Source organism: Phyllobates terribilis, unplaced genomic scaffold (genome assembly GCF_046119375.1).
Source record: "Phyllobates terribilis strain yellow unplaced genomic scaffold, ASM4611937v1 Scaffold_2__4_contigs__length_985480577, whole genome shotgun sequence".
Taxonomy (NCBI): domain Eukaryota; kingdom Metazoa; phylum Chordata; class Amphibia; order Anura; family Dendrobatidae; genus Phyllobates; species Phyllobates terribilis.
The window spans coordinates 312,730,908-312,875,086 of record NW_027362762.1 but is presented as its reverse complement, the minus strand read 5'-3'; the positions used below and the strand labels follow the sequence as shown (position 1 = coordinate 312,875,086).

General features: G+C 44.8%; 1 protein-coding gene across 1 annotated transcript; it reads right to left on the bottom strand.

Annotated features, from left to right (window-relative positions):
• Nucleotides 1-34,018: 34,018 nt before the first annotated feature.
• TNFSF13B (TNF superfamily member 13b) lies at nt 34,019-119,306 on the bottom strand. Its single transcript, XM_073670419.1, has 6 exons — nt 118,719-119,306; nt 82,314-82,395; nt 77,787-77,843; nt 42,991-43,103; nt 41,533-41,683; nt 34,019-35,171 (listed from the first exon to the last, which is right to left on the bottom strand). The coding sequence occupies exons 1-6, from the start codon at nt 119,196-119,198 to the stop codon at nt 35,059-35,061; spliced, it is 996 nt and encodes a 331-aa protein (XP_073526520.1). The 5' UTR covers nt 119,199-119,306; the 3' UTR covers nt 34,019-35,058.
• Nucleotides 119,307-144,179: the final 24,873 nt, after the last annotated feature.

The window sequence follows — 144,179 nt, the reverse complement described above, 5'->3', positions numbered from 1 at the left end:
AACACACAAACACATTGGCACATTATACATCTGTTTATGTAAAATTGCATACAAACGTTTGTGATCTCCTGCCAGTGAATAACAAATGTAACAATTGGTGTAAAGAGATACAGTAGGAAAGAAAATTATGCCCATAGAATCGTTCATACCAAAGCAGCTGAAATCCATCAATAAATGTCTCCTTATTTTCACCGTTATGGTGATCCCTGAGATCCAGCAATGCCATCTGCTGTCCAGGTCAGCTGAAATGCCTGGAAATATTTGGGCCACTACAGGAAAAAATATTCCTTAGGGAGTCCGAATATCTAATAAATTCTAATAGCAGGATACTTTAGTTTCCATTATTATTATTATACTGTATGGGAAAATTTATTTCCTCTGCAAATTCTAAGAATATTAGAAGTCATCAGAATTAGAGTAAATGACTATGTAAAAGAAGGGTGAGAATACATGTACAGTGCTGGCCAAAAGTATTGGCACCCCTGCAATTCTGTCAGATAATACTCAGTTTCTTCCTGAAAATGATTGCAATCACAAATTCTTTGGTATTATTCTCTTCATTTAATTTGCTTGCAAGGAAAAAACACAGAAGAGAAAGAAGCAAAAATCAAATCATTAATCATTTCACACAAAACTCCAAAAAAGGGCCGGACAAAAGTATTGGCACCCTCAGCCTAATACTTGGTTGCACAACCTTTAGCCAAAATTACTGCGAACAACCGCTTCCAGTAACCATCAATGAGTTTCTTACAATGCTCTGCTGGAATTGTAGACCATTCTTCTTTGGCAAACTGCTCCAGGTCCCTGATATTTGAAGGGTGCCTTCTCCAAACTGCCATTTTGAGATCTCTCCACAGGTGTTCTATGGGATTTAGGTCTGGACTCATTGCTGGCCACCTTAGAAGTCTCCAGTGCTTTCTCTAAAACCATTTTATAGTGCTTTTGGAAGTGTGTTTTGGGTCATTGTCCTGCTGGAAGACCCATGACCTCTGAGGGAGACCCAGCTTTCTCACACTGGGCCCTACATTATGCTGCAAAATTTGTTGGTAGTCTTCAGACTTCATAATGCCATGCACACGGTCAAGAAGTCCAGTGCCAGAGGCAGCAAAGCAACCCCAAAACATCAGGGAACCTCCACCATGTTTGACTGTAGGGACCGTGTTCTTTTCTTTGAATGCCTTTTTTTTTTCCTGTACACTCTATGTTGATGCTTTTTCCCAAAAAGCACTACTTTTGTCTCATCTGACCAGAGAACATTCTTCCAAAATGTTTTAGGCTTTCTCAGGTAAGTTTTGGCAAACTCCAGCCTGGCTTTTTTATTTCTCGGGGTAAGAAGTGGGGTCTTCCTGGGTATCCTACCATACAGTCCCTTTTCATTCAGACGTCGACGGATAGTACGGGTTGACACTGTTGTACCCTTGGACTGCAGGGCAGCTTGAACTTGTTTGGATGTTAGTCGAGGTTCTTTATCCACCATCTGCACAATCTTGCGTTGAAATCTCTCGTCAATTTTTCTTTTCCGTCCACATCTAGGGAGGTTAGCCACAGTGCCATGGGCTTTAAACTTCTTGATGACACTGCGCACGGAAGACACAGGAACATTCAGGTTTTTGGAGATGGACTTGTAGCCTTGAGATTGCTCATGCTTCCTCACAATTTGGTTTCTCAAGTCCTCAGACAGTTCTTTGGTCTTCTTTCTTTTCTCCATGCTCAATGTGGTACACACAAGGACACAGAAGAGAGGTTGAGTCAACTTTAATCCATGTTAACTGGCTGCAAGTGTGATTTAGTTATTGCCAACACCTGTTAGGTGCCACAGGTAAGTTACAGGTGCTGTTAATTACACAAATTAGAGAAGCATCACATGATTTTTCAAAGGGCGCCAATACTTTTGTCCACCCCCTTTTTTAGGTTTGGTGTGAAATTATATCCAATTTGGCTTTAGGACAATTCTATTTGTGTTTTTTTCATTGAAGACAAATTAAATGAAGAGAATAATACCAAAGAATTTGTGATTGCAATCATTTTCAGGAAGAAACTGAGTATTATCTGACTGAATTGCAGGGGTGCCAACACTTTTGGCCAGCACTGTATGCACAATTTTGAAACTCTAAAGTTACTGTGACGACAGTGTCAATCTAGCCGCTTGTGCGGTGGTGAACTATTCTTAATTATTCCAGACAAACTATTCCTTTGTTCAGTATGTTAAGGGACATGAGCCATTGCTTCGTGTGAGGCTGACCAATGCCCCTTGTTCTATCGAAATTTATGGAATGCCTGCTGATTAAAGATTGCATCAGCCCCCTGCAGTGTACTAGTCTGCACCATTTGGAGGACAATTATGCAGTCTAATTGAACTAGTTAACAATGAGGGAACAGTCATGATTATCTCTCCCCAATCCTGTGGGATAATGCCCTAAAATAGGAGCAATGTGACATAAAAGAAGCCTGCGCCGCTCACCGGTGTGATTCTACAGGACTTCAGCCTAGGGACCATGGTTCTGGCTGGTGGATTACAGAACTGCTCCACTGCCTAACACTAGTCCACAAATTTGTTTGAGAACCCAGGTTGGGATAATCCGGTCACCTGGCCACATACCTTGCTATGCACTGTCAGCTTCTTAAGCTTGTCACTATCTCCTCTAAGTGGGTGCTCACCAAAAGCGGGGTGCTGCTGGCTAGGGTAGTTGGCCCTGGATGCCCCAAAGTCATGGAGGTTCTAATTCCTGGCGAGCCAGTGGAAGGGTGAGACTGTCACTTGCACTATCTCTCATTCCTGCTGGGAATGTGCTATATTCTGTTGGTGAATTAACAAAGTCTTACTGGACTGTGGTACCCTCGCCCTCTGTAATTTAGGTGGTGTTCTGCCCACAGGAAAGGAGTACGGGCATTCAGTGATATGAGCCCTTGCCCCTGCAGGGGACGCTAGCAGATGAGAGCACCCACTTACACTCATGTTTCCACAGTTAGGCTATGTGCCCACGATGCAGAAATAAAGCAGAAAATTTCTGCAGCATTTCTGCATCTCCCTGGCAGAAAAAACGCATGCAGATTGTCCATGCGTTTTTCCTGCAGAATACATGCGGAATACATGCGGATTCACATGCGGATTCACATGCGTTTCCGCATGCAGATTGACAAGCGCTTTCCAGGCGATTAGCATCACTTGGAAAGTGCTTGACAAACAGCATGGATTTATATAGTGTGACCGTAAAACAATGCTTAAAATAAAGCTATACTGACCCCCGATGCCCCGGCGTGTGCTGCAGCGCTCGTTCCTGCCTGGTTCCTGGCTGCCGGCATATCGCGAGACACAGCTGTGAATGGCCTGTGGTCACATGACTGTGACGTCACCGAAGGTCCTTCAGCGGTGCCGGCATGCAGAGAGAGCCGTCGGAAAGGTGAATATAAACTTTATTTTTTATTTTATTCTTTTTTTCACAGGTACAATGGTACCCAGGTCTTCTCTCCTCCAGACCTTGGTACCATCCGCACATTGAAACGCATATAATCCGCGTGTACAAATGTACTGACACGGATTATATGCGTCTCAATGCAAGTCAATGGCGGCGCTTCCGCTGCGTGTCAGCAAAATGAATGAACATGCTGCGGATTTTTGAGTGCCGCAGAAACGCTGCGGAAAAATCCGCAGCATGTGCATTGACATTGCGGAATGCCATTGAGGACCATGTGGTGCGGATTACCAAGCGTTTTTGATGCGTTTCCGCTGCGGAAATTCCGTAGCGGAACCGCATGAAAAATGCATCGTGGGCACGCAGCCTTACTTCTAATGTTCTTTATAATTTAAAGTAAAAAGCACAATTTTCTTTATAATGCATACCTCAGCTTCTGCAGAATCACATTTTATTGACGGCCAGTGCGGAATAAGTCTGAGGTGGTTAGGTATATGGTGGTGTTAACTATTACCAGGAGGGATCACATATTAGTCTTTGCTATATGTCCCATTCTCTATGTATGCCCGTTCCAGAGTCTAATGGTGACATACTTTATACCACTTTAGCTGATACTTGGCATTAGACATGTCATTGATTGCATGTATACAGGGTGGGCCATTTATATGGATACACCTAAATTAAATGGGAATGGTTGGTGATATCAACTTCCTGTTTGTGGCACATTAGTATATGGGAGGGGGAAAACTTTTCCAGATGGTGACTATTGCGGCCATTTTGAAGTTGGCCATTTTGGATCCAACTTTATTTTTTCAATGGGAAGAGAGTCATGTGACACATCAAACTGATTGAGAATTCCATAAGAAAAACAATGGTGTGCTTGGTTTTAACGTAAATTTATTCTTTCATGAGTTATTTACAAGTTTATGACCACTTACAAAATGTGTTCAAAGTGCTGCCAATTGTGTTGGATAGTTAATGCAACCCTCTCCTTCCACTATTGACACACTGATAGCAACACTGCAGAAGAAATGCTAGCACAGGCTTCCAGTATCCGTTGTTTGTTTCAGATGCTGCAAATCTCGTATCTACACAGCATAGACAATTGCCTTCAGATGATGAATTCATACAGTTCACTGGGACAGCTGTATCAAAGAAGGGATTCCACTAATTCAATAAATAGACATGTTACGATTGGGTGAGCCATATATTTTTTACTGATATCTGTAACAGGATTTGTTAGAAATTAGTGAGATTGAAATGCCTGAATTAGCTTTCTTTTAAGACTATTTTGTCTACCACAGAAGGAGGCACTGAATATAGCTCCTATTTTCCCCTTACTTTGTACTATTGGGTGTTTCTGGGTGAACTTTGTTGGTGTATGCAACAGTTGTGGACTTCTTTGTTTGTGTGAAGGAGGACTTTATGCTGATCAAATAGCAGATGGCGATGCTGTGTAAAGTTTCCTTGTTTACTGTATTGCAAAAAGAAAAAGTCTCTCTTGTATTTTCTGTTTGCTCTTACTTCCTGGTGCAGTACTGTGTGACTGTGCGTTTTTTCCTTTACCTCATGTTCTGAGAAGTAAAAGCTTGTTATCCCATGTAATCTGCTCTGTGAAGTCTCTACCACAAATGTGGGTATCCAGAAGCTGTGCAACAGGTTATGGACCCAGGCACCGAGGACCCCAGACACCCAGGACACTGGAACTCTCAGCAAGACCCTGGTGAATGCAGAAGAATTCTTCAGTACAGACAAGTTAAAGATGACAAGTAGTACAGAGCTAAAACTCACAGTAGCTAAGCTGAATAATGAGAATTATCAGTTATGGAAGTTCAAAGTAGAAATGTTATTGTCTATAGATGATTTATGGGTAGTAATAACTACAGATGGACTTGATGAGGATAATCAGACATGGGATAAGAAAAATAGACAAGCAAGAGCTACCATCAGCCTATTATCGGATGATGCTCAATTAATCCACATAAGGAATGAGGATACAGCAAAGGGAATGTGGGAAGCACAAAGAAAGCTACATGAAAGACCCAGCTTAAATCACAAGTTATTTCTGCTAAGAAAGCTTTACAGTATGAGACTAAGTGCAGACAATGACATGCAGAAGCATATATCCTCTATTATGGAAGTGATATCACAGCTGAGATCAATTGGTGAAGATATTAAGGAAAGCCATGTAGCAGCTATATTATTGTGCAGTTTACCAGATTCATATACTGCTTTGATAAATGCACTAGAGACTAGACCTGAAACAGACATTACATTAGAGTTTGTGAAGCCCAGACTCATAAATTAATATTAAAGAAGGAAAGAACAAACAAGTGATTCTTCTACTGAAAAAGATAATGGAAATGCTGTTAAAGCTACAGAATAAAAATACCCTATAATAAAGAGACAAGAGAATGTTTCAGATGTAAGAAAAAAGGACATTTAAAGAAAGACTGTACTATATGGAAAGCAGAACAACAGAAATTACATCATAAAGAGAATACACAGATGGTGAAAAACACAACTTCTGATTCATGTGAAAATAATTGGAATGGCACATTTAAAGTGACTGATAAGAAATCATCGTTGGGTTGGTTTATTCACTCAGGAGCAACAAGTCACATTAAAAGTAATAACAATTTCTTTACTGAACTTAATTTAAATAAGAAGGAAGCCATTTATCTTGCAAATGGAAGCAAAGTAACTGCAGAAGGTGTTGGACAAGGAATACTAAACTGTTCTAACAAGTTTGGCATGATTCAAAAATACTTGTACAGGATGTGTTATATGTTCCAGGATTAGAAGGAGGATTGTTATCTGTAAAATGTCTAACAGATAAAGGACTTACTGTAAAATTCAAAGATGATGAGTGTACAATCCTAGCAGGAAACAAGGTAATAACCAATGTCAAGGCAGATGAACAATTCTATCATCTAGACACATTAAAGGAACAGATGAAGTTGTGTACACATGATCACAAGAATTGTATTCACATGTGGCATAGACATCTAGGACACAGACATCCTGAAAGTATAATGGAGCTACAAAGGAAAGAATTGACAAAGGATCTATTAATATCTGATTGCTCAATTACCGTAAGATGTGAATGTTGTATAAAATCAAAAAGCCACAAGGATATCTATTCCTAAAGAAAGTGAAATGAAAAGCACAAGACCACTTGATTTGGTGCATACTGACGTATGTGGAACCATGAAAGTGACTACATCAGGAGGCAATAGATATATGGTGACTTTTATAGATGACTACTGAAGATACACAGTCACATACTTGATCAAGAACAAAAGCGAAGTTTTCAATAAACTAGTAGACTACCTGACAAAGTCGAATAACAAATTTCAGAGGAAGCCAATTGTCATTAGAAGTGATAATGGAGGTGAATTCACAGGACACCAAATTGAAAACTACTTAAGAAATATGGTATAGAGCATCAATAGGCTGTTCCTTACTAGAGATGAGCGGTGTTCGACTCGAACTGTTCACCAATCTCAAATTCGAGCTGTTTTGGGCGGTGTTCGAGCTGTTCGGCGAACACGAACAATTTGAAAAAAATTTGGCTGTTCGAGGTTATGTTCGATAACTGTTCATGCACCAAAATCATAACTCGATTTTTTCTCAGTAATGCTGAAAATTAATGTTAATACGCAGTTTGAGAGAACAGCGGGGCGGGGGGAGGGGCAGGGGATGGATCTCTGCATAAATAATGAAGATCTCCATTTTTTTTTCTCTTTCCGCATTTACAGTGGGGAGGTGCAATCTGTCAGCCTATCAGCAGCGCACACACGGAGAGAACTGCTTTTTTTCACACAAGCAAGGGCATGTGTCATTGGCAGTGTATGTCACATGTCCTTGCCCTATAAGACTCAGCCATTTTCCCCGTCGCCACCATTTTCTCACTGCTGCAGCTGCGTGTTAGACGGCACCGCCGTTGCTGAGCGCGCTATACTTTGTTAATTTCAAGCCAATTTTCGCACAAATCTACAGATAGCTTGGGAGTAGGGAATAGTTTTGATTGCAGTCCTTTTAAGGACTAGGTTACATCATTTCCTACGACTTTTATCAGGCAGGTCTGTGCTCTTAAATAAATAGGTTGTGAGTAAAGACTAATTGTAATTGCAGTCCTTTTGAGGGCTAGGTTACATCAGTTCCTATCACTCTTTGCCAGGCAGGTCTGTTTCAGTGCTGTGCAAGTTTTTTTCACAGCATTTGGCTAAATCTAGCAAAGCAATCCTTTTTGGCCTCTTGTAGTGTGTGTTAGTCAGTGGAGTAGCCTATCAGTGTTGCAAGCTACACCACCTGTGTATAGAATACCAATTTTTTTACTGCACCTAGTGAAGTAAAACCTTTTGGGCATCATTCTATTAGTCCATCTATACTAACCTCCACCAGGTTGCAAATTCAAAATAATTTTTATCTGCATCTAGCTCTGAAAAAATATTTTGGCTTGTAGCAGTGGGTGGGACTTGTTCTATTAGTCCATCTATACTAACCTCCACCAGGTTGCAAATTCAAAATCATTTTTATCTGCATCTAGCTCTGAAAAAATATTTTGGCTTGTAGCAGTGTGTGGGACTTGTTCTATTAGTCCATCTATACTAACCTCCACCAGGTTGCAAATTCAATATAATTTTTTTCTGCATCTAGCTCTGAAAAAATATTTCGGCTTGTAGCAGTGTGTGGGACTTGTTCTATTAGTCCATCTATACTAACCTCCACCAGGTTGCAAATTCAATATAATTTTTTTCTGCATCTAGCTCTCAAAAAATATTTTGGCTTGTAGCAGTGGGTGGGACTTGTTCTATTAGTCCATCTATACTAACATCCACCAGGTTTCAAATTCAATATAATTTTTATCTGCATCTAGCTCTGAAAAAATATTTCAGCTTCGGCTTGTAGCAATGTGTGGGACTTGTTCTATTAGTCCATCTACACTAAACTCCACCAGGTTGCAAATTCAAAATAATTTTTATCTGCATCTAGCTCTGAAAAAATATTTCGGCTTGTAGCAGTGTGTGGGACTTGTTCTATTAGTCAATCTATACTAACCTCCACCAGGTTGCAAATTCAATATAATTTTTTCTGCATCTAGCTCTGAAAAAATATTTCGGCTTGAAGCAGTGTGTGGGACTTGTTCTATTAGTCCATCTATACTAACCTCCACCAGGTTGCAAATTCAATATAATTTTTTTCTGCATCTAGCTCTGATAAAATATTTTGGCTTGTAGCAGTGTGTGGGACTTGTTCTATTAGTCCATCTATACTAACCTCCACCAGGTTGCAAATTCAATATAATTTTTATCTGCATCTAGCTCTGAAAAAATATTTAAGCTTCGGCTTGTAGCAATGTGTGGGACTTGTTCTATTAGTCCATCTACACTAAACTCCACCAGGTTGCAAATTCAAAATAATTTTTATCTGCATCTAGCCCTGAAAAAATATTTCGGCTTGTAGCAGTATGTGGGACTTGTTCTATTAGTCAATCTATACTAACCTCCACCAGGTTGCAAATTCAATATAATTTTTTTCTGCATATAGCTATGAAAAAATATTTCGGCTTGTAGCAGTGTGTGGGACTTGTTCAATTAGTCCATCTATACTAACCTCCACCAGGTTTCAAATTCAATAAAAAAATTTCTGCATCTAGCTCTGAAAAAATATTTCGGCTTGTAGTTGTGTGTGGGACTTGTTCTATTAGTCCATCTATACTAACCTCCGCCAGCTTGCAAATTCAATATAATTTTTATCTGCATCTAGCTGTGAAAAAATATTTGGGCTTCGGCTTGCAGCAGTGTGTGGGACCTGTTCTATTAGTCCATCTATACTAACCTCCACCAGGTTGCAAATTCAAAATAATTTTTATCTGCATCTAGTTCTGAAAAAATATTTGGGCTTCGGCTTGTAGCAGTGTATGGGACTTGTTCTATTAGTCCATCTATACTAACCTCCACCAGGTTGCAAATTCAAAATAATTTTTATCTGCATCTAGCTCTGAAAAAATATTTTGGCTTGTAGCAGTGTGTGGGACTTGTTCTGTTAGTCCATCTATACTAACCTCCACCAGGTTGCAAATTCAATACAATTTTTTTCTGCATCTAGCTCTGAAAAATTATTTAGGCTTGTAGCAGTGTGTGGGACTTGTTCAATTAGTCCATCTATACTAACCTCCACCAGGTTGCAAATTCAATAAAAAAAAATTCTGCATCTAGCTCTGAAAAAATATTTCGGCTTGTAGTAGTGTGTGGGACTTGTTGTATTAGTCCAAATATACTAACCTCCACCAGGTAGCAAATTCAATATAATTTTTATCTGCATCTAGCTCTGAAAAATATTTGGGCTTCGGCTTGCAGCAGTGTGTGGGACTTATTCTATTAGTCCATCTATACTAACCTCCACTAGGTTGCAAATTCAAAATAATTTTTATCTGTATCTAGCTCTGAAAAAATATTTCGACTTGTAGCAGTGTGTGGGACTTGTTCTATTAGTCCATCTATACTAACCTCCACCAGGTTGCAAATTCAATATAATTTTTATCTGCATCTAGCTCTGAAAAAATATTTTGGCTTGTAGCAGTGTGTGGGACTTGTTCTATTAGTCCATCTATACTAACCTCCACCAGGTTGCAAATTCAATATAATTTTTTTCTGCATCTAGCTCTGAAAAAATATTTCGGCTTGTAGCAGTGTGTGGGACTTGTTCTATTAGTCCATCTATACTAACCTCCACCAGGTTGCAAATTCAATATAATTTTTATCTGCATCTAGCTCTGAAAAAATATTTGGGCTTCGGCTTGTAGCAGTGTGTGGGACTTGTTCTATTAGTCCATCTATATTAACCTCCACCAGGTTGCAAATTCAAAATAATTTTTATCTGCATCTAGCTCTGAAAAAATATTTCGGCTTGTAACAGTGTGTGGGACTTGTTCTATTAGTCCATCTATACTAACCTCCACCAGGTTGCAAATTCAATATAATGTTTTTCTGCATCTAGCTCTGAAAAAATATTTCGGCTTGTAGCAGTGTGTGGGACTTGTTCTATTAATTAATCTATACTAACCTCCACCAGGTTACAAATTCAATATAATTTTTATCTGCATCTAGCTCTGAAAAAATATTTGGGCTTCGGCTTGTAGCAGTGTGTGGGACTTGTTCTATTAGTCCATCTATATTAACCTCCACCAGGTTGCAAATTCAAAATAATTTTTATCTGCATCTAGCTCTGAAAAAATATTTCGGCTTGTAACAGTGTGTGGGACTTGTTCTATTAGTCCATCTATACTAACCTCCACCAGGTTGCAAATTCAATATAATGTTTTTCTGCATCTAGCTCTGAAAAAATATTTCGGCTTGTAGCAGTGTGTGGGACTTGTTCTATTAGTTAATCTATACTAACCTCCACCAGGTTACAAATTCAATATAATTTTTATCTGCATCTAGCTCTGAAAAAATATTTGGGCTTTGGCTTGTAGCAGTGTGTGGGACTTGTTCTCTTAGTCCATCTATACTAACCACCACCAGGTTGCAAACTCAAAATAATTTTTATCTGCATCTAGCTCTAAAAAAATATTTCGGCTTGTAGCAGTGTGTGGGACTTGTTCTATTAGTCCATCTATACTAACCTCCACCAGGTTGCAAATTCAAAATAATTTTTATCTGCATCTGCTTTTGGGCTAATACCACAGTTTGGCCACTCAGCTCTGTTCGGTTCTCATCCATTGGTTTTTGTGCAAACAACTCCAGAGTTGTGAATTAGTTAACCACCAAAATGAGTGGAAAAAGGCCTGCTGCTGGTGGAAAGGGGAATAGGCGTGTTGGGAAGGGAAAAAAAGGTTGTGTCCGTGGGGTAGGTGTTAAAGCAACAGTAACATCTGCAGAAGAAAGACCATCTTCCAGCCAAACTTAGATGTCTACTTCTTTTAGCGGACAATGTGATAAGATCCCTTTCTAACGGCCACGCCAATCGCTACAAATTCCAGATGAGGCACAAAAACAGCAGGTGCTTCAACGGATTTCAAGTGCTCCTTTAAGTGGGCTCTCCTCCACCTCAACTTCAACATCACAAATACTCCAGTCCTCAGAGGTGTCACCCCAATCGCACTTGCTTCCTCACAGCTCCCAAGTCTCCAGCTGCCCGTCTGAGTATGGGGTAGATTAGATGGTTGAGTCTGCAGAGCTGTTTACTCATACTATAGCCTGGGAATCAGAGGTCGGCTCCAGAGCTTCTGTGAATCCAGACGAGGAAAGATCTGCACTGATGCCCAGAATCTTTATGAGTCGGATCCAGGACCAGACGCAGAAGGTTCTGACCATAATGTCGACCCAAGTTCCCAAACTGTAACTCCTGTTGGTGGAGACAATGAGGAAGACGATGATGAGACTCAAATACCTGATTGGAGCGACAACTTTAGTTTTTTGTCAGGGCAGGAAGAGGTCGACTCTGAGGACGACGGGTGTGATAACACACAGGGTGATGATGACGAGGTTGGAGATCTCACTTACTGTCAACCCACAGTCAGCCAGTCGATGAGGTTAGCAGAGGAGGTGGAGGAGGATGCTAATGACGACGAGGTCAGGTTGCGCCTTCCTGGACAGAGACGTAGTACTGGAAGCACGTCAACAACTGCATCCTCAAACACAACTCTGCCTCTGACTACAAGTTGTGGTGGCTCTTCAGGTCGCATGGGTTCTAAGCCTTGCATAGCCTGGGCATTTTTTCAGATCGATAAAGATGACCCAACTCGTGTTATCTGTAACATTTGTCAGCAAAAGCTAAGTAGAGGCCAAAAAATACATAGTTTGAGTACTTCATGCATGAACCGGCACATGGATATGAAGCATAAGTTGCAGTGGGAAGCTCACTGTGCTACAATGCGGCCTAGCCGGCCGGGCCAACCACCGTCTGCCACATCTTGTGCATCCGCAGCCTCTTCATCCTCTGTGACTGGGGGGACAGCAGTCACACCTGTTTTGGGACGCAGACCTGCCACCTCTTTACCCGCAACAGCCAGCGTGATTGGCAGGTCATCATTTTCTTTGGAGGTGGAAACACCAGCTGGTGTTCAGCGCTGTCCGACATCGATAGCACCACCTTTGGATCAAGGCAACCTAACATGGCCGCCTGCATCTTCCTCACAGACCGGCAGTTTGCTGGGGACACCCTTCTCAACCCCGTCTAAGCACAACAGCCAGCCCTCGGTCCCTCAGATGTGGACAAGTAAAAGACCATTTCCTCCTAGCCATGACAAAGCTAAGAGGTTGAATTTCACCATCTGCAAGCTTTTGGCTACAGAAATGCTGCCTTTCTGCCTGGTGGACACAGACGATTTTCGAGACCTTATGTCCGTCGCAGTGCCCCAGTACCAGATGCCCAGTCGGCACTACTTCTCAAAGAAAGGTGTGCCTACTCTCCACCAGCATGTCGCACACAACATCACCGCTTCTTTAAGAAACTCTGTGTGCGACAGGGTGCATTTCACCACAGACACTTGGACAAGTAGGCATGGACAGGGGCATTACATGTCGCTGACTGGGCACTGGGTAACTATGGTGACAGCAGGACAAGGGGCTGCTGTCCAAGTCTTGCCGTCCCCACGAGTTGTGCGTCAATCCTCTTTATCTCGAAGTTCCTCCACTGCTTCTGCCTCCTCAACCTCCTCTTGGTCCTCCACCTGCACCCAAAGCCTGTCTGGTCATGCCATAAGCTTTCTAACTGCGCAGAAGGGATCCTGCACACCTCCTTACTATGCTGGCAGCAGGGCTCAATGTCATCAGGCAGTTTTTACTTCGAAATGTCTGGGAAATGTGAGTCACACAGCTGAGGAGTTGTGGTCAGCTCTGGAAAACCAGTTTCATGAATGGTTGTCTCCACTGGACCTGAAACCAGGGAAGGCCGTGTGCGACAATGCTGCAAAACCTCAGTGCGGCCCTTCGCCAGGGCAATGTCACACACGTGCCTTGTATGGCTCACGTGTTGAAGCTGGTTGTCCAGCAATTTTTAGCCCACTATCCCGGACTAGATGGCCTTCTGCAGAGGGCACGGTTGCTGTGAGCTCACTTCCGCCGTTCGCATCCCGCAGCTCAGCGATTTACATCTCTACAGAAGTCGTTGGGCCTGCCACTTCACCGGCTAAAATGCGAAGTGCCTACCGGGAGGAATTCAACTCTGCACATGTTGTAGCGACAGTGGCAGCACCGACAAGCCCTGGTGCAATACGTTCTGACGTATAGCCTGGGCCAACGAGATCCAGAGGAGGGGCAAATCACGCTGGAGGAGTGGACTCAGATCAGGGACCTATGCACCCTTCTGCACAGTTTTGAAATTTCGACGAAGATGTTTAGTGTTGATGATGCCATTATCAGCATGACTATTCCGGTGATTTACATGCTGGAGCACATGTTAAACAGAATTCGGAGTCAGGTGGTGGCACAAGAGGAGGTGGAGGAAGTAGAGGAGGAGGAGTTGTATGCGGAAGGGCTAACATCTGCAAGGTCCAGACGGTCGGCAGTACCAAGGCGGCTGGCATGTGAGGGTGGGGAGATGGTTTTACCAGGGCGCATGGTAGCAGCCAAACTAGTGAGGAAGGTGCAGGAGCCCAGGAAGAAGTGGAGGACGAACTGATGGAAGACTCATCAGATGAGGGAGACCTTGATCACATTTCTGTTGTGCGAGGTTGGGGGGAGAGGGCAGAGGAAGGAAGCATGATTGTTACCTCGCCACCAACACAACAGGGACTTGGTGCTCCTGGATGCGCAAGACACATGAGTGCCTTCTTGCTGCACTACCTGCAACATGACCCTCGAATTGTGAGAATTAGAAATAATCCTGACTACTGGGTTGCCACACTGTTAGATCCCCGGTACAAAAGTAAATTTGCAGAAATTATTCCTGCCATAGAAAGAGATGCACACATGCAGGAGTATCAGCAGAGACTGTTGCAGAATCTTACATGTGCTTTTACACAAAACACTAGTGGTGCACGGAGTGAATCTCACAGTTCCAACTTGCCAACCGTGGGACCGTCAAGTGTTCAGCACTCAAAACATAACAGAAACACAGTATCTGCTGGTAACAACAATTTTGCGGAATCATTTCACCACTTTTTTAGCCCATCCTTTGCAATGCCACAGGAGACAAGAAGTCTGACACATAGTCAACGCCTAGAGACGATGGTACAGGAGTATCTCCAAGTAAACATTGAAGGCATGACTGTGTTACTGGACCCTTGCTCTTTTTGGGCTTCCAATCTGGATAAATGGCCGGAGCTCGCCACTTACGCCTTGGAGATCTTGTCATGCCCCGCAGCCAGCGTTCTGTCTGAACGTATGTTCAGCGCTGCTGGTGGTGTGCTGACAGATAAGCGCACACAACTCTCCACTGATAATGTAGACAGACTCAAGTTCATAAAGATGAGCAAATCATGGATCCGAAACGACTTTTCTACCCCTGTGTCATCCTGGGGAGAGTAAAAGCTTGATGATTTGTTAAAATCACCTCACCAACCGTTTTAAGCTTTCAAATTACTAATCATGTTTATCTGTATCTTGGCTGGAAAATAATTTGGGCCTAGCAGCAGTGTGCAGTACTGATTCTATTAGGCCATATATACTAAACTCCACCAGATTTAAAATTACTAATCATGTTTATCTGTATCTTGACTGGAAAATAATTTGGGCCTTGTAGCAGTGTGCAGTACTGATTCTATTAGGCCATCTATACTAAACTCCACCAGATTTAAAATTACTAATCATGTTTATCTGTATCTTGGCGGGAAAACAATTTGGGCCTTGTAGCAGTTTGCAGTACTGATTCTATTAGGCCATCTATACTAAGCTCCACCAGCTTTCAAATTAATAATAATTTTTAGCTGCATCTAGCCCGAAAAATAATTTTGGGGCTCCTAGATGCGCAAGACACATGAGTGCCTTCTTGCTGCACTACCTGCAACATGACCCTCAGATTGTCAGAATTCGAAATAATCCTGACTACTGGGTTGCCACACTCTTAGATCCCCCACACTCTTCGATCAACCTTTTCATTTTAATAAAGAACAAAAAAATGGTCATTTTTGAAATTATAAGCATTAGCAGGTTATTAGAAACTGAAATCAAACAGTTTTCAACTCAAAACTTTATTCTAGGTGATGTTACATTTGCACATAGGACCCCTTGTTCGAAAGGAGCTTCTGAACTCTCTCGTCCATTGAATTTGTCAGGTTTTGGATGGTTTCTGCTTCAATTGTTTTTCATGAGGACAGAATACCCTCCCAGAGCTGTTGCTTAGATGTGAACTGCCTCCTTCTATCATAGACACTCCTTTTGATGATGCTCCAGAAGTTCTCAATGGGGTTGAGGTCAGGGGAGCATGGGGGTCACACCATAAGTTTGTCCCCTTTTATGCCCATATCAGCCATAGATGTAGATGTGTTATGTGCAGCATGAGACGGTGCATTATCATGCATGAAAATGATCTTGCTGCGGAATACACGGTACTTCTTCTTCTTCTTCTTGAACCATGGCAGGAAGTGCTGTTTGAGAAATTCCACATACATTATGGAGTTCATCTTTACCCCTTCAGGGATCCTAAAGGGGCCGACAATCTCTCTCCCCATGATTCCAGCCCAAAACATTACTCCACCTCCTCCTTGTTGGCGCCGTAGCCGTGTTTGCATGGGGTTTCCATCAACCATCCATCCTCCACTCCATCCATCTGGACCATCGAGCGTTGCACGGCACTCATCGGTGAACAAAACAGTTTTGCAGTCAGTCTTCATGTATTGTTTGGCCCACTGGAGCAGTTTCTGCTTGTGTACAGTGGATAGAGGAGGTCGACAGGATGGCTTACGCACAGCTGCAAACCTCTGAAGGACCCTGCATCTTGTTGTTCGGGGGACGTTGGAGGCACCAGCAGCTTCAAAAACTTTAACCCCCAAAACACATTTCTGTTAGAACCTTGTTCTTAGTTTTTTTCCTTTGCTGGTCACATGACCTTGTTGGCCTATTTAATCCTGCTCCGCCCTTCTGGCTTTGCTGGACTTCATTGTTTAACTACTTTCTAGCTAGCCTGTGCCCTGTATCTAACTCTGTTAGTTTGCTTGGTCTACGGACCTCTATGTTCTATATATTTTGTTTGTTCGTCTGTCTGCTACTATTTCTGTTAGGAGGTGTCCCATTTTCCTCCCAGTCCTTAGTACTTGTAGGGATTCCTTCCCCACATCTATAGGTCTCCGTACAGACTAGCTTAGGACTTTAGCAGGTCTGATCGCAGGATCAGGTCCCCTGTTACATCATAGGGATTAAGCTGAGTTCTATCGTAGGGACAGATCTCCTCTCTTTCCTTAGCTCTGGTAGCAGAACATAACAGTAAGTCCAGCCCAGCAAATGCTCTAAGGAAAGATTTTTTTTTCTGTTCCATCATGGTGTCGGTTCTGGATTTGGCTAAACACCTGCAGGGACTCTCTTTGGAGGTGACTGAGCTCCGTCAGCACGTGAGTAACTGTCCTGGAGCACATTTCTTGGAGCCTAAGGTACGTTTGCCGGATTTATTTTTTGGTGAACACCGAGAATTTTTTTCATTTAAAAATGCTTGCTTATTGTATTTTCGTTTGAGACCCAAGTCCTCTGGGGATGATTCCCAGCGCATAGGGTTTATAATGTCACTTTTGCGCAAAGAGCCTCAGGAGTGGGCCTTTTCTTTGCAACCTAGTGATACATGCTTCAGATCAGTGGATAGTTTTTTTTCTGCTTTGGGACTATTATATAATGATCCTGACCGTGTCGCATCAGCTGAGACTGAGTTAAGACGTTTGAGACAGGGATCAGGTAATGTGGAAAAATATTGTACTCATTTCCGTCGATGGTCTACTCAAACAGGGTGGAACGATTCTGCTCTGAAAAGTCTATTTATTGCTGGGCTCAGTGAAAGGGTTAAAGACCTGCTAATTGCTTATCCTACACCTGAAGATTTGCAACAGGCTATGCAATTAGCTATACGGGTGGATAGGAGACTGCGTGCAAGGGTTAATGAGAGCAAATCCTCTGCTATGTCAGTTTCTGGTTATGAGAATGTGTGTACTAACAGTGGTGAATCGATGGAGATTGGAGCGATGGCACCTCGCTCTCAAGAAAAAGATCGCAGATTTTCTGAAGGCTTGTGTTTCTATTGCGGAAAATCTGGTCATTTGATTAAAGACTGTGAGCTTCGTATGAAGAAAGAAAAAAAAATGGTCAGTCATGCCCGTATTGCCTGTTTAAATTCCAAGGGTGTATTTTTAGCTGCTTCCACGATTGCTCAGGAAAAATTAATGGAATTTCGGGTGTTTGTTGATTGTGGGTCTACTCTGAATGTAATTGATGGGGGATTCTTGGAAAAACTCAATTTAAAACCCGAACCTTTATCATCCCCCATTGCTGTGGTCTCTGTGGATGGTTCCCCTTTGAAGAATATTACTCTCAAGGTCTGTGAATTTCCTCTCACTATTAATGGTGTTCACCATGAGAAATTAGATTTGGTAGTTTTGAATAACTTGCCTTCTCCAGTAATATTGGGATTGCCCTGGTTAAAATTTCACAATCCTGTACTGGATTGGTCTACCAGTGAAATTAAATCCTGGACCATAAATGTTATGACAAGTGTTGTAACGGGCGTATTGCAGCTTTGGATAGGGGAGAATTGCCTGTTCCTATTCAGGATTTTTGGAGAGTTTTTTCTGAGAAGGAATCGCAGGTTTTGCCTCCCCATAGAGACTATGATTGTTCTATTGAATTTGTCCCTGGAGCGACTCTTCCTAAAAGTCGTTTATTTAACCTTACTATTCCTGAGAGGAAGGCTTTGGAGGAATACATACAGACAAGTTTGGCCGCCGGTCACATTAGGCCCTCTAAGTCTCCTGTGGCGGTTGGATTTTTTTTTGTAAAAAAAAAGGACGGCGGTTTACGTCCTTGTCTGGATTTTCGTGAGATTAACAAAATTACTGTACGCAATCCTTACCCACTGCCATTGATTCCTGATCTGTTTAACCAGTTAATGGGGGCCAAGTGGTTCTCTAAAATAGACCTTAAGGGGGCATACAATCTGTTGCGCATGAAGGAGGGTGACGAATGGAAGACTGCTTTTAACACTCCTGTGGGTCATTTTGAGAATCTGGTTATGCCTTTTGGTCTTACTAATGCTCCTCCATTTTTTCAGAATCTTATTAATGACATCCTTAGACCTTTGATCGGCAAAAATGTGGTTTTGTATTTGGATGACATTTTGATTTATTCGCCGGATCTGGAGTCTCATTGGCGGAGCGTACGTGAGGTATTACAGTTGTTAATGGACAATTCGCTTTTTGCTAAGCTGGAGAAATGTGAGTTCGCTGTACAGAGAATTAGTTTTTTGGGCTACATTATCTCCAGCGAAGGTTTTGAGATGGACCCGGTTAAAGTTCAAGCTGTACAGGAATGGCCTAGGCCTATTGGTTTGAAATCGATACAGAGGTTTTTGGGTTTCGCCAATTATTACAGAAAATTCATAAAGAATTTTTCTAGTATTGTCAAACCTCTGACCGATCTCACCAGGAAAGGTGCTGATGCGGTTCAGTGGTCTTCTGAGGCCATTGAAGCTTTTGTGTATCTCAAGGAGAGGTTCACCTCTGCTCCCATCCTTATGCAGCCTGATGTGACTAAGCCATTTTTGGTTGAGGTTGATGCTTCCTCTGTGGGGGTTGGCGCAGTATTGTCTCAGGATAACGGGGATGGATTACATCCCTGTGCCTTTTTTTCAAAAAAATTTTCGGAGACTGAACTGAATTACGATATTGGTAATCGGGAATTATTGGCTATTAAACTCGCATTTGAACACTGGCGCCACTTCTTGGAAGGTGCGGAATTTCCCATTCAGGTTCTTACGGATCATAAAAATCTGATATATCTTGATGCTGCCAAGCGCCTGAATGCCCGTCAGGCTAGGTGGGCACTGTTTTTCTCGCGGTTTAATTTCTCCGTTACTTACATCCCTGGTACTAAGAATGTTAAGGCGGATGCCTTGTCTCGCAGTTTTTCTCCCATAGTCGGTGCTGAGAAAGAGGAGAACATTTTACAAGAAGGTGTTGTGATAGCTGCTTTGGACTCCGTTTTGGAAGATGAGATTCTTAAAGCACAGGAGAATGCCCCATCTAACACTCCTCATGGGAGGTTGTTTGTGCCTGGGACCTTTAGGAGAGATTTGTTTGCTGAGTGTCACGAATCTCGGTTGGCAGGTCATCCCGGAATCTCTGAGACCAAGAGACTGGTGGGTCGCAGTTTTTGGTGGCCTGGATGGCAGAAGGAAGTCATTAAGTGGGTGCGCCAATGTACTATTTGTGCTAGATCTAAGTCCTCACATACTCCTGCTGCGGGGTTGCTTTGTCCTTTGGAGGTTCCCAGTGCTCCTTGGACACATTTGGCTATGGACTTTATAACTGACCTTCCCCCCTCTGAGGGTTTTACTGTCATCTGGGTGGTCGTGGACTGTTTTAGCAAGATGTGTCACTTGGTTCCCTTCGTCAAACTGCCCTGCGCTAAAACTCTCGCTAAGGCCTTTGTCAAGGAAATTGTCAGACTTCATGGCGTTCCTACTGACATTGTTTCTGATAGAGGTCCTCAGTTCGTGGCTCGTTTTTGGCGTGCCTTTTGTGACAGGTTGGGAGTTCATTTGTCGTTCTCGTCCGGATGTCATCCTGAATCTAATGGCCAGACAGAAAGGAAAAACCAGGATGTTGAGCAGTTCTTGCGTTGTTTTGTGTCAGACAATCAAGAGGGGTGGTCTGAGTTTCTGCCACTTGCTGAATTTGCTCTGAACAATCATACATCTTCTTCTGCTGGTTGTTCGCCTTTTTTTTGTTGTTCTGGGAGACATCCGTCGTTTGGGTCGTTCTCCAAGTTGGGATCTGCCGTGCCTGAGGAGGAGAATTTTTCCGGTGATTTGGAGAGAGTTTGGACGGATGTGCGTGGTAATCTTCAGGAGACCAACAGAAAATCTAAAGACTACTTTGATAGGAAACGACAGGAGGTTTTGTTCGCTGTTGGTGACATGGTTTGGTTGTCCTCTAGGAATCTGCGGTTGAGGATTCCTTCTAAGAAATTGGGTCCCAAGTTTGTAGGGCCCTTTAAGGTGCTTCAGGTTGTCAACCAATCTGCTGTTAGGTTGGAGGTTCCTACCTCCTGGAGAATTAATCCGGTATTTCATGTCTCTCTGTTGAAAAAAGCTGTTGTATCGGATTGTGACGCCTCTGCCTCTGTTCCTCCGGTGGTGGAGGACGGGGAATATGAAATTTCTCGCATCCTTAACTCTAGACAGTATAGAGGTAGTTTGCAGTATCTTGTGGCCTGGAAAGGTTTCGGACCCGAGGATAACTCTTGGGTGAGGTCGGATGATGTTTCCGCGTCCAGACTTATCAGAGCATTTCACAGGAGATTTCCTGATAAGTCTGGTCCTAGGGGATCCGGAGGATCCTCTTAGAAGGGGGGGTACTGTTAGAACCTTGTTCTTAGTTTTTTTCCTTTGCTGGTCACATGACCTTGTTGGCCTATTTAATCCTGCTCCGCCCTTCTGGCTTTGCTGGACTTCATTGTTTAACTACTTTCTAGCTAGCCTGTGCCCTGTATCTAACTCTGTTAGTTTGCTTGGTCTACAGACCTCTATGTTCTATATATTTTGTTTGTTCGTCTGTCTGCTACTATTTCTGTTAGGAGGTGTCCCATTTTCCTCCCAGTCCTTAGTACTTGTAGGGATTCCTTCCCCACATCTATAGGTCTCCGTACAGACTAGCTTAGGACTTTAGCAGGTCTGATCGCAGGATCAGGTCCCCTGTTACATCGTAGGGATTAAGCTGAGTTCTATCGTAGGGACAGATCTCCTCTCTTTCCTTAGCTCTGGTAGCAGAACATAACAATTTCAACATCATTGCAGTCCTGCCTTAAAAGGAGCAGCTAACATCGTTTTAGTGATTGATCCATTAACACAGGTGTGGGTGTTGATGAGGACCGGGCTGGCGATCAATCAGTCATGATTAAGTAAGAATGACATCACTGGACACTTTAAAAGGAGGCTGGTTCTTGGTATCATTGTTTCTCTTCAGTTAACCATGGTTATCTCTAAAGAAACACGTGCAGCCATCATTGCACTGCACAAAAATGGCCTAACAGGGAAGAGTATCGCAGCTACAAAGATTGCACCTCAGTCAACAATCTATCGCATCATCAAGAACTTCAAGGAGAGAGCTTCCATTGTTGTCAAAAAGGCTCCAGGGCGCCCAAGAAAGACCAGCAAGCGCCAGGACCGTATCTTAAAACTGTTTCAGCTGCGGGATCAGACTACCAGCAGTGCCAAGCTTGCTCAGGAATGGCAGCAGGCTGGTTTGAGTGCTTCTGCACACACTGTGAGGCGGAGACTCTATGAGCAAGGGCTGGTTTCAAGGAGGGCAGCAAAGAAGCCACTTCTCTCCAGAAAAAACATCAGGGACCGACTGATATTCTGCAAAAGGTACAGTGAATGGACTGCTGAGGACTGGGGCAAAGTCATTTTCTCTGATGAATCCCCTTTTCGATTGTTTGGGACATCTGGAAAACAGCTTATTCGGAGAAGAAGAGGTGAGCGCTACCACCAGTCTTGTCTCATGCCAACTGTAAAGCATCCTGAAACCATTCATGTGTGGGGTTGCTTCTCAGCCAAGGGAATCGGCTCACTCACAGTCTTGCCTAAAAACACAGCCATGAATAAAGAATGGTACCAGAATGTCCTCCAAGAGCAACTTCTCCCAACCGTCCAAGAGCAGTTTGGCGCCCAACAATGCCTTTTCCAGCATGATGGAGCACCTTGCCATAAAGCAAAGGTGATAACTAAATGGCTCATGGAACAAAACATAGAGATTTTGGGTCCATGGCCTGGAAACTCCCCAGATCTTAATCCATTGAGAACTTGTGGTCAATCATCAAGAGACGGGTGGACAAACAAAAACCAACAAATTCTGGCAAAATGCAAGCATTGATTATGCAAGAATGGACTGCTATCAGTCAGGATTTGGTCCAAAAGTTGATTGAGAGCATGCCAGGGAGAATTACAGAGGTCTTGAAGAAGAAGGGGCAACACTGCAAATATTGACTTGCTGCATTAACTCATTCTAACTGTCAATATAACCTATTGGTACTCATAATATGATTGCAATTATATTTCTGTATGTGATATAAACATCAGACAAACACTAATAAAAACCAGAGGCCAGCAGATCATGTGAAAATATAATTTTGGTGTCATTCTCAAAACTTTTGGCCATGACTGTATACTAGGACATCATCAGCAAATGCAGAGCACTTGTACTCGGTGCCTCCCACCTCAATCCACCTAATATTGGGGTTATGGCGAATTGATGAGAGCAGGTGCTCCGTCACTAGAATGTATAAGAGAGGGGACAGAGGACATCCCTGCCTTGTCCCATTGGTGATTATGAAAGGTGATGAAAATGTTCCATTTATCTTCAGCCTAGGTGACGTATTGCGATACAGGGCCGTGATTTTGGCTATAAAAGGGTCCCCTAGACCCCTACCCCAAGCTTTTTAAGAGAATAATATATGGCGTGCCAGGAGACTCTATGGAATGCTTTCTCAGCATCCAACGAGAGTATCTAATTACAAATTTTTAACTGCATCTAGCCCAGGAAATACTTTGTGCCTATTAGCAGTGTCTGCTAGTCAGCGGATTATCCCAGCTGTTAAGCAAGCTACACCACCTGTAGTTTGGACATTTAATTTTTTCAAAGGAAATGGTTCGGGCCCCCGGGACACTCAGTGAAGAGCATCGGGGAGGCACCCCAAGGCACAGGGGCTGGGACTGGCAGTAGGATGCCTTGCGGTAGACCGCCAAGCTCGATCCTTATAAAAGCTTTTTAACTGCAGCAGCTTTAGTGGGCGCTACTGGAGCTGGAATTACCGCGGCTGCTGGCATGAGACTTGCCCTTCAATAGATCCTTGTAAAAGGATTTAAAGTGTACTCATTCAAATTAGAGAGACAATTTAAATTAAAAAGATTAGACCTGCCTCCACCGCAGGGGGGCTTGCTTGATTCACCAGCGGACAGGCACCAGTATTGAGAGAGGGGGGCTGGCCGTCAGGGTTCACCGCGGCTCTGGCCCAAACCCGGCGACACGGAGGTCGCACGGGCAGGAACGGACTGGCCGCGTCGGCTTCTCAATTTTTTGGTTTTAGAAGAGCATGACATGCCTATATCTGTGTCTCCCCCTCCTTTTACTCCTCCACCTCTTTTCTTTTCGCATGACTATATGTACTTGTCACTTTTCCATGTGTTAGTTGTGTCTTCTGAGCAGTTTGTCAGCTTTTGGACACCTTTGAAGGTGTTTTCTATGTGTTTCTATGTGTTTTCGTTTGCCTGCCATTGGTTTTAACTGTGTTCGACGAACAGTTCGAAGAACAGTTCGGCGAACATACGGGTGTTCGACGAACCGAACCGAACTCGAACACTACGGGGGTGGCTCAACACTATTCCTTACACACCTGAACAAAATGGAGTAGCAGAAAGGAAAAACAGAACTCTGACTGAAATGATAAGGTGTATGCTGACAGATTCCAAACTATCAGAGAAATATTGGGGTGAAGCAGCAATGACAGCTAGATATCTACAGAACCGACTTTTTTCTAGAAAACTGAAAAAAAAAACATATGACCTGTGGCAAGGTATGAAACCAAGTGTAAATCATTTAAGAGTTTTTGGTTGTAAAGTTTTTGTATTCATTCCAACAGAAAAACATTCCAAACTTCAAAATACAGTACAGACCAAAAGTTTGAACACACCTTCTCATTTAAAGATTTTTCTGTATTTTCATGACTTTGAAAATTGTACATTCACACTGAAGGCATCAAAACTATGAATTAACACATGTGGAATTATATACTTAACAAAAAAGTGTGAAACAACTGAAAATATGTCTTATATTCTAGGTTCTTCAAAGTAGCCACCTTTTGCTTTGATTACTGCTTTGCACACTCTTGGCATTCTACTTGATGAGCTTCAAGAGGTAATCACTGGAAATGGTTTTCACTTCACAGGTGTGCCCTGTCAGGTTTAATAAGTGGGATTTCTTGCCTTATAAATGGGGTTGGTACCATCAGTTGTGTTGTGGAGAAGTCAGGTGGATACACAGCTGATAGTCCTACTGAATAGACTGTTAGAATTTGTATTATGGCAAGAAAAAAGCAGCTAAGTAAAGAAAAACGAGTGGCCATCATTACTTTAAGAAATGAAGGTCAGTCAGTCCGAAAAATAGAGCAAACTTTGAAAGTGTCCCCAAGTGCAGTTGCAAAAACCATCAAGCGCTACAAAGAAACTGGCTCACATGAGGACCGCCCCAGGAAAGGAAGACCAAGAGTCATCTCTGCTTCTGAGGATAAGTTTATCCGAGTCACCAGCCTCAGAAATCACAGGTTAACAGCAGCTTAGATTAGAGACAAGGTCAATGCCACACAGAGTTCTAGCAGCAGACACATTTCTACAACAACTGTTAAGAGGAGACTTTGTGCAGCAGTCCTTCATGGTAAAATAGCTGCTAGGAAACCACTGCTAAGGACAGGCAACAAGCAGAAGAGACTTGTTTGGGCTAAAGAACACAAGGAATGGACATTAGACCAGTGGAAATCTGTGCTTTGGTCTGATGAGTCCAAATTTGCCTGGTTCTCACCATGAAGCATGGAGGAGGAGGTGTGATGGTGTGGGGGTGCTTTGCTGGTGACACTCTTGGGGATTTATTCAAAATTAAAGGCATGCTGAACCAGCATGGCTACCACAGCATCTTGCAGCGGCATGCTATTCCATCCGGTTTGCGTTTAGTTGGACCATCATTTATTTTTCAACAGGACAATGACCCCAAACACACCTCCAGGCTGTGTAAGGGCTATTTGACCAAGAAGGAGAGTGATGGGGTGCTACACCAGATGACCTGGCCTCCACAGTCACCAGACCTGAACCAATCGAGATGGTTTGGGGTGAGCTGGACCGCAGAGTGAAGGCAAAAGGGCCAACAAGTGCTAAGCATCTCTGGGAATTCCTTCAAGATTGTTGGAAGACCATTTCCGGTGACTACCTCTTGAAGCTCATCAAGAGAATGCCAAGAGTGTGCAAAGCAGTGATCAAAGCAAAAGGTGGCTACTTTGAAGAACCTAGAATATAAGACATATTTTCTGTTGTTTCACACTTTTTTGTTAAGTATATAATTCCAAATGTGTTAATTCATAGTTTTGATGCCTTCAGTGTGAATGTACAATTTTCAAAGTCATGAAAATACAGAAACATTTTTAAATGAGAAGGTGTATCCAAACTTTTGGTCTGTACTGTAGGTTCAAGGAAGGAATATTTGTTGGATGTAGTGAAAATTGCAAAGGATATAGAATCGTAGAACAGTGCCCACAGTGAAACATGAAAAGCCAGCAATTCATCAGCAGCATACACCGGTACCCGACAATTTATAACAGAAAAATAGAGCATCACACATAAATTAGATAGGTAGAAACATGTCAGTCACATATATTATAAAGTAGAGTGACAGTGTTGGTTACTATACTTGCCATTTAGTGTTAAAATAAAGGATTTATTAAAAAAAAAATTGGCTTAGGGTTCCCCGTAATTTTAGTCTCTAGCGGAGGTTAAGCAGACTGCTGGGGCAGATATTTGAAGCCTGGAAGAGGGTAATACCCACAGAGCTTCCCAGGCTACTAATATCAGCCCCCAGCTGAATACCTAGCCTTTACTAGCTATTAAAATGGGGGACCCCAAAAAAAAATGACGTGGGGTCCCCCCTATTTTAATAGCTAGCAAAGGCTAGGCAGACAGCTGGGGGCTGATATTAATAGCCCAGGAAGGGTGCCATGAATATTGGCCCCCTCCCAGGCTAGAAACACCAGCCGTTAGCCGCCCCAGAAATGGCGCATCCATAGGGTGAGCCAATGCTGGCACTTAGCCTCGCTCTTCCCACTGCCCTGTAGCGGTGGCAGTGGGGTAATAGGGTTGGGGTTGATGTCAGCTTATAATGCCAGCTGACATCAAGCCCAGGTTAGTAATGGAGAGGCGTCTATAAGACACCCCCATTACTAACCCCATAGTCAAACTTAAAAAAACCCCACAAACATCCAGAATAAAATCCTTTAATTGAAATAAACACACAATTCTTTAATGTTCTAAATTAAACCATACTTACCATCACTCCTATTCCAGCTGAAGCCAACGATCTCCTGCAATAAAAATAACTGCTACAGGGCAGTGGGAAGAGCGAGGCTAAGTGCCAGCATTAGCGCATCCTATGGATGCGCCATTTCTGGGGGGGCTGACGGCTGGTGTTTCTAGCCTGGGAGGGGGCCAATATTCATAGCACCCTTCCTGGGCTATTAATATCAGCCCCCAGCTGTCTGCCTAGCCTTTGCTAGCTATTAAAATAGGGGGGACCCCATGTCAGTTTTTTTGGGGGGGTCCCCCATTTTATTAGCTGGTAAAGGCTATGTATTCAGCTAGGGGGCTGATATTAGTAGCCTGGGAAGCTCCGTGGGTATTACCCCCTTCCCAGGCTTCAAACATCTGTCCCAGCCGTCTGCTTAACCTCCGCTACAGACTAAAATTACGGGGAACCCCACGCCAATTTTTTTTTAAATAAATCCTTTATTTTAACACTAAATGACAAGTACAGTAATCAGCACTATCACTGTACTTATTATATATGTGACTGACAAGTTTCTATCTATCTAATCTATGTGTGATGCTCTATTCTTTCTGTTCTAAATTGTCTGGTACCGGTGTATGCTGCTGATGAATTGCCGGCCGGCTTTTTTAAAGAGACAAAAAATTATTATTATTTTTTTTTAATAAATCCTTTATTTCAACACTAAATAACAAGTACAGTAACCAACACTGTCACTGTACTTATTATATATGTTACTGACATGTTTCTATCTATCTAATCTATGTGTGATGCTCTATTCTTTCTGTTCTAAATTGTCGGGTACCGGTCTATGCAGCTGATGAATTGCCGGCCGGCTTTTTTAAAGAGACGGGTGCATGAAAATCGGAGGACACTAGTGTGTTCCAAGTGCCCTGCTATGTTTTTCATGCACCCTCCTATATACCCTGCCTGCCTATATATTCTGCCTATATATTCGATTTGGGCAATTTTTGACCTTCTGCAGACCGCCGGGGGGTACCACCAGAAAAATGCTTGAGTTTCCCATAGACTTACATTGGGCTCGTTGCTCGGGTCAAGCACCCGAGTATTCCAATGTGCTCGACCCGAGCTTCGAGCACCCGAGCATTTTAGTGCTCGCTCATCACTAGTGAGTAACAGTGTGACATTCATTGAGGATCTAAATGAAGACACTATGATTTCACTGGAAACAAAAAATTAGAAAAACAACAATGATATAGCTGAAGGAATATCTGATGAAAAAGAAGTTGAAATTAATAAACAGAATATTGAAAGTGAAGAGAAACAACTACAAACAGACACAGAACCAAGACGTTCAATACGAGAAAACAAAGGAAAACCACCAATACGCCTTTCATACAAGGCAAGTACAAGTAAAATTTATGAGCCTACCTCTTGGGAAGACATATCTCGACTTCCTGAAGAAGAAGCCAATAAATGGATAGAGGCAACAGAAATAGAAATAAAATCCATGCATGACTCAAAAACATAGACACTAACAGAATTACCAGAAGGAAGAAAAGCTATAGGATGTAAATGGGTTTTTAAAGTAAAGTACCGAACAGATGGCACAGCTGAACAATACTGAGCAAGACTCGTAGCTAAAGGGTATTCTCAAAAATATGGAGAAGACTATGATGAAACATTTGCTCCAGTTGTCAAACGTACTACAATAAGAACTTTATTTTCAGTTGCAGCAATGAAACAAATGGAGCTGAAACATCTGGATGTAAAGACAGCATTTTTAAATGGAAGTTTAACAGAAGTTATTTACATGGAACAACCTCCAGGATTCAAAGATGAAAGTAACTCAAACATGGTTTGCAAATTACAAAAAAGTATATACGGTTTAAAACAAGCTGCTAAAGCGTGGAATGATAAAAGCACGGAGGTTCTCACAAATGAAATATTTAAAAGAAGCAAAGCTGTTCCTTGCCTGTACACAAAAAGACTAATAGACAGATGGATCTATGGACTCATATATGTTGATGACATTTTAGCTTGTTTTGAAAAAGAAAGGGATAAAGAGGACATACTAAAAATCCTGAATCAACATTTCGAGATCAAAGACTTGGGAAATGTGAAACAGTACTTAGGAATACATATAGAAAGAGAAGAAGATAGAAGTTTCCTACTTAATCAAAATCACATGATTCAAGACATAACGAAACATTTGGATTGAAGGATGCAAAATCAGCAAAGTCTCCAATGGAATTAAAGAGATGAATAGTGAGAAAAATGTGTTACCAAATAATGAAGAGTACAGATGTTATGATCTGCAACAATAACTAAGGAAAGATAGGGGAAAGCTGTCCCTACAGTAAGACTATGCTGAATCCCTACAATGTAGCGGGCTGCCTGTTCCTTGTGAACAGACCCGCCTTAGTCCTCAGCTAGTCTGAACGAAGACCTATAGAAATAAGGGAGGGGTCCCTAAAAGAACTAAGGACTGGGACAAAAATGGGACACCTCATAAACAGAAATTGTTGTAGAACACAAAAGACAAACTGACAAAAAGTACTAGAGGTCCCAGAGGACCAAGCAAACTGACAGAGATAGGCACCGAAGCACCAGGCTAGCAAAACAGTCAAACAACACTGAAGTCCAGCAAAGCCATAAGGGCGGAGCTGGAATATATAGGCAGATGGTCACGTGACCGCAAAACACAAGATAGAAAAACTAACAGGAGGGTTCTAACAGTACCCCCTCTTCTATGAGGATCCTCCGGATCCTCCAGGCCCAGGCCTATCCGGAAACTTCCTGTGGAAAGCTTTAACAAGCCTAGGAGCAGAGACATCATCCGTCCTTACCCAGGAGTTGTCTTCGGGACCGAAACCCTTCCAGGGGACAAGATACTGTAATCTCCCTCTATGCCATCTAGAATTCAAGATACACGAAATTTCAAATTCGCCGTCTTCCACCACAGGGGGAACTGTGACAGTGGCATCCCTATCAGATACGTCAGCCTTTTTCAACAAGGAAACATGAAACACAGGATTAATCTTCCAGGAAGTAGGGACATCCAACCTAACAGCAGACGGGTTAACAACCTGAAGCACTTTAAATGGACCCATAAACTTATGACCCAGTTTTTTAGAGGGAATCCTCAACCGCAGGTTCTTTGAGGACAACCAAACCATGTCACCCACAGTAAACAAAACCTCTTTACGTTTCCTGTCAAAATACTTCTTGGACTTCTTGTTAGCTTCTTGAAGGTTGCAACGTACATTAGTCCAAACTCTCTCCAAATCACAGGAAAAATTCTCCTCCTCCGGTACCGCCGACCCTAATTTGGAGAACGAACCAAAAGATGGATGTCTCCCAGTACAACAAAAAAAGGAGAACATCCAGCAGAGGAGGATGTATGATTGTTAAGAGCAAATTCTGCGAGAGGCAGAAACTCAGACCACACCTCTTGATTGTCTGCCACAAAACAACGCAAAAACTGTTCAACATCCTGGTTCTTTCTTTCAGTCTGTCCATTAGACTCAGGATGATAACCAGATGAAAATGACAAATGGACTCCCAACCTGTCACAAAAAGCACGCCAAAAGCGAGCCACAAACTGAGGTCCTCTATCAGAAACAATATCTGTGGGAACGCCATGTAGTTTGACAATCTCCTTACAAACGCCTTAGCGAGTGTCTTGGCGCAGGGCAACTTAATGAATGGAACCAAATGACACATCTTACTAAAACGTTCCACGACCACCCAGATGACAGTAAAACCCTCGGACAAAGGAAGATCAGTAATAAAATCCATTGTGAGATGCGTCCAAGGCGCACTAGGAACTTCCAGATGGCAAAGCAACCCCGCAGCAGGAGTATGTGAAGCCTTTGACCTAGCACACACAGTACACTGACGCACTCACTTGATGACTTCCCTCTGCCATCCAGGCCACCAAAAACTGCGACTGAAAAGTCCCTTAGTCTCCAAAATTCCTGGATGACCCGCCAACCGAGACTTATGACACTCCACAAACAAATCTCTCCTAAAGGCTCTAGGCACGAACAACCTCCCATGGGGAGTGTTAGATGGAGCATCATCTTGAGCTTTCAGAATCTCATTCGACAAAACGGAGTCCAATGCCGCCACCACAACTCCTTTCTGTAAAATGCTCTCCTCCTCCTCGGCACCGACCGTAGGAGAGAAGCTGCGAGATAAAGCATCGGCTTTAACATTCTTAGTACCAGGGATATAGGTAACAGAAAAATGAAACCGGGAAAAAAAAGTGCCCACCTAGCTTGACGGGCATTCAAGCGCTTGGCAGCATCCAGATAGATCAAATTCTTATGATCTGTGAAAACTTGAATAGGAAATCTAGCGCCTTCCAAAAAATGATGCCAATGTTCAAACGCAAGTTTAATAGCCAGCAACTCCCGATTTCCAACATCATAATTCAGTTCGGTTTCCGAAAATTTCCTCAAAGAAGGCACAAGGATGTACTCCACCCTTGCTCTCCTGAGACAAAACTGCTCCGACCCTCACCGATGAAGCATCGACCTCAACCAAAAAAGGCTTGTTCTCATCAGGCTGCATAAGGATAGGGGCAGAACTGAACCTCTCTTTGAGATGCACAAATGCTTCAATGGCCTCAGTAGTTCACTGGGCCGTATTCGCACCTTTCTTGGTGAGATCGGTTAGAGGTTTAACAATTACAGAAAAATTCTTAATGAATTTCCTGTAATAATTGGCAAAACCCCAAAATCTCTGTATAGGTTTCAAACCAATAGGCCTAGGCCATTCCTGCACAGCCTGAACCTTCACAGGGTCCATCTCAAAGCCCTCGCTGGAGACAATGTAGCCCAAAAAACGAATTTTCTGCACAGCGAACTCACATTTCTCCAGTTTAGCAAAGAGTGAATTATCACTCAATAACTGCAAAACTTCAAGTACACTCTGCCAATGGGACTCCAGATCTGGTGAATAAATCAAAATGTCATCCAAATACACAACCACATTCTTACCAATCAAAGGTCTCAGGATGTCATTAATAAGGTTCTGAAAAAATGCAGGTGCATTGGTAAGACCAAAAGGCATCACCAGATTCTCAAAATTACGTACCGGAGTGTTAAAAGCAGTTTTCCATTCATCACCCTCTTTCACTCGTAACAAATTGTATGCCCCCCGGAGATCAATTTTGGAAAACCACTTGGCTCCCACTAACTGGTTAAACAAGTCAGGAATTAACGGCAATGGGTAGGAATTGCATACGGTAATCTTATTAATTTCACGAAAATCCAGACATGGACGTAAACCGCCGTCCTTTTTTTAACAAAGAAGAATCCAACTGTCACAGGCGACTTAGAAGGTCTAATGTGACCAGCAGCCAGGCTATTCTCTATGTACTCCTCCAAAGCCTTTCTTTCAGGGATAGTCAGATTAAACAAGCGACTTTTGGGAAGAGTAGCACCCGGAACAAACTCAATAGCGCAATCATAATCCCCATGAGGAGATAAAACTTGCGACTCCTCCTCCGAAAAAACCCTCCAAAAATCTTGAATAGGTACAGGTAATTCCCCTTTTTCCACAGCCGCAATGCGACCATTACAACATTTATCATAGCACTTCGGACTCCAAGACTTAATAACATTAGTAGACCAGTCCAATAAAGGATTGTGCAGTTTTAACCAAGGCAATCCTAGAACAACTGGAGAGGGCAAATTATCCAAAACAACCAAGTCCAAAATTTCTTGGTGAACTCCATTGATAGTGAAGGAAAATGCAGCAGTCTTGTGAGTAATACATTTCAAAGGAGTGTTATCAATTACAACCACAGAAATAGGTGATGACAAAGGTTTGGATTTCAATTTAAGGTTTTCCAAAAACCCTTTATCAATCACATTAAGTGTTGAACCACAATCCACAAATACCTGAAATTCAATCAAATCTCCCTACAGAGTAGTACTCCCAGAAAGAAATACTCCTGCAGAGTGTAAAAAAGCTATATGGGCGTAACTGACCTTTTTTTTTTCTTTACTTAAACGACGCTCACAATACTTAATCAAATGGTCAGCTTTACCACAATAAAGAGATAAATCCTCGGCGAATCTCCGGTCTCTTTCCTGAGAGCGGAGTGACATTGCCCCCACCTCCATTGGTTCTCTCCTGTCAGAGCAGATTTTCTGGGAACTAGGACCTGACGTTACAGGAGTCTTTACATCATTCACCCTGGACCTCAGTCTCCTGTCCACATGAACATCTAACTGCATAGCTTCCTGCAGAGTCTCAGGTGCAGGGAATGCAATTAGCAAATCCTTAACCCTTTCACTCAGACCAGCAAGAAATAAACATATCAGCGCAGAATCATTCCATTTAACTTCTGAGGCCCATCTTCTGATGTGTGTGCAATAATTTTCAACATCATCTGACCCCTGATTCAAACGTCTAAGTTCTGATTCAGCAGATGAGATTCGATCAGGATCGTCATATAATAGCCCCATAGCAGAAAAAAATTCTTCAACAGAACTTAAACATGGATCATTAGGCTGGAGAGAAAAGGCCCAACCCTGTGGTTCTTTGCGCAAAAGTGACATAATAAAACCAATGCGCTGTGATTCATTCCCAGAGGATCTTGGTCTCAAACGAAAATATAACAAACAAGCATTTTTAAAGGAAAAAAAATCTTGCTGTTTTCCATAAAAAACATCAGGCAGTCCTGCCTTGGGTTAGACAAAATGCGCTCCAGGACAGCGACTCACGTGTTGTTGAAGCTCAGCCACCTCCAGAGACAATCCCTGCAGGCGTTGAGCCAACTCCTGGACGAAAACCATACTGATCCCCGAATTTCTTTCCTTTTAGTTTTTTTTTTGGGCTGGACTTACTGTTATGATCTGCAACAAGAACTAAGGAAAGATAGGTGAAAGCTGTCCCTACAGTAAGACTAAGCTGAATCCCTATGATGTAGCGGGCTGCCTGTTCCTTGTGCACAGACCTGCCTTAGTCCTCGGCTAGTCTGAACGAAGACCTATAGAAATAAGGGAGGGGTCCCTAAAAGAACTAAGGACTGGGACAAAAATGGGACACCTCATAAACAGAAATTGTTGTAGAACACAAAAGACAAACTGACAAAAAGTACTAGAGGTCCCAGAGGACCAAGCAAACTGACAGAGATAGGCACCGAAGCACCAGGCTAGCAAAACAGTCAAACAACACTGAAGTCCAGCAAAGCCATAAGGGCAGAGCTGGAATATATAGGCAGATGGTCACTTGACCGCAAAACACAAGATAGAAAAAACTAACAGGAGGGTTCTAACAACAGAATGGCGATAGGAAAATTACTTTATCTAGCGACTGTTACAAGGCCAGACATTGCAGCAGTAGGAATTCTGAGTAGAAAAGTGTCCAAGCCAAATAAAGCGGATTGGAATGCTGTGAAGAGAGTAATACATTATTTGAAAGGAACCAGCAATGTTAAACTGAAACTGCCTACAAGTGATAAATGCATTTTAACTGGATACGTTGATGGAGATTGGGCTGGAGATCCAAATGACAGAAAATCTACCAGTGGCTATCTTTTCTTTCTCTCGGGTGGACCAATTAGTTGGACTAGTAAAAAACAATCAATAGTAACGCTGTCGTCAACAGAAGCAGAATATGTTGCAGCAGCACATGTGAGTCAAGAAGTTCTATGGTTAAGACAATTGCTAACAGACCTAGGACAAGCACTGTTGGAACCAAAAAAAAATAAATGAGGACAATCCGGGATGTCTTGTTCTTGCTCAGATGGAAAGAGTTAACCCAAGAACCAAGCACATTGATGTGAAGTATCATTTCTTCCATCAGGAACAAGGAATCCTGAAATTAGAATATTATCCAACTGAAGATATGACAGCAGACATTTTCACAAAGGCATTGAATGCTGGAAAAACAACAGAGGCTAATGAAGAAATTGGGTTTGACTGAATAAGTCCTTACTGAGAAAGGGTGTTGGTATATGCAACAGTTGTGGACTTCTTTGTTTGTGTGAAGGAGGACTTTATGCTGATCGGACAGTAGATGGCGATGTTGTGTAAAGTTTCCTTGTTTACTGTATTGTAAAAAGAAAAAGTCTCTCTTGTATTTTCTGTTTTTCTCTTACTTCCTGGTGCAGTACTGTGCGACTGTGCGTTTTTTCCTTTACCTCATGTTCTGAAAAGTAACAGCTTTTTATCACATGTAATCTGCTCTGTGAAGTCTCTACCGCAACTGTGGGTATCCAGAAGCTGTGCAACAAACTTAAATCAACATTCCACTTAAACTTGCAGGAAAATATTTATTCCAAGAAGTAACATTCAATGACTTAAAGGCAGCATTCTTCCAGTACGTTCTGTACCAGTAATAAAGCTTATTCCTGGACTTTCAAAGACATCTCACTTTTTTTTTATTTGACTACTTGATTTCAAAGGGAAGACAAAAATGTTATATGTTTCTCTCTATTCACAAGAGTTTAATTGCCCCAAAGAAAGTACTATGTCCAAGTAAAGAAATGTTTGCATTGTTTCTTGGTATTATAAGAAGAAGTTCATCACCTTCATCCAATTTTGCAACTCCTAGAAAATAAAAATGTATGAATATTGGGTTCAGGCTGTATAGATTTCTTATTTCAGTAATCTGAGAAACTGCCAAACAAATAAACAAACCATACTAGAGAACTAAAAATGAGGGTACAATGCATGTAGAAAATTATAGAAATTATATAATTATTGCACATAAATAGTATAGTGCGGTAACAGCAGCAAGCTGAAAAATACAAATAATACCTATAAATAATTAGAGTTCAGTTTTAAAAAAAAATTATAGTTCTTTATTTAATCATGAAGCCATTAAATGGTAGTTAAAAACAAAGCAACAGAGGATAATGAAACATCAACAGGGGCCAATTTTGATTTTTCCTACCAAAACTGATAATGATAGAAAAAAAGGGTATGGAATATGGACCATGCCAGCACACCATGAATATGAATAAAAATAAACAATAATACATATCATATAATATAAAATTATTTTTAAGTATCAGTAGGGGTAAACTGCATGGGCTTAACCCCTTAACGACCTTGGGTCTTTTTGTTTTTGCGTTTTCATTTTTTGCCCCCCTTCTTCCCAGAGCCAGAACTTTTTTATTTTTCGTTCAATATGGCTATATGAGGGCTTATTTTTTGCAGGACGAGTTGTATTTTTGAACGCCATCACTGGTTTTACCATATCTTGTGCTGGAAAACGGGGAAAAAATTCCAAGTGCGGTGAAATTGCAAAAAAATGCAATTCCACAGTTGTTTTTTGGGTTCTTTTTTTACCACATTCACTGATTGCTAAAACTGACCTGCCATTATTATTCTCCAGGTCATTACCAGTTTGTAGACACCAAACATGTATAGGTTCTTTTTTTTTAAGTGGTGAAAAAAAAATCAAAAGTTTGCTAAAAAAGAAAAAAATGGCGCCATTTTCTGAGACCCGTAGCACCTCCATTTTTCGGTATCTGGGGCCGGATGAGAGCTTATTTTTTGTGTGTCAAGCTGATGTTTTTATTGATATAATTTAGGGGTAGATCCGATGTTTTGATAGCCCGTTATTGCATTTTATTGCAATGTTGCAGCGACCAAGAAACCGTAATTCTGGCGTTTAGAATTTTTTTCTCATTACACCAATTACCGATCGGATTAATTCTTTTTTTATATTTATAGATCGGGCAATTATGAACATGGCTATACCAAATATGTGTATGAGTTTTTTTGTTTTTTGGGACGAAAGGGGGGTGATTTAAACTTTTATTTTTTATTTTTTTTATATTTTTAAAAACATTTTTTTTACACTTACTGCTTGCTTCAATAGTTTCCATAGGAGACAAGAAGCAGCAGTTGTCTGATTGCTGCTACTGCATACAGGCGAGGAGCAGATCGCCTGTATGCAGTAGAAATGCTCATGTGCTATGAGCGCCGACCACTAGGTGGCGCTCATAGCAATTGAGACATGACAACCATAGGAATCTGCTGCAGACCCTGGGTTGTCATGCCCACCCATCGGTGACCCGTGATCATGTGACGGGGTCACCGATGGGCAGGGCCAATGCCGCACTTCCGGCGCGGCAATGTTAAATGCCGCTGTCAGAGATTGACAGCGTCATATAACTGGTTAACAGCTGCGGGTGGATCGCGATTTCACCTGCGACTGTTGCGGGCACATGTCAGCTGTAAGAATCAGCTGACATGTGCCAGGTTCAGTGCAGGCTCAGCGCCAGAGCCCCCGCTGAACCGGCCTTTCCGACCTGGTGCGTTCTATTACTGACCAGGTCAGAAAGAGGTTGTCCACTGCCCTAGCTTAGTTACTAATTTTGCTAAAAATACCTAAGAATAATGCTACTAAAGAAACCCAAATACTCTTTCTGCCAATTTTCATGTTGATTTTTGCCTTTCTGCTTCATTTCCTGTCCCCTGGCATCAGCTCTGTTGTTAGAGCGATCACCTCCTTTTTAGAATTCTCTGACTACATTTCAGCCCTTGCGCTTGGCTGCAAGCCAGCAGAAAGCACCCCCATAACTCTGATTAAACTCCTCCCAGTCCTCCTTCTCCTCCCCCAGCTTTATTCACAGTCTCAACATATCCTGTTGAGGAGACTGCTGCAGACAAGTCACTGATACAGTGCATAGTAATGACCCAAAGCACCAGAACCCCAGCCCTGGCAATAAAGATTATCCCCTGCTCCCCCTCACTGAGTAAGCATGTTCTACTGTAATAGGACAAATGGGGAGATGGATATGTATGAATGTAGGTATATAATAAAGGGAATACAGTAGTGTGCATATATATTACAGCCTTTGTAAACCAGGAGAAGGACATGTATTATGTCACGTACACTGTAATTATATAAGTATCAAAAGACTGACCGTCACTTCCAAACAGAAAACTGGTGTGTGCAGGTGTTTACTAAGAGTAGCCAACTCCATATATAACTAACAAATAAGATTGCACTTTGTAGCGCTATAGTATGAAAACATGAAATATATGAAATTTGAATTCCATTACTGCTCTAGAAAATAGGAAAAAGTGAGAATACTTAGCGCATAAATTGGCCAACTCATATCTACCCAGCAGCCACGATATGGTGATTTTCTCTGCTGAGACGTATCCTTTCTGATGTGGGGCATAATAATACGTACCTGCGCCCTGGGCCTTAATGACCAGGTACGTATAATTACGCCTCTGCGATCGCGCCGCACAAAAGCTGTGCAGGTGCAATCGCCGCCTGGTGTCAGCTGATTCTAACAGCTGACACCCGATACTATGTGCCAGGAGCGATCCCGCACAGCTCCCGGCACATTAACCCCCGAAATGCTGCGATCGACGACATCCATGACGACATCCAGGTCACCGGGCATCAGGAAGTTAGATCGTGCACAGTGCATGATCTATCTAACTTTTGCCTGAAGGGCTGACAGCCTGCATAGCACAAGGATGCTGCTGCATCCCTATGCTATGCAAGCGATCAGGCTGCAAAAAATGAAAGTCACATAGTGGGACAAAGTGTAAAAGATAAAAACAGTGTCAAAGTGAAAACAAACAAAAAAAATAATCCAAAAAATAAAAATATACTGTACTCATAAATGTGTCGTACCTCTGGATTCAAAATGTTCACTATATCCCTTGATAAAATCCTTGAGGGGTCTAGTTTCCAAAATGGGGTCACTTGTGGGGGGTTTCCATTGTTTTGGCGTATCAGGCGCTCTCCAAACGTGACATGGCGTCCGCTCTCGAGTCCAGCCAATTTTGCGTTCAAAAAGTTACACAGTGCTCTTTCCCTTCTGAACCCTGCCATGCACCCAAACAGTGTATTTTCCCCACATATGGGGTATCTGCGTACTTAGGAGAAATTGCACAACAGTTTTGGGGGTCTATTTTCTCCTCTTACCCTTGTGAAAATAAAAGATTTGAGGCTAAAAGATCATTTTTTTGGAAAAAGTTTGATTTTTTTTTTATTTTCTCAGCTCTATGTTATAAACTTATGTGAAGCACCTGGGGGTTCAGGGTGCTCACCACACATCCAGATAAGTTCCTTGAGGGGTCTAGTTTTGCAAAATGGGGTCCGTTGGGGGCAGTTTCCACTGTTTAAGCACATCAGGGGCTCTCCAAACGCGACATGGCGTCTGCTAATTATTCAAGCAAATTTTACATTCAAAATGTCAAATGGCGCTCCTTCCCATCCGAGCCCTGCCGTGCGCCCAAATAGTGGTTTTCTCCCCACATATCGGGTATCAGCTTACTCAGGAGAAATTGCACAACAAATGGTATGGTGCAATTTCTCCTGTTACCCTTATGAAAATGCAAAGTTGGAATCTGAAAAACATTTTTGTGTGAAAAATGTGAGCATTTTATTTTTACAGCTCAATGTTATAAACTTTTGTGAAGCACATGGGGGTTCAAGGTGCTCACCACACATTTAGAAAATTCCCTGAGGGATATAGTTTCCAAAATGGTGTCACTTGTGTGGGGTTTCCACTGTTTAGGCACATCAGGGGCTCTCCAAACGCGACATGGCATCCGCTAATTATTCAAGCAAATTTTACATTCAAAAAGTCAAATGGCGCTCCTTCCATTCCAAGCCCTGCCGTGTTTCCAAACCGTGTTTTTTTCCCCACATATGGGGTATTGGTGTGCTCAGGAGAAATTGCACAACATATTTTTGGGTCCATTTTTTCCTGTTACCCTTGCAAAATTGTAAAAATTTAGGTCTAAAGTAACATTTTTGAGAAAAAAGTTAAATGCTCATTGTTTTCTTCCACATTCCAAAAATTCCTGTGAAGCACCTGAAGGGTTAATAAACTTCTTGAGTATGGTTTTGAGCACCTTGAGGGGTGCAGTTTTTAGAATGGTGTCACTTTTGGGTATTTTCTGTCATAAAGGCCCCTCAAAGTCACTTCAAATGTGATGTGGTCCCTAAAAAAATGGTTTTGTAAATTTTGTTGGAAAAATGAGAAATCGCTGGTCAAATTTAACCCTTATAACTTCCTAACAAAAAAAAATGTTGATCCCAAAATTGTGCTGATGTAAAGTAGACATGTGGGAAATGTTATTAATTAACTATTTTGTGTGACATATCGCTCTGATTTAAGGACATGAAAATTCAAAGTTTGAAAATTGCTAAATTTTCAAAATTTCCACCAAATTTCTGATTTTTTTTCACAAAGTAATGCAAGTCATATCAAAGAAATTTTATCACTATCATGAAGTACAATAAGTCACGAAAAACAGTCTCAAAATCAGAGTGATCTGTTGAAGCCTTGAAGCCTTCCAGAGTTATTACCTCATAAATTGACAGTAGTCAAAATTGTAAAAACTTGCCTGGTCATTAACGTGCAAACCACCTTCGGGGGTAAAGGGGTTAATGGGACTCCTCTCATGGGCTGATAGCCTACAATTATATGGGAAATTTGAATTGCATTACTGCTTTAGAAGATATTTATTTCTCAGTACTGCTTCAGTGATAATAGCCCAGTTTTTGTGGCAGTAATTAATTTATCATGCTAGCTGTGAAAAGATATATGAAGCACATGTCAGTGACGCATGTTGGTGTGATGGGGAAATACATTTTAATTTGTATAATGCAAATTGTTGCTGGAAAGTGTAGTGAGTGATGTATTCAAATACTTGTTACTACACATGTAGGCAATTTAATTGGGACTTGCAATTTCCTACAATGTGCTGAGATAGTTGGAAACTATTAATGATCCTGAAAACCTGCTAATGGAGCTTCTGTGCTAATTTTAAATGTGTAAAAGCACAAAACTGATCACCATATTTGACTTTAAGCACTTTTTGTGTCAACTTTTAGATGGCCCGGGCTGGTTTATTTATTTATAGGGTTTAGGCACACTAAATGAGTACATTATTACTTTGAGGGCTGCTTCTGTACATTTATTTTGGGGGAGATGGACAAACTATTAATATGGGAAGCATAATGCTGCAGCTCTACTTGGGATAATGTTTTGGGTAACGGTTACTGTAACTGTTGGGACACTGTAGGGGTATTTTGGCACAATTATTTTAAGAGACACTATAATTTTGGAGGCACTATGCAAACACCATGCTTGGTAGAGATATTTGGGGGGAAACTGTGAGTACCCCTACTGTTTGAGACATGGTTTGGGGCATTCTGGGGGCACTCTGATTGGTACAAGTATTTCGGATGCATTACACGGAGGTATTGATATATAGTTGGCCTTAAATATTTCTAGCAGACAAAAATAAATCCCATTGCTATGGAAATAAGTATTAACTTTGACAAGTGCGCGTGGGGATTTTGAGTTTAGAAAGTAGAAAGAAGAACAGAAAAGTAAGGAGCTTCTGTAAAACAACAGTTAGGTAAAAAGGTTGATAAATCTTAAAGGGAATCTACGACCAGGTTTTTTCTACCCCATCTGACAGCAACATGATGTACAGCAGTGACCTTGATTCTAGTGATGTATCACTCACTGGGTATGCGTGTTTAGTTTTGATTAAAAACTTTTATCTGCTGCAGATCTAGCAGTTCTCTGAATGCTGAGCTCTGCATAACCCCGCCCACACCAGTAATTGGCAGCTTTCTGTGTACACTGTGCATAAGCAGAAAGCTGCCAATCAGTGCAGGGAGCGCAGTTATACAGAACTCATGAATACTGAGGACTAGATGGAAGCAGGTTTACTTGTCCCCTAGTGATTGTGATTATCGTCTGCAGAAAAACAGTGATTTATCAAAACTACAGAAAGCAGTTTATTAAGTGAAATCAGGGTCACGGGCTCTACATTATGCTGCTCTCAGATTAGGTAGCAAAAGTCTGGCTACAAATTCACTTTATCATCATATACTTGACAAGGTTAGTGATATTAATGTGTAGCACTTAACTTGAAATATATAGTTCCTGTATCACCACTTATCACTTACCTCCTGTGAAACATGAATTGTTTGGATTAGACTTTGGCATATTTTGTATGCATGTAAACAGAGTAACCAAACTCGGATCATCACCCACTATATGTATATTTTTCCTCAGGATTGTATGACCCATAGCAAACACATCATCCCTATAGCAAACCTTAAAAAAAAAAATCATTGTTTAGTAATAGTCATACACTCTAGAAAATGTACTGTTAAAATAGTCAAACTGCTTTATTTCTTCTACTGTATATTGTTTTGTTTTCACTGTTATGTTATTAAAATATTACTTTAATTTATTTTTCTGCCAACCACATCTGCTCTTCTCAAAAGTCTAGTAAAATCTCACAATAGTTTTTTATTTTTTCACTGACTTTACATGGGTATAACATGACATTTTGTCATCTGCATTATGGTAATACTCGCACCCCCTGTAGATCTACTGACCTACATTAAATTAAGTCACCACAGGCTTTCTGTCAACGCAATAGGGAAACATGTCTTGGGGTAAACCAAAGGAATGGACTTGCAACCTTATTACAACATCAGCTATTAATTACAGTCAGGACAAACTAAAGAACAGCTCCTGTGCCCTTCTTATTACCATGAAATACTTTTCTGTTAACACCATACACTAGAGATGAGTGGATCAGGTAAAATGCAAATTGGCCTGTTCACACAGATTTTTCCAGTAAACTGGATATTAAAAGAAGTTATTTTCTGTAAATTTAATGTCCAATCCTTATACTCAACTCACCGCTCACCTCTCCAGCCCCTCTGCGCCTCACCATCATTCATCAGGTTCTCACCACATCTTCAGGTCACCACCATTTAGGCTGAAAATCCTGGGCCTCTCACACTGGTCTGAGACTTCCAACTTTGATGGAGGGTTCTGGGCATACACACGCACGATATCATGATGCTGTGACCTTTCTGCACCCTCCCAAGTGTCCTCATCATAGCCAGAAATACTGGACGGCACGTGAGAAGCCAAGGAATTTCAATGCAAGTGCTCGGTAATCTGAAGATATAGCAAGGATTGTACAGGTGACATGGAGGGTAGAGAGGCAAGTATAAAGATTTTATTTTTTTTTATAATTTTTTCCTTTTTATTTAATTTTCTGTGCTTCATAAAAATGGTGGCCATTTTGGCGAATTCAGATTTTTGTAAAATTTGAATAGAATTCAATTCCACTCAAATTTATTCACTCATCTCTACCCTATACCTCTAAGGTAATAGTATACCATACGATGGAAAGGGGTTAAAGGAGTTGTCTCAAAGACAATACTTGCCCATATCCCGTTTTAGAGCATAGTTCACCATTTCTGAAATAGAGCGGAAAGATGTTCTGACAGACTCAAGCCCTCTAATACTAGATTTTTCCTAAAGGCAATTCCTTTAATATTAGAATAAATGATAAAATAACATAGAAACTCAGACACAGAACACACTGTATTATACCTTACCTGGCCATATATGAAAAATAATCCACTTTCTTTTATCATCATTTTATTCAGGCTTTTTTCAATAGCAGTTCCCTGCTTAAAACTAAGAATCCAAGGTATTAAAGTATTGTCACCTAAAATGTAATGGAAAAAAATGTCATGTGATGTATGTGCTAATGTTTTATGAAGGTGCTTTATTTATTTTTCACATTAAAATAGATCTTCCTACCTGTCCAAGGTAGACCACTCAATACATTAGTAATTGAGATGACGTGATAAATATAATTTCATTACCAGTGGGAGTTTTCTAATATGGATTAGTCAGTATCCATCCACTAAAGCTCTTTTTGTCACTTTTTAGATAGAGGTTGCACAACTTAATGTTGAAACATCTGGCTTTGAAATGGAAGCATTTAAAACTCTAGACCCCAGCTGTCATGACAAGCTGGTGGTTTAGTGGCCAAGAACCTAGTGATAGGTTTCCCTCAAACTATTTCACATTTAGCCTTTTGTAACTAACCTTTATTTCGGGTTAATCAGCTAGAAATTTTGGGTTTCACAAACATTGCTCTTGACCCAGATGTATGCAACTAAATATCTATAAACTCTTTTGGCATACCTCTGGTTGATAGTAGTCTATGGGCACATTAGTCATTTGCAACAGGAGCATTTCTAGATGTATATGCCTAATATACTGCCCAAAAGCTTTATGAACCGTTGAAATATCTAGTGGAGTATATTGAACTAGGTGTCCTTCAAGTGACTTAAGCCCCCGTCTCACATAGCGATATCGCTAGCGAGATCGCTGCTGAGTCAAGGTTTTGGTGACGCAACAGCGACCTCACCAGCGATGTCGCTATGTGTGACACTTTGCAACGATCAGGCCCCTGCTGTGAGGTCGCTGATCGCTGCAAAGTGTTCTGGACCATTTTTTGGTCGTTGGCCTCCTGCTGGCCGGCACACATCGCTGTGTGTGACCAGCGGGACCAACGATCAGGCTGGTAACCATGGTAAACATCGGGTTACTAGGGGCATGCGCGCACTTAGTAACCCGCTGTTTACCATGGATACCACTCTGCTACGGTGCGCGGGAGGTTACCGCTCACCTTAGCAGAGTCGTATCCATGATAAACATCGGGTTACTAAGTGCGCGTATGCCCCTAGTAACCCGATGTTTATCATGGATACGACTCTGCTAAGGTGAACGGTAACCTCCCGCGCACGGTAGCAGAGTGGTATCCATGGTAAACAGCGGGTTACTAGGGGCACACGCGCACTTAGTAACCCGATGTTTATCATGGTTACGAGCCTGCTCCTGCTTCAGCAGCAGGCTGGTAACCGGGAGCAGGACATCGTGGAACGATTCTTTCCACGATATTGCTGCTCCCCTGATCGCTGGTGAGCCTGCCTGTTTGACAGCTCACCAGCGATGTATTAGCGACGCACCAACAGGTCATATCGTTGTCGGGATCGCTGCTGCATCGCTTAGTGCGACGGGGCCTTTAGGCATTTTGGATGCATCCGAAGAAATGATTCAGTTGAGCAACACCACAGCTGTGTATTGTTAAGTTCTTGGGACCAATCTATGGATATACAGTTGTGCTCAAAAGTTTACATACTCGAGCAGAATTTTTCCTTTCTTGGCCTTGTTTCAGAGAATATAAATGATAACATAAAAACTTTCTCTACTCATGGTTATTGGTTGGGTGAAGCCATTTATTGTCAAACTACTGTGTTTTCTCTTTTTAAATCTTAATGGCAACCAAAAACATCCAAATGACCCTGATCAAAAGTTTACATACCCCAGTTAATTAATACCGTGTATTGCCCCCTCTAACATCAATGACAGCTTGAAGTCTTTTGTGGTAGTTGTGGACGAGGTTCTTTATTTTCTCAGATGGTAAAGCTGCCCATTCTTCTTGGCAAAAAGCCTCCAGTTCCTGTAAATTCCTGGGCTGTCAAGCATGAACTGCGCGCTTGAGATCTCCCCAGAGTAACTCAATGATATTGAGGTCAGGAGACTGAGATGGCCACTTCAGAACCCTCACTTTGTTCTGCTGTAGCCAATGACAGGTCGACTTTGCCTTGTGTTTTGGATCGTTGTCATGTTGGAACGTCCAAGTACGTCCTATGCGCAGCTTCCGGGCTGATGAGTGCAAATTTGCCTCCACTATTTGCTGATAACGTGCTGCATTCATCTTTCCTTCAACTTTTACCAAGTTTCCTGTGCCTTTGTAGCTCACACATCCCCAAAACATCAGCAATCCACCTCCGTTATTTACTGTAGGAATGGTGTTCCTTTCATCATAGGCCTTGTTGACCTCTCTCCAAATGTAACGTTCATGGTTGTGGTCAAAAAGTTCAATTTTGGTCTCATCACTCCAAATTACCTTCTTCCAGACGTTTTGAGGCTTGTCTCTGTGCTGTTTGGCGCATTGTAGGCAAGATACTTTGTGGCATTTGCGCAGTAATGGCTTTCTTCTGGTGACTCGACCATGCAGCCCATTTTTCGTCAAGTGCCTCCTTATTGTGCATCTTGAAATAGCCACACCACTAGTTTCAGAGAGTCTTGAATTTCAGCTGATGTTATTCGTGAGTTTTTCTTTGCATCCCGAACAATTTTCCTGGCAGTTGTGGCCAAAATGTTTGTTGGTCTACATGACCGTGGTTTGGTTTTTACAGATCCCCTGATTTTCCATTTGTTAATCACAGTTTGAACTCTGCTGACTGGCATTATCAATTGCTTGGATATTTTTTTGTATCCCTTTCCTATGTTATACAGTTCAACTACCTTTTCCCGTAGATCCGTTGACAATTCTTTTGCTTTCCCCATGACTCACAATCCAGAAACCTCAGTGGCTGGATGAAAGATGCAAGTGTCTGTCTGGATCCCAGAAACTCACTCAGCTTTTATGCACACAAACACTGATTACAAGCAAACAGTTCACAGGTGAGGATGTTACCTTTAGTAGCCATTCAAACCCATTTGCGTCAAATTCTGTGCATGTTATCAGGCCAAAATCACCAGGGTATGAAAACTTTTGATCAGGGTCATTTGGATGTTTTTGGTTGTCATTAAGATTTAAAAAGAGAAAACAGTTTGACAATAAATGGCTTCACCCAACCACTAACCATGAATGGAGAAAAAGTTTTTTTTGTTATCATTCATATTCTCTGAAATAAAGCAAAGAAAGGAAAAATTCTGCTGGGGTATGTAAACTTTTGAGCACAACTGTACAACGCTTGTGTTATGATGCATTGCCCTGCTGAAAGTGTTCTTGTGCTATAAGATAAACAGCTACCATGAAGGAATGAATTTTGTTGTTCGCAATGCCCTGGTGAGACCTACTGTCCATTTATGCATATGTATCAGAGATGCCGAGTGTGCAAAAAAACATTTCCCCCACTATTATTCTACTTTCACCATCCTAGAATATTGATACTTGACCGGAAAGGTTCATTAATTTATTCCACTTGCACCAAATTTTTACCCACCCACTAGCAGGGTGCAACAAGACACTGGATTCATCTGACCAGACAATGTTTTTCCATTGCTTAGTGTTTCAATTTTTCCAAATTAAAGGGGTTGTCCACAAACAGTGTACATTTTAATCAATAAATCTTGGAATAAAAATTTGTGCCGCAGTTGGATGTGTTAAAAAAAATGTTCCTGTGCTGAGATCTATAAATGTGCCCCTGCTATGTACTGTGTAATGGCTGTGTCTGACCATGCAGGAACATGGTCTGATCATACCACTTTTCCTGGGCAGGCGGGGAAGCAAATAGTTTATTGACTGCCCAGAGACTCCAGTTCAACCCCTAACCATGGCATACAAAGACATCCACAACCTGTCTCCTCCATACATCTGTGACCTAGTCTCCCGGTACACACCTACACACAACCTACGGTCCTCACAAGATCTCCTTCTCTTCTCCACTATTATCTCCTCTTCCCACAATCGCATACAAGATTTTTCCCGTGCATCCTCCTTACTCTGGAACTCTCTACCCCACCATTTCTGACTCACGCCTACTGTGGAAACCTTTAAAAAGAACCTAAAGACACACCTCTTCTGACAAGCCTACAACCTGCAGTAACTAATCCTCCACCACACTGCTGCACGACCAGCTCTACCCTCACCTACTGTATCCTCACCCATCCCTGACTGTGAGCTCTCGCGGGCAGTGTCCTCTCTCCTCCTGTACCAGTTGCCGTTGCGTTTTTCTTCAAGATTTTTGTAATTGTTTTTACTATGTATACCCCTTTTTCACATGTAAAGCGCCATGGAATAACTGGCGCTATAATAATAAATAATAATAATTTTAGCAGGGGATCACAGCTGATTGTTTCTGTGAGGTAAAGCATTTGCTGCTTATTTTTAAACAGAATACAAACACATGGGCCATGCACACGGTGAACAAGTCTGTAGGACAGTGTTCACACCACCAAAAGACTGAAACACACAAGGACACAGTAAAACAAACGTATGAATACTCTGTTGTAAAAACGTAACAGTAAACAGCAAGTGCTAGTAAAAAGGTGATAAAAAATAACAGATTATTTATACGTTTGTTTTACTGTGTCCTTGTGTGTTTCAGTCTTTTGGTGGTGTGAACACTGTCCTACAGACTAGTTCACCGTGTGCATGGCCCATGTGTTTATATTCTGTTAAAAAAAAGCAGCAAATGCTTTTGTGGAACCCCAGGGGTCTGGTTACCACAGTAATAGCAATATTACGTCTGTGAGCAGGTGGGAGGTCTCCTGGTCAGGAATCCTAAGCATGCCACACCTCCTGCCCAGTCCTGGGAGGGGAAGAACTTCCCCTATATAAACTGGGGCTGAGGTGGGGTTAGAAAAGAACACAGACAGAGACAGAGACACAGTCTGGTCTGGTGTGGATCAGTTACAGGGAAAATAAGAACAGGAGCTCTGTGGGAGCAGTGATAAAAGGAGTCCGGGACTGGAAGCTGTAGAGCTCGTCCGGACTGGAGAGATCTCACCGGACACGGAGTCCGAGGCTGTGGGGACTGTTCCATACCCAGCAGCAGAAACCGACCGGCAGGGGATTTCAGGTCCTCTGGCCAAGAAACCTGAAGGCACGGTCACACGCAAGGGACCAGCACCGCCATCGTGGAGCGGAGGCTACCAGAAGGCCCCGAGTCACCGGCCATACGGGTGAGCACCACACGGTACACTCAGGGACGTGGGCTACTTTTACCCGCTTTTAGCAAGGTAGCCAAGAAGAGTACAGTTAGTTGGGGAGGCCTACAACTCCGCCTGGCCAGGGGAGATCCTGTCTGCTCACGGACTGACCAGACCCCGACCGCTAGCCAGTACTCCCGGGAGGGTCTATCTTTGTCACCAGTAAAGACCCTGAACTACACCGCACCGTCTCTGAGTGGTTCCTGGTGCCTGCGTGCAATTCTACCATCCCCATCATCCACGTCCGCTGCCCTGAGGCCATACCCCTCCCGTTGGGGGTTATACTACCCACGCTGCACAACTGTACCACCGGCCTCAGCGGTCTGCCCTGCAGCGGCGGTTTCGTAACCGCATTCAACGGGTGGCGTAGTTGAACAATATCACATCTGCCACTAAAAACATCGCCACTTAGTTTGACACCCTGGGCACGGACCGGGTCACCGCCACGAGGACTACCACCCCCAACAGATCCGGCTCCGGGTATTCCCCAAACATGGCCCAGGGGGCGCGTCAACTTTTGGCGTAGTCGGCAGGATCTCGTGCCCGCAACCACCGGGTACTGCGTGCCTGAAAAAGAACTGTTAAACTTACCTGTGGTGAAGATTCCCGCCATCCGACGCCATCTTTTGCCTTCTTCCCGCCATCCATGGAGTTTTCCCGCCATCCGACGTCATCTTCTGCCTTCTTCCCGCCATCCGTGGAGTCTTCCCGCCATTGGACGCCATCTTGAGGACGCCGCGTGGGAAGAAGAGGGGCGTGGACTCCGAAAGCGCGCGAGAACTGAAGCCCCGCCTCACGTCCGGACGTTGCGTAAGGTCCTGGAAGGAGCCCAGCAGACGCCGACGTCACAGGAGCGCGACGGAAGGTCCTCAACCCTGACGATCCACTGCGGAGCCACGGCCTACGGAAGAGGATCATCGCAAGGTAGGCCACGGTCCACTAGGGGGGAGGAGGATGTCGGATATGGAGGAGAGCTTCACTGCTACAGCCACCGCCAGCACCACCGCTGCTGCGGTCATGCCTTTCACCATGCCCTACATCCCGGGGGCAGCCTGGCTACCCCAGTACTCAGGGGAGTCCCATACCCTAAATGACTTCAGAGAAAGGCTGGATAGCCTCTTCCAGGTGTACCCCCTCACAGAAGAGCAAAAAGTGAGCATCCTGGTGGCTCAATTAACAGGGGCAGCCCAAAGGGAGGTAAAGTCCTGGCCACTTGGGAGGAGGACGACTGTCGCAGAGATACTAGCCCGGCTGAAGGACACCTTTGATACCCGTACCTCAGCCGAGATCAAGCTTAGATTCTACGGGTGCAAGCAGCGAGCACATGAGAATATAAGGGACTATGCGCTAAACCTACAAGAGGCCCTGAGAGCCATTAAGCAGGCCGACCCTGACGGCGTGGGAAACGAAGACAAACTGTTGACTGAACAATTTATAGAGGGTCTACATTGTAATGCCCACCGAACCCAGTTGCGGGCCATGGCCTTACAGGACCCTCATCTGGACTTTGCACAGTTCAAGGACAGAGCCATCCGGGTGCTCCGAGAACCGGCACCAGGTGGCGCTGTGACCCACAAACGCCCTGCTACCACTTACCACCAGGAGGGGGCGCCCTTGTCGGCAGGGCCTGTGGGAGCTGATGCGCAGGCTTTAAACAATGACCCGGCTACAGACCTGCACCAACAGGTCCAAGAGCTAACTAAAAGCGTTGCCGCGCTAACCCGAACTGTGCAGTCTTTACAAGGTTTCTACTCCAGGGAAGATCCAGCTGGCATCCGGACCGGAGGATATCCCGTGGCGCCGACCAAGGAGGACCCCACCGGCCAGAGGAAGACCCAGCGACCGATACAACGAGGACGGACAACCCATCTGCCGCCGCTGCAATCAACCCGGACATATGGCAAGGTACTGTCCTTTAAAACCGGCACAACCTGGGGTAGAGGGCCAACCCCTAGGAATAAGATCACCAGGCCCATCGAACTGGCATGACAAATACGTGGGAGGACGTCCAGTCTTGCCTGTAGTACTGGATGGCATTCCTATGAGTGCCCTACTTGACACCGGGTCACAGGTCACCACCATCCCGTACGTGCTCTTCAAGCAGTACTGGAATGACTCGGATATAACCCGCTACCCAGACGACGACTTGAGTATCATCGCCAGCAATGGTCAGCCCGTGCCACAGATCGGATTTAAAGAGATGACCATTAAGATCGGTAAAGTCAAACTGGCAGCACAGGGACTGATCATTGTAGACATTGACAAGCGCGAGAGTCACCCAAAGATAACTCTAGGAACTAATGTGATTGAAAATTGTCTTGCAGAGGTGATTCTCATTTTACAGCAGGTTGCCAAGAACGCCAGCTCCGGTCAGCAGCGAGTGCTCCAAAAAGAGATCCGGGCACTGATGCGACGGCAACAAGTGGAACTCTCCGGTGGTGAGATAGGTAGCGTGAGAATGTGTGACCCGTTCCCTATTGCCATGCCCCCAAAAAGTGAGATGATGATTTGGTGCCGGGCAGCTATTGGTCTCAGAGGTAGAGACTACCAAGCAATGGTAGAACCCGTCTACTCAGACAGTAGGCCCACCATTTTGACAGCACGGGGGGTGGTTGATGTACGCCATGGGAGGGTGCCCGTTCGCATAATAAATATCGGGAAGAGGGAAGTGTACCTGCCCCGGTATGCTACGCTAGCCAAATTGTATACCATCAACCAAAATTCTGTACAGTCCGTGGAACCCTTGCCTCCATCTCATCCAGAGGAAGGTAACGGCTCTAAGCAACAAATGGAGGACTGGTGTCAGCAACTGCATTTGGGTACTGACTCCACTCCCTCACACCAGAAACAGGGAGTCTATCGGGTGGTTCGAGAGTACGAGAGAGTGTTTAGTAAACACCCGCTAGACTTCGGGCGAGTAAAGGGGGTAGAACACCACATCCCCACAGGAGACCATCCTCCCATAAAGGAGAGATACCGACCCGTACCCCCTGCACACTACCAACACGCCAAGGGGATGCTTAGAGACATGAAGGAGGCTGGGGTAATCAGGGATAGCTGTAGCCCCTGGGCAGCTCCACTAGTCTTGGTTAAAAAGAAAGACAACACTATGAGAATGTGTGTAGATTACCGGAAAATCAACCGTATCACACACAAAGATGCGTACCCCTTACCAAGGATAGAGAAGTCTTTGGCTGCTTTAAAATCTGCTAACTTCTTCTCCACTTTGGATCTCACTAGCGGATACTGGCAGGTTCCTGTAGCAGAGGCGGACCGGGAGAAGACCGCATTCACCACCCCGATGGGACTTAGCGAGTTTACCTGCATGCCGTTCGGACTCTGCAACGCACCAGGAACCTTCCAACGATTGATGGAATGCTGTCTGGGACACCGGAACTTTGAGACGGTCCTGCTGTACCTGGACGATGTTATAGTTTATTCCAAAACCTACGAGGACCACCTGAAACACCTGGCGGAGGTGTTTGAAGCCCTGGCAAACTACGGTCTGAAGGTGAAACCGTCGAAATGTCACCTGCTAAAACCAAAAGTGCAGTACCTGGGACACGTGGTGAGTGCTGACGGAGTGGCCCCCGACCCTGATAAGTTCACCGCGATTAAGGAATGGCCAAGACCCTCCAGCGTAAAGGAAGTGCGGCAGTTCCTCGGGTTGGTAGGCTACTACCGAAGATTCATTCCCGGTTTCACCAAAAAGGCAGCTCCTATGCAGGACCTCCTGATAGGCCAGTCCAGGAAGGCCAAGAACCAGAAGCCGCCCTTCAGATGGGAGAAGCTGGAAGAAGAGTCCTTCCGCCAGCTGAAGATGGCCCTCACGGGGGATGAAATCCTGGCGTACCCGGATTACAGCCAGCCCTTTATCCTCTACACCGACGCAAGTAACATCGGGCTAGGAGCCGTACTGTCCCAGATCCAGCAGGGGAGAGAACGGGTAATTGCTTACGCCAGCCGAAAACTGCGACCCACCGAAAGAAACCCTGAGAATTACAGCTCATTCAAGCTAGAGTTCCTGGCAGTGGTGTGGGCAGTCACCGAACGCTTTAAGCACTACCTCGCCTCTTCGCGGTTCACCGTGTACACGGATAACAACCCGTTGACACACCTGGACACTGCAAGACTCGGTGCCCTGGAGCAGAGATGGATGGCCCGCCTGTCCAACTATGAGTTCACGATCAAATACCGGGCAGGACGCTCCAATACCAACGCGGATGCCTTGTCCAGAATGCCAAACCTACCGGACGTAGGGGAAGATCCAGAGGAACTGGAAGAAGTTGAACTCCCCGCGTTTCACCGTCATGGGACTACCCAGTATTCCCACCGTGTAAGGGGTAAGCAATCCGCTACGTTCAACCCCTTACCTCATTACAACTGGGCGGAAACACAAGACAGTGACCCCGCCGTCCGACTAGTGAAGGAGATGCTGACTCGGCCAGATGCCCGCCTTGACCCAGATGCTCCGGAGGAGACCAAGCAACTGTGGGCTGAGAAGAGTCGACTGTTTCTTTACAAGGGGAAGTTGTGCCGCAGAATGGTTAACTCCCGGAAGCATGAACTGATCTGGCAAGTAGTGGTGCCAAGAAGAGACGCGGCTATGGTACTGGAGGCATACCACGATGGAGCTGGGCACTTCGGATGGAAGAAGCTGGAGATCCTGCTGCGCGGGCGGTTCCACTGGGTAGGCATGAGAGGGACCATCGAGAGGTGGTGCAGAGACTGTGGCCCATGCAACCTAAGAAGGAAGGACCGTGCCAGCCAGAAGACTCCCCTGCAGTCCATCGTCACCAGGCAGCCGTTGGAACTGGTAGCCTTGGACCATGTAAAACTGACCCCCAGCAGAAGTGGCTACGTCTATGCGTTAACCATCGTGGATCACTACTCCCGGTTCTTGGTTGTAGTCCCCGTCAAGGACTTAACGGCTCAAACAGCAGCTAGAGCCTTCCAGCAGCACTTCTGTCGTCCACACGGATACCCAGAGCAGGTGCTGACGGACCAAGGACCTGCCTTTGAAGCGGAAGTCTTCCAGGAGTTCTGCACTCTGTATGGCTGCCGGAAGATAAGAACAACACCCTATCATCCGCAAACCAATGGACTTTGCGAGAAGATGAACCAGGTGGTGATAGACCTTCTGAAAACATTGCCCCTGGAAGAACGCAGTCTGTGGCCTGAGAAACTGCCTGATCTGGTGGACCTATACAACCACATCCCTGTAGGTTCTACCAACTGTACCCCGGCTTACCTAATGAGAGCAAGACCTGGTAAGCTGCCTGTTGATCTGGATATGGGAGTCCTGACACCCGAGGACACTTCACCAGAAGCAGACTGGGACACAGAGAGGCAGCAGCAGTACCGGAAAGTACAGGAGAGCGTTGAGCGAAGTCTCCGTCAAGCAAGAGAAAGACAGGAGAAGACTTACAACCAGTGTGCTCCCGCTGTTCCCCTGGTACCTGGAGAGCAGGTCTTGAAGAGGAAAAGACGGCTCCACAAGTTGGACGACCAGTGGGAGAAGGACCCGTACACCGTACTGCCATCAAGCCATGAAAACCCAAAAATCTGCACAATCAGTAAGGATGGAGGAGAAACCACAGCCATTGTCTCCCGAGATCACCTTAAGAAGTGTCCCGAGCAGCTACGAAACCCTGAAGAAGATCAAGAAAACCCTCGACCCGCAGAGAAAAGGGAAGAGATGGTCAGTACTGTACTCGGAGACTTCCCTCGGTCTTGGACACAAGTAAATGGCGCTGTTGTGGTACCCATCCTCACCTTCCTCCAGCCAGCATCCCAAGTGCCTACGGAAAAACAGGTAGAGCTGGAAGAGCAACCGGTCCAGGAGGCAGAAGACCCCACACAAGCAGACCAGGAGAATCGACCCTCTGCTTATAGTGAGCCTGCCGTGCCCCTAATGAGCCAAAGAGTCCGTAGACAGCTGCCCAGCTTACCTTTAACAGTTCCTACACCCTGTAGTGCAGGACCAGTTAGTGAGCTCCGTAGGTCCACTAGAGCCACTAGAGGCCAGTTGCCCGTACGTTGGAGGATCTAAAGTGTTCAGACTGTCTTATTGGTATTTACCTGTTTACTGTTGCTTGTAAATAATTATGTTTTTCCAGTTATTTTATAGGTATCTTTTGTGGATTTACTAGAACTCTATTGTATATATGTTTGGAGCGTAACCCAGGCACGGACTAAAGACTGTTAAAGACTCGGGGCAGGACAGACCCCTACCTGGTTACGGCTCCCTGTTCTTTGGTGAAATGGACACCCTTTTTGTTTCAAAAATTGCACCCGGTTGCGGACACGCCGTGACCACTTTAACATGTTTTTCCTTATTGTATTGTTCCTGTTGATACCCTGTTATGTTTTCAAAAATATGTTTAGTCCCGGAGTACTAAATTTTACTAGGGGGGAATGTGGAACCCCAGGGGTCTGGTTACCACAGTAATAGCAATATTACGTCTGTGAGCAGGTGGGAGGTCTCCTGGTCAGGAATCCTAAGCATGCCACACCTCCTGCCCAGTCCTGGGAGGGGAAGAACTTCCCCTATATAAACTGGGGCTGAGGTGGGGTTAGAAAAGAACACAGACAGAGACAGAGACACAGTCTGGTCTGGTGTGGATCAGTTACAGGGAAAATAAGAACAGGAGCTCTGTGGGAGCAGTGATAAAAGGAGTCCGGGACTGGAAGCTGTAGAGCTCGTCCGGACTGGAGAGATCTCACCGGACACGGAGTCCGAGGCTGTGGGGACTGTTCCATACCCAGCAGCAGAAACCGACCGGCAGGGGATTTCAGGTCCTCTGGCCAAGAAACCCGATGGCACGGTCACACGCAAGGGACCAGCACCGCCGTCGTGGAGAGGAGGCTACCAGAAGGCCCCGAGTCACCGGCCATACGGGTGAGCACCACACGGTACACTCAGGGACGTGGGCTACTTTTACCCGCTTCTAGCAAGGTAGCCAAGAAGAGTACAGTTAGTTGGGGAGGCCTACAACTCCGCCTGGCCAGGGGAGATCCTGTCTGCTCACGGACTGACCAGACCCCGACCGCTAGCCAGTACTCCCGGGAGGGTCTATCTTTGTCACCAGTAAAGACCCTGAACTACACCGCACCGTCTCTGAGTGGTTCCTGGTGCCTGCGTGCAATTCTACCATCCCCATCATCCACGTCCGCTGCCCTGAGGCCATACCCCTCCCGTTGGGGGTTATACTACCCACGCTGCACAACTGTACCACCGGCCTCAGCGGTCTGCCCTGCAGCGGCGGTTTCGTAACCGCATTCAACGGGTGGCGTAGTCGAACAATATCACATCTGCCACTAAAAACATCGCCACTTAGTTTGACACCCTGGGCACGGACCGGGTCACCGCCACGAGGACTACCACCCCCAACAGATCCGGCTCCGGGTATTCCCCAAACATGGCCCAGGGGGCGCGTCACTTTACCTCAGAGAAACAAACACATGGGCAATGCACACGGTGAACAAGTCTGTAGGACAGTGTTCACACCACCAAAAGACTGAAACACACAAGGACACAGTAAAACAAACGTATAAATACTCTGTTGTAAAAAAGTAACAGTAAACAGCAAGTGCTAGTAAAAAGGTGATAAAAAACAGGGTATTTGGTTGACAACGTCAAGGTAACCCACATCAGAGCAGTCCCTAACTGATGTATTTAAAAATTAATCATGTGTTTAGTACCTATATGAGCAGATCAGACAGGTAATGTCCATATGGACACGCTGCAGAGGACGGCATTTTATGTGCATGGCCCACAAAAAGCAAAAGCAAGAAACAAATTGAATACAAACACATGGGCCATGCATGCAGTGATCAAGTCTGTAGGACAGTGTTCACACCACCAAAAGACTGAAACACATAAGGACTCAGTAAAACAAACGTATAAATGATCTGTTGTTTTTTCTCACCTTTTTACTAGCACTTGCTGTTTACTGTTACTTTTTTACAACAGAGTATTCATACATTTGTTTTACTGTGTCCCTCCTTGTGTGTTTCAGTTTTTATTTTTAAACAGGCAGGATAATGTTTAACCTCACAAGCAGCTGTGATCCCCTGCTGTAATGTCTGTATACTCTCTTTTATTTCCTCCTCTGCTCAGGAGATATGGCATGATCAGACCATATCTCTGCACGGTAACACAGATATTACACAGTACACAGCAGGGGCACATTTGTAAGATTATCTCAGCACAGGAACATTTTTTTTTCACATTCAATTGTGGAACTTGCTTTTCTTTCAAATTCTATTAATTAAAATGTACAAAAAAGTTTTAAATGTTTAAGAGCCCCATATCCCCCCCACACCTCCAGATCATTAGTGTGTATTTTCTTTTGCCTATTTTAAGTCTTTGAAAATAAAGGAACTTATATTTTATATACAACTTTGGATTGGAATCCGATCACTTCTTTTGTCCTGCATTCACCTTACGCCTGGCAGTGGCGTTGATTGCGGGCTTCCACGCTGATTAAACAGATTGAAGAGTGAGTTGGTATTTTTACTTGCGATTTGTTTGCGGGACAACATATTTAATGGGTTATTCCCATCTCCAAGATCCTATCCAAATATGTAGTAGGTGTAATAATAATAATATTAGCAAATACCTCCAATTAGAAATGTAGTATATTTTTTCTGATTTGCTGTGTCTCTTTCCTCATGTGCAGGCATCGCTGGACCTTAGGTATCCATGGTTACGTCCACTGATAAAATCACAGTTAGTTAGTTAGTTGCTAATGGTCGTAACCATGGATACCTAAGGTCCGGCGATGCCTGCACATGAGGTAAGAGGGATAGCGAATCAAAAATACTATACTATATTTCTAATTGGAGGTATTTGCTAACATTATTATTACTACACCTACTACATATTGGGATAGGATATTGGAGATGGGAAAATTTCTGCATCATATCTGCATCTCCCTGGCAGAAAAAACGCATGCAGATTGTGCATGCGTTTTTCCTGCAGAATACATGCGGATCCACATGCGGGTTCACATGCGTTTCCGCATGCAGATTGACAAGCGCTTTCCAGGCGATTAGCATCACTTGTAAAGTGCTTGACAACTAGGTCACACTATATAAATCCATGCAAACAGCATGGATTTATATAGTGTGACCGTGAAACAATGCTTAAAGTAAAGCTATACTCACCCCCGATGCCCCGGCGTGTGCTGCAGTGCTCGTTCCTGTCTGGTTTCTGGCTGCCGGCATATCGCGAGACACAGCGGTGAATGGCCTGCGGTCACATGACTGTGACGTCACCAAAGGTCCTTCAGCGCTGCCGGCATGCAGAGAGAGCCGTCGGAAAGGTGAATATAAACTTTATTTATTATTTTATTCTTTTTTTCACAGGTACAATGGTACCCAGGTCTGGATGAGAGTTTTCTCTCCTCCAGAACTGGGTACCATACGCACATTGAAACGCATATAATCCGCTTGTACAAATGTACAGACACGGATTCTATGCGTCTCAATGCAAGTCAATGGCGGCGCTTCCGCAAAATTAATGAACATGCTGCGGATTTATGGGCGCTGCAGAAACACTGCGGAAAAATCCACAGCATGTGCATTGACATTGCAGAATGCCATTGGGGACCATGTGGTGCGGATTACCAAGCGTTTTTGATGCGCTTCCGCTGCGGAAATTCCGCAGCGGAAACGCATGAAAAACGCCTCGTGGGCACGCAGCCTTATAAAGTGGTCATTAAATGTATGTCTATTTGTTACTATGAATCCATAAAGAGACCTCAGAGACACATGATTGTTTCAGTCAGCTGAAAATGAAGCTATAGAGTAATGTCTAATACAATAGTAGGCAGTCCAGCCTTGTCCCTGCATTACACAGATGGTCCTATGATTTCAGGGGTTGTCATGTGATGTATTAAAGAAGCTCTGTGTCTTTTTTGTCAATAAATAATAAACTAGAAATCTTACTAAATAATTGCAATGCGCCCAAGTAATGCCTAATGTCCCCATACACATCAGATCAAAGTTGTCAGAGTTGGAGAAATTGTAAGAGATGTGGGCAGAATGAGTGTTTGAGAGCCTGAACTGAAAGAAGGAGTTACTAGGAGGAAAGGGAGGGTGGGTGTATTCAGCAGAAAGTGGATCAATCTGTTACTTATTGGAACAGAAAGACAAGTAAAGTGCAGGATGATCACCATGAGCCCATGTGACCTAACTACAAAAAATTAAATGAATGCTTTTTCATCAAGATTGGAACACTTTAAAATGGTAATGCCATTAATATTGTTATCTGAATAGCTATCTAGTTATAGAAAAAAAAGATGAGAGTGCTTCTTAACCCCTTAAGCCCCGCGGGTGGTTTGCACGTTAATGACCGGGCCAATTTTTACAATTCTGACCACTGTCACTTTATGAGGTAATTACTCTGGAACGCTTCAACGGATCCCCCTGATTCTGAGATTGTTTTTTCGTGACATATTGTACTTCGTGATTGTGGAAAAAATTCTTCGATATCACTTGCGTTTATTTGTGAAAAAAACGGAAATTTGGCGAAAATTTTGAAAATTTTGCAATTTTCAAAATTTGAATTTTTAAGCCCTGAAATCAGAGCGATATGTCACACAAAAGAGTTAATAAATAACATTTCCCACATGTCTACTTTATATCAGCACAATTTTGGAACCAAAATTTTTTTTTGTTAGGGAGCTATAAGGGTTAAAAGTTGACCAGCGATTTCTCATTTTTCCAACAAAATTTACAAAACCATTTTTTTAGGGACCACATCACATTTGAAGTCACTTTGAGAGGTCTTTATGACAGAAAATACCCAAAAGTGACACCATTCTAAAAACTGCACCCCTCAATGTACTCAAAACCACATTCAAGAACTTTATTAACCCTTCAGGTGCTTCATAGGAATTTTTTGAATGTGGAAGAAAAAAATGAACATTTAACTTTTTTCACAAAAATGTTACTTTAGACCCAATTTTTTTTATTTTCACAGGGGTAACAAGAAAAAATGGACCGCAAAATTTGTTGTGCAATTTCCCCTGGGCACGCAGATACCCAATATTTGGGGAAAAAACACTGTTTGGGAGCACTGTAGGGCTCGGAAGGGAAGGAGCACCATTTGACTTTTTGATTGTAAAATTTGCTTGAATAATTAGCGGACACCATGTTGTGTTTAGAGAGCCCCTGTGTGCCCAAACATTGGAGCTCCCCCACAAGTGACCCCATTTTGGAAACTAGACCCCCCAAGGCACCTATCTAGATGCATAGTGAGCAGTTGCAACCCCCAGGTGCTTCACAAATTGATTCGTAAAAATGAAAAAGTGAAAAAAAAAAACACTTTTTCATTGTTACGAATCAATTTGTGAAGCACCTGGGGGTTCCAACTGCTCACTATGCATCTAGATAGGTGCCTTGGGGGGTTTAGTTTCCAAAATGGGGTCACTTGTGGGGGAGCTCCAATGTTTGGGCACACAGGGACTCTCTAAATGCAACATGGTATCCGCTAACAAATTGAATGGAAAATCGGCTCAAATTGTTAGCGGACACCACATTGCGTTTGGAGAGCCCCTCTGTGCCCAAACTTTGGAGCTCCCCCACAAGTGACACCATTTTGGAAACTAGACCCCCCAAGGCACCTTTCTAGATGCATAGTGAGCACTTGGAACCCCCAGGTGCTTCACAAATTGATTCGTAATAATGAAAAAGTGAAGAAAAAAAAACACTTTTTCATTTTTACGAATCAATTTGTGAAGCACCTAGGGGTTTCAAGTGCTCACTATGCATCTAGATAGGTGCCTTGGGGGGTCTAGTTTCCAAAATGGGGTCACTTGTGGGGGAGCTCCAATGTTTGGGTACACAGGGACTCTCTAAATGCAACATGGTATCCGCTAACAAATTGAATGGAAAAGTGGCTCAAATTGTTAGTGGACACCACATTGCGTTTGGAGAGCCCCTCTGTGCCCAAACTTTGGAGCTCCCCCACAAGTGACCCCATTTTGGAAACTAGACCCCCCAAGGCACCTTTCTAGATGCATAGTGAGCACTTGGAACCCCCAGGTGCTTCACAAATTGATTTGTAATAATGAAAAAGTGAAAAAAAAAACACTTTTTCATTTTTACAAATCAATTTGTGAAGCACCTAGGGGTTCCAAGTGCTCACTATGCATCTAGATAGGTGCCTTGGGGGGGTCTAGTTTCCAAAATGGGGTCACTTGTGGGGGAGCTCCAATGTTTGGGCACACAGGGACTCTCTAAATGCAACATGGTATCCGCTAACAAATTGAATGGAAAATCGGCTCAAATTGTTAGCGGACACCACATTGCGTTTGGAGAGCCCCTCTGTGCCCAAACTTTGGAGCTCCCCCACAAGTGACCCCATTTTGGAAACTAGACCCCCCAAGGCACCTTTCTAGATGCATAGTGAGCACTTGGAACCCCCAGGTGCTTCACAAATTGATTCGTAATAATGAAAAAGTGAAAAAAAAAACACTTTTTCATTTTTATGAATCAATTTGTGAAGCACCTGGGGTTCCAAGTGCTCACTATTCATCTAGATAGGTGCCTTGGGGGGTCTAGTTTCCAAAATGGGGTCACTTGTGGGGGAGCTCCAATGTTTAGGCACACAGGGGCTCTCCAAACGCAACATGGTGTCCGCTAACAATTTGAGCCGATTTTCCATTCAATTTGTTAGCGGACACCATGTCGCGTTTGGAGAGCCCCTGTGAACCTAAACATTGGAGCTCCCCCACAAGTGACCCCATTTTGGAAACTAGACCCCCCAAGGCACCTTTCTAGATGCATAGTGAGCACTTGGAACCCCCAGGTGCTTCACAAATTGATTCGTAATAATGAAAAAGTGAAAAAAAAAACACTTTTTCATTTTTATGAATCAATTTGTGAAGCACCTGGGGTTCCAAGTGCTCACTATGCATCTAGAAAGGTGCCTTGGGGGGTCTAGTTTCCAAAATGTGGTCACTTGTGGGGGAGCTCCAAAGTTTGGGCACAGAGGGGCTCTCCAAACGCAATGTGGTGTCCGCTAACAATTTGAGCCGATTTTCCATTCAATTTGTTAGCGGATACTATGTTGCATTTAGAGAGTCCCTGCGTGCCCAAACATTGGTGCTCCCCCACAAGTGACCCCATTTTGGAAACTAGACCCCCCAAGGCACCTATCTAGATTCATAGTGAGCACTTGGAACCCCAGGTGCTTCACAAATTGATTCATAAAAATGAAAAAGTGTTTTTTTTTTCACTTTTTCATTTTTACGAATCAATTTGTGAAGCACCTGGGGATTCCAAGTGCTCACTATGCATCTAGATAGGTGCCTTGGGGGGTCTAGTTTCCAAAATGGGGTCACTTGTGGGGGAGCTCCAATGTTTGGGCACACAGGGGCTCTCCAAACGCAACATGGCGTCCACTAACAATTTGAGCCGATTTTCCATTCAATTTGTTAGCGGACACCATGTCGCGTTTGGAGAGCCCGTGATGTGCCTAAACAGTGGAGCTCCCCCACAAGTGTCCCCATTTTGGAAATTATACCCCTCAAGGATTTTATTAAGGTGTATAGTGAACATTTTGAACCCAGAGGTACGGCACAGAATTTGTTTACATTAGGTCATCATATTGAATAAGTTGTCATTATTCTTGAGCGCAAGTGCTCGCTACTTGAGTTTGCATCGGGTACTCAGGTATGCACCATGTACAGCGTGTGCTCGAGTGACATGCTCGAGTCCCTGCTCCGCATGTTTCACGGTTATTAGACACCCAAAAAAAAACATGCGGGGATCGCTCGTGCATGGCAGGCAATCCCCGTAAAGTTTTTTGGCCGCGAAGCATATGGGGCAGAGACTCGAGCATGTCACTCAAATACCCACGATACTCAATGCATACCAGAGCACCCGATGCAAACTCAAGTAGCGAGCACTTGCTCTCAACACTAGTCGCCATATCGTCATCTTTTTTTCTTACTTTTGAAAAAAATCCCAACCCCAGCCCTAGCCCTAGCACAACCCTAGCCCTAGCACAACCCTAACCCTAGCACAACCCTAGCCCCAGCACAACCCTAGCCCCAGCACAACCCTAGCCCCAGCACAACCCTAGCCCAATCCTAACCCAAGAGTTTATTTTTGACGCCGTTCCTTGTGCGGTATAAGTGATTAGACGACTTTATTCTTCGGGTCGGTGTGATTACAGCAATGCCAGAATCATATGGGGTTTTTATGACTGACAGCTGTCACACACTAAAAGACGCATTTTTTGTAAAATCTAGTTTTTGCATCGCCATATTTTGAGAGCTATAATTTTTCCAGATTTTGGCAGACAGTCATGTGACGGCTCGTTTTTTGCGGGATGACTTGACGTTGTTATTGGTGCCATTTTCAGGCACGTGACATTTTTTGATCGCTTTCTATTCCGATTTTTGGGAGGCAGAATAAACAAAAACCAACAATTCAGGAATTGTTTTTTTTTTTTTTTTTTATTCTATTCCGCGTGTGGTAAAATTGATGAGGTAGCTTTATTCTTCGGGTCAGTACGTTTACAGCGGTACCACATTTGTATCATTTTTCTATGTTTTGGCGCTTATACACAATAAAAGCTATTTTACAGAAAAAAATATTTTTTAGTATCGCTTTATTCTGAGAGCTATAACTTTTTTATTTTTCGGCTGATGGAGGTGTATGGTGGCTTGTTTTTTGCGGGACAAGATGATGTTTTCAGCGGTATCATTTTTATTTATATGCGTCTTTTTGATCGTGTGTTATTCTACTTTTTGTTTGGCGGTATGGTGATAAAGCATTGTTTTTTGCTTCGTTTTTTTTTTTTTTTTTTTTTTACCGTGTTCACTGAAGGGGTTAACTAGTGGGACAATTTTATAGGTCAGGTTGTTCCGGACGCGGCGATACCAAATATGTGTACTTTTATTGTTTTTTTTTTATTTTTTTTATAATAATATTTATTGATGGGTACATTATATTTTTATTTTTGGTGTATTATTTTTTTTATTTTTTTATAATATTTTTGCACATTTTTTTTTTTTTTTTTTTTACACTTTCACACAGTTTATACACTTTATTACTTTGTCCCACTCTGGGACTTTCACTTTTTTTTTTCTGATCGCCTGCATGGCACAGGAATGGAGCACCATCCCTATGCCATGAAGGCTGTCAGAAGTGCACAGTGTGAAGATTGCTTGGAGATGCACTGCGCATGTCCAAGCAATCTTCCTGCTCTCTGGTGACCTGGATGTTGTCATGACGACATCGGGTCGTCATGGCAACACCCGGGAAGCCTTTGCAGACTGCGCTGGAAGCCGGAAGAGGAGGTGAGTATCGCCGATCACCTCCCCTTGCCCCCGCAATGCCGCGATCGACTTCGATCGCGGCATCGCGGGGGTTAATGTGCTGGGAGCGGTGCAGGACCGCTCCCTGCACATAGTACCGGGTGTCAGCTGTGACAATCAGCTGACACCCGACGGCGATCGCGCCCGCACAGCCTGTGTGCGCGCTCGATCGCGATGACGTACTAATACGGGTCTGGCTCTTAAGTCCCAGGGCACAGACGCGCATTAGTACGTCAGATGTTATTAAGGGGTTAAAGAGAATCTGTTAGCAGATTTGTGCTATGTAATCTGAGGACAGCATGAGGTAGGCATTAAAACACTGAACTCAACAATATGTTACATGTCAGGCTGTGTGTTGTTGTTTTCTTTTACACCATATGTACAAAGTATCTAGCTTCCCATCATGTAGGGAGCTCAGAGCCGCAAATGTCTCACCTACTTTCTGACCAACAACAATCTGTATGATCAGTAATGGAAGCTTAAAGTGATGTGCACTCTGCTTTACACTTCCAGGGCATTGATATTGTGCTGGTCTAAGGTGGAGTCTGAGAATCAATGCCACTGGTGGGCCCTATATACCCCAGTCTGACAATGAATACAATGGTGGAACAGGGATCTGTTTGATCCTTTCTCTACCATTCAGCTTGTACGTCTATGTCTCAGCACAGCAGATGCAATTACGTCACAAGATCTAGCCTGCTGCACAGAGCCTCGGTCCACATGCCACACAGAGTGGAGCAGCACAACAGTGGAATGTGGCTAGAAGAGTGGTATTTTTGCTTTCTTTTATCAGTTAGTACTTATAGGGCCATCATACTCTGTGGTGATGGGGACCATTGTGGGAGTGTTCATACTGTGTTTAGGGGAATTGTATTGGCGGGTCCATTATACTGTATGAAGTTATATGGGGGTCTCATTGTGTGTGGGGGATCATGTTATGTGAGGTTATATATTGTGGGGATAGCATACTGTTTTGAAGACATTGGGTTCATCATACTGTTCTTGTTGGGGAATTCACTGTTGGGTGGGTGCATCATGCAGTGTGTTAGATGCATTATACTGTATGGGGCCACAAAAGGTGTATTGTAGTGGGTGAAAACAGTGAGGGGCTTAAGAAGGAGCAAAATTACTGTGTACATGTTGCAATACATGTCTCTCTCCCAATCTTTAACAGTTATGAGGTATGCCATTTTGTATCTCTACCTATGCGCCATGACTCAGCCTACTCCACCAAGAGGGAAGTGTTGGGCTCAATTAGGGCTTTTGCTATGGGGCCCGATGGTTTCTATATATGCCCCTGATCACTTTATAATTGTGTTTGACCTTTTTTCTTTTCCAAGTTCTGCAGTTTTATGTCTTAAAAGTCAGACAGACAGCACCAAGGGCCATAAAATAACCAATAGTAATCTGTGTTTTCATAAAGATTTGCCCTTCCCATCTGCTTGTTTTACGGATGTCCCTGTTAGTGTTGAGCCACCCCCGTAGTGTTCGAGTTCGGTTCGGTTCGTCGAACACCCGTGTGTTCGCCGAACTGTTCGTCGAACTGTTCGTTGAACACCTTCGAACACCGTTAAAACCAATGGCAGGCAAACAAAAACACATAGAAACACATAGAAAACACCTTCAAAGGTGTCCAAAAGCTGACAAACTGCTCAGAAGACACAACTAACACATGGAAAAGTGACAAGTACATATAGTCATGCGAAAAGAAAAGAGGTGGAGGAGTAAAAGGAGGGGGAGACACAGATATAGGCATGTCATGCTCTTCTAAAATCCAAAAAGTGAGAAGCCGACACGTTCAGTCCGCTCCTGCCCGTGCCACCTCCGTGTCGCCGGGTTTGTGCCAGAGCCGCGGTGAACCCTGACGGCCAGCCCCCCTCTCCCAATACTGGTGCCTGTCCGCTGGTGGGTCGAGCGAGCCCCCCTGTGGTGGAGGCAGCTCTAAGCTTTTTAATTTAAATTGTCTCTCTAATTTGAATAAATACACTTTAAATCCATTTACAAGGATCTATTGGAGGGCAAGTCTCATGCCAGCAGCCGCGTAATTCCAGCTCCAGTAGCGTCCACTAAAGCTGCTGCAGTTAAAAAGCGTTTATAAGGATCGAGCTCGGCTGACCACCGCAAGGCATCCTACTGCCAGTCCGAGCCCCTATGCCTTGGGGTGCCTCCTGATGCTCTTCACTGAGTATCCCGTGGTCCCGAAGCATTTCCTTTGAAAAAATGAAGTGTCCAAACTACAGGTGGTGTAACTTGCTTAACAGCCGGGATAATCCGCTGACTAGCAGACCCTGCTACTAGGCACAAAGTATTTCCTGGGCTAGATGCAGTTAAAAATTTGTAATTAGATACTCTCGTTGGATGCTGAGAAAGCATTCCATAGAGTCTCCTGGCACGCCATATATGATTCTCTTAAAAAGCTTGGGGTAGGGGTCTAGTGGACCCTTTTATAGCCAAAATCACGGCCCTGTATCGCAATACGTCACCTAGGCTGAAGATAAATGGAACTGTAGCACCCTGAGGGCTCGGTTGCTACAGAGGTATTGCACCTCACCCAGAGGTGTGATATCTCACTCTCAGGTAAGGATGTAGTGTGGATCAGGACCCGACACCTGCATGCATTACACCACATTGCCGTGGGGCAGGGCGACCAATATGCCCCTGAGATGGGCACGACAGTCCCTGTCCCTGGCTGGAGTGGGGGGAGGGAACACTGAGGAAGGGGAACCCTGTAGTGCAGGAGCAGGGAGGAAGCAGTTCCTGGGTGCATTGAGAAGGGAGTATAAAAGGTGGGCACCATCTTAGTTCAGTGCAGAGAAGTCTGAGCAGAAGTGGCAGGGAGCAGGGGCTCTGCATGAGCTCTGCTCCGGAGGCGGGCCTAGTAACAGAGGCCCAGGCCTGGAAGAGGGAGAAGGAAGGAAGAGGAGCGGAGAAGGCTCCAGGAACGAGGAACGAAGGGATCTCAGGGGTGCGGACGGGCGAGTCGCCACTGCACGCCCGAATCCACCTGCGTGGAGGGGTCAGGCCAAAGGGGGAGACCGGTCCCCGAAACTAGTGGAGGCAGGAAACGACCCTCAGCTAGAAACAGGAGGCTGTGACATTTTATGTGGCGCAGCCCCTCGCTACACCCGCTAGGAAGGCACCACATAGGGTCAGGGAAACTGGCGCCAAGTTTACCAAGAGGAGGCCCGAGTCAGCCGGACAGAAGGGTTGGTAAGAAAGGCCAGACAAAGGACACACAAAGGGGGTCCTGTGAAGCACTCCAAAGTTATCTGGGAGTTGTCTGAGCCCCTCACCTGGTGAGCACAGTACGACGTGGGCAGCCGTTACCTGCAGACGTGGTCTGGATAATAAGAACTGTGAGTAAAGGCCCTGGACTGCATCACTGACTCCGTGTCATTACTGCTGCTGCCCTGCACCATCACCCCCATCCTCCGCATACACTGCCCTGAGGCTATACTCCTCCCGTGGGGAGTTATGCTACGCTCTGCTGCACCCACAACACCAGCCTCAGCGGTCTGCCCTGGAGCGGCGGTTCACTCTGACCGCAATCCACGGGTGGCGTAGTCGGACATTTAAACATCAAAACCACATAAATAGTTCCGCCACTGGTTTGACCGCCCTGAGCCACGGAACCGGGTTGCCACCACGGAGACTACAACCACCAGCATCCACCAAAAAGGGTCCGGCTCCGGGTGTCCCAAGGCCCAGGGGGCGCGTCAGAACATTTTCATCACCTTTCACAATCACCAATAGGACAAGGCAGGGATGTTCTCTGTCCCCTCTCTTATACATCCTAGTGACGGAGCACCTGCTCTCATCAATTCGCCATAACCCCAATATTAGGTGGATTGAGGTGGGAGGCACCGAGTACAAGTGCTCTCTATTTGCTGATGATGTCCTAGTATATATCACTCAATCACATATATTCATCCATGCTGTTATGGCTGAAATAGATCACTTTGTTACATGGTCAAATTTTAAAATCAATGCAGCGAAGTCTGAGGCCCTCGATGTCTCCCTCCCCAAATCCATATAGGATTCCATCCAGTCCAACTTTCCCTTTGCCTGGCCCTCACAGGGTATCAAATACTTAGGAATTCCTATTCATAGAGACCTCTCCCATCTATGTTATCTTAATTTTGGGCCCTTTATTGAACAACTCCATACAGACCACGGTTGGCAAGTTAGAACTGTAAGATTCACTACGTGAACCACTGGTGTTTTGTGGAAAAGCACATGTACACTGTGTTCCAAATTATTATGCAAAAAGTGTTTAGGAGTGATAAGGGAAGAATTTGTTTGTTTGTCAGTTAAACTCATTGATGGTGATGTGTGTCAGGGCTCTTTATATCACTGTAAGCAATTGCAGACACCTGTGATAATTAGTTTGGCAGGTGTGTCCAATGAAAGGCAAGACTACTTAAGAAGGCTGTCTCACATTATTAAGCAGCCTACATTTTCTGCCAAAATGGGAAAGAAAAAGGATGTGTCGGCTGCTGAGAAGCAACAAATTGTGGAGTGTTTAGGTCAAGGCATGACTACAATCAACATTGTGCGATGATCAGGATGAAGTGTCTTGGCAATCAAGAAGTATGTAGCTGATTCACAGTACACACGTGTGCGTGCTGATAAGGGCAAATTGAGGACTCTTTCCTACAGGCAATTACGTCAGGTTGAAAGAGCAGCGGCAAAAAAGCCTTGTCATAGCAGCAGACAAGTTTTTGAAGCTGCTTGTGCCTCCAACGTCCCCCGAACAACAAGATGCAGGGTCCTTCAGAGGTTTGCAGCTGTGCATACGCCATCCTGTCGACCTCCTCTATCCACTTCACACAAGCAGAAACGGCTCCAGTGGGCCAAACATTACATGAAGACTGATTTCAAAACTGTTTTGTTCACGGATGAGTGCCGTGCAGCGCTCGATGGTACAGATGGATGGAGTGGAGGATGGCTGGTTGATGGACACCCCACGCAAACACGGCTACAGCGCCAACAAGGAGGAGGTGGAGTAATGTTTTCGGCTGGAATCATGGGGAGAGAGATTGTCGGCCCCTTTAGGATCCCTGAAGGCGCTAAAGATGAACTCCATAATGTATGTGGATTTTCTCAAACAGCACTTCCTGCCATGGTTCAAGAAGAACCGTGTATTTCACAGCAAGATCATTTTTCTGCATGATAATGCACCATCTCATGCTGCACATAAAACATCTGCATCTCTGGCTGATATGGGCATAAAAGGGGACAAACTTATGGTGTGACCCCCATGCTCCCCTGACCTCTACCCCATTCAGAACCTTTGGAGCATCATTAAAAGGAGTGTCTATGATGGCGGGAGGCAGTTCACATCTAAGCAACAGCTCTGGGAGGGTATTCTGTCCTCATGCAAAACAATTGAAGCAGAAACCATCCAAAACCTGACAAATTCAATGGATGAGAGAGTTCAGAAGCTCCTTTCGAACAAGGGGTCCTATGTGAAAATGTAACATCACCTAGAATAAAGTTTTGAGTTGAAAACTGTTTGATTTCAGTTTCTAACAACCTGCTAATGCTTATAATTTCAAAAATGACCATTTTTTTGGTCTTTATTAAAATGAAAAGGTTGATCGAAAAGTTTGGGGGATCTAAGAGTGTGGCAACCCAGTAGTCATGATTACTTCGAATTCTGACAATATGAGGGTCATGCTGCAGGTAGTGCAGCAAGAAGGCACTTATGTGTCTTGCGCATCTCGGAGCCCCAAAATTATTTTCCGGGCTAGATGCAGCTAAAAATTATTATTAATTTTAAATCTGGTGAAGCTTTAGTATAGATGGCCTAATAGGATCAGTGCTGCACACTGCTACAAAGCCCAAATTATTTTCCAGTCAAGATACAGATAAACATGATTAGTAATTTTAAATCTGGTGGAGCTTATTATAGATGGCCTAATAGAATCAGTGCTGCACACTGCTACAAAGCCCAAATTATTTTCCAGCCAAAATACAGATAAACATGATTAGTAATTTGAAAGCTTAAAACGGTTGGTAGGGTGATTTTAACCAATCATCAAGCTTTTACTCTCCCCAGGATGACACAGGGGTAGAAAAGTCGTTTCGGATCCATGATTTGTTCATCTTTATGAACGTGAGTCTGTCTACATTATCAGTGGAGAGCCGCGTGCACTTATCTGTCAGCACACCACCAGCAGCGCTGAACACACGTTCAGACAGAACGCTGGCTGCGGGGCATGACAAGATCTCCAAGGCGTAAGTGGCTAGCTCCGGCCATTTATCCAGATTGGAAGCCCAAAAAGAGCAAGGGTCCAGTGACACAGTCGTGGCTTCAATGTTTACTTGGAGATACTCCTGTACCATCGTCTCTAGGCGTTGACTATGTGTCAGACTTCTTGTCTCCTGTGGCCTTGCAAAGGATGGGCTAAAAAAGTGGTGAAATGATTCCGCAAAATTGATGTTACCAGCAGATACTGTGGTTCTGTTACGGTTTGAGTGCTGAACACTTGACGGTCCCACGGTTGGCAAGTTGGAACTGTGAGATTCACTACGTGCACCACTGGTATTTTGTGGAAAAGCACATGTAAGATTCTGCAACAGTCTCTGCTGATACTCCTGCATGCATGCATCCCTTTCTATGGCAGGAATAATTTCTGCAAATTTACTTTTGTACCGGGGATCTAACAGTGTGGCAACCCAGTAGTCAGGATTATTTCTAATTCTCACAATTCGAGGGTCATGTTGCAGGTAGTGCAGCAAGAAGGCACTCATGTGTGTTGCGCATCCAGGAGCACCAAGTCCCTGTTGTGTTGGTGGCGAGGTAACAATCATGCTTCCTTCCTCTGTCCTCTCCCCCCAACCTCGCACAACAGAAATGTGATCAAGGTCTCCCTCATCTGATGAGTCTTCCATCAGTTCGTCCTCCACTTCTTCCTGGGCTCCTGCACCTTCCTCACTAGTTTGGCTGCTACCATGCGCCCTGGTAAAACCATCTCCCCCACCCTCACATGCCTGCCGCCTTGGTGCTGCCGACCGTCTGGACCTTGCAGATGTTAGCCCTTCCGCATACAACTCCTCCTCCTCTACTTCCTCCACCTCCTCTTGTGCCACCACCTGACTCCGAATTCTGTTTAACATGTGCTCCAGCATGTAAATCACCGGAATAGTCATGCTGATAATGGCATCGTCAGCACTAAACATCTTCGTCGCCATTTCAAAACTGTGCAGAAGGGTGCATAGGTCCCTGATCTGAGACCACTCCTCCAGCGTGATTTGCCCAACCTCTGGATCTCGTTGGCCCAGGCTATACGTCAGAACGTATTGCACCAGGGCTTGTCGGTGCTGCCACAGTCGCTGCAACATGTGCAGAGTTGAATTCCACCGGGTAGGCACATCGCATTTTAGCCGGTGAAGTGGCAGGCCCAACGACTTCTGTAGAGATGTAAGTCGCTGAGCTGCGGGATGCGAACGGCGAAAGTGAGCACACAGCAACCGTGCCCTCTGCAGAAGGCCATCTAGTCTGGGATAGTGGGCTAAAAATTGCTGGACAACCAGGTTCAACACGTGAGCCATACAAGGCACGTGTGTGACATTTCCCCGGCGAAGGGCCGCACCCAGGTTTGCAGCATTGTCGCACACGGCCTTCCCTGGTTTCAGGTCCAGTGGAGACAACCATTCATGAAATTGGTTCTCCAGAGCTGACCACAACTCCTCAGCTGTGTGACTCACATTTCCCAGACATTTCAATGTAAAAACCGCCTGATGACGTTGAGCCCTACTGCCAGCATAGTAAGGAGGTGTGCAGGATCCCTTCTGCGCAGTTAGAAAGCTTGTGGCATGACCAGACAGGCTTTGGGTGCAGATGGAAGACCGAGAGGAGGTTGAGGAGGCAGAAGCAGTGGAGGAACTTTGACATAAAGAGGATTGACGCACAACTCGTGGGGACGGCAAGACTTGGACAGCAGCCCCTTGTCCTGCTGTCACCATAGTTACCCAATGCCCAGTCAGCAACATGTAACGCCCCTGTCCATGCCTACTCGTCCAAGTGTCTGTGGTGAAAAGCACCCTGTCACACACAGAGTTTCTCAAAGAAGCGGTGATGTTGTGTGCGACATGCTGGTGGAGCGCAGGCACACCTTTCTTTGAGTAGTAGTGCCGACTGGGCATCTGGTACTGGGGCATTGCGACGGACATAAGGTCTCGAAAATCCTCTGTGTCCACCAGGCGGAAAGGCAGCATTTCTGTAGCCAAGAACTTGCAGATGGTGAAATTCAACCTCTTAGCTTTCTCATGGCTAGGAGGAAATGGTCTTTTACTTGTCCACATCTGAGGGACCGAGGGCTGGCTATTGTGCTTAGACGGGGTTGATAAGGGTGTCCCCGGCAAACTGCCGGTCTGTGAGGAAGATGCAGGCGGACATGTTAGGTTGCCTTGATCCAAAGGTGGTGCTATCGATGTCGGACAGCGCTCAACACCAGCTGGTGTTACCACCTCCAAAGAAAATGATGACCTGCCAATCACGCTGGCTGTTGCAGGTAAAGAGGTGGCAGGTCTGCGCCCCAAAACAGGTGTGACTGCTGTCCCCCCAGTCACAGAGGATGAAGAGGCCGCGGATGCACAAGATATGGCAGACGGTGGTTGGCCCGGCCGGCTAGGCCGCATTGTAGCACACTGAGCTTCCCACTGCAACTTATGCTTCATGTCCATGTGCCGGTTCATGCATGAAGTACTCAAACTATGTATTTTTTGGCCTCTACTTAGCTTTTGCTGACAAATGTTACAGATAACACGAGTTGGGTCATCTTTATCGATCTGAAAAAATGCCCAGGCTATGCAAGCCTTAGCACCCATGCGACCTGAAGAGCCACCACGACTTGTGGTGAGAGGCAGAGTTGTGTTTGAGGCTGCAGTTGTTGACGTGCTTCCAGTACTACGTCTCTGTCCAGGAAGGCGCAACCTGACCTCGTCGTCACTAGCATCTTCCTCCACCTCCTCTGCTGACCTCATCTTTTGGCTGACTGTGGGTTGACAGTAAGTGGGATCTCCAACCTCATCATCATCACCCTGTGCGTTATCACACCCGTCGTCCTCAGAGCCAACCTGTTCCTGCCCTGACAAAAAACTAAAGTTGTCGCTCCAATTCAGGTATTTGAGTCTTATCATCATCTTCCTCATTGTCTCCACCAACAGGAGTTACAGTTTGGGAATGAGGGTCTACATTATGGTCAGAACCTTCTGCGTCTGGTCCTGGATCCGACTCATAAAGATTCTGGGCATCAGTCCAGATCATTTCCTCGTCTGGATTCACAGAAGCGCTGGAGTCGACCTCTGATTCCCAGGCTATAGTATGAGTAAACAGCTCTGCAGACTCAACCATCTGTTCTACCTCATACTCAGACGGGCAGCTGGAGATTTGGGAGCTGTGAGGAAGCAAGTGCGATTGGGGTGACACCTTTGAGGACTGGAGTATTTGTGATGTTGAAGTTGATGTGGAGGAGAGCCCACTTAAAGGAGCACTTGATATCCGTTGAAGCACCTGCTGTTTTTGTGCCTCATCTGGAATTTGTAGCGATTGGCGTGGCCGTAAGAAAGGGATCTTATCACATTGTCCGCTAAAAGAAGTAGACATTTTAGTTTGGCTGGAAGATGGTCTTTCTTCTGCAGATGTTACTGTTGCTTTAACACCTACCCCACGGACACAACCTTTTTTCCCCTTCCCAACACGCCTATTCCCCTTTCCACCAGCAGCAGGCCTTTTTCCACTCATTTTGGTGGTTAACTAATTAACAACTCTGGAGTTGTTTGCACAAAAAAACAATGGATGGGAACCAAGCAGAGCTGAGTGGCCAAACTGTGGTATTAGGCCAAAACTATTGGCTGGGTTAGATGCAGAAAAAAATTATATTCAATTTGCAACCTGATGGAGGTCAGTATAGATGGACTAATAGAGAAAGCCCCACACACTGCTAGAAGGCCAAATATTTTTTTCAGAGCTAGATGCAGAAAAAAATATATTCAGTTTGCAACCTGATGGAGGTCTGTATAGATGGATTAATAGAACAAGTCCCACACACAGCTAGAAGCCCAATATTTTTTCAGAGGTAGATGCAGAAAAAAATATATTCAGTTTGCAACCTGATGGAGGTCAGTATAGATGGACTAATACAACAAGTCCCACACACAGCTAGAAGCCCAATATTTTTTCAGAGGTAGATGCAGAAAAAAATATATTCAGTTTGCAACCTGATGGAGGTCTGTATATATGGATTAATAGAACAAGTCCCACACACAGCTAGAAGCCCAATATTTTTTCAGAGGTAGATGCAGAAAAAAATATATTCAGTTTGCAACCTGATGGAGGTCAGTATAGATGGACTAATACAACAAGTCCCACACACAGCTAGAAGCCCAATATTTTTTCAGAGGTAGATGCAGAAAAAAATATATTCAGTTTGCAACCTGATGGAGGTCTGTATAGATGGATTAATAGAACAAGTCCCACACACAGCTAGAAGCCCAATATTTTTTCAGAGGTAGATGCAGAAAAAAATATATTCAGTTTGCAACCTGATGGAGGTCTGTATAGATGGATTAATAGAACAAGTCCCACACACAGCTAGAAGCCCAATATTTTTTCAGAGGTAGATGCAGAAAAAAATATATTCAGTTTGCAACCTGATGGAGGTCAGTATAGATGGACTAATACAACAAGTCCCACACACAGCTAGAAGCCCAATATTTTTTCAGAGGTAGATGCAGAAAAAAATATATTCAGTTTGCAACCTGATGGAGGTCTGTATAGATGGACTAATACAACAAGTCCCACACACAGCTAGAAGCCCAATATTTTTTCAGAGGTAGATGCAGAAAAAAATATATTCAGTTTGCAACCTGATGGAGGTCAGTATAGATGGACTAATACAACAAGTCCCACACACAGCTAGAAGCCCAATATTTTTTCAGAGGTAGATGCAGAAAAAAATATATTCAGTTTGCAACCTGATGGAGGTCTGTATAGATGGATTAATAGAACAAGTCCCACACACAGCTAGAAGCCCAATATTTTTTCAGAGGTAGATGAAGAAAAAAATATATGCAGTTTGCAACCTGATGGAGGTCAGTATAGATGGACTAATACAACAAGTCCCACACACAGCTAGAAGCCCAATATTTTTTCAGAGCTAGATGCAGAAAAAAATTATATTCAATTTGCAACCTGATGGAGGTCAGTATAGATGGACTAATAGAATGATGCTATGCCCAAAAGATTTTACTTCACTAGGTGCAGTAAAAAAATTGGTATTCTATACACAGGTGGTATATCTTGCAACACAGATAGGCTACTCCACTGACTAACACACTCTGCAATAGGCCAAAAAGGATTAGCTTTGCTAGATTCAGCCAAATGCTGTGAAAAAAACTTGCACAGCACTGGCACAGACCTGCCTGGCAAAAACTGATAGGAACTGATGTAACCTAGTCCTGAAAAGGACTCCAATTACAATTAGTCTTTACTCCCACAATCTATCTATTTAAGAGCACAGACCTGCCTGATAAAAGTCGTAGGAAATGCTGTAACCTAGTCCTTAAAAGGACTGCAATCACAACTATTCCCTACTCCCAAGCTATCTGTAGATTTGTGCGAAAATTGGCTTGAAATTAACAAGGTATAGCGCACACAGCAACAGCGGTGCCGTCTAACACGCAGCTGCAGCAGTGAGAAAATGGTGGCGACGGGGAAAATGGCTTGGTCTTATAGGGCAAGGACATGTGACATACACTGCCAATGACACATGCCCTTGCTTGTGTGAAAAAAAGCACTTCGCTCCGTGTGTGCGCTGCTGATAGGCTGACAGATTGCACCTCCCCACTGCAAATGCGGGAAAGAGAAAAAAAAATGGAGATCTTCATTGTTCCTGCAGAGATCCATCCCCTGCCCCTCCCCCCACCCCGCTGTACACTCAAACTGCGTATTAACATTAATTTTCATCATTACTGAGAAAAAATCCAGTTATGATTTTGGTGCATGAACAGTTATCGAACATAACCTCGAACAGCCGAATTTTTCTCAAATTGTTCGTGTTCGCCGACCGGCTCGAACACCGCCCAAAACAGCTCGAATTTGAGATTGGCGAACAGTTCGAGTAGAACAACGCTCATCTCTAGTCCCTGTGTCATACAGAAAGTAATAGGGTAAATGGAACATGCATTGGTTGCTACCTAATATTCAATATCCATAAATTAACCACAAAACATTAAAACAACAGGCACACACGAACATTTGTCATAATGCAGCATACGTGGTAATCCAATAAAGCACTCCAATAGAATAATTCAATTTAATGTATCCTACACATGTTTAATTGAATTTATTAGTGCACATATTTTATTTAATGGACATAAATGAAACTCAAAGTAATAACCTTGCAACATGGTTTTTCCAAGCCATTAAGTATCTAGCTTTATTTAACTAAAGCTGTCAATGATATATTGCAAAAGCAAATATTATTATTTAAAGTATTTGTGTCCAGATTTTATAAAAGCTTCTAAATAACATCTGAAAGAAATACAACAAGGTGGCAAGCTAGAAACAGCTTCTACTTCTGCAATTTAAATTATTCAACCCCCATTATAAAACATACAAACTTTCTGCTGTTAGCAATAAACCAATCAAACGAGAACTATTTACATAGGTCAACCCAACTTATGTAAGAAGCGGTTTCTCCAAGTTCAACACAATATGACACTTTTAATGACAAAAGAAGTCTCATAACTGTTCAGCAGTAGATCACCCTTTGGCTGTTATGACCTGCTGCATAAAGCTTAGTCAGACACTGGCTACTGGCAGTGTTCCTTAGGAATCTTAGCCCAATCCTCATTAGCTCTCTAATATTTTGGGCTTGTTATATAAGTTCTGTTGGGCTATTTACATTGTTGTACTTTGAATGGTTTATTGCAAAGGATAGAAAGTTTGTAAATTTTCTTAAAAAACATCTATATACTTTTTTTCAATGTTATACCAATAAAACTAATTGATAACTATGGTGTGTTTTTAAAACATAAGCTAGTATAGAGAGAGGGATAAATGATTGATTCACATGTTATTTCATACAACTTTCAATAAACCTTTAGCACAATACCACATACAGTGGGGAAAATAAGTATTTTATACACTGACGATTTTGCAAGTTTTCCCACCTAGAAAGAATGGAGAGGTCTACTAATGGTAATGTTTGAGACTGTGGTCCGAGCTCTCTTCAGGTCATTGACCAGGTCCTCCTGTGTAGTTCTGGGCTGATTCCTGACCTTTCTTAGAATCATCCTTACCCCACGAGGCGAGATTCCGCATGGAGACCCAGACCGAGGAAGATTTACAGTCATCTTGTGTTTCTTCCATTTTCTAATAATTGTGCCAACAGTTGTTGCCTTCTCACCAAGCTGATTGCCTATTGTCCTGTAGCCCATTCCAACCTTATGCAGTGTGATTGATTGTGTGGACAGGTGTCTTTTATACAGGTAACAATTTCAAACAGGTGCAATTAATACAATGACTGCAGAGTAGGGGGGCTTCTTAAAAAAAACTAACAGGTCTGTGAGCCAGAATTTTTGCTGGTTGGTAGGTGATCAAATACTTATTTCATGCAATAAAATGCAATTTAATTATTTAAAAATCATACAATGTGATTTTCTGTTTTTTATTTATAGATTCTGTCTCTCACAGTTGAAGTGTACTTACAATAAAAATAACAGACCTCTCCATTCAAAGGTCATGTCCCTGCCTGTGATGTTGGTTCACACACCAAACCCGCATGTTTCCCGGCAGATGATAGCTGACTTAATCAGCCTTCATGTGCCTTTAATAGCAGAGCTCCACCTGCGACTGTTAACCAGTTATATGCCATTGTCAGTCTCTGACAGTGGCATTTAACACACAGCGGCAGGGGTGCGTATCATTCCACCTACTCATCAGTGCACCCATGATATGATTGCAGATGGATTGCCATGACATCTGGGGGTCTGCTGATGACCCCCATGCCAGACATTACAATCCTCCTGTAAAAGCCAGCATTTAGCTCTGGTTGACGCTCTAAAACCCAAACAGAACTTTGAAATAAAGTTTGGGTCAGGTATCAGAACCCGAATTTCCACCAGTCCGCCCATTCCTAGTGTTCACATAAACAAATACATAACTGGAACTTTCTGGAAATATTTAAGCTGTGTAAAGCAGGAACAATTGCAGTAACATTACATTTCTGGAAAAGCTTAAAAAGAAGAAAAAATGTCTTACAAACCTTGATTTTCTGTATTTTGTGTTTTGTCAGGAATTAGTTGCAAGCAGGAATGGTAAACTAAAAACGAAAAAAAAATCTGGTGGAACTGGAGCAACAGATTTAATCATGTTTGCAGCATAAACGTAAAGGGATTGTTCCCTTTTAGACAATTTCTGCCCCAGCTGCAGTTTGTGAAAATATAACAAACCACACTGTACTTGCCTTCCCCAGGTCTTCCTGTGAGTCTCTGCCGCTGCTCCTGGTGGTTGACATTGGCTGCATCGCTGATGACATGTCAACAGTGCAGCAGCCAATCAGTGAGCACAGCGGCTCTGAAGTGCCCCTGAGCTCACTGGTTGGCTGCCGCCCATTCAAGGTGAAGTCACAGCTGCAGCCATTGCTGGACAGCGGGGGTAGCTGCAGAGCCTCACCATTGCACCTGGGGAAAGGGAGCATAGTGCAATATGTTTAACAAACTGAACATTATCTCAGAGGGGATAACCGCTTTAACTTAAAGAGGGCCTGTAATCAGGTCAAAGGTAGACAGTTTTTGCTCTTACTTTATTCCTGCTGATCCACTGAGTAATCTGTTTTATTTTTTTTAATTCTGCAGAACGGTTCTGCAGATATGGGCATTTATATTTAGTGATATGTTTTTTTTTACCAAGGGAGTATGGCTCAAAGAGTTCTTTGGGAGGTGTATTTAGGCTGCACTGTATTATTACCCTATGAACACCAGCCCCTTGATAAAGACCATAAAAATTAGCACTAGATAAAAAGGCACATATCTCTTTCACCGTGAGCAACACGGTGGCTCAGTGGTTAGCATTGCAGCGCTGGGGTCCTGGGTTCAAATCCCACCAAGGACAACATCTGCAAGGAGTTTGTATGTTCTCCCTGTTTTTGTGTGGGTTTCCTCTGGGTTCTCCGGTTTCCTCCCACACTCCAAAGACATACGGATAGGGAATGTAGACTGTGAGCCCCAATGGGGACATTGATGATAATGTATGTATAGCGCTGCGGAATATGTTGGCGCTATATAAAAATAAAGATTATTACTGTATGTCAGATAAAAAAATAAAAATAAATAAAATACTCAGAGTAGCAGGAAAAAAATAACAAAAAACTGGACACTTAGGACCTGGTGACAGGTCCTATTTAACCTGTAATTTTAAGATATATATTTTTTTATTTAAATTAACAATTCTCATTTCCAATGGGAGCTACTGTAGCCGCCTCCAGCATTATCGTTCTTTCTCAGGAATTTTTCTACTGCCAGAGCAGACTTCCACTGCAAATCATGGTTTTGACTTGTTCATTTGAATTGGTGGCATATAAAATTGAACAAAAAGAGTCACAGGACCCTGGTCCAGCGTCCATGTTGTAACTTTGTGGCAGCCAGACCAGGACAGTGTGAACTTCCTTGACCGTCACTCAAATGCTTGTGTCCAAAGACATACTGATAGTGAACGTAGATTGTGAGCCCCAATGGGGACAGTGCCGATAATGTCTGTAAATTGTCTGAATTGTAAAGCGCTGTGGAATATGTTGGTGGTATATCAATAAAAAGATTATTATTATTACTAGGATTATGTCATTGTGCAACACACATCATATCTAGTGAGTAGGCCTCAGGCAACACCATGACGTTGCTGAGGCTGTTGATATTTGAGTGCTGGCCAAGAAAATTTTCACAGCCCTGGTCTGGCTGCCATGAAATACTGACATGTATACTGGACCAGCATTAACTTTTTACTTAAAGAAGCCCTCCCATCAAAGTTTTTATCTTCTCAATATATTGCAAAGATCATATTATATGGCACTGTGTATTTACAATTGCTCATTTTGCCTTTCTACCGAGCTAATTCTTCTCTTTTTTTGCTCTATGTAGAAATAGAACGTCTCTTGTCCCTCCAGAAATCATTCCTCTCTTCAACTCCTGACCCAAATGCCCCTTTTTCCCCCTACCAGTGACTTTTGCAGTGACTGTGCAGAATTTTCGAACTGAATCTTAGTCCGTGAGTAGGGACTGAGATTCAGTTTGAAATTGAAATGCTTAGGAAAAACTCTTATATTTATACTTTTCTATAGTATTTTCTATAGTACGGGGAATTGTTCTATTTTATTCAATTCTACAAATAATTTTGTTTTTGTCAATTTATTTTTTTTAAAAATGGCTGGATATCTCTATCTTGTTCCTAATACCACATATCCCATCCATACCTCTTCCCAACATTCAGCTGGTTAACTTGTAGTAATCACTAGATCCAACGAAAATCTGCATTTTGACTGGACAACGCCTTAAAGGGAATTAGTCACCATTTTTTTCTATATAATTTGACAGCAGCATGATGTAGGGACAGAGATCCAGATTCCAGCAATGTATCATTTAGTTTACTGGGTGCAGGAATTGTGATAGAATTAAAGTTTTCTCTCATACAGATCTAGCAGAGCTCTGAATGCTGAGCTATGTATAACCCCACTCACACCACTGATTCTGTGTACACTGTATATTGGCAGAAAGATGCTAACTAGTGGTGGGAGCATGGTTGGACTAGGAGGCATGAGACAAATATTCCCCTAGTGATAATATCCTGCTGATAAAACATGATTTTATGAAAACAGTAACACACAGCCCAGTAAGTGACACATCACTGGAATCAGCACGTACATAATGCTGCTCTAAGACTACATATTATCATATAAGTAGCACAACTTATTTCTATAAACAAACTTCCATGCCTCACAAACAAACCTCCATGCAGAAATTATTTGTTGCATGTTAAGAGGGTTTCGTAAATCCTTCTGACATGCAAGGGATGCACATTGTCGATGGATTTCGGCCATCATTTGTGGCTTTATTGAAGGCACTTTCCTTTTTTGTCTTGTGGTATTAGTTGCACATTTTTGCACCAAATGTTTTTAAATAGTGCACGCGATTCATGAATTTGGTACAAAGATAAAAATGGTCTTTTTACTGTCAAGAACTGTTTTGTGACTTTTAAGCATTAAAAAAAATCACATTTCGTGAAATGGCAAAAAATTGTTTCAAAATACTGGCATGCTCAAAAATACATCAGGTGAAGATTAAAGTGGAGTTATACCTAATTTTTTGACTTTTTAAAAATGTACAAATGACCAATCACACGAAAATATCTGGAATGGCTAAACTCCACTCAAATAGCGCAAAACATAAAAACAGACGAGCACATATAAAATAGACTTAAAAAAAAGTGCAATAATGAATTTGGTGCAAACACAAAAAAATGGCACAAAACAAACAAACCGAACAAGACACATGAGTTGAAATGTCATGACTGGGCCAAGAAATGGGTAGCCAAGTAGTGGGGTACATAGATACATGCAATGGAGCATTGACCTGCATAAAAATCATGATTTTCTTGAAAGATGCAGACTTTTTTTTGCTCGAAGAAAGTGTCTTATAAAACAAGCAGTAGGTTTGAGAGTTGATTTTGAGTCCATCTTCAACCTGAAAAGGTCAATAATAATACCAGCCTATAACTAATCCACCCCCACTTAGCTGGCGTCTGAGTCGAGTCTGTGGCTATTACTGATCCAGCCACGGGTTCACCCATCTGGTTCATCAAGAGTTGCTCTCATCTCATCAGTTCATAAAAGCTTTGAAGAATCTGTCTTCAGGTATTTCTTGGCTGAGTCTTGACTTTCAAGTTCAACTTCTGTGTCTTGTTCAGTGGTGGTCGGGTTTCAGCCTTTCTTACCATGACCATGTCTCTGAGCACTGAACACCTTATACTTCTGGGTTCTCCGGGGAGGTGGCAGTTCTGGAATATGACAGTACTGGAGGATAATGGTTCCTAGTCACATTACATTTATTTTTCTTAAATCTTTGACAGTTAATGTGCGTCTTTCTTTCTCAAGTCTTTTTTTGCGACCCTGATGACTATTTGCAACAAATCCTTTGATGGTTCCATGATAACGTTTCAATATCTTAGTAATTTCAAGTGCTTAATCACTCTCTAAGACTAACAATTTTTAACTTTTCAGAGTTAGTTAACTCTCTTTTTTGTGCCATCTTTACCTGATGAAAACAAGCTGCCTAATAATTCTGCACACCTAGATAAAGGCTGTTGGAGTGCAGTCCGACATCCACAGAATCAGACAATAGAGAAGATGGAGAAATTAAGTACTCTGTCTTCTTGGTACCTGTGATATGATTCTCGCATGCAAGAGAATCTGATCACACTAAGATGACACTCTTATCAAACTCTGACCGAGTTTGATCTGAGTCTCATTAGCATAATCAGCCCGATTCTTTCACATGAGAGATCATACGCTCATGTAACACCGGCCTCCAAGTGATGATATGGCTAAAGTACTCACTTCTTAATGATTCTGCACACAGTGTATGAAAGCAAGCATAGCACTCTTTTAATGTGTTAGTTCCCAATATCTAACGCTACAGAACATATCCTGCATTATACTTTTGTATTCAACAACTATATGCCATGTCATAGACGAGCACAATCACGCTACGCTATGCTCAACCTGCGCACAATAAATTAATACCTTTTCCGTCTGATGCCTGTCTTCGGAGTCGTTCATTTTGGAGTAAACTGCTTTCTTTCTGAACATCTGATGATTTTTCCTTCTGTAAAAAGGAATGTGTTTACCAGAGTATATATTTTAATTGCAATGATGGTTGTCGTTGATCACAATAGTATTGCATTAATATAAAAGCTCTGTTGACCATTACTATTTAGAGTTTACGTACATACTGATATAGTATAAGATATAGTTAATGTTTGGGGCTAGCCCATAGTGGGAGGGGTTTGGGTGGTTATAAAAAAGGGACTTACTTCCTAATAGTGACTCAGATAGGGAAGTACGGTAACAAAGTCAAGTTCAAGTGCAGTGGGCTGCTAGTGCCAGCATGTACCAATTGTTCAAGGCAGTGGGAAGCCGTACTGATATTCCTAGCGGACATTCCGGCTATGTCAGGAGCCCAATGCCTGGCGTGGGGGCTGATGGTTTCATTGTGTCCTCTGGCGCACAGAGGAAGATGGACGTGGAACCGTGTGAAGGGCAGGTGGCTGATCCTGTGTACACTGCTGAACTAGAGAGTAAATTCCTGGGGCTGATGGAGTCAGTGAACTTAAGGATAGTTCAGGAGGAACAAATTGTAGGAATGAAGAGGTGTAGTGCTAAGGAAGTAAAGAATATGAAGTGTTGTGCCCTATCTCACATGTTACAACCTGATGAACTTGAACTGACCAGTAAACGTTTGCTTGTTGCAAAGAAATTGGTAGCGGTGGCTCCTGAAGATGGAGGCCTGGAGATAGTGGAGACCAGTGGCCTACAAGTGAGTTTGATGAACCCCAAGCCTGATAGAACATTAAGACTAACTTACTGTTTTCCTGTAAAGTGCCAGTGCCATTTGCATAACCGGACAGCAGCTCGGTCATGACTACCGCTCTCGGCCACTTTACATATTCACTATGCATATGCATTGCTCTAGCATATGTTAACAAGAAAACCCTTTTACTTGTAAATTGTAAGCAAATTGTAACCTGATAATATCTTCTGGTCTAAGTATGCGTCACTTGTGGATTACCATAGTTTTTGTCATTATTCTATACTTTTTTGCAGTATTGGGTGCTACTTGATTATTCTAAATTATTTTAAAGTACGGTAAGTACATTTCAAAATGCTAAATATATTTTGCAAGTATTTCATTTTTTACATTAACAAGGAAATGCCTGGAAGAAAAGAATGATTGATGCCACCACCCTTGAAGGCCCACTGTTTTGTCAACAAACTTAGCATAAATCGGTTGTTACATGGGTCTGCCAGTGATCTCTTGGTAGCTTTAAAATAGCTACCATAGACAGGCTTAGCAGAAGCCCCTCCAGGGATCTGGACTTACACAGGTGCTAGGTTGGAGCCACGGAGTCAATTCCTGGCCACTGGTGCAGGCTGGCAGGAGTAGTCAGATAGCTGGATCTGAACCATGAGGGCTTTAAAGGTACAAAATTAATTGAAAGGCAAAGAAATAGTCAAACAACAGGCTATGGTCAGGTAATGCAGGTTAACGGTGTTGCAGTATCTAGAATTACTGTAGAATATGCATGAAAGATGTACCTGCAGTGACCAGAAGAAAGAGCCAAAATCTCTCTGTAGAACCCAGTAAAGAAACTAGAAAGTTTCCTTTTGGGAATAGTGAGGGAAGATTTTGTAAGTTGTGCAGGTCAAAGTGTGTGTCCTAGGGAAAAGCCAGAGAGAACGAGAGGAGCGAGCTGAATGACAGTGATTAGTGGTCATATCATGCCACCCAAGCAGTATCAGAGAGCTTTAGAACCAGGAGCAGAAAGACTGTGAGAGCTCTTATGAGATGGCAGCCAGGCAGAGTGGCAAGGTGTAGGATGAGACTGTATATAAGACAGCAGGAATCCAGCACCAGGGCTTTACCCATAAAGAAACATGTGAAAGATACAATGCAGGACAAGTGGACAGCACCTTCAGAGGCCATAGCTGCAAGATCCGGAGCCCTGGGGTCCACCATCTGTGACTGCAAATATTCCAAGACGGACTCAGAGTTATTGCCATTGTGGGCTTGTTGCCATTGTTCAGAATCCATTCCTTTAACCCCTTCATGACGGTGGATATATCCATACGTCCGATGTCATTGTACCGATCAGAAGAATAAAGTCGACTAATCACTTATCCTGCACGATGAATGGCAGTAAGACTTGACCCACATTTATCCTGAGCTCTAAACTAAGCGCGTACACCAGGGTTTTCGTGTAAATCTCTGAAATACGTAATTCAGACGGAACCTCCAGCAGAAGATTGCTTATAATAAGGCAGATGAAGACACTGTGGACGCCGTCTGGAGTATGATCTGGCGGTGTCCATCTTTTTAGGCGTGCATAAAAGTGCGGTCAGCCACATTTTTGTGCACTTATGAAAAGAAGGACAATGCTGAATAGAGGCCAGACGGAGTCCAGAGTAACTCTGCTGCCTCATTATAGTGAATGGATCCCTCAGGGGTTTCATTTGAATCATGTCAATTGGAGATTTAGATGGAAATGTGATCCCAAACATTATATAAAATGTTCCCAATAAAAGCTTCAACTCAATCTACAAAAAAAAAATCCCCATCTGTCAATGGAACTATGGGGGCTTCCACGTTACTGCTAGCACAATGGCTCTGGAAAAGAACTATGACTCCTTAACCCTCTAACTCCTTAACTACAGAGAAACAAATCACCAGCGACATTAAAATAAATCCCAAAAATGTTATAAATACATCAATGCCAAAAAGAAAAAAATAGATGGTATCGGCCCCTTAAAAGACGAACATAACCTAATTATAGAGGACAAAGAAAAGGCTGAGATATTAAACAAGCACTTTTCATCCATGTTCACCAATGAACCATCTGTCCCAGGGATCCTTCAACAGGGCAAAAATCAAAGTTCACCACCTGATATAACTAGATTAACACAAAAAGAAGTATGCCTGCGTCTGAGCAACATTGACAAATCGCCCGGCCCAGATGGTATTCATCCACGGATACTGAAGTAGTTGAGCTCAGTAATTGACAGACTATTTAATCTCATATTCTTAGACTCTCTTGTAACAGAGGAAGTGCACAGGATTGTAGGATATCCGAAGTGGAACCGATATTTAAGAAAGGTAAGAAGGTGGATCCAGGTAACTACCGTCCATTAAGTCTGACATCAGTAGTGTGCAAAGTTTTTGAGGGCATCATAAGAGATTACCTGCAGAGTTACAGTGCCTTGTGAAAGTATTTGGCCCCCTTGAACTTTTCTACCTTTTGCCACATTTCTGGCTTCAAACATAAGTAGTATAAGGCTATTATGTGGTACAATGTCAAATACCTTTGCAAAGTCCAGATAAATCACATCAGCCACATTACCAACATCCAGATTTGCATTTACCTCCTCATAGAACCCCAACATGTTGGTTAGGCACAAACTATTTTTCATGAATCCATGCTGATTATCATTTATTATATTATTCTCTGCGATATACAGTGCCTTGTGAAAGTATTTGGCCCCCTTGAACTTTTCTACCTTTTGCCACATTTCTGGCTTCAAACATAAAGATATAAAATTAAATTTTTTTTTGGAAGAATCAACAAGTGGGACACAATCGTGAAGTGGAACGAAATTTATTGGATATTTTAAACTTTTTAAAAAAATTAAAAACTGAAAAGTGGGGCGTGCAATATTATTCGGCCCCTTTGAGTTAATACTTTGTAGCGCCACCTTTTGCTGCGATTACAGCTACAAGTCACTTGGGGTATGTCTCTATCAGTTTTGCACATCGAGAGGCTAAAATTCTTGCCCATTCTTCCTTGCAAAACAGCTCGAGCTCAGTGAGGTTGGATCGAGAGCGTTTGTGAACAGCAGTTTTCAGCTCTTTCCACAGATTCTCGATTGGACTCAGGTCTGGACTTTAACTTGGCCATTCTTACACCTGGATACATTTATTTTTTAACCATTCCATTGTAGATTTTGCTTTATGTTTGGGATCATTGTCTTGTTGGAAGATAAATCTCCGTCCCAGTCTCAGGTCTTTTGCAGATTCCAACAGGTTTTCTTCCAGAATGGTCCTGTATTTGGCTCCGTCCATCTTCCCATCAATTTTAACCATCTTCCCTGTTCCTGCTGAAGAAAAGCAGAGCCAAACCACGATGCTGCCACCACCAATTTTAACAGTGGGGATGGTGTTTTGAAGGTGATGAGCTGTGTTGCTTTTACGCCAAACATATCGTTTTGCATTGTGACCAAAAAGTTCGATTTTGGTTTCATATGACCAGAGCACCTTATTCCACATGTTTGGTGTGTCTCCCAGGTGGCTTGTGGCCTCAAGTGAGACTTTTTATGGATATCTTTTAGAAATGGCTTTCATCTTGCCACTCTTCCATAAAGGCCAGATTTGTGCAGTGTACGACTGATTGTTGTCCTATGGACAGACTCTCCCACCTCAGCTGTAGATCTCTGCAGTTCATCCAGAGTGATCATGGGCCTTTTGGCTGCATCTCTGATCAGTCTGTCTTCTCCTTGTTTGAGATGAAAGTTTAGAGGGATGGCCGGGTAGATTTGCAGTGGTCTGATACTCCTTCCGTTTCAATATGATCGCTTGCACAGTGCTCCTTGAGATGTTTAAAACTTGGGAAGTCTTTTTGTATCCAAATCCGGCTTTAAACTTCGCCACAACAGTATCTCGGACCTGCCTGGTGTGTTCCTTGGTCTTCATGATGCTCCCTGCACTTGAAACAGAACCCTGAGACTATCACAGAGCAGGTGCATTTATATGGAGACTTGATTACACACAGGTGGATTCTATTTATCATTACCAGTCATTTAGGACAACATAGGATCATTCAGAGATACTCACTGAACTTCTGGAGTGAGTTTGCTGCACTGAAAGTAAAGGGGCCGAATAATATTACACGCCCCACTTTTCAGTTCATAATTTGTTAAAAAAGTTTAAAATATCCAATAAATTTCATTCCACTTCACGATTGTGTCCCACTTGTTGTTGATTCTTCCCAAAAAAATTTGAATTTTATATCTTTATTAGTGTTGAGCGAGCACTAAAATGCTCGGGTGCTCGAAGCTCGGGCCGAGCTCGCCGTGATACTCGGGTGCTCGACCCGAGCAACGAGCCCAATGTTAGTCTATGGGAGACTCGAGCATTTTTGCGGTGGCACCCCCGGCAGTCTTATAAAAGCCTAGCAAGTGCCCAAAACGATAGTGACAGTGCTCAAATGACATGGGGACAGCATGGGGATCGCCCCAGGAAGCATTTCTGACCCCCTGGTCACTGCTGTCAACAACGTGGTCAGAGGTATTAAGCCACTTTTATGGGCTCACAATAAAACGTTCAAAAACGAAAGTGAAACTTTTTTCCTGTGAAATATGTTAAGGAACATCCTTTCCAGGGAAAAGACTTGTGTATAAGTTAAAATAAATGACCAAAAACAAAAATACTCCTCCACACCTTCGGCTATGTTCACAAGTAGCATTTTTTATGCGTTTTTGCACTTTTGTATTGCTTTCAACTATGACAAATGCATTCACCGGGAAATGTCATTTTAACATTTTACAACCTTATCTGGCCATGTGCTGTGTGACACATGCATAAAGTGCTGAAAAGACATGGGAACAGCATGGGGAAGACCCCTGGAAGCATCTCTGACTCCCAGGTCACTGTCTAAAAGTGTGCCCATCATAAGTGATCCTTGCCGCATCAGAAGATGCAGACTTGCAACTATCCCCATGCAAGTTCTAGTCCCAGGGCAGTGTACAATAGTACCTCCCCCATTCCTTGCAATGCAAGCGCAAGTATGCAGCCTGCCACCCACCCACCCCCAGGCTGCAATACCATACTGCTTGCTTGCTTGAAATTGAAATTGGGCCTTTTAGGCATGTGGAGGCGGAATCTGGCCACCACGTCATGGCTGTGTTGGCTGCCTGGAATCCATACTCAGTCCCCAGCTGCCCGGCGGCCGGGTGTCCATACTCAGTCCCCAGCTGCCCCGCGGCCGGGTGTCCACACACGGTCCCCAGCCGCCTGGGGGCAGCCGGGTGTCCATAAACGGTCCCCAGCCGCCCCTATTTCTCCTTGGAACATCCCCCCACACACTTTTCTTAGCCCGGCCTGCTTTAGGCAGCATTGGACGAGCCCACCAGAGAACCAGACTCCTCCAGTGGGCCCTGACTTCTCCATCGGTGGAGTTGAGAGTGCCAAGGTGAGGAGCATGATGATGATGACAGAAGTTAGCATCTGCTATGTTTTCTTTTAATGCAAGTGTAAGTGAGCAGCCTGCCACCCACCCACCCCAAGACTGCAATTCCATACTGCTAGCTTGCACTTGAAAAGGGGCCTTTTAGTTTGGAGGAGGCTGAAGCTGGCCACTACCTCATGGCTGCTTTGGCAGCGAGGTATCCATACTCAATCCCCAGCCGCCCCTATTTGTCCTGGTGTGCCTTATACATAAGATTAAGCGCGTATACCAAAACATTACCTGTGCCCTCCCCAGTGCATTTAGTGGGAAGGAGAGCCTATTCCGCTATAGTGTGTGCATGCCAAACCCCTGTTCATGGTACATGCGAAGATGCCTCCCACCTTGCACCTGTCATTGCAGACTTGCAACTATCCCCATTCAAGTCCTTGTCCCAGGGCAGTGTTCAATTGTACCTCTCCCATTCCTTGCAATGCAAGTGCAAGTATGCAGCCTGCCACCCACCCACCCCCAGGCTGCAATACCATACTGCTTGCTTGCTTGCACTTTAAATTGGGCCTTTTAGGCATGTGGAGGTGGAATCTGGCCACCACGCCATGGCTGTGTCGGCTGCCTGGTATCCATACTCAGTCCCCAGCAGCCTGGTGGCCGGGTGTCCCTGCTTGCTCCCCAGTCTCCAGGGGGTGGCCGGGTGTCCATACTCGGTCCCCAGCCACCCCTATTTGTCCCGGTAACCTTTCCCACACTTTTCTTAGCCTGGCCTGCTTTAGGGCAGCATTGGCCGAGCCCACCTGACTATCAGACTCCTCCGGTGGGCCCTGGCTTCTCCATCAGGGGAGTTGAGAGTGCCAAGGTGAGGAGCATGATGAGGATGATAGAAGTTAGCATCTGCTTTGTTTTGTTGTAATGCAAGCGCATGTATGTAGTAGCGGCTAGGCCTGAGGTGGTCAGCGTTTTGGCGCATATCCTACCTCCTCCGAGGATTGCTGGATGTTTTCCTGCTACTATCCAAGTTCTATGACTCCCGTTAAAACAAAGCTTCAGGTGATAAATGATGGATGAGGTAGTGGCAAAGGAGAAAGAGCAGGGGGAACAGGGACCATTCACATCAATATCAGGCCAGTCAACCAAATATGTCTTGTAGGATATGTTTCTGTAACAAAAGGAGCGGTTCAGCTACACAGTTATAGGGCATACAGTGAGTGCAATGCCTACCAAAAATTTCGAGGCACTCCAATGCCCCTTGGAAAAGACATGGAGGACAGAGGGCGTTAACTAAACCTTTTTTTCCATTTATAGCAACTGGGTCTCCTGTGCACTGTTGGCCTAAGCAGTGAATGGAAGGCTTTCCAAAAATTATGAGGAACTGCAATGCCCCTTACAAGAGCCATGTGTGGCACCCCAGGGGTCTGGTCACCACAGTAATAGAGATATTACGTCGGAGAGCAAGTGGGAGGTTTCCTGGTCAGGATCCCTTAAATATGCAACATCCTCCTGCCCCAGTCCTGGGAGGGGAGAATTCTGCCCTTATAAACTGGATCTGGGGCGGGGTTGAGTGAGTCAGAGAACAGAGAACAGTCAGAGTCAGAGTGAGAGCAAGGGAAAGTAACAGCAAGGAGCTCTGTAGGAGCTAGGAGCTAAAGACCAAGGGCTGGAAGCTGAGCAGAGCTCGCCCTGGCAGAAGACAATAGGAACTGGACACAGGAGTCCGAGGCTGTGAGGACTTATATATCCAGCAGCAGAAACCAGCCGGCAGGGAATTTCAGGTCCTCTGGCCATAGAAGCCCGGAGGCTCAGTCACAAGCAAGGGACCAGCACCTCCATCGTGGAGCGGAGGCTAACAGAAGGCCCCAAGTCACCAGCCATACGGGTGAGCCCTACACGGTACACTCAGGGACGTGGGCTTCTTCTACCCGCTTACAGCAAGGTAGCCAGGAAGAGTGCAGACAGATGGGGAGGCCTACAACTCCACCTGGTCAGGGGAACTCCTGCTTGCTCACAGACTGACCAGGCCTCTTATGCTAGCCAGTACTCCTGGGAGGGTCTACCTTATAATCATCAGTAAAGACCCTGAACTGCACTGCAAAGACTCTGAGTCGTTCCTGCTGCGCTCGTGCACCATCACCCCCATCATCCACACTCACTGCCCTGAGGCTATACTCCTCCCGTGGGGAGTTATCCCATTCTCTGCTGCGCACACAACACCAGCCTCAGCGGTCTGCCTCGCAGCGGTGGTACTCCCTGACCGCAATCCACGGGTGGCGCAGTCGGACAATTAACCTCAAAACCTAAGAAAGACTGCCACTGGTTTGACCAGCCTGAGCCACGGGACCGGGTCACCGCCACAGAGACTACAGACCCCAGAGACCCGGCACCGGGTATCCCACACACGTGTACACACGGCCCAGGGGGCGCGTCACATGCAGTACAGCATATTACAAACATAAGTCCCATTATTGGGGAGTGGGTGTCCCATAGTATTTGCTTATGCCTTGCAAGCAAAAGCTGCCAAAAATTAGGACGGAGCAACTTGCAATGCCCCTTACAAGAGCCATGCAGTACAGCATATTACAAACATAAGTCCCATTATTGGGGAGTGGGTGTCCCATAGTATTTGCTTATGCCTTGCAAGCAAAAGCTGCCAAAAATTACGACGGAGCAACTTGCAATGCCCCTTACAAGAGCCATGCAGTACAGCATATTACAAACATAAGTCCCATTATTGGGTAGTGGGTGTCCCATAGTATTTGCTTATGCCTTGCAAGCAAAAGCTGCCAAAAATAAGGACGGAGGAACTTGCAATGCTGGCACCCTGGTGGTATAGTGGTGGTGGAGGCTGAGGATAAGGAGAAGAAGATAAAACAGCCGAAACGAGGAAGCGTATACCCATGTGTGGGTGTGAAGCGGTGCATGTGAATACACCTCCCGAAATAACACAGTGGATTTGACTTTATGTTACTCTGCTGTCATTTGGTGGTGATGAGAAGTCTGGCCCAATCCAGCCCTTGTTCATTTTGATAAGGGTCAGCTTGTCAGCATTGTCAGTTGACAGGCGAGTGCGCTTATCAGTTATATTTCCCCCATCGGCACTAAAAACACGCTCCGATAACACGCTAGCGGCAGAGCAGGCCAGGACCTCCAAGGCATACAGAGCGAGTTCATTCCAAGTGTCCAGCTTGGATACCCAATAATTAAAAGGCACAGAGGAATCACGGAGGACGCTGGTACGGTCGGCAAGGTACTCCCTCACCATCTTTTGAAACTTTCCACTCTTTGTGAGAGTACCCCGGGCCTCAGGGCCTGTAAGCTGGGCGGGTGTCAGAAAACTGTCCCAGAACGTTGACAGTGTTCCCCTGCCTCTGCTGGTTGGGAGTTGCATCTCTCTCGCCTGTACGCCTTGGTTGGGCAACGAACTGTGACCTCTGCCGCTAGCGTGTTCAGATGGGAATTTTTTTAAGAGTTCTGCAGCAAGGGCCTTCTGGTACTGCCCCATTTTTGTAGACCTCTCCACCTCAGGAATAAGAGAGTGAAAGTTCTCCTTGTAGCGGGGGTCTACAAGTGTCACCAACCAGTAATGACTGTCACCCAACATTTTGACAACGCGAGGGTCACGGTTAAGGCAGCGTAACATAAAGTCAGCCATGCGTGCCAGACTGGTAACGGGCAAGATTTCTGTGTCCTCACCAAGATGACGACTGACCATGCTCTACTCCTCCTCTTCCTCCTCCCCCCCTGTCCTCAGGCCACCCACGCTGAACCGTCGGTATGACACTTGTACAGGTACTACCGTCTACAACACATGATAGCAGCTCCTGTTCTTCCTCCTCCTCCTCCTCCTCCTCTCCCTCATTGTCCCCCAATGCACGTTGGGATGAGATGAGGCTGGGCTGTGTGTAATCGCCCGCTACGGCTTCTTGATCCATCTCATCATACTCTGGCTGCAATGCCTCCTCTTTAATTCTCTGCAGAGAGCGTTGCAAAAGACAGACAAGTGGGATGCTGACACTAATGATGGCGTCATCGCCACTCACCATCTTGGTGGCCTCCTCAAAGTTTGTCAGGATGGTACATATGTCAGACATCCAGGTCCACTCCTGAGGTCTTATGTGTGGAGTCTGAGCTGAATATCGATGGCCTTGTTGCAGCTGGTACTCCACAACTGCTCTCTTCTGCTCACAAATCCTTTGCAACATGTGGAGGGTAGAGTTCCAACATGTGGGGACATCACACACCAGTCGGTGTGCCGGAAGCTGCAAACGCTGCTGCAACACAGCAAGGGCGGCGGAAGCTGTATCCGACTTGCGAAAATGAGTTGACAGGCGTACTTTCACGAGCAGACCTGGCAACTCGGGGTACGATTTAAGAAACCGCTGAACCACGAGGTTAAGCACATGAGCCAGGCATGGTACGTGTGTGATCTCACCTCGCCTCAGAGCCGCCACCAGGTTACGGCCATTGTCACACACGACCATGCCGGGATGTAGGTTCAGCGGTCTCAGCCACAGATCTGCCTGCTCTTTCACAGCTGTCCACAACTAGTGTTGAGCCACCCCCGTAGTGTTCGAGTTCGGTTCGGTTCGTCGAACACCCGTGTGTTCGCCGAACTGTTCGTCAAACACCTTCGAACACCGTTAAAACCAATGGCAGGCAAACAAAAACACATAGAAACACATAGAAAACACCTTCAAAGGTGTCCAAAAGCTGACAAACTGCTCAGAAGACACAACTAACACATGGAAAAGTGACAAGTACATATAGTCATGCGAAAAGAAAAGAGGTGGAGGAGTAAAAGGAGGGGGAGACACAGATATAGGCATGTCATGCCCTTCTAAAATCCAAAAAGTGAGAAGCCGACACGGCCAGTCCGTTCCTGCCTGTGCCACCTCTGTGTCGCCGGGTTTGTGCCAGAGCCGCGGTGGACCCTGACGGCCAACCCCCCTATCCCAATGCTGGTGCCTGTCCGCCGGTGGGTCGAGGCCCCCCACGGTGGGGGGGGGGGGAGTAACATCTGCAGAAGAAAGACCATCTTCCAGCCAAACTAAGATGTCGACTTCTTTTCGTGGACAATGTGATACGATCCCATTCTTACGGACACGCCCATCACTACAAATTCTAGATGAGGCACAAAAACAGCAGGTGCTTCAACGGATATCAAGTGCTCCTTCAAGTGGGCTCTCCATCACCTCAATTTCAACATCACAAATACTCCAGTCCTCAGAGGTGTCACCCCAATCGCACTTGCTTCCTCACAGCTCCCAAGTCTCCAGCTGCCCGTCTGAGTATGGGGTAACACAGATGGCTGAGTTTGCCCAGCTGTTTACTCATACTATAGCCTGGGAAACGGAGGTCTGCTCCAGAGCTTCTGTTAATCCAGATGAGGAAATGATCTGATCCGATGCCCAGAATCTTTATAAGTTGGATCCAGGACCAGATGAAGAAGGTTCTGAGCATAATGTAGACCCTTGTTCCCAAACTGTAACTCCTGTTGGTGGAGACAATGATGAAGACGATGATGAGACTCAAATACCTGATTGGAGCGACAACTTGACTTTTCGGTCAGGGCAGGAAGAGGTTGGCTCTGAGGGCGACGGGTGTGATAACACACAGGGTGACGATAACGAGGTTGGAGATCCCACTTACTGTCAACCCACAGTCAGACAGTCGATGAGGTCAGCAGAGGAGGTGGAGGAGGATGTGACTAGCCCAGGGAAGATGGGGATGACTCGGTACCCGGGCATTTGCCTGGCCTTGGGGATGTCGCGGTGGTCGGCTCCCTGGCCCGTACCCTGGGGTCTCTCTTTAAAAGGGTGGATAATTGTTAATTTTATAAGAGTTCATGACGCCACCTGTGGTATCTGGTGACAAGCACCAGCGCTGCAGCAGTCCACTGAGGCCGGTGATAAGGCAGCTCGATGGTATAGCTCCCCACAGGTGGAGCTAGGTCTCAGGGCAGCATATGCAGGGGGAATGCAGGACAGGCGAGACCCAGCTGGGTCAGAGCAAGAACGGGAACGGACACGGTAGTCACTTCAGTACCTTTTACTGGTGGAAATTCAGGCACATCCCGGAGCACTGTAGGGTGAAGGGTGCATATCAGGATCCTCCCCAATGAGCGGGTGTAGGGCCTCCTGTTTCTTGCCTCTGCGTAGTAAGTTTCTGACCTGCCTGGAGCTAGGCCTAACTTTGTCTCTGTCCTGCGCTGGCTGACCTTGTGGTAGGGCCTTCTCTTGGAGTTCACGCTCCCAGTATGCGGGGCCTAAGCATCTCCTGGCTCTGTTACATATCAGCACCTTAGCGATCCTGGGACTCGTAGTTCTCCAGGGATTCCGGTTATGCCTTACTGGGTCATAGAGATACCGGTAAGCTCGGATCCTGTGTCCGGTAAATGCTTCGGGGTGAGCTGGTTAAGCTCCTCTGCCCCTTATGTACTAACTCGCCACTCGCCTTCGGCCTACTCGGGCCCTCACTAGGCTATACACACTAACGGCAGCTTGCCGCGCTTCACTGGTCTTACGGCACCGGCACACCTTAAGCTCTATCTGGGCTCCCTGAATCTAGCAAGCAGGAGCCTCGTGCTCCACTGCTGAACTATTAACTGCGTTCTCTAGACTAGACTGAGCTCCACTGCAGACTGACCTCTCTTAGGCTTCTCTACTGCAGGAACTCTTCAGAGGAACTGAACTGCCTAGCTCCACCTTCCCTATTTATATCCCTAACGGGCTCCCTCTGCTGGTCTGAGGTGGAAGGTGGAGATGTGTGAATGTTTATGGGGGCCTCTTGTGGAGGATTCCATCAATGCACTCTTGTAGGATCTGTGATACCAAGCGCAGCGGGGCATCACATATGCTATTGACGACGAGGTTAGGTTGCGCCTTCCTGAACAGAGACGGAGTACTGGAAGCACGTCAACAACTGCATCCTCAACCACAACTCTGCCTCTGACCACAAGTCGTAGAGGCTCTTCAGGTCACATGGGCTCTAAGCCTTGCATAGCCTGGGCATTTATTCAGATCGATAAGGATGACCCAACTCGTGTTATCTGTAATATTTGTCAGCAAAAGCTAAGTAGAGGCCAAAAAATACATAGTTTGAGTACTTCATGCATGTACCGTCACATGGATATGAAGCATAAGTTGCAGTGGGAAGCTCACTGTGCTACAATGCGGCCTAGCCGGCTGGGCCAACCACCGTCTGCCCCATCTTGTGCATCCGCAGCCTCTTCATCCTCTGTGACTGGGGGGACAGCAGTCACACATGTTTTTGGACGCAGACCTGCCACCTCTTTACCCGCAACAGCCAGTGTGATTGGCAGGTCGTCAGTTCATTGGGAAGTGGAAACACCTGCTAGTGTTGAGCACTCTCCGACATCGAGAGCACCACCTTTGGATCAAGGCAACCTAACATGTCCGCCTGCATCTTCCTCACAGACCGGCAGTTGCCGGGGACACCCTACTCAACACCGTCTAAGCACAACAGCCAGCCCTCGGTCCCTCAGATGTGGAAAAGTAAAAGACCATTTCCTCCTAGCCATGAGAAAGCTAAGAGGTTGAATTTCACCATCTGCAAGCTGTTGGCTACAGAAATGCTGCCTTTCCACCTGGAGGACACAGAGAATTTTCAAGACCTTATGTCCGTCACAGTGCCCCAGTACCAGATGCCCAGTCGGCACTACTTCTCAAAGAAAGGTGTGCCTGCGCTCCACTAGCATGTCGCACACAACATCACCGCTTCTTTGAGAAACTCTGTGTGTGACAGGGTGCACTTCACCACAGACACTTGGACGAGAAGGCATGGACAGGGGCGTTACATGTCGGTGACTGGGCACTGGGTAACTATGGTGACAGCAGGACAAGGGGCTGCTGTCCAAGTCTTACCGTCCCCACGAGTTGTGTGTTAATCCTCTTTATCTCGAACTTCCTCCACTGCTTCTGCCTCCTCAACCTCCTCTCGGTCCTCCACCTGCACCCAAAGCCTGTCTGGTAATGCCACCTGCTTTCTAACTGCGCAGAAGGAATCCTGCACACCTCCTTACTATGCTGGCAGCAGGGCTCAACGCATCAGTGTTTACTTTGAAATGTCTGGGAAATGTGAGTCACACAGCTGAGGAGTTTTGGTCAGCTCTGGAGACCCAGTTTCATGAAAGGTTGTCTCCACTGGACCTGCAACCAGGGAAGGCCATGTGCGACAATGCTGCAAACCTGGGTGCGGCAATTCGCCGGGGCAATGTCACACACGTGCCTTGTATGGCTCACGTGTTGAACCTGGTTGTCCAGCAATTTTTAGCGCACTATCCCGGACTAGATGGCCTTCTGCAGAGTGCACGGTCGCTGTGTGCTCACTTCCGCCGTTCGCATCCCGCAGTTCAACGACTTACATCTCTACAGAAGTCGTTGGGCCTGCCAGTTCACCGGCTGAAATGCGATGTGCTGACACGGTGGAATTCAACTCTGCACATGTTGCAGCGACTGTGGCAGCACCGACAAGCCCTGGTGCAATACGTTCTGACGTATAGCCTGGGCCAACGAGATCCAGAGGTGGGGCAAATCACGCTGTAGGAGTGGTCTCAGATCAGGGACCTATGCACCCTTCTGCACAGTCTTGAAATGGCGACGAAGATGTTTAGTGCTGACGATGCCATTATCAGCATGACTATTACGGTGATTTACATGCTGGAGCACATGTTAAACAGAATTCGGAGTCAGGTGGTGGGACAAGAGGAGGTGGAGGAAGTAGAGGAGGAGTCGTATGTGGAAGGGATAACATCTCCAAGGTCCAGATGGTTGGCAGCACCAAGGCGGCAGGCATGGGAGGGTGGGGGAGAGGGATTAACCAGGGCGCATGGTAGCAGCCAAACTGTTGAGGAAGGTGCAGGAGCCGAGGAAGAAGTGGAGGACGAACTGATGGAAGACTCATCAGATGAGGGAGACCTTGATCACATTTCTGTTGTGCGAGGTTGGAGGGAGAGGGCAGAGGAAGGAAGCATGATTCTTACCTCGCTACCAACACAACAAGGACTTGGTCCTTCTGGATGCGCAAGACACATGAGTGCCTTCTTGCTGCACTACCTGCAACATGACCCCCGGATTGTCAGAATTCGAAGTAATCCCGACTACTGGGTTGCCACACTCATAGATCCCCGGTACAAAAGTATATTTGCCGAAATAATTCCTGCCATAAAAAGGCATTGACGAATGCAGGAGTATCTGTTGCAGAATCTTACATGTGCTTTTCCACAAAACACCAGTGGTGCACGTAGTGAATCTCACAGTTCTAACTTGCCAACGGTGGGACTGTCGAGTCTTCATCACTCAAACAGTAACAGTAACACAGTATCTGCTGGTAACAGCAATTTTGTCGAATCGTTTCACCACTTTTTTAGACCATCCTTTGCAAGGCCACAGGAGACAAGAAGTCTGACACATAGTCAATGCCTAGAGAGGATGGTACAGGAGAATCTCCAAGTGAACATCGAAGCCATGACTGTGTCACTGGACCCTTGCTCATTTTGGTATTCCAATCTTGAAAAATCGCCGGAGCTCGCCACTCACGCCTTGGAGATCTTGTCATGCCATGCAGCCAGCGTTCTCTCTGAACGTGTGTTCAGCGCTGCTGGTGGTGTGCTGACAGATAAGCGCACGCGGCTGTCCACTGAGAATGTAGACAGACTCACGTTCATAAAGATGATCAAATCATGGATTCGCAAGGACATTTCTACCCCTGTGTCATCCTTGGGAGACTAAAAGCTTGGGGATTTGGTAAAATCACCTCACCAACCGTTTTAAGCAACAGTGGGGCAATTGATGCCACTTAACCCTAGAACGCATGACCATAAAAATCTACACTTTCACATACCTGGGGCCCTTTAGGCCCGTGTGCAAATAACATGGAATAACTCAAACTCAAATGACAAACAACTATATACATGAAGAATACCTAGAGTTTCAAAATTCTAACTAAAGCAATCTTGCAGAAAATAGAAAACAATTAACTGGGTGGGCCTGCAAGGCCACAGGTATGCGTTCTAGGGTTAAGTGGTGTCTGTGCCACAATTTTGGGAGTCCCCTTGCTGTGTCTTACATGACGTTGGCATCGTCAATTCCAGGTGGGTTGGGTCGCACCCCCCCCTTTTAACTGTAAGAAACTACATACACTATGGCTTGGGGTAACACAGATGGTTGAGTCTGAAGAGCTGTTTACTCAGAGGTCTGCTCCAAATCTTCAGTGTCTGCTAGTCAGCGTAGAATTTTTAACTGCATCTAGCCTAGGCAATACTTTGGGCGTAGTAGCCCAGCTGCGAAGCAAGCTGCACCGCCTGTGTATCTAATAAGAATTTTTAAATTAATCTAGCCTAGGCAGACTGTGGGGACCCCCAACCAAACCCAGATGCTCAGCCCCCCTACCGCCCCCCTTTCATGGACAACCCAATAATGTAACTCTTACAACTGGATGGGTGAGGATCGGTCACAGCTTTATTAACTCTTTATACTCATTCCATTAGAAAGGCATTTTATTTCTAAAATAATTCAGCTTGTTGCAGCATGCCCTGGGTCCCCACTCCGGCAAGTTGGCCAACAAGTGTAACTCTCCAACATGTCCTTTCTATTTCCAGGCCACGGAGGATCCAGCGTACTCGTATGCAGGACTCTGACCCCCACCCATCACTCTTAACGCTTGTTCCACTCCGTCCTGGAGTCCTGACAGGAATATGTCCAGTCCAATATCTATTAAGTGAACACCGTCGGGCCGTATGAGGCCTGCTTTATCTCCTTCCAGTTGTCGGTGTCGTATCACTACACCGCCTCTGTCTCTTCTAAATTTTGCCATCCGAATATTTATTACCCGCCTTGTCCATTCGATGGCCGTGATGTCTCGCGCACCTTGCCATACCGCTATCGGCACAATCTCTGACCATACTATAGCTAATTTTGTGAAAAATTCTCTGAAGCGCTCAGTGTCTAGTTTCATTATTGCCATTAGTTATGCGCTCTTGTGATGACCTAAGTTGTTTCCCCCGGCCTGTATAACTAAGATGACCGGACCTCTTGCCTCTCTCCCTACCTTGATTACCTCCATTAGTACCTGTGGCCATAGCAGGCCTCTAATACCTCTCCAGTTGAAATATGTGTTATGAAACTCTAATTTCCTCCCGCCTGGGCGGACTTTCGCCATTTTTTGTGCCCAATATATATACGAGTGGCCTATCACTCACACTGTTGGCTTAGCGTCACCTGTAAAAGAAACAAACCACGTTAGGATAACAAGTCCGGTCTTATGTATCTCGCCAAACACGTGGATCGCCATCTCCCTATCCTCTGAACTTCCGTTTCTGACAGTCCTGCTCTTACTGCTTCCGTGGCCGCACCTATGCGGAATGAATGTGTCCCGTAATCTTTGGGGTGGTTCCCTGCCGATGTTATGCATTTATTAAATATAGCTTGGAACAGGTATCTTGATAATGGCGTTCCATCAATGTGTGATACGAAGAAATTACTTTGTGATCTGATGGTTAGATATGTTTTTACTATTGTTACCCGACTCAGTGTACCGTTTGTGGGTTGTAGAAGTACCCAAGTACCCCTGCCCGCTGGAACCGTTTTCGATTGGTGTATGCGTACACGTATTGCATTATTGGCTATGACTACTTCCTGGTGTAATAAGCGTCCACTGGTGGTAATTTTGGATTGAGGGACTAATTCGCTTATACATAGCGCCCCGAAGAAGGCGATCACAAATGCAGTAGACATTAGTGTTGCTTCAAATTGTGAGTGTCATGTTAATGGTGTTAGGGATAAGATGTGAGAAATCAGTGTTAGTGACACGGGACGGGACGTCTACATTCCTGACTTGGCTGACCCCTTTTCCACCCTTTTATGGATTGTCTGATGATGAATCTTTGTCACATCTCCCCAATTCAGTAGTTGGAAGTGAAATGCTACTCCGGTCAGACACCGCTGCGCTGATGCCCCTGATATGCCCCTCATCATTAGCTGGTGGAGAAATTCTATGGTGACTTGTGATCTGGCTTGTTCACATTGGTCAACCCGTCTGCCTGCTACTAGTCGTGTCCACTCTTCCCATGCCTTACCGTATGCTTGCCACGTTGACGGGGCAACTGACGCTCTGATTAATGGCATCAACTATTCGCCACTAGATCCCATAGGGAGGGTGGGCAACTGTTGCCCGATGGGTGGGCGTTGTGGAAGAGCTCTGTGAAAATCTGCCAATTCAATTGTTATAAAGCGTTAGCAGCAGCTTTATACCCCTCAGCATAGTGGCTAGCGCGGACCCATACATTGTGTTTTAGGCACAGGAATACTAGCCTGCGTAGTAGGCCTAGCACTGGGAGAGACGATGATGCCATCTTATTAATGCAGTGCGCTAGGCTGGTGTTTTGTGTTATGAAGCGTATTTTTTTGTTAGCCAGGCGCGCGCCCCATATTTCTATTGCTACCACTATTGGGAAAAATTATTTTCAGGGCTAGATGCAGCTAAAAATTATTATTAATTTCAAAGCTGGTGGAGCTTGGTATAGATGGCCTAATACAAAGAGTCCCACACACTGCTAGAAGCCCAAATATTTTTTCAGAGGTAGATGCAGATAAAAATTATTTTTAATTTGCAACCTGATGGAGGTCAGTATAGATGGACTAATAGAGAAAGTCCCACACACTGCTAGAAGGCCAAATATTTTTTCAGAGCTAGATGCAGATAAAAATTATATTCAATTTGCAACCTGATGGAGGTCAGTATAGATGGACTAATAGAGAAAGTCCCACACACTGCTAGAAGGCCAAATATTTTTTCAGAGCTAGATGCAGATAAAAATTATATTCAATTTGCAACCTGATGGAGGTCAGTATAGATGGACTAATAGAACAAGTCCCACACACAGCTAGAAGCCCAAATATTTTTTCAGAGGTACTGTAGATGCTGATAAAAATTATTTTTAATTTGCAACCTGATGGAGGTCAGTATAGATGGACTAATACAACAAGTCCCACACACAGCTAGAAGCCCAATATTTTTTCAGAGCTAGATGCAGAAAAAAATTATATTCAGTTTGCAACCTGATGGAGGTCAGTATAGATGGACTAATAGAGAAAGTCCCACACACTGCTAGAAGGCCACATATTTTTTCAGAGGTAGATGCAGAAAAAAATATATTCAGTTTGCAACCTGATGGAGGTCTGTATAGATGGATTAATAGAACAAGTCCCACACATAGCTAGAAGCCCAATATTTTTTCAGAGGTAGATGCAGAAAAAAATATATTCAGTTTGCAACCTGATGGAGGTCAGTATAGATGGACTAATAGAATGATGCTATGCCCAAAAGATTTTACTTCACTAGGTGCAGTAAAAAAATTGGTATTCTATACACAGGTGGTATATCTTGCAACACAGATAGGCTACTCCACTGACTAACACACTCTGCAATAGGCCAAAAAGGATTAGCTTTGCTAGATTCAGCCAAATGCTGTGAAAAAAACTTGCACAGCACTGGCACAGACCTGCCTGGCAAAAACTGATAGGAACTGATGTAACCTAGTCCTGAAAAGGACTCCAATTACAATTAGTCTTTACTCCCACAACCTATCTATTTAAGAGCACAGACCTGCCTGATAAAAGTCGTAGGAAATGCTGTAACCTAGTCCTTAAAAGGACTGCAATCACAACTATTCCCTACTCCCAAGCTATCTGTAGATTTGTGCGAAAAATTGGCTTGAAATTAACAAGGTATAGCGCACACAGCAACAGCGGTGCCGTCTAACACGCAGCTGCAGCAGTGAGAAAATGGTGGCGACGGGGAAAATGGCTTGGTCTTATAGGGCAAGGACATGTGACATACACTGCCAATGACACATGCCCTTGCTTGTGTGAAAAAAAGCACTTCGCTCCGTGTGTGCGCTGCTGATAGGCTGACAGATTGCAACACCCCACTGTAAATGCGGGAAAGAGAAAAAAAAAATGGAGATCTTCATTGTTCCTGCAGAGATCCATCCCCTGCCCCTCCCCCCACCCCGCTGTACACTCAAACTGCGTATTAACATTAATTTTCATCATTACTGAGTAGTGTTGAGCCACCCCCGTAGTGTTCGAGTTCGGTTCGGTTCGTCGAACACCCGTGTGTTCGCCGAACTGTTCGTCGAACTGTTCGTCGAACACCTTCGAACACCGTTAAAACCAATGGCAGGCAATCAAAAACACATAGGAACACATAGAAAACACCTTCAAAGGTGTCCAAAAGCTGACAAACTGCTCAGAAGACACAACTAACACATGGAAAAGTGACAAGTACATATAGTCATGCGAAAAGAAAAGAGGTGGAGGAGTAAAAAGAGGGGGAGACACAGATATAGGCATGTCATGCCCTTCTAAAATCCAAAAAGTGAGAAGCCGAGACGGCCAGTCCGCTCCTGCCCGTGCCACCTCCGTGTCGCCGGGTTTGTGCCAGAGCCGCGGTGAACCCTGACGGCCAGCCCCCCTCTCCCAATACTGGTGCCTGTCCGCTGGTGGGTCGAGAGAGCCCCCCTGTGGTGGAGGCAGCTCTAAGCTTTTTAATTTAAATTGTCCCTCTAATTTGAATGAATACACTTTAAATCCATTTACAAGGATCTATTGGAGGGCAAGTCTCATGCCAGCAGCCGCGTAATTCCAGCTCCAGTAGCGTCCACTAAAGCTGCTGCAGTTAAAAAGCTTTTATAAGGATCGAGCTCGGCTGTCCACCGCAAGGCATCCTAGTGCCAGTCCCAGCCCCTATGCCTTGGGGTGCCTCCTGATGCTCTTCACTAAGTATCCCGTGGTCCCGAAGCATTTCCTTTGAAAAAATTAAGTGTCCAAACTACAGGTGGTGTAGCTTGCTTAACAGCCGGGATAATCCGCTGACTAGCAGACACTGCTACTAGGCACAAAGTATTTCCTGGGCTAGATGCAGTTAAAAATTTGTAAGTAGATACTCTCGTTGGATGCTGAGAAAGCATTCCATAGAGTCTCCTGGCACGCCATATATGATTCTCTTAAAAAGCTTGGGGTAGGGGTCTAGGGGACCCTTTTATAGCCAAAATCACGGCCCTGTATCACAATACGTCACCTAGGCTGAAGATAAATGGAACTGTAGCACCGAGGGCTCGGTTGCTACAGACGTATTGCACCTCACCCAGAGGTGTGATATCTCACTCTCAGATAAGGATGGAGTGTGGATCAGGACCCGACACCTGCATGCATTACACCACATTGCCGTGGGGCAGGGCGACCAATATGCCACTGAGATGGGCACGACAGTCCCTGTCCCTGGCTGGAGTGGGGGGAGGGAACACTGAGGAAGGGGAACCCTGCAGTGCAGGAGCAGGGAGGAAGCAGTTCCTGGGTGCATTGAGAAGGGAGTATAAAAGGTGGGCACCATCTTAGTTCAGTGCAGAGAAGTCTGAGCAGAAGTGGCAGGGAGCAGGGGCTCTGCATGAGCTCTGCTCCGGAGGCGGGCCTAGTAACAGAGGCCCAGGCCTGCAAGAGGGAGAAGGAAGGAAGAGGAGCGGAGAAGGCTCCAGGAACGAGGAATGAAGGGATCCCAGGGGTGCGGACGGGCGAGTCGCCACCGCATGCCCGAATCCACCTGCGTGGAGGGGTCAGGCCAAAGGGGGAGACCGGTCCCCGAACTAGTGGAGGCAGGAAACGACCCTCAGCTAGAAACCGGAGGCTCTGACATTTTATGTGGCGCAGCCCCTTGCTCCACCCGCTAGGAAGGCACCACATAGGGTCAGGGAAACTGGCGCCAAGTTTACCAAGAGGAGGCCCGAGGCAGCCGGACAGAAGTGTTGGTAAGAAAGGCCAGACAAAGGACACACAAAGGGGGTCCTGTGAAGCGCTCCAAAGTTATCTGGGAGTTGTCTGAGCCCCTCACCTGGTGAGCACAGTACGACGTGGGCAGCCGTTACCTGCAGACGTTGTCTGGATAATAAGAACTGTGAGTAAAGGCCCTGAACTGCATCACTGACTCCGTGTCGTTACTGCTGCTGCCCTGCACCATCACCCCCATCCTCCGCATACACTGCCCTGAGGCTATACTCCTCCCGTGGGGAGTTATGCTACGCTCTGCTGCACCCACAACACCAGCCTTAGCGGTCTGCCCTGTAGCGGCGGTTCACTCTGACCGCAATCCACGGGTGGCGTAGTCGGACATTTAAACATCAAAACCACATAAATAGTTCCGCCACTGGTTTGACCACCCTGAGCCACGGAACCGGATCGCCGCCACGAAGACTACAACCACCAGCATCCACCAAAAAGTGTCCGGCTCCGGGTGTCCCAAGGCCCAGGGGGTGCGTCAGAACATTTTCATCACCTTTCACAATCACCAATGGGACAAGGCAGGGATGTCCTCTGTCCCCTCTCTTATACATCCTAGTGACGGAGCACCTGCTCTCATCAATTCGCCATAACCCCAATATTAGGTGGATTGAGGTGGGAGGCACCGAGTACAAGTGCTCTCTATTTGCTGATGATGTCCTAGTATATATCACTCAATCACATATATCCATCCCTGCTGTTATGGCTGAAATAGATCACTTTGTTACATGGTAAAATTTTAAAATCAATGCAGCGAAGTCTGAGGCCCTCGATGTCTCCCTCCCTAAATCCATATAGGATTCCATCCAGTCCAACTTTCCCTTTGCCTGGCCCTCACAGGGTATCAAATACTTAGGAATTCCTATTCATAGAGACCTCTCCCATCTATGTTATCTTAATTTTGGGCCCTTTATTGAACAATTCCATACAGACCACGGTTGGCAAGTTAGAACTGTAAGATTCACTACGTGAACCACTGGTGTTTTGTGGAAAAGCACATGTACACCGCGTTCCAAATTATTATGCAAAAAGTGTTTAGGAGTGATAAGGGAAGAATTTGTTTGTTTGTGAGTTAAACTCATTGATGGTGATGTGTGTCAGGGCTCTTTATATCACTGTAAGCAATTGCAGACACCTGTGCTAATTAGTTTGGCAGGTGTGTCCAATGAAAGGCAAGACTACTTAAGAAGGCTCTCTCACATTATTAAGCAGCCTACATTTTCTGCCAAAATGGGAAAGAAAAAGGATGTGTCGGCTGCTGAGAAGCAACAAATTGTGGAGTGTTTAGGTCAAGGCATGACTACAATCAACATTGTGCGATGATCAGGATGAAGTGTCTTGGCAATCAAGAAGTATGTAGCTGATTCACAGTACACACGTGTGCGTGCTGATAAGGGCAAATTGAGGACTCTTTCCTACAGGCAATTACGTCAGGTTGAAACAGCAGCGGCAAAAAAGCCTTGTCATAGCAGCAGACAAGTTTTTGAAGCTGCTTGTGCCTCCAACGTCCCCCGAACAACAAGATGCAGGGTCCTTCAGAGGTTTGCAGCTGTGCATATGCCATCCTGTCGACCTCCTCTATCCACTTCACACAAGCAGAAACGGCTCCAGTGGGCCAAACATTACATGAAGACTGATTTCAAAACTGTTTTGTTCACGGATGAGTGCCGTGCAGCGCTCGATGGTCCAGATGAATGGAGTGGAGGATGGCTGGTTGATGGACACCCCACGCAAACACGGCTACAGCGCCAACAAGGAGGAGGTGGAGTAATGTTTTGGGCTGGAATCATGGGGAGAGAGATTGTCGGCCCCTTTAGGATCCCTGAAGGCGCTAAAGATGAACTCCATAATGTATGTGGATTTTCTCAAACAGCACTTCCTGCCATGGTTCAAGAAGAAGAACCGTGTATTTCACAGCAAGATCATTTTTCTGCATGATAATGCACCATCTCATGCTGCACATAAAACATCTGCATCTCTGGCTGATATGGGCATAAAAGGGGACAAACTTATGGTGTGACCCCCATGCTCCCCTGACCTCTACCCCATTCAGAACCTTTGGAGCATCATTAAAAGGAGTGTCTATGATGGCGGGAGGCAGTTCACATCTAAGCAACAACTCTGGGAGGGTATTCTGTCCTCATGCAAAACAATTGAAGCAGAAACCATCCAAAACCTGACAAATTCAATGGACGAGAGAGTTCAGAAGCTCCTTTCGAACAAGGGGTCCTATGTGAAAATGTAACATCACCTAGAATAAAGTTTTGAGTTGAAAACTGTTTGATTTCAGTTTCTAACAACCTGCTAATGCTTATAATTTCAAAAATGACCATTTTTTTGGTCTTTATTAAAATGAAAAGGTTGATCGAAAAGTTTGGGGGATCTAAGAGTGTGGCAACCCAGTAGTCATGATTACTTCGAATTCTGACAATATGAGGGTCATGCTGCAGGTAGTGCAGCAAGAAGGCACTTATGTGTCTTGCGCATCTCGGAGCCCCAAAATTATTTTCCGGGCTAGATGCAGCTAAAAATTATTTTTAATTTTAAATCTGGTGAAGCTTATTATAGATGGCCTAATAGGATCAGTGCTGCACACTGCTACAAAGCCCAAATTATTTTCCAGTCAATATACAGATAAACATGATTAGTAATTTGAAAGCTTAAAACGGTTGGTAGGGTGATTTTAACCATTCATCAAGCTTTTACTCTCCCCAGGATGACACAGGGGTAGAAAAGTCGTTTCGGATCCATGATTTGTTCATCTTTATGAACGTGAGTCTGTCTACATTATCAGTGGAGAGCCGCGTGCGCTTATCTGTCAGCACACCACCAGCAGCGCTGAACACACGTTCAGACAGAACGCTGGCTGCGGGGCATGACAAGATCTCCAAGGCGTAAGTGGCTAGCTCCGGCCATTTATCCAGATTGGAAGCCCAAAAAGAGCAAGGGTCCAGTGACACAGTCGTGGCTTCAATGTTTACTTGGAGATACTCCTGTACCATCGTCTCTAGGCGTTGACTATGTGTCAGACTTCTTGTCTCCTGTGGCCTTGCAAAGGATGGGCTAAAAAAGTGGTGAAATGATTCCGCAAAATTGATGTTACCAGCAGATACTGTGGTTCTGTTACGGTTTGAGTGCTGAACACTTGACGGTCCCACGGTTGGCAAGTTGGAACTGTGAGATTCACTACGTGCACCACTGGTATTTTGTGGAAAAGCACATGTAAGATTCTGCAACAGTCTCTGCTGATACTCCTGCATGCGTGCATCCCTTTCTATGGCAGGAATAATTTCTGCAAATTTACTTTTGTACCGGGGATCTAACAGTGTGGCAACCCAGTAGTCAGGATTATTTCTAATTCTCACAATTCGAGGGTCATGTTGCAGGTAGTGCAGCAAGAAGGCACTCATGTGTGTTGCGCATCCAGGAGCACCAAGTCCCTGTTGTGTTGGTGGCGAAGTAACAATCATGCTTCCTTCCTCTGTCCTCTCCCCCCAACCTCGCACAACAGAAATGTGATCAAGGTCTCCCTCATCTGATGAGTCTTCCATCAGTTCGTCCTCCACTTCTTCCTGGGCTCCTGCACCTTCCTCACTAGTTTGGCTGCTACCATGCGCCCTGGTAAAACCATCTCCCCCACCCTCACATGCCTGCCGCCTTGGTGCTGCCGACCGTCTGGACCTTGCAGATGTTAGCCCTTCCGCATACAACTCCTCCTCCTCTACTTCCTCCACCTCCTCTTGTGCCACCACCTGACTCCGAATTCTGTTTAACATGTGCTCCAGCATGTAAATCACCGGAATAGTCATGCTGATAATGGCATCGTCAGCACTAAACATCTTCGTCGCCATTTCAAAACTGTGCAGAAGGGTGCATAGGTTCCTGATCTGAGACCACTCCTCCAGCGTGATTTGCCCCACCTCTGAATCTCGTTGGCCCAGGCTATACGTCAGAACGTATTGCACCAGGGCTTGTCGGTGCTGCCACAGTCGCTGCAACATGTGCAGAGTTGAATTCCACCGGGTAGGCACATCGCATTTTAGCCGGTGAAGTGGCAGGCCCAACGACTTCTGTAGAGATGTAAGTCGCTGAGCTGCGGGATGCGAACGGCGGAAGTGAGCACACAGCGACCGTGCCCTCTGCAGAAGGCCATCTAGTCTGGGATAGTGGGCTAAAAATTGCTGGACAACCAGGTTCAACACGTGAGCCATACAAGGCACGTGTGTGACATTGCCCCGGCGAAGGGCCGCACCCAGGTTTGCAGCATTGTCGCACACGGCCTTCCCTGGTTTCAGGTCCAGTGGAGACAACCATTCATGAAATTGGTTCTCCAGAGCTGACCACAACTCCTCAGCTGTGTGACTCACATTTCCCAGACATTTCAATGTAAAAACCGCCTGATGACGTTGAGCCCTACTGCCAGCATAGTAAGGAGGTGTGCAGGATCCCTTCTGCGCAGTTAGAAAGCTTGTGGCATGACCAGACAGGCTTTGGGTGCAGGTGGAAGACCGAGAGGAGGTTGAGGAGGCAGAAGCAGTGGAGGAACTTTGACATAAAGAGGATTGACGCACAACTCGTGGGGATGGCAAGACTTGGACAGCAGCCCCTTGTCCTGCTGTCACCATAGTTACCCAGTGCCCAGTCAGCGACATGTAACGCCCCTGTCCATGCCTACTCGTCCAAGTGTCTGTGGTGAAATGCACCCTGTCACACACAGAGTTTCTCAAAGAAGCGGTGATGTTGTGTGCGACATGCTGGTGGAGCGCAGGCACACCTTTCTTTGAGAAGTAGTGCCGACTGGGCATCTGGTACTGGGGCACTGCGACGGACATAAGGTCTCGAAAATCCTCTGTGTCCACCAGGCGAAAAGGCAGCATTTCTGTAGCCAAGAGCTTGCAGATGGTGAAATTCAACCTCTTAGCTTTCTCATGGCTAGGAGGAAATGGTCTTTTACTTGTCCACATCTGAGGGACCGAGGGCTGGCTATTGTGCTTAGACGGGGTTGATAAGGGTGTCCCCGGCAAACTGCCGGTCTGTGAGGAAGATGCAGGCGGACATGTTAGGTTGCCTTGATCCAAAGGTGGTGCTATCGATGTCGGACAGCGCTCAACACCAGCTGGTGTTACCACCTCCAAAGAAAATGATGACCTGCCAATCACGCTGGCTGTTGCGGGTAAAGAGGTGGCAGGTCTGCGCCCCAAAACAGGTGTGACTGCTGTCCCCCCAGTCACAGAGGATGAAGAGGCCGCGGATGCACAAGATATGGCAGACGGTGATTGGCCCGGCCGGCTAGGCCGCATTGTAGCACACTGAGCTTCCCACTGCAACTTATGCTTCATGTCCATGTGCCGGTTCATGCATGAAGTACTCAAACTATGTATTTTTTGGCCTCTACTTAGCTTTTGCTGACAAATGTTACAGATAACACGAGTTGGGTCATCTTTATCGATCTGAAAAAATGCCCAGGCTATGCAAGGCTTAGCACCCATGCGACCTGAAGAGCCACCACGACTTGTGGTGAGAGGCAGAGTTGTGTTTGAGGATGCAGTTGTTGACGTGCTTCCAGTACTACGTCTCTGTCCAGGAAGGCGCAACCTGACCTCGTCGTCACTAGCATCTTCCTCCACCTCCTCTGCTGACCTCATCTCTTGGCTGACTGTGGGTTGACAGTAAGTGGGATCTCCGACCTCATCATCATCACCCTGTGCGTTATCACACCCGTCGTCCTCAGAGCCAACCTGTTCCTGCCCTGACAAAAAACTAAAGTTGTCGCTCCAATCAGGTATTTGAGTCTTATCATCGTCTTCCTCATTGTCTCCACCAACAGGAGTTACAGTTTGGGAATGAGGGTCTACATTATGGTCAGAACCTTCTGCGTCTGGTCCTGGATCCGACTCATAAAGATTCTGGGCATCAGTGCAGATCATTTCCTCGTCTGGATTCACAGAAGCGCTGGAGTCGACCTCTGATTCCCAGGCTATAGTATGAGTAAACAGCTCTGCAGACTCAACCATCTGTTCTACCTCATACTCAGACGGGCAGCTGGAGATTTGGGAGCTGTGAGGAAGCAAGTGCGATTTGGGTGACACCTTTGAGGACTGGAGTATTTGTGATGTTGAAGTTGATGTGGAGGAGAGCCCACTTAAAGGATCACTTGATATCCGTTGAAGCACCTGCTGTTTTTGTGCCTCATCTGGAATTTGTAGCGATTGGCGTGGCCGTAAGAAAGGGATCTTATCACATTGTCCGCTAAAAGAAGTAGACATTTTAGTTTGGCTGGAAGATGGTCTTTCTTCTGCACCTACCCCACGGACACAACCTTTTTTCCCCTTCCCAACACGCCTATTCCCCTTTCCACCAGCAGCAGGCCTTTTTCCACTCATTTTGGTGGTTAACTAATTCACAACTCTGGAGTTGTTTGCACAAAAAAACAATGGATGGTAACCGAGCAGAGCAGAGTGGCCAAACTGTGGTATTAGGCCAAAACTATTGGCTGGGCTAGATGCAGAAAAAAAATATTTTTAATTTGCAACCTGATGGAGGTCAGTATAGATGGACTAATAGAACAAGTCCCACACGCTGCTAGAAGCCCAAATATTTTTTCAGAGATAAATGAAGAAAAAAATTATTTTTAATTTGCAACCTGATGGAGGTCAGTATAGATGGACTAATAGACCAAGTCCCACACACTGCTAGAAGCCCAAATATTTTTTCAGAGCTAGATGCAGAAAAAAATTATTTTTAATTTGCAACCTGATGGAGGTCAGTATAGATGGACTAATAGACCAAGTCCCACACACTGCTAGAAGCCCAAACATTTTTTCAGAGCTAGATGCAGAAAAAAATTATTTTTAATTTGCAACCTGATGGAGGTCAGTATAGATGGACTAATAGACCAAGTCCCACACACTGCTAGAAGCCCAAATATTTTTTCAGAGCTAGATGCAGAAAAAAATTATTTTTAATTTGCAACCTGATGGAGGTCAGTATAGATGGACTAATAGACCAAGTCCCACACACCGCTAGAAGCCCAAATATTTTTTCAGAGCTAGATGCAGAAAAAAATTATATTCAGTTTGCAACCTGATGGAGGTCAGTATAGATGGACTAATAGAATGATGCTAATGCCCAAAAGATTTTACTTCACTAGGTGCAGTAAAAAAATTGGTATTCTATACACAGGTGGTATATCTTGCAACACAGATAGGCTACTCCACTGACTAACACACTCTGCAATAGGCCAAAAAGGATTAGCTTTGCTAGATTCAGCCAAATGCTGTGAAAAAAACTTGCACAGCACTGGCACAGACCTGCCTGGCAAAAACTGATAGGAACTGATGTAACCTAGTCCTGAAAAGGACTCCAATTACAATTAGTCTTTACTCCCACAATCTATCTATTTAAGAGCACAGACCTGCCTGATAAAAGTCGTAGGAAATGCTGTAACCTAGTCCTTAAAAGGACTGCAATCACAACTATTCCCTACTCCCAAGCTATCTGTATATTTGTGCGAAAATTGGCTTGAAATTAACAAGGTATAGCGCACACAGCAACAGCGGTGCCGTCTAACACGCAGCTGCAGCAGTGAGAAAATGGTGGCGACGGGGAAAATGGCTTGGTCTTATAGGGCAAGGACATGTGACATACACTGCCAATCACACATGCCCTTGCTTGTGTGAAAAAAAGCACTTCGCTCCGTGTGTGCGCTGCTGATAGGCTGACAGATTGCACCTCCCCACTGCAAATGCGGGAAAGAGAAAAAAAAATGGAGATCTTCATTGTTCCTGCAGAGATCCATCCCCTGCCCCTCCCCCCGCCCCGCTGTACACTCAAACTGCGTATTAACATTAATTTTCATCATTACTGAGAAAAAATCCAGTTATGATTTTGGTGCACGAACAGTTATCGAACATAACCTCGAACAGCCGAATTTTTCTCAAATTGTTCGTGTTCGCCGACCGGCTCGAACACCGCCCAAAACAGCTCGAATTTGAGATTGGCGAACAGTTCGAGTAGAACAACGCTCATCTCTATTACTGAGAAAAAATCCAGTTATGATTTTGGTGCACGAACAGTTATCGAACATAACCTCGAACAGCCGAATTTTTCTCAAATTGTTCGTGTTCGCCGAACGGCTCGAACACCGCCCAAAACAGCTCGAATTTGAGATTGGCGAACAGTTCGAGTAGAACAACGCTCATCTCTATCCACAACTCACAAGCAGTGTGAGGTTTATCACCTAAGCTTATGAGTTTCAGCACAGCCTGTTGCCGCTTGGTGGAGGCAGTACTGCAATGCTTCCAGCTTGTAACTGATGTGGTGATATCTGAGATGGAGGCTGAACATGAGGAGGAGGAGGAGGAGGATACACAGGAGCTGTACACTGTGGGGGCAACTCTGACTGACATAGGGCCCGCAATCCTCGGTGTGGGGAGGATGTGTTCCGTCCCAAGGTCCGACTGGGTCCCGGCTTCCACTATGTTTACCCAGTGTGCCGTCAGAGAGATGTACCGTCCCTGGCCACAAGCACTAGTCCACGTGTCCGTTGTCAGGTGGACTCTCCCAGTAACTGCGTTGTTGAGGGCACGGCAGATGCTTTGGGACACATGCTTGTGTAGTGCGGGGATGGCACACCGGGCAAAATAGTGTCGGCTGGGGACCGAGTACCGAGGGACGGCCACCGCTATAAGATTGCGGAAGGATTCCGTCTCCACCAGCCTAAAAGGCAGCATTTCCAACGCAAGCAGTTGTGAAATGTGCGAATTTAGGACTGTGGCCTGTGGGTCGTTAGCTGCGAATTTCCGCTTTCGTTCAAAGGTCTGGGATATGGACAATTGAACGCTGCGGTGGGACGTGGACGTGGACGTTGATGGTGTTTCTTGAGAAACTGCCATAACAAGTGAAGACTGAGAGGAGGGGGCATCTTTACAGACAGGGGATTGCCTTGCACACACAACAGGGGGTTCTATTGCACGCACAACAGTGGAAGAAGCAGTGGTGACACCCGCTGACACTGGTCGTGGACCCTGGGTTTCGCCCCACAAAGTCGGGTGCTTTGCTGCCATGTGCCTGATCATGCTGGTGGTGGTCAGGCTGGTAGTTTTGTCACCCCTGCTGATGCTGGCACGGCAGGTGGAACATATGGCCTTTTTGGGGTTATCAGCAGAGTCTTTAAAAAAATTCCAGACTCTGGAAGACCTACCGCTTGTACTGGCAACGTCCCTAGTGTTGGTGTTACGGGGAACGGTTGCCTGCCTTCTGTCTGCGGCCACCACACTGCTTCTTCCTGCCTGTTGGGGTACTCTGCCTCCCTCCCCCTGTGTGCTGCTGGCCTCACTCTGCATGTCCTCCTTCCACGTTGGGTCAGTTACTAGATCATCCACCACCTCCTCCTCTTCCACTTGCGCACCACGATCCTCCTCCTCACTTCCTGGCAATTGTGTCTCGTCATCGTCCACCTCTTGTGACAAATTGCTAACGTCGACTTCCTGTGGCCGTAGCTGTTCAAATATTTGGGCATCGCAACATGGAATCTCCTCTTCCACCACTTCAAGCGTATCAGGCGAGGGGCCCAAATATGGAAATGGACCAGTGAACAGCTCTTCAGAGTGTCCAAGTGTGGGATCACTTGCTGTCTGACGACACTCGGCATGGTGGTGGGAAGGAGCATCAGGGTGAGGAGGAGTATGCGGTCGAGACTCACGGCTACTAAGAGTTGACCGTGTGGAAGACAGACCGGAGGTGGTGGTGCCCAGGTAACTGGAAGTATTATCTGCTATCCAATTAATAACCTGTTCACACTGATCAGTTCTCAATACTGGTGTTGTTCTGTGCTTCCCTAGTAATTCGGTCAAGAAGTGGGAGCGAGAAGATGTGGCTGTTGGTTGTGGCACATTTTCACCTTGGACACGGCCCCGTCCTCTGCACGAACCATCACCAGAACGTCCGCCTCCATGTCCCTTGCCACGCGCCTTGCCCATTGTAAATGAAGTAAAATAGCTTACACTTGCACTATCAATGGAAAAAGGGTAATAAAGAGTAGATTAGAACCGTGGAAGAGGAAAACCACAGTTATTGTTTACTGGGGTATACCACACTTTTTTAAATAGAGATATTTGCGGCTGAACAGTGAGCGACACACTCAAACTGCTTTTTTTTTAGATACCAAAGGCCCAAAACTGGATAGTACAGCGATTTGACCCGTGGAACTGCGAAACCACACTGGGATGTCGGGCCTACAAAAGACTATTTTCAACAGATATATTTTTGTATCACAACAGTCAGGAGACACTACTGTTTTTCTTTACGGAAAAAACTACCAAAAGCTGAATAATACAGATTTTTTACCGTGGGATGGCAAAGCCACAGTTATTGTTTACTGGGGTATACCACACTTTTTTAAATAGAGATATTTGTGGCTGAACAGTGAGCGACACACTCAAACTGCTTTTTTTTTAGATACCAAAGGCCCAAAACTGGATAGTACAGCAATTTGACCCGTGGAACTGCGAAGCCACACTGGGATGTCGGGCCTACACAAGACTATTTTCAACAGATATATTTTTGTGTCACAACAGTCAGGAGACACTACTGTTTTTCTTTACGGAAAAAACTACCAAAAGCTGAATAATAGAGATTTTTTACCGTGGGATGGCAAAACCACAGTTATTGTTTACTGGGGTATACCACACTTTTTTAAATAGAGTTATTTGCGGCTGAACAGTGAGCGACACACTCAAACTGCTTTTTTTTTAGATACCAAAGGCCCAAAACTGGATAGTACAGCGATTTGACCCGTGGAACTGCAAAACCACACTGGGATGTCGGGCCTACACAAGACTATTTTCAACAGATATATTTTTGTGTCACAACAGTCAGGAGACACTATTGTTTTTCTTTACGGAAAAAACTACCAAAAGCTGAATAATAGAGATTTTTTACCGTGGGATGGCAAAACCACAGTTATTGTTTACTGGGGTATACCACACTTTTTTAAATAGAGATATTTGCGGCTGAACAGTGAGCGACACACTCAAGCTGCTTTTTTTTTTAGATACCAAAGGCCCAAAACAGGATAGTACAGCGATTTGACCCGTGGAACTGCGAAACCACACTGGGATGTCGGGCCTACACAAGACTATTTTCAACAGATATATTTTTGTGTCACAACAGTCAGAAGACACTACTGTTTTTCTTTACGGAAAATATACCAAAAGCTGAATAATAGAGATTTTTTACCGTGGGATGGCAAAACCACAGTTATTGTTTACTGGGGTATACCACACTTTTTTAAATAGAGATATTTGCGACTGAATAGTGAGCGACACACTCAAACTGTTTTTTTTTTTACATACAAATGGCCCAAAATGGATAATACAGAGGTTTGAACCGTGGAAGTGCAAAACAACACTTCTGTTTCTCTAGCCTACACCAGACTATTTTCAACAGTTATATTTGTGTCTGAAAAATCAGAGACACGCTTCTTTTGGGGGGGGAGGGGGGGCACACCAAAAGGTTAATAAGACGGGTATTTGTACAGTGTGAAGGAGGGGAAAAAAGGAGGATTTAGATGAAAAAAAAAGGATTTTTCCTGGCCCCCGACACCTGGTGCTAAGTCCAGCAATTTCAGCAACAGGAGCACACAGGACTGTAATGCAGCGTTTGCTGGTATAACCACTGTGTCTCCTATACAGCCTGCCTGCCTGGTATCTGGGATGGATATTAGTCCTGAAAAGGACTGTTTGTTTGTTCTGGCAGCCTTTACAGACCCTACACTAACTATTTCGCAGGTTATATCTCTCCCTAAATCAGCGGCGCTGTCCCTACACTGTCTAATCCGTTGCGACTGTGTCCAAGATGGCAGCGCCCGGTTTTAAATACTCGAGGTGACGCTGTGCGGCCAGCCAATCACTGTAATGCCCACAACCAACATGGCTGCAGCATTACAGTGACTGGCTGGCAATCCCTGCATGTTCATTGGCTCTGTAAAGAGCGCCAAACATGCAGGGCGGAGACCCGAGCTCCCGCCCGAGTAACCCGGAAATGCTCGGTGCTCGCCGAACATCCCGAGTAGCGTGATGCTCGCGCGAGTACCGAGCAGTGTCGAGCATGTTCGCTCAACACTAATCTTTATGTTTGAAGCCAGAAATGTGGCAAAAGGTAGAAAAGTTCAAGGGGGCCAAATACTTTCACAAGGCACTGTATATCGCAGAGAATAATATAATAAATGATAATCAGCACAGATTCATGAAAAATAGTTTGTGCCTAACCAACATGTTGGGGTTCTATGAGGAGGTAAATGCAAATCTGGATGTTGGTAATGTGGCTGATGTGATTTATCTGGACTTTGCAAAGGCATTTGACACTGTACCACATAATAGCCTGATACTGAGGCTACAGAAGCAAGGACTTGGGGGAACTATATGCAGATGGGTAAGGAATTGGCTAAATGATTGGAAACAAAGAGTCATCATAAATGGTACGTTCTCTAAAAGGGACATAGTCAGCAGTGGGGTGCCACAGGTATCTGTGCTAGAACCAATTCTTTTTAACTTCTTTATTAATGACCTTGGGGATGAGATTGCGAGTAAATGTCAGTCATTGCTGACTATGTAGGATATTAAAATCTGATCTTGACATCACGACATTGCAGAACGATCTGGATAAGATGATTGAATGGGCAAACACTTAGAAGATGAGGTTTAATGTAGATAAAGTAGAGTAATGCACCTAGAACAGAGTAATCCTATTGCTGCATACACATTAAATGGGATTATACTTGGGACTACAGAATAGGAGAAGGACTTGGGTATTCGGGTTACAAGTAAGCTGAGCAGCAGAACTCAATGTCAAGCAGCAGCAAAAGCAAACAAGATTTTAGGATAAAAAGAGAAATAAAATCCCGCGATCTCAACGTATTGTTACCCCTTTATAAATCACTGGTGAGGCCACATCTAGAATATGGGATCCAATTTTGCGCTCCACATTTTAAAAATGATATTCAGAAGTTAGAGTCAGTTCAAATGCGGGCAACTAGATTATTACAAGGGATGGAAGGCCTCTCATATGATGAGAGGTTGAAAAAGTTGAGCTTGTTTAGCTTAGAAAAACAATGCCTCAGAGGGGATTTACATTTATAAATATATGTTTGCTCAGTACAAATGACTAGCACATGACTTATTCCTTCCAAGACCATACTAAGGACCAGGGGGCACTCATTACGGGTGGAAGAAGGCAATTCCGGCACCTAAAGAGGAAAGCGTCAGTCACAGCACTCAGACTGTGGAATGCCTGACCACAAGAGGTAGTAATGGCAGACACTATAACAGCTTTCAAAAAAGGGCTGGATGATTTCCTCGATACACATAACATTGTGGGTTACAGTTAAATTAGACAAAATGTATAATTGGGGGAGGAAGGTTGAACTTGATGGATCTAGGTCTTTATTCAACCTACGTTACTATGTTACTATGATACTAATGGTTCTGGAAAAGAGCTATGACTCCTTGCCCCTCAAAAGAAATCCAGCGAATTCTGCACTCCCCAATCTAAATGCCTCTCCCTTCTGAGCATTTGCAGAACTTACATCACATTAACAGTGCTGAAGTCAATAACTGAGATCTGCCCAAGTTGGCAACACAAGCTGTTCAGAGCCGAGCTAATTTTATTGGCTGTAGCGCTGTCTGTAAGACGTCAGCTCTGCAGACAATAACAGACACAGGGAGTAAAGGCGGAGACTCTGTGATGGTGATTAAGAGCTGATTACTTTTTATATATATCCTTATAGCGGTCAGTTCTGTTTGTCTGAGATCTCCAAATTCTCTGCATATACATGAAATTAAAACATTCTGTCTTGTTACAGCCAATAATAAAGGAATCATGGGAGTTTACTACATACAGTCCTTATACTGAGTTCAATATAAAACAGCATCCAGTCAGCTCCCTCTAGTGGTGGCCACAGCTAGAATTTTATGTTTTCTATTGCAGCTCTGTATTAGAACAAAGCTTGACATATTTATCAGTAAACAATTGTAAACCTATTTATATTAAAAAACAAGTGGCATTCACTTTAATGGGGTCAGTCAGATAGAAAATTAAAGAAGCAGTGGTGTACATGTGGGACTATTACTCCAAACTTGGCACTCCAGAGCCTCATCCTCAGGATCATTGGGTGTTTCAGTGGATGGACCTTCAGCTATCAATAACTCATCACATATCCTAAGGATAGGTGAAAATTTGTTATGGTGGCCAACCCCCGTATGCCATCTCAAACTGTTATCTGTATAGCTTTTTGTTATGTTTTTCCTTGCCTTTGTATATTTACATATCATTTTCAAAAGCCAATACAAACTGACCTGTAGATCTTCACCCTCGGCTGGGAGAGTCTCACCACTTGCTTCATTGGGGCTGTTTTCTAGCATGGAGGTCGGAGATACTTGACTTCTGTCTAGTCTTCTGTATGATCTCAGCTCTGCTTGTAAGTTTGTGAGTTCTGTTTTCAAAGCACTGACATTATAAAGAAATACAGCTGTGAGGCAGGAGAAGAGAAGAATGATGAGAGGAAGACAGGCAGCTAATATAACTCCCTTTGGGTGATGATAGCAACAGTAGTAAATCCTTTTTTGCTCATCGATGGGTTGAAGATAATTTGTTGATGTGATTTCTGCTTCCTTTCTGAAGTTCTTCATGGAATATCTAAAGATTTTCTTATTTGGCTCCTTGTTATCCATGTTGTGCTTGAAACAGATGAGAAATATTCCAAAATCACATCTTACGCCAGGGTAGAGAGATGTGTCCAGAGGGATTCCACTTGCATTACAACTATAGTTTGTCATTTTATTGTATCTGATCTCTTTCCTGTTCCATTTTCACTTTACATTTGTAGCTTTGTATTTTGTGTTATGTGCGAATGCATTTCTATTTGTAATCGTCAGTAACTTCTTCTTTTTAGAAAGGAAGTAATATTTAATTAAATTTTGAGGAAGACCTGTATGCTATAATTTCTTTCTTTATTACTAATTGTAGGCTAGTCATTTACAAGAACAAAGCAATAGCTCCTTTAAAAAAATATTGCGTAAATACGGAAATAACATTAAAGCAGTTCCCCACTTGGGAAATTTTCTTTTGTTTCAAGGGTTTCCTTAAAATAAGGCAATCACAGGATGTCCACTAATGGGGTTCCCAGGCTTAAAAAAAGAAGATATATATAGTTATAGTAGCTCGATGTATAATAATGGATAAATGATCCCAAGTCATATCACATATAAGTATCAACTCCTATATAATATACAATAAAGGATGAATTCTGAAGTGTACAGGGCTATACTTTATGCTCAGTTTCAACCAAATGCAGCAAGGTTCATTGGATCCCGCTTCACAGTACATACTGTGAAAGCAACCCAGGAGGTTTTTTCAGGCAAAGAAGTGAAATATTCTGCAATGGGCGAGTCAATTGTCAGATCTGAACCCCATTGAGCAGCATTTCACATGCTTAAGACAAAACTGAAGGCAGAAAGACTCACAAACAAGCTGCAACTAAAATTAGCTGTAGTAAAGGCCTGGTAAAGCATCACAAAGGAGGAAACCCAGCCCTTAGTGACATCCATGGCTTCCAGACTTCAGGCAGTCATTGCCTGCAAAGAATTCTCGGCAAAGTACCAAAAATAAATATTTTATTTATGGAAAAGTTAATTTGTCCAATTTATTTTGAGTTGTTTTATTTTAAATGAAAAATAGCTGCATGCAGAGCCCAAATCACAAAAATTCAGTCACTGTCAAAATATTTCTGGATCTGTTTGTGCTGCCTTATGTAAGGGGTTCTCCCAAGGAAAAAGCAGACTTTTTAATGACTTTCCATGATAAAATATTCATTGAGGTCTGTCCTAGAAAATATTAAGAATCTCTCTCCCACCAAGCCCCTCTTCCCCCTTCTCCTATAGTATTTGTCAAAGGAGCAAGAGCTAACGCTCTAACCAGTTGCTTCTATGCAAATTAGGAGTGTACAGAAGAGGTGAAAAACTCTATTATCCAGGAATTACCATATGAATGTAGCCTCTAGTAGAAGAGGCTTGTGATAAAGACACCTGAACAGGGGCCAGAGATTGAAAGAAAGAGGATACCGCTCATTAAGTCTCAAAAGGAAATCCATGTCACTCTCCACAATAGCCAGGACATTCTCATTTACACATATGTACGATCTGCAGTCTCACAGGCACCGACATGAAATATGGAATATCGGAAGTTCTATACTTCTGATAATAATGGGACACATATTTTTAGCGGCAGGGTCAGCTAAGGAACAATATGCACATTTTTCTGGATCTGTGAGCCCTGCCGGTGAGCTGTGGCGCAAAAGTACCAAAATAACGGACAGCAGCCATGTCATGTCTGGTCTCTACAGAAAGATAAAATTCGCAATAAAAAAATATGATGTCACTTGCGAACTTCTGCGACCAAACAGTGAGAAGTTATTGCAGAAGTTAGAGCTTTTAATAAAACCATGAAGGGCGGAGACCAACCCACGTGAGGTCATCACAGGGGAGTGTGTGGGCAGGTCCCCCCTTCGGCATAAAAGATCCAGCTGAAGATTGATCTATACTTATGCCGGGAGGTATATATTTTATAAACAGGGGTCCTATTCGATAATGGTCCATTGGAGTGCCTCTCTTCCAGCTAAACTGAATCGTCTCTGCGATCTGTCTAGTAAGTTCTTCTGTTAAGCAGTAATCTTAATTGGGCTATCGTGAAGCTGGCAGTGATCATACGGGGGCATATACACATATTCCATGTGTTGGAATTTGGAGGTGTGTATGCCATATGCTCACTGCTCGCTTGCCGATAGCTACGTAGTGAGTAATCGGGATCATGTGTGCACGAATCCCTGACAAAGTGACAGCAGTGGTGGGATATTGTATGGTCCCGCTGGTGTCGTTCCTGACAAATTGGTGGCAGCAGTTGGATATTGTATGATCCTGCCGGTGATGTACCTGGTCAAAAGACAAAACCATCTTCTGCTAAATGAAACCAGTCATCTGATTCATGTTGCAAAACCCTTGGGCACCATGAATCAGAGCCTGGCTGTATGATTGCAGCCAGGTACACACTTTAACGATCCATAGACAAAAATAAAACTAGTCTGGTAACACTCTGGGTCGGCTTTTCCCAACACCACTACAGGTTATTGACAGGTCTCTCGTTATAGAAAAGACCTGTCAATCACCTGAAGTGGTGCTGGGAGAAGTCAGCTGGGGGCTCTTTAACACCTTAAAGGGAAACTCTCCCAAGCCATCTTTATGCGGGTCATCGGAACCTGAATAAAATGTTACCTTGATATCTGCGATTCGATGGCTTAGGAGGTTTAATTCTGCTGACAGGTTGCTTTTAAGTTTTAGCGCTTTTGTTTTTTTCTTCTCCTTCTTCCAAGAGCCATAACTTTTTTATATTTCCAACTATTTTTAAGTGGTAAAAAAGAATTCTGATATTTATAAAAATATAAAAATGCTTGCGTCACCATTTTCCAAGACCCATAAAGTTTTCATGTTGTGGTTGATAGAACTTGAGTCAGGGCTTGTTTTTTGCAGGGCAAACTGTTGTTTTTCCTTATACTCTTTTGAGGCTTATACAACGTTTTAATCTCTTCCTATTGCATTATTTTTAAAGTTGTGGAGACCAAAAATAACTAATTCTGACGTATTGATTTTTTTACTCTTTATTGTGTTGAGTAACATACCGATCAGGTTATTTAATTAAAAAAAATTAATATATTGGAGTTTTATGAACACAGCGATACCAAATATGCTTATTTTTAAAAAAAATTTAAGATGTTCTTTTTAAATGAAGGAACCGGGATGTGATTCAAATTTTTATATTTTTTTATTTTTTAAATATTTTTTAAAACCTTTTTTCCCACTTTTTACTGTATTCATCAGTCTCCTTAGGGGACTTGAATCTGCAATCATCCGATTGCTGTATTTTACACAGGAATGCTACTATATTGCTTATCTACACAAATCATGGTTTCCTATGAATGCCAACCAAAAGCCGGCGTTCATAGGGGTACCATCATGACAAGCACGGGGATCTCCCCTGGCTGTTATGGCAACCCATCAGCGTCTTGCGATCGCTTCATGGAAGTGCCGATGAGTGGTTAGAACAGCACAGCCCCAAGAAGAGTGATGTAAATGCTGCTGTTGAAGAGTGACTACTGCATTTAACAGGTTAGCAGCCGCTCCACTCACGGCTGTGACATTAATCTTTTCTATATACCCTCCCTCTTACCCAGGAAGTGGCATTAACCATAAGCCTAAGGGTTAATATCACTTCTGGGGGAAGAGGGAGGTTATGTATGGAGATTAGTTTTAGATATCTAATATGCCTGAAGGTTTTACCCCGAAACGCTGCATAGCTTGTTTGTCTTTTTTTTTTTTTATGATTAAATAAAATTTATTCTTTGAACACTGAAATGTGATCGACTTGAAGCAGTGAAGATTGCAAGGAAGATAATCACAGCCATCTTGACTAAGGAAGAGGAAAGGTGGAATAAGAAGGCTGTGCTCATCAAGCAGGAGAGTGCGTCTCCTCGGGGCTGCTGCGGGGGAAGGTCTCAGTTGGAGCTTACATGTGTTACCAGGATTAGGGGGGGCAAAGGTGGATTATAGCCCCCCACGTGAAGTAAGTGAAATGACATTGTACCTTTTGTGATACATATGCTCAGAAGTAGTGTCAGCTTGCGCTCCTTTTTGTCTTTTCTGTAACTGACAAATTGACAGGTGTCATTGTAACAAGATAAATAATGTAACTCCTTTCATTTGTCAGTAGTTTTAAGGTTATGGCTATCCGATGCATCGTGGGTTCAAGGAGATGGAATAGCCATATACAATGATTAGTTATGGCAGCACACTTAGGGACTGGTTCATCAGTTTGCCAAGAAATCTGGTGTAAAACTGTTTGTAATATTACATTTTTGCACAAAAATGTAGCAACACCAACTGCGACAACTTTTTGAAAAGTGGTTGAAACCTTTTCAGGAGGACGACCTAGCATGACCCGAGAAATTCATCATATATACCCTCAGTAGGGTGGTGTAAGTTATGAAACAAAAGTTCTGCAGTCTATAACTGGAGTACATTTCTGACTGAATGCATCAAATCCATTAAAAAGTGTATGCATATCCTACTCCAGAGCACCCCGGATGAAGACTGATGTAAAAAAAGTGATAGTTCTGATGAATCCACCCCTATGTGTCCGTAGGCCCAATATTACAGACCTGTACATTGCAGATCTGCAATATGGACATGTGCATGAGCCTACTATCTGTGGATGAGGCTTTAAAGTGCATTTTTATAAAGTCAATATTTTATTCTGAAATTGAAAGAAGAATGCAGTGGCGCTGGTAGGCGGTCTAATGGGCTTGCAGCAAATTAGGAAAACTACTTGTCAAAAGGTGCCAGTATTGGTACCATGAAATATATGGTAATGATAATTTGCGCTGCACTAAAAGAGGAAGGACCAGAGATATAGATGTGTTGTTTTAAAATTTACCATAAAAGAATTATGAGATAGGAGAGATGTGAATAAAAAACTCATCAAGTTATTAATTTAGATTAAAATATTATAAAAAGAGCATAAAACCAAAACGGTATAGTAACCGCAGATTCAGGGTCTTAAATAAAACCCAAATTTGTCCCAATCTTTATGGAATGGTTCGCTTTTGAGAGGCAGTGATCTTCCTCTATAAGGAGGAAATAGGGCAGGTTAGTTAATTGATAAACCTTTATGAGGAGGGTACTTCGATCTTAAAAGTCAAAGGGATTTACCTATTAGCTGCTAGTTCTGATATAGTTCGGTGACTGAGTCGTCCACATAAATTTATTGGAGTGCTGATTTGGATGGATTTAGGGTTAGTCTTTGGGTTAATCATACATTATTATATTAATGGTATTACTGTAATGATAAAAGAGAGCGTAGTTTACCTGCTCCTGGAGTAGACGTGGTAATCGTCGAAGATCGAAGTACCCTCCTCATAAAGGTTTATCAATTAACTAACCTGCCCTATTTTCTCCTTATAGGGGAAGATCACTGCCTCTCAAAAGCGAACCATTCCATAAAGATTGGGACAAATTTGGGTTTTATTTAAGACCCTGAATCTGCGGTTACTATACCATTTTGGTTTTATGCTCTTTTTATAATATTTTAATCTAAATTACTAAATTGATGAGTTTTTTATTCACATCTCTCCTATCTCATAATTATTTTATGGTAAATTTTAAAATGACACATTCATATCTCTGGTCCTCCTTCTTTTAGTGCAGAGCAAATTATCATTACTAAACATTAGTGTTGAGCCACCCCCATAGTGTTCGGGTTCGGTTCGGTTCGTCGAACACCGGGATGTTCGAGGAACTGTTCGTCGAACTGTTCGTCGAACACCTTAGAACACCGTCGAACACCGTTAAAACCAATGGCAGGCAAACAAAAACACATAGAAACACATAGAAAACACCTGCAAAGGTGTCCAAAAGCTGACAAACTGCTCAGAAGACACTCTCTTTAAAAAAGCCGGCCGGCAAATTCAGCAGCGGCATACACCGGTACCCAACAATTTAGACAAGAAGGAATAGAGCATCACACATAGATTAGATAGATAGAAACATGTCAGTCACACATATAAGAAGCACAGTGACAGTGTTGGTTACTGCACTTGTCATTTAGTGTAAAGGATTTATTAAAAAAAATATTAGTGTTTTCATGCACCGTCTCTTTAAAAAAGCCGGCCGGCAATTCAGCATCTGTACCCAACAATTTAGAATAGAAGGAATAGAGAATCACACATAGATTAGATAGATAGAAACATGTCAGTCACATATATAATAAGTACAGTGATAGTGTTGCTTACTGTACTTGTCATTTAGTGTAAAGGATTTATTTAAAAAAATAATAGTGTTTTCATGCACTGTCTCTTTAAAAAAGCCGGCCGGCAATTCAGCAGCGGTACCCGACAATTTAGAATAGAAAGATAGAGCATCACACATAGATTAGATAGATAGAAACATGTCAGTCACATATATATGAAGTACAGTGATAGTGTTGGTTACTGTACTTGTCATTTAGTATTAAAATAAAGGATTTATTATTAAAAAAATTGGCGTGGGGTTCCCCTTAATTTTAGGCTCTAGCGGAGGTTAAGCAGACGGCTGGGGCAGATGTTTGAAGCCTGGGAAGGGGGTAATACCCACGGAGCTTCCCAGGCTACTAATATCAGCCCCCAGCTGAATACATAGCCTTTACTAGCTATTAAAATGGGGGACCCCCCAAAAAAAATGACGTGGGGTCCCCCCTAATTTAATAGCTAGCAAAGGCTAGGCAGACAGCTGGGGGCTGATATTAATAGCCCAGGAAGGGAGCCATGAATATTGGCCCCCTCCCAGGCTAGAAACACCAGCCGTCAGCCGCCCCAGAAATGGCGCATTCATAGGATGCGCCAATTCTGGCACTTAGCCTCGCTCTTCCACGCTGCCCTGGTGCGGTGGCAGGGGGTAATAGTGGTGGGGTTGATGTCAGCTTATAATGCCAGCTGACATCAAGCCCAGGTTAGTAATGGAGAGGCGTCTATAAGACACCCCCATTACTAACCCCATAGTCAAAGTTAAAAAAAACACAAACACCCAGAATAAAGTCCTTTAATTGAAATAAAGACACAATCCTTTATTGTTCTAAATTAAACCATACTTACAGTCACGCCCATTCCAGCTGAAGCCAACGATCTCCTGCAATAAAAGTAAAATAATAAAGCAACCTCATCCTTACCTTTCCATGGTTCCCACGACAGCTTCAGCTCTGCTACATCGAGATGACTGGCTGGACCGCAGCAGAACGCTGCCATCCAGTCTGTCATCCCGCAGACACTGAGAAGCGCAGGCTTGCTTGCGCTGCTCAGCGTCTCTCTGTGATGACATCCAGATGAGCCGAGTTCATGTCCAATGAACTCGGCTCACCTCATGCACGTCACTGACAGCGTGGGAAAATTCTCACGCTGAAGCGCTGATTGCAGGAGAATTTTCCCACGCTGTCAGTGACGTGCAGGAGGTGAGCTGAGTTCATTGGACATGAGCTCACCTCATGCACATCACTGACAGCGTGGGAGAATTCTCACGCTGAAGCGCTGATTGCAGGAGAATTTTCCCACGCTGTCAGTGACGTGCATGAGGTGAGCCGAGTTCATTGGACATGACCTCGGCTCATCTGGATGCCGTCACAGCGAGACAGTGAGGAGCGCAAGCATGCCTGCGCTTCTCAGTGTCTGCGGGATGACAGACTGGATGGCAGCGTTCTGCTGCGGTCCAGCCAGTCATCTCGATGTAGCAGAGCTGAAGCTGTCGTGGGAACCATGGAAAGGTAAGGATGAGGTTGGTTTATTATTTTTCTTTTATTGCAGGAGATCGTTGGCTTCAGCTGGAATGGGTGTGATGGTAAGTATGGTTTAATTTAGAACAATAAAGAATTGTGTCTTTATTTCAATTAAAGGACTTTATTCTGGGTGTTGTGTTTTTTTTAAATACTTTACTAGAAATTCATGGCGGTCATGTCTAATACTGGCGTGACCCCATGAATTTTGGGCTTGGGGCCAGCTGATAATACCAAGCTGGCCCTAACCCCTTTATTACCCAGTGAGCCACCGCACCAGGGCCCTGGATGAGTTGGGTACAGCGCCAGAAAATGGCGCTTCTATGAACGCGCCATTTTCCGGGGTGGCTGCGGACTGCAATTTGTAGCGGGGGGGGGGCCCAGAAAGCTTGGGCCTCCCTGCGCTGCAGATTCCAGCCCCCAGCTGCCTAGTTGTACCTGGCTGGACACAAAAATAGGGCGAAGCCCCACGTACTTTTTTTTTAATTATTTCATGAAATTCATGAAATAATTAAGAAAAAAAGGCCTTCCCTATATTGTTGTGTCCGGCCAGGTACAAATAGGCAGCTGGTGGTTGGGGGCAGCCCGTTCCTGCCTGCTGTACCTGGCTGGACACAAATATAGTGCGAAGCCCCACTTCAATTTTTTTTAATTATTTCAGGAAATTCATGAAATAATTTAAAAAAAATTGACGTGGGGCTTCGCACTATATTTGTGTCCAGCCAGGTACAGCAGGCAGGAACGGGCTGCCCCCAACCACCAGCTGCCTATTTGTACCTGGCCGGACACAACAATATAGGGAAGCCCTTTTTTTCTTAATTATTTCATGAAATAATTTAAAGAAAATTGACGTGGGGCTTCGCCCTGTTTTTGTGTCCAGCCAGGTACAACTAGGCAGCTGGGGGCTGGAATCCGCAGCGCAGGGAGGCCCAAGCTTTCTGGGCCACCCCCGCTGCAAATTGCAGTCCGCAGCCACCCCGGAAAATGGCGCGTTCATAGAAGCGCCATCTTCTGGCGCTGTACCCAACTCATCCAGGGCCCTGATGCGGTGGCTCACTGGGTAATAAAGGGGTTAGGGCCAGCTTGGCATTATCAGCTGGCCCTAAGCCCGAAATTCATGGGGTCACGCCAATATTAGACATGACCACCATGAATTTCTAGTAAAGTATTTAAAAAAAACACAACACCCAGAAAAAAGTCCTTTAATTGAAATAAACACACAATTCTTTATTGTTCTAAATTAAACCATACTTACCATCACGCCCATTCCAGCTGAAGCCAACGATCTCCTGAAATAAAAGAAAAATAATAAAGCAACATCATCCTTACCTTTCCATGGTTCCCATGACAGCTTCAGCTCTGCTACATCGAGATGACAGGCTGGACCGCAGCAGAACGCTGCCATCCAGCCTGTCATCCCGCAGACACTGAGAAGCGCAGGCTTGCTTGCGCTCCACAGTGTCTCTCTGTGAGGGCATCCAGATGAGCCGAGTTAATGTCCAATGAACTCGGCTCACCTCATGCACGTCACTGACAGCGTGGGAAAATTCTCCTGCACTCAGCGCTTCAGCGTGGGAGAATTCTCACACTGAAGCGCTGAGTGCAGGAGAATTCTCCCACGCTGTCAGTGACGTGCAGGAGGTGAGCTGAGTTCATTGGACATGAGCTCACCTTATGCACGTCACTGACAGCGTGGGAAAATTCTCCTGCACTCAGCGCTTCAGCGTGGGAGAATTCTCACGCTGAAGCGCTGAGTGCAGGAGAATTCTCCCACGCTGTCAGTGACGTGCAGGAGGTGAGCTGAGTTCATTGGACATGAGCTCACCTTATGCACGTCACTGACAGCGTGGGAGAATTCTCCTGCACTCACCGCTTCAGCGTGAGAATTTTCCCACGCTGTCAGTGACGTGCATGAGGTGAGCCGAGTTCATTGGACATGAACTCGGCTCATCTGGATGTCGTCACAGAGAGACGTTGAGCAGCGCAAGCAAGCCTGCGCTTCTCAGTGTCTGCGGGATGAGAGGCTGGATGGCAGCGTTCTGCTGCGGTCCAGCCTGTCATCTCGATGTAGCAGAGCTGAAGCTGTCGTGGGAACCATGGAAAGGTAAGGATGAGGTTGCTTTATTATTTTTCTTTTATTGCAGGAGATCGTTGGCTTCAGCTGGAATGGGCGTGACGGTAAGTATGGTTTAATTTAGAACAATAAAGGATTGTGTCTTTATTTCAATTAAAGGACTTTATTCTGGGTGTTTGTGTTTTTTTTAACTTTGACTATGGGGTTAGTAATGGGGGTGTCTTATAGACGCCTCTCCATTACTAACCTGGGCTTGATGTCAGCTGGCATTATAAGCTGACATCAACCCCAACCCTATTACCCCCTGCCACCGCACCAGGGCAGCGTGGAAGAGCGAGGCTAAGTGCCAGAATTGGCGCATCCTATGAATGCGCCATTTCTGGGGCGGCTGACGGCTGGTGTTTCTAGCCTGGGAGGGGGCCAATATTCATGGCTCCCTTCCTGGGCTATTAATATCAGCCCCCAGCTGTCTGCCTAGCCTTTGCTAGCTATTAAATTAGGGGGGACCCCACGTCATTTTTTTTGGGGGGTCCCCCATTTTAATAGCTAGTAAAGGCTATGTATTCAGCTGGGGGCTGATATTAGTAGCCTGGGAAGCTCCGTGGGTATTACCCCCTTCCCAGGCTTCAAACATCTGCCCCAGCCGTCTGCTTAACCTCCGCTAGAGCCTAAAATTAAGGGGAACCCCACGCCAATTTTTTTAATAATAAATCCTTTATTTTAATACTAAATGACAAGTACAGTAACCAACACTATCACTGTACTTCATATATATGTGACTGACATGTTTCTATCTATCTAATCTATGTGTGAAGCTCTATTCTGTCTGTTATAAATTGTCGGGTACAGATGCTGAATTGCCGGCCGGCTTTCTTAAAGAGACGGTGCATGAAAAGACTATTATTTTTTTTAATAAATCCTTTACACTAAATGACAAGTACAGTAATCAACACTGTCACTGTACTTCATATATATGTGACTGACATGTTTCTATCTATCTAATCTATGTGTGATGCTCTATCTTTCTGTTATAAATTGTCGGGTACAGATGCTGAATTGCCTGCCGGCTTTTTTAAAGAGACAGTGCATGAAAACACTATTATTTTTTTTGATAAATCCTTTACGCTAAATGACAAGTACAGTAAGCAGCACTGTCACTGTACTTCATATATATGTGACTGACATGTTTCTATCTATCTAATCTATGTGTGATTCTCTATTCTTTCTATTCTAAATTGTCGGGTACCGCTGCTGAATTGCCGGCCGGCTTTTTTAAAGAGACGGTGCATGAAAACACTATTATTTTTTTGGATAAATCCTTTACGCTAAATGACAAGTACAGTAAGCAGCACTTTCACTGTACTTCGTATATATGTGGCTGACATGTTTATATCTATCTAATCTATGTGTGAAGCTCTATTCTTTCGGTTCTAAATTGTCGGGTACAGGTGTATGCCGCTGCTGAATTGCCGGCTTTTCATGTTTCACTGTTGGCACTGTTCCCATCGATTTGGGCAATCACTGTAATGCCACAACCACCATGGCTGTGGCATTACAGTGAGTGGCAGACAATCCCTGCATGATTGGTGCTCTAAATAGCGCCAGACATGCAGGACACGCTTTTGGTGCACGAACAGTTATCGAACATAACCTCGAACAGCCGAATTTTTTGCAAATCGTTCGGGTTCGTCGAACAACTCGAACACCGCCCAAAACAGCTCGAATTTTAGATTGGCGAACAGTTCTAGTCGAACACCGCTCATCTCTACTAAACATTTTATTCTGGCACAGCTGAACAAAAATATTCAAATATTGAAATATTAAAGGGGTTTTCCAAGAATTACATCTTTTACCCCATAGGTTTCCACAAGTTAAAATCAACAAACAATGTCTTACTGACTGACCCCAGCTCCAATGCTGCCTCTGCTGTTTGTTGACAGGCATCAGCAGTGTTGAACATCTACAGCATGTGAACGCTGCAGCCAATCACTGGGCTTTTTAGTATAGAGCTGAATTCCTCAGCATCACTGATGAATGATCCCGTCATCAAAGACTACAGGCAATGTCAGAGACCCAGCAATGGAGAAGGGTTAGTGAGTAAAACTCTACCTGTTATTTTTAACCAGTGGAAGCCTATGCTCTAAAAAATAATTGAATATCCCTTAAAATATTCTGTACTAAGTGATTACAATGGGAAAATCAGATTTTTAACTTTAAATAGGATCAGGGTTAAATATGAAAAGCATACGTATATTAAGCAGCCTTTCAGGTACTTCCATAGTATGAATTGAAAATCAATTAAGCATATGAGTACCTTGAAAGTGAAGTACTTTGTTTATTTGTTGGAAATGTTATTGACTCCTGCTATAGCGACACTCATAATGCAAAATCTATTCCCTCTACAATACAACTAGTACATTGGGTATTTCATCCAGATATCGATTCATAACATATCTGCAAACCCTGCACATCTACTATATAATCGGCTTATCCCGTCTGTCTGTCCGTCCAGGAAATCCCGCGCCGCTGATTGGTCCAGCCGCGGCCAATTAGCGACGCGGGATTTGAGAACAAGATGGCGGCCGTTAGCGGCTCATCTGCCGCACGCAGGTCAGCGGTGATGCAGTCGGGAGATAACCGGCGCTAGCCGGTCATCTCCCGACTGCTCGCAGCAGAAGTACCCCGACCGGGGGCCTAGGTGGCGCCGCTCCCTGGTCCTCCCTTCACACTTGCCGTCGGGAGATCAGCGGCCCTAGCCGGTCATCTCCCGGCTGCTCGCAGCGGAACTACCCGCACAGGCAGTGCCGCTCCCCAGTCCTGTTTCGCGTTCCTCGGTGAGTGATGGGCTGTGGACGGGGTTATCCCCCATCCCGTCACACCCGCAATCCACCGCACGCGCATTCATTGACAGAGCGCACGGTGGATGCTGGGTGTGACACAATGGGGGATAACCCCACCCACAGCCCGTCTTTCACCGTGGTACGTGGAACAGGAGACCCCTGGCTGCAGCCGCAAATAGTCGTGATGTAAGCGGAAGCAAGAGCCGGCTGCAGCCGGGGGAATTACGTGCTGGCTGTGCTTGGTCAGCGATGTTGTCACAAGCAGTATTGACAACATGACATAATTACAACATTCATTAGGGGCCCCGGGGGGATACATTGGGGGGTTAATTTAAAGTAGTGCACAACCCATTTAAACACTGCTTCGCTGATTAGTCACGCCCGGTCGGCCGCATACATATTCTAGAATACCCGATGCGTTAGAATCGGGCCACCATCTACTCAGTGTATAACAGTCTGATAATTGTCCATCCGGAGGCCACAGATCATCGGAAATAGTGAACTATTGGAAGTTCAGCTGAAGATTGATTAGATAGCAGATAGAGACCGACAGGATACAGTATAGACATAGCCATGCAGGTGACACTAATGACATGACTAAGGTAAGTAAATTTAGACCTTATTTTTGTCTCATGGTCAATTAGCAGGATTTTAGGTGTTGCACTGGACTCCTCTGTCATACAATGGTGCATCAGACATCATAGGTCTGTAGCCAATCAAAAAACTCTATATATTAAACCATATGTAATTGGAAGCACACAGAAATATAGTAAGGTAAGTTCCCACAGTGAGTTTTTGACCCTGTGTATTTTGATTAACGGTTCCAGATAAGTTGCAGCAAAATGTCCATATAAACATTTAACATATAAATAATAGTTCCAGCAAAGTGGATGGGATTTATAGATATCTCACGCCCACTGTGCTTTTTTTTAATGCTTTGTAAAATTACCTGCTGTACATTTTTGAAATACGCATGCCAATTTCTCTTGAGGGTACGCTGAGTTTTCTGTGGGGATTTCCCTATGGAGCTTACAGTTTTTTTAAATGGCACTTGGCTCGACCTTGAGTAGTTGCGCCTTGATGGATGAACGCTCTGTAGGAAGATCGGCCTTGTGCAAGCCTAGATAGATCCACCAGGGTCTTCATCATTACCTTGATAGTATCAAGCCATCGGGTGGCTGGTGTCCAAAGTAGGCAAGTCGTAGCTTGGTGAACCTTGCTTTGAGTGATATATTTGGCTTTATTTGTTCCAAATTTGATTTGTTTGTTCTTCTTGCCATCCATGGTATTCATAACATCCTTCTTCAATACCACATTTTGAAGATGTTGATTCTTTTTTAGTCTTGTTTCTTTATCGTCAAGGTTTCACATCCATATGTTATCACAGAAAAGACCAGACTATGTACAAGCTGTGTCTTCATCGCCAGTGAAATGTTCCTCGATTTGAAGACCTTGTCCAGTGACTTCATTGTTGATTTGCCCATAGCTATTCTCCTACAGACTTCCGGTGTCGTCGCTCCATCTTGAGTGATCATTGATCCGAGTAGGTTTAAGTCCCATACAATTTCCAGTTCACCGCCGTCTATCTCGAATGTGTCCTGGTCGTACCTGGCAGTAGTCAGTATCTTTGCAGAATGACATTAAATGCAGGTAAAAAAAATGCATATACAGTTGTGCTCAAAAGTTTACATACCCTGGCAGAATTTTTCATTTCTTGGTCTTGTTTCAGAGAATATGAATGATAACAAAAAACTTTTTCTCCACTCATGGTTATTGGTTGGGTGAAGCCATTTATTGTCAAACTACTGTGTTTTCTCTTTTTAAATCTTAATGACAACCAAGTAACCTAATTTAGTTAATAGGTGTAGAAATGGTGCAGAAAATTTGCAACATCAAAAACCCACCAAACACTCAATGTGGGAACGTAACCTTAGGGTCTTAGATTTGTAAATATGTACATGTAATGAAGCTACTAAGATGTAATAATTGCAACCACTTCAGATTTTATCACTGTATGCACATTATATCAAATGAATATTTATTAATATGATAATCTATATGTACAATATAATTATGTACAAATAGTAATACTGCAGTAATGGAGGCAAGTAAACCATCAACCTACAGTAGAAAGCATATTTAGTCGGATACTTATTAAAAGGTATGACATTTACACTAAGACCCAGGGGCGGACATTTCACCTGTGCAGCTCCATCGGGGCCTGAAGGTGGAGGGGGCACATTCAGCAGAAATGTAATGTGGCGCAAGGTACCTGCAATATATGCTGCTGGCCAATCTGAGGTTGACGGCAGTGTGCCTATGACTGGGAGCGCATGGCAGTGACGTCACGCGCAGGCTCCTGCACCGGATATAGAAGGTGACCCTGCGCGGTATAGGAGCATATGGGAGAATAATCTTTTTTTCATGTGTTGGAGAAGAATAAGGCACATCACCCCAGGAAGTGTCTCAGGATGGGGCACATTACTCCTGGAAGGGGTCCAGGATAAGGCACATAACCCCAGGAAGTGGCCCAGAATGGGACACAATACCCCAGGAAGGGGACCAGGATGGGAAGCATTACCCCAGTATGGGGCACATTACCTAAGGAACGGGACCAGGGTGGGGTGCATTACCCCAGGATGATTAGATATGGACAATGGCTAGCACTCAAAAATGTCTATTCCGGTGCTCGTGAATGGATCAGATGATCCACTTAAATATCAAGATAATAATCACTGCACACGGTTGTAATACTATTGTAGGAACTCGAGGATTCTGATAGCGTGGGGCAATGAACAAGCAGAGACGGGTTTCTTTAATGCAAATAATGTATTTGTGCAACAGCAATAACACCCAAAAACAATATACAGACAACCCGTAGTGACATACAATGAAATAAGTCCAGCGATATTAAGTCTTTGGAACCTATATAGCAAAGTCTGCAATGTTCTTACGACGGAGTCCTCACACAAATGTGATCAAAAGGAAAGTCTGACACACTGGTGACGTGGCCACAGAGAAGTCCAAGAACAAGTTCACAAGTTAATCCTAGATGAGGCGTAGATTCAGGGAAGTCCAGAAACAAGTTCACATTTAAGTAATATTCCAGTAAATAGTTCCAGCAGCCCTCACCGGAGGGAGTGAACAAAGGGTTAAACAACAGCACAGTTCAGAAACACAGTTCTTATGGGGTGGAGTGAGCCAAGGGTTAAATTCCAAAGTCAACAGGTTAATGATAACACAGTGAGTGTAGCTTACATATGCAGAGAATGTCCAAAGCCATGGGCAGAAGCTCACTGCTGCTGAGAAGCACGTGGAGATTAACCTGGTAAATACACAAGAGATCTGGGAGATAATAGTAGGACAAGGCAGCTAGACTGAAGGGATACGGAAGCAGAATACTCCAGCAAGGAAGCCAGCACCTGAGCCAGGTTTTAAACAAACGAACAGGAAGTAGGGCATACAAAAACAGCAAACTCCATCTTAACAAAGGGCAAAATCATTCACAAGGTTACCTAGAAAACCCGGAAAACTGACAACGGTACTGAATAATTTTGCTTCAAGTGAAATTTATTCCATTTATTCCAATGTGATGGCGTGAAATCAATGACAAAGTAAAAGCTGACGTTTCGGCCACAACGTGGCCTTGATCACAGTGTCACTAGAAATAAATAAACAATACAAATAAATACTAAATAAATACACAAACTCATTTGTTATTTACAATATTGGTACATAATTTGCAAACTTACAGTACAGACCAAAAGTTTGGACACACCTTCTCATTTAAAGATTTTTCTGTATTTTCATGACTATGAAAATTGTACATTCACACTGAAGGCATCAAAACTATGAATTAACACATGTGGAATTATATACTTAACAAAAAAGTGTGAAACAACTGAAAATATGTCTTATATTCTTGGTTCTTCAAAGTAGCCACCTTTTGCTTTAATGACTGCTTTGTACACTCTTGGCATTCTCTTGATGAGCTTCAAGAGGTAGTCACCGGAAATGGTCTTCCAACAATCTTGAAGGAGTTCCCAGAGATGCTTAGCACTTGTTGGCCCTTTTGCCTTCACTCTGCGGTCCAGCTCACCCCAAACCATCTCGATTGGGTTCAGGTCTGGTGACTGTGGAGGCCAGGTCATCTGGCGTAGCCCCCCATCACTCTCCTTCTTGGTCAAATAGCCCTTACACAGCCTGGAGGTGTGTTTGGGGTCATTGTCCTGTTGAAAAATAAATGATGGTCCAATTAAACTCAAACCGGATGGAATAGCATGCCGCTGCAAGATTCTGTGGTAGCAATGCTGGTTCAGTATGCCTTCAATTTTGAATAAATCCCCAACAGTGTCACCAGAAAAGCACCCCCACACCATCACACCTCCTCCTCCATGCTTCACGGTGGGAACCAGGCATGTAGAGTCCATCCGTTCACCTTTTCAGCGTCGCACAAAGACATGGTGGTTGGAACTAAAGATCTCAAATTTGGACTCATCAGACCAAAGCACAGATTTCCACTGGTCTAATGTCCATTCCTTGTGTTCTTTAGCCCAAACAAGTCTCTTCTGCTTGTTGCCTGTCCTTAGCCGTGGTTTCCTAGCAGCTATTTTACCATGAAGGCCTGCTGCACAAAGTCTCCTCTTAACAGTTGTTGTAGAGATGTGTCTGCTGCTAGAACTCTGTGTGGCATTGACCTGGTCTCTAATCTGAGCTGCTGTTAACCTGCGATTTCTGAGGCTGGTGACTCGGATAAACTTATCCTCAGAAGCAGAGGTGACTCTTGGTCTTCCTTTCCTGGGGCGGTCCTCATGTGAGCCAGTTCTTTGTAGCGCTTGATGGTTTTTGCAACTGCACTTGGGGACATTTTCAAAGTTTTCCCAATTTTTCGGACTGACTGACCTTTATTTCTTAAAGTAATGATGGCCACTCGTTTTTCTTTACTTAGCTGCTTTTTTCTTGCCATAATACAAATTCTAACAGTCTATTCAGTAGTACTATCAGCTGTGTATCCACCAGACTTCTGCACAACACAACTGATGGTCTCAACCCCATTTATAAGGCAAGAAATCCCACTTATTAAACCTGACAGGGCACACCTGTGAAGTGGAAACCATTTCCGGTGACTACTTCTTGAAGCTCATCAAGAGAATGCCAAGAGTGTGCAAAGCAGTCATCAAAGCAAAAGGTGGCTACTTTGAAGAACCTAGAATATAAGACATATTTTCACTTGTTTCACACTTTTTTGTTAAGTATATAATTCCACATGTGTTAATTCATAGTTTTGATGCCTTCAGTGTGAATGTACAATTTTCATAGTCATGAAAATACAGAAAAATCATTAAATGAGAAGTTGTGTCCAAACTTTTGGTCTGTACTGTATGTTAAATGATCATTCCAATATTCAGATCTACATAAATATAAATTCATCAGGTCAACTATCACTATGATCTAAAAGAGAGTGGTTCAGAGGTAAAAAGAAGGAAACTGCCTGTAGGCTGTTGTATGAAGATGTTTGGAGTAAGTGTTTGTATCTGTTAGGTCCTGCATCCAGGTGATCATAAGGGTATCCCTATAATTGCAAGATGGTACTGGGACCTCAAAGAAGAAAGGGCAGGTCTCAGGTGAAACTTGTGATTCCTCCTGGCCGAGTGGGTTCCTGTTCAATTATAACAATATAAATACAGAAGGTTCCCTTGACCTAATATAATACTATATAAGAAAATTGAGCCATACCCCTGTGCCAAGTAAATTTTGTATATAGTGGACCGTTCCTTATCCCAGGTATCCAATATATGGTTCATGCAAAACTGTGTGATAGGGAATTCAAAACATTCATTTGAATGTGTCATCACTAGCAATGTCCGCAGATAAAGAGGAATCCCAATTTACCTTGGAGTAGTCTTAATAGAAGAAAAAATGATTTCCAGGTACTGGTCCCTACTTTGCTTTAGAGAATATTATTAAAGTTATAGTGAGAACATGGATCTTTTGGTAAGGTAGAAGAAATCCAATTAAGAACTATCCCATCTTACTTAATGAATTCCCCCTCCATAACACTCTTAATCTTAGATTTAAGCACTCTAAGACTTCTATAACCGTGGGTTAACTGTAACCCCGTGGTCTCCTGTTATTACTGAGTGGCCCACTGTGTGCAGCATGTGACGCACCCCTGGGCCTTCGTCGCGCGGCATCGCGCGCACGGGAGCTTACCCGGAGCCGGATCTGTTGAGGGTTGTAGTCTCGTGGCGGTGACCCAGTCCGTGCCCAGGGAGTCAAACTGAGCGGCGATGTATTAGCGGTAGATGTTGGACGACTACGCCACCCGTTGAATGCAGCGAAGGAGCTGCCGCTGCAGGGCAGACCGCTGAGGCCGGTGGTAGGATTGTGCAGCGTGATAGTATCACCCCCAACGGGAGGGGTATGGCCTCAGGGCAGCCGACGTGGATGATGGGGGTAGCAGGAATCACTCAGAGACGATGCGGTGTAATTCAGGGTCTTTACTGGTGATAAAGATAGACCCTCCCGGAGTACTGGCTAGCGATCGGGGCCTGGTCAGTCCTTGAGCAGATGGGATCTCCCCTGGCCAGGCGGAGTTGTAGGCCTCCCAAACTGACTGTACTCTTATGGCTACCTTGCTAGAGGCGGGTATAAGTAGCCCACGTCCCTGAGTGTACCGTGTGGTGCTCACCCGTATGGCCGGTGACTCGGGGCCTTCTAGTGGCGTCCGCTCCATGACGGCGGTGCTGGTCCCACGCGTGTGACCGTGCCTTCGGGTTTCTTGGCCAGAGGACCTGAAATCCCCTGCCGGTCGGTTTCTGCTGCTGGGTAAAGATTAGTCCCCACAGCCTCGGACTCCGGGTCCGGTGATAGCTTCTCAGTCAGGGCGAGCTCTGCAGCTGCCAGCCCCTGACTCCTTATAGCACTGCTCCCACAGAGCTCCTGATGTTCTTTTCCTAGATCTGCTTCTCTTCTCTGTCTCTACTTCTTCTCTACTCACTAACCCTGCCTCAGCCCTAGGTTTATATAGGGGAAGTTCTTCCCCTCCCAGGACTGGGCAGGAGGTGTGGCATGCACAGGATCCCTGACCAAGAGACCTCCCACCTGCTCTCAGACATAACATTGCTGTTACTGTGGAAACCAGACCCCTGGGGTGCCACATTCCCCCCTAGTGAAATTTAGTACTCCGGGACTAAACATATTTTTAGAAAAACATAACAAGGTATAAACAATAATAATACAATAAGAAAAACACATAAAGATGGTTACGGCGTGTCCGCAACCGGGTGCAGTCTTTGAAGAAAACAAAGGTGTCCATTTCACCAAAACAGGGAGACGTAACCAGGTAGGGGTCTGTCCTGCCCCGAGTCCTTAACAGTCTTTTAGTCCATTCCTGGGTTACGCTCCAACCAATTGTACAAGGATTCCCGGTAAATCCACCAAGGACTCCTAAAAATAACTAGAAACACATAATTATTTACAAGTAACAGACAGGTGACCACAAATAAAACAATTTAAACACTTCAAATCCTCCAACGTGCGGGTAACTGGCCTCTAGTGGCCCTAGTGGACCTACGGAGTTGACTGTCTGGCCCTGAACTACAGGGTGTAGGAGCTGTCAAGGGTAAACTGGGCAGCTGTCTACGGGCTCTTTGGCTCACTAGGGGTACGGCAGGCTCACTATGAGCAGAGGGTTGATCCTCCTGTTCAGCTTGTGTGGAGTCTGCTGCCTCCTGGACCGGCTGCTCTTCCAGCTCTACCTGTTGCTCCGTAGGCACTTGGGATGCTGGTTGGAGGAACGTGAGGACGGGTACCACAACTGCACCATTGACTTGAGTCCAGGATCGAGGGAAGTCTCCGAGCACAGTACTAACCATATCTTCCCTTTCCTCTATGGGTCGAGGGTCTTCTTGCTCTCCTTCTGGGTTCCGTAGCTGTTCGGGACACTTCTTCAGGTGATCCCGGGATACAATGGCTGTGGTTTCCCCTCCGTCTTTACTGATGGTACAAACCTTTGGGTTGTCGTGGCTTGAGGGCAGTACGGTGTACGGGTCCTTCTCCCACTGGTCGTCCAACTTGTGGAGCCGTCTCTTCCTCTTCAAGACCTGCTCTCCGGGTACCAGGGGAACAGCGGGAGCATACTGGTTGTAATTTTTCTCTTGTCTTTCCCTAGCGAGACAGAGACTTCGCTCCACGCTCTCCTGTACTTTCCGGTACTGCTGCTGCCTCTCTGTGTCCCAGTCTGCTTCCGGTGAAGTGTCCTCGGGTGTCAGGACTCCCATCTCCAGGTCAACAGGTAGCTTACCAGGCCTTGCCCTCATTAGGTAAGCTGGGGTACAGTTGGTGGAACCTACAGGGATGTAGTTATATAGGTCCACCAGGTCGGGCAGCTTCTCAGGCCACAGACTGCGTTCTTCCAGGGGCAACGTTTTCAGAAGATCCATTACCACCTGGTTCATTTTCTCACAAAGTCCATTAGTTTGCGGATGATAGGGTGTCGTCCTTATCTTCCGGCAGCCATACAGATTGCAGAATTCCTGGAAGACCTCCGCTTCAAAGGCAGGTCCCTGGTCCGTCAGCACTTGGTCCGGGTACCCGTGTGGACGGCAGAAGTGCTGCTGGAAGGCTCTAGCTGCTGTTTGAGCTGTTAAGTCCTTAACGGGGACGACAACCAAGAACCGGGAGTAATGATCCACAATGGTTAACGCGTAGACGTAGCCACTTCTGCTTGGGGTCAGTTTTACATGATCCAAGGCTACCAGTTCCAACGGCTGCTTGGTGACAATGGACTGAAGGGGGGTCTTCTGGCTGGCACGGTCCTTCCTTCTTAGGTTGCACGGGCCACAGTCTCTGCACCACTTCTCGATGGTTCCCCTCATGCCTACCCAGGGGAACCGCCCGCGCAGCAGGAACTCCAGCTTCTTCCATCCGAAGTGTCCAGCCCCGTCGTGGTATGCCTCCATCACCATGGCTGCGTCTCTTCGTGGCACCACTACTTGCCAGATTAGTTCATGCGTCCGGGAGTTAACCATTCTGCGGCACAACTTCCCCTTGTAAAGGAACAGTCGACTCTTCTCAGCCCACAGTTGTTTGGCTTCCTCCGGAGCGTCTGGGTCAAGGCGAGCCTCTGGCCGAGTCAGCATCTCCTTCACCAGTCGGACGGCAGGGTCACTGTCTTGCGTTTCCTCCCAGTTGTAGTGAGGCAAGGGGTTAAACGTAGCGGCTTGCTTACTCCTTACCCGATGGGAATACTGGATAGTCCCATGACGGTGGAACGCGGGGAGTTCGACTTCTTCCAATCCCTCTGGATCTTCTCCTACGTCCGGTAGGTTTGGCATCCTGGACAGGGCGTCCGCGTTGGTATTGGAGCGTCCTGCCCGGTATTTGATTGTGAACTCGTAGTTGGACAGACGGGCCATCCATCTCTGCTCTAGGGCACCGAGTCTTGCCGTGTCCAGGTGTGTCAACGGGTTGTTATCCGTGTACACGGTGAACCGGGAAGAAGCGAGGTAGTGCTTAAAGCGTTCGGTGACTGCCCACACCACTGCCAGGAACTCTAGCTTAAATGAGCTGTAATTCTCAGGGTTTCTTTCGGTGGGTCGCAGTTTTCGACTGGCGTAAGCGATTACTCATTCTTTCCCCTGCTGGATCTGGGACAGTACGGCTCCTAGCCCGATGTTACTTGCGTCGGTGTAGAGGATAAAGGGCTGGCTGTAATCAGGGTATGCCAGGATTTCATCCCCCGTGAGGGCCATCTTCAGCTGGCGGAAGGACTCTTCTTCTAACTTCTCCCATTTGAAGGGCGGCTTCTGGTTCTTGGCCTTCCGGGACTGGCCTATCAGGAGGTCCTGCATAGGAGCTGCCTTTTTGGTGAAACCGGGGATGAATCTGCGGTAATAGCCTACCAACCCGAGGAACTGCCGCACTTCCTTTACACTGGAGGGACTTGGCCATTCCTTAATTGCGGTGATCTTATCAGGGTCGGGAGCCACTCCGTCAGCGCTCACCACGTGTCCCAGGTACTGCACCTTTGGTTTTAGGAGGTGACACTTGGAGAGTTTTACCTTTAGGCCATAGTTTGCCAGAGCTTCGAACACTTCCGCCAGGTGTTTCAGGTGGTCCTCATAAGTCTTGGAATATACGATGACATCGTCCAGGTACAACAGGACAGTCTCGAAGTTTCTGTGGCCCAGACAGCACTCCATTAATCGTTGAAAGGTTCCTGGTGCGTTACAGAGTCCGAACGGCATGCAGGTAAACTCGCTAAGTCCCATCGGGGTGGTGAATGCGGTCTTCTCCCGGTCCGCCTCTGCTACAGGAACCTGCCAGTACCCGCTAGTGAGATCCAAGGTAGAGAAGAAGTTAGCAGATCTTAAAGCAGCCAAAGACTCCTCTATCCTTGGTAAGGGGTACGCATCCTTGTGTGTGATACGGTTGATTTTCCGGTAATCTACACACATCCTCATGGTGTTGTCTTTCTTTTTGACTAAGACTAGTGGAGCTGCCCAGGGGCTACAGCTATCCCTGATCACCCCAGCCTCCTTCATGTCCCTAAGCATCCCCTTGGCGTGTTGGTAGTGTGCAGGGGGTACGGGTCGATACCTCTCTTTTATGGGAAGATGGTCTCCCGTGGGGATGTGGTGTTCTACCCCCTTGACTCGCCCGAAGTCTAACGGGTGTTTACTAAACACTCTCTCGTACTCTTGAACCACCCGATAGACTCCCTGTCTCTGGTGTGAGGGAGTGGAGTCAGTACCCAAATGTAGTTGCTGACACCAGTCCTCCATTGTTTCCTTAGAGCCGTTACTTTCCTCCGGGGAAGATGGAGGCAAGGGTTCTACGGACAGTATGGAATTTTGATTGATGGTATACAATTTGGCTAGCGTGGCATACCGGGGCAGGTACACTTCCCTCTTCCCGATATTTATTATGCGAACGGGCACCCTCCCATGGCGTACATTGACCACCCCCCGTGCTGTCAAAATGGTGGGCCTACTGTCTGAGTAAACTGGTTCTACCATTGACTGGTAATCTCTACCTCTCAGACCAATAGCTGCCCGGCACCAAATCATCATTTCACTTTTTGGGGGCATGGCAATAGGAAAAGGGTCACACATTCTTACGCTACCAATCTCACCACCGGAGAGTTCTATCTGTTGCCGTCGCATCAGTGCCCGGATCTCTTTCTGGAGCACTCGCTGCTGGCCGGAGCTGGCGTTCTTGGCAACCTGCTGTAAAAGGAAAATCACCTCTGCAAGACAATTTTCAATTACATTAGTTCCTAGAGTTATCTTTGGGTGACTCTCGTGCTTGTCAATGTCTACAATGATCAGTCCCTGTGCCGCCAATTCGACTCTACCGATTTTAATGGTCACCTCTTTAAATCCAATCTGTGGCACGGGCTGACCATTGCTGGCGATGATACTCAAGTCATCGTCAGGGTAGCGGGTGATATCCGAGTCATTCCAGTACTGCTTGAAGAGCACGTACGGGATAGTGGTAACCTGTGACCCGGTGTCCAGTAGGGCACTCATGGGGATGCCATCCAGTACCACAGGCAAGACTGGACGTCCTCCCACATATTTGTCGCGCCAGTTCGATGGGCCTGATGATCCTTTTCCTGGGGTTTGGCCCTCTACCCCAGGTTGTGCCAGTTTAAAGGACAGTACCTTGCCATATGTCCGGGTTGATTGCAGCGGCGGCAGATGGGTTGTCCGTCCTCGTTGTATCGGTCGCTGGGTCTTCCTCTGGCCGGTGGGGTCCTCCTTGGTCGACGCCACGGGATGTCCTCCGGTCCGGATGCCAGCTGGATCTTCCCTGGAGTGGAAACCTGTAAAGACTGCACAGTTCGGGTTAGCGCGGCAACGCTTTTAGCTAGCTCTTGGACCTGATGGTGCAGGTCTGGAGCCGGGTCATTGTTCAAAGCCTGCGCATCAGCTCCCACAGGCCCTGCCGACAAGGGTGCCGCCTCCTGGTGGTAAGTGGTAGTGGGGCGTCTGTGGGTCACAACGCCACCTGGTGCCGGTTCTCGGAGCACCCGGATGGCTCTGTCCTTGAACTGTGCAAATCCCAGATGAGGGTCCTGTAAGGCCATTGCCCGCAACTGGGTTCGGTGGGCATTGCAATATAAACCCTCTATAAATTGTTCAGTCAACAGCCTGTCCTCGTCTCCCACGCCGTCAGGGTCGGTCTGCTTAATGGCTCTCAGGGCCTCTTGTAGGTTCAGGGCATAGTCCCTTATACTCTCGTGTGCTCGCTGCTTGCACCCGTAGAATCTAAGCTTGATCTCGGCTGAGGTGCGGGTATCAAAGGTGTCCCTCAGCCGGGTTAGTATCCCTGCAACAGTCCTTCCCCCAGGTGGCCAGGACTTTACCTCCCTTTGGGCTGCCCCGGTTAATTGGGCCACCAGGATGCTCACTTTTTGCTCTTCTGTGAGGGGATACACCTGGAAGAGGCTATCCAGCTTTTCTCTAAAGTCATGCAGGGTATGTGACTCCCCT

Bases quoted from the DNA above. Each gene is read 5' to 3' on its own strand.
- TNFSF13B (XM_073670419.1), bottom strand. From the start codon at position 119,198: ATGACAAACTATAGTTGTAATGCAAGTGGAATCCCTCTGGACACATCT. The intron at 77,844-82,313 runs GTATTAATTTAT...TTTCGTTTTTAG, and splicing joins ACAGGCATCAGACGGAAAAG to TTTACCATTCCTGCTTGCAA. The intron at 41,684-42,990 runs GTAAGGTATAAT...TTTTTTTTTAAG, and splicing joins TATTTTTCATATATGGCCAG to GTTTGCTATAGGGATGATGT.